At 43.5% G+C, this 144179-nt stretch overlaps 2 protein-coding genes across 4 annotated transcripts in view; both read left to right on the top strand.

Annotated features, from left to right (window-relative positions):
* Nucleotides 1-27209, top strand: part of LOC147029139 (uncharacterized) — a 48309-nt gene extending 21100 nt beyond the window's left edge. The window contains exons 2-4 of one of the 2 annotated variants that reach the window (XM_085876265.1): nucleotides 518-950; nucleotides 2215-2349; nucleotides 26526-27209. In XM_085876265.1, coding sequence (XP_085732391.1) covers nucleotides 530-950; nucleotides 2215-2349; nucleotides 26526-26566 — 597 coding nt within the window. In that variant the 5' untranslated portion in view covers nucleotides 518-529 and the 3' untranslated portion in view covers nucleotides 26567-27209. Of the gene's footprint in view, nucleotides 1-517; nucleotides 951-2214; nucleotides 2350-10708; nucleotides 14377-26525 lie in introns of those variants that run through there. The other variant, XM_085876264.1, reaches the window with a different exon arrangement.
* Nucleotides 27210-59055: 31846 nt separating this feature from the next.
* Nucleotides 59056-143516, top strand: LOC147029138 (uncharacterized). 2 transcript variants are annotated; one of them, XM_085876280.1, is made up of 4 exons: nucleotides 59056-60176; nucleotides 130376-130808; nucleotides 132709-132843; nucleotides 141026-143516. In XM_085876280.1, the coding sequence occupies exons 2-4, from the start codon at nucleotides 130388-130390 to the stop codon at nucleotides 142513-142515; spliced, it is 2046 nt and encodes a 681-aa protein (XP_085732406.1). In that variant the 5' UTR covers nucleotides 59056-60176; nucleotides 130376-130387; the 3' UTR covers nucleotides 142516-143516. The 2 variants fall into 2 exon arrangements, with proteins under 2 accessions (XP_085732406.1, XP_085732405.1); XM_085876279.1 differs by lacking the exon at nucleotides 59056-60176 and adding an exon at nucleotides 83697-83794.
* The last annotated feature ends 663 nt before the right edge of the window (nucleotides 143517-144179 follow it).

Genomic DNA, 144179 nt, shown 5'->3' with positions numbered 1-144179 from the left:
ACTGATTCGCAATCACAGTTTCCTCTGGAACGACACCGCACCCCCCATATTGCACCACACTACACCCTCCACTCCCACAACTTTGACACCATTATTCCTCCCTCCTCCCACCCCCAAAGCGTACTGGGTTGCGTTGGTCGGCCGACCATGCCAGAAATTGCGAGGCTGTTCGTCCTCATCGACTCTCCTTTCTGTCTATCTAGCTAAAAAGGGTCTTTCAGGGATTCTTGGGCCGTGGTGATTCAATGCCACACACCTGGACTGTGTCCCACATCAGTCTCTTCAGCCTTACTTGTATCTGACATATTTGGCAATTGGTGAAATTCTCGGTCAATTCGGACTTCCACTACAAATAGTATCACAGCAGATGCGCATAATTTGGTTGGGAAGACCTCAAAACGCTCCACCGTTACTGTCATGTTGAGAAGTCTCGCCAGATTCCAACGGGGACGAGGGCACAACCACAACAACAGAAACACATTCATTTTACATAACATAAGGCTTGTGTCCCTTGCAGGTCATCGGTGGAATGGACAACTTCTTGGAATGGCTTCAAACACAAGGCCTGAGAACAGAAACAGCCCAAGCAGTGATCAATGTGCTTGGAATTGAGACTCAGAAGGTTCTTCGAGCTTGTACAGACTCCGATTCATTGCGAACAGAGCTCCTCTCTCTCGCCAAAGAGAAATTTAAATTTGCAATGTATGCTGACTTCTGCAAATTTGTGAAATCTTTTTCGAAGCCGCAGGTTGTGCGGCTCGCGGGCTCTCCTCTGTTGGGAAGTGTGTTCGTTAACTTGGAGAATGTTGTTCGAGAACTTTCCAGTTTCTGTCAAAACTTCATTGGATTCCAAAATGTGCAGCTGGAAAACATTCCTGGCCTCATTGGAATTGCTTTCAGTGATGTCTGCAACCTCCACCATCAGGATGATGGATCAACACCCAAGTCTGGTATGTCACTATTTTATACTCCCTGCATGTCAATAAATACCTTGATCTTCCATCAACCTTTTTACTTTTTGTAACTTGTAAAATCTCCTTTGGAACAATTTAGTATTGTTGAACATGAATGTGGACTTGAATGTTGCTGCTGCTGAGGCAGTCTCCATGGCCAATGTGCATAATCCTGGATGGGTCACCACTCCGACACAGGATACCAGCAAGCTGGCACTCATTTTACCAACCTCGGAAAGAAGATGGGCAGAGTCAACCCCACCTGGCATTCATTGAACAGCTGAGTAGGATTTTAACTCGGGATCCTCGGATCCCATGCCGACCACCCCAATCATTAAGCCAACACCAGGCATATCAATTGACATGAAAATTCACAATTGTCGAGTGGTGATGGGAATATACGTTTTAAATTTCAACCTGATCGGACACATGGTTTGGCTGCCAGAATTTTATTATTATTTATATTTGAATCTGGGTTGTTTATTTTTCTATTATTTTTTTTTTAACATGGCTCACTTAAGCTCACCAGCTCATGCTGGTGCATCGAAAAGATAGCGAACTTAACTGTCTCGAGGAAGTAAAAGTCTTAACAAGGTTGACAAGACCCCAAAACATGATAAAACTCATAAAATGTGGATTTTATTTATTTATTTTTTAACAACTCGGTCTTTGTTCCAAAAAAAAGAATCCATTTGAATCTGAAAATTTTTATTTAAATCTAAATCAAGGTCTGACTTTTATTTTATTTAATTTTATTTGAAAATCATTACAATGGCAACACTCGCATGAGAGCAAACACACAGAAGGTGTAACAAGGAGAGCAGGAGGGATGGGAGAGGGAAGCAGAAAACAGTGGGGAATAGACACATGAGGAAATCTGTGGAAGGGAGTGGGATGAGGTGGGGAACATGGGGTAAACAAGATGGAAGGAGAGCAGTGAATATGAAGGATGTGGATTAATGGGGGAAGAAAAGATCATGGTTATTGATGAGGGAAGATGAGAGATGATCATGAATAGCTGTTTTGAAGACCTGGAGGGAAAAGTGGGATTGAAGTGTGTGTGGGAGTTTGTTGCAAAGGTGGGAAAAAAAGAGGAATGAAAGAATGAAGGTGAGCAGTGATTTGTGATTTTGGAAGTTCTACCAGAAAGAGGTTACTGGTGGACCTTGAACGCCCTGCGGAGTTGTAAACTAAACTTCCACAACTGCAGTTTGAACATCTACCCTCTCAGTGGTTGAGTTAAATGTTGTTTTGTGTGCAGGTGAAGGTGATCTGGAAGAGGGAACAACTTACCAAATGGACATTCCTCAAAACCTTTTGGACCCATCTGTTCCGATGAAAGAGTCAAACGATGCATCAACGCAAGAATCCAGCAGTTCTTCTCTTCTTGTTCCAGGTTTGTGTAACATAACAGAAAGTGCTGTGTGATGTTGAGATATGTCTTTTGTTTCATGTTCTGTGTCAGGCACATCTTGAATCATGGCAGGAAAGTTGTTCACAGTTTGTGGGGAAAAGAATTCCATTTTGGCTCCAGCTGGAACATTTGCTCCTCAATGTTATAAAGTTTTGTTTGCATTGCAGTCCAGATTCCTCATACATCCTCTTCTTCCTTCTTTCATCCTATTACCCCAAATTATCTTTCCTCCCCCCCCATTCCCTCAACCCTTCTCCCTATTTTCCCATTCCCTTAAATATATATTTCATCCCCACTTTTTGTGAAAAGGAAAAAAGTTCAGATATCCCTTCTTTTAAATTTTTTTTTTAATACAACATGCAGTCATGATTCCTTGCTGAAGGACAACAAGAAACATGAGGACAAAATTGCTTGATCTCGTTGAAGGGAATTGTGTTTTTCGAGCTCCAGTTCAGCGCACTTTAACATTTACACATTTATATTGTTTTTTGCACTTTCCCAGTTTAATTCCATGATGATGTGCTGTACCCACGACCTGTGTCCCAGATACTTCAGCACAGTTGGCCAAGTTTTAAGGGCCAGCGACCTTACTTTGGTCTTTTCTAAAACTATCATCAAAGCCAGCCAAAAATGGCGGGATGGAATTATTTTATTTTAAACTAGCGAGGTATCCGTGCTATGCTTGGGAGGGTTGGACCTTGAACTTGGTTTGCACGTGAGGGACAACCGGTTCATGAACTACTTGGATTCAAAAAAAGACTACAAATGCCGAATCCAGGAATGTCACGGGTGGAATTCCTCACATTTTTCTCATTCTGCTTGAAACTCAAGCTCTCTATATTTTCATTCAAACAGCAACATAATACGACTCCATTAATTTAACAAAATACTGTGTTACGAAGGCTAACGCCATTCTGACGTTGTATCCGGATTGAGAGAATCTTTGTACAGATCAAAACTCAAAATCGTCATTGCATTGAGGTATTTATAAAAGCTCCCACCCACGTGAGAACACCGGCTGGGACCCCATAATGTTCCACAGAAGGTTTGGTGGGGCTATCCCTAAAACTGAGGGAGTCGTTCAGGGACAGACAGACAGACAGACACTCCTGCTTTGTAACATGGATAATCAGAAAATTTAAGAAATGATGTTTTGAATAAAGAAGCATTATTTTAAGATGCCACATGTACAAATGTGAATCCCTTTGCTTTATCTTCTGGGACGTTTCATTTAGACAGTACAGCCTCGTGAGTGTCCCAAAATCTGAAGCCTCGGCATAGTGCCAGATGTGGTTCTATCTTCTTCATTTATGAGACATCATACGGACTCAAATTAGCTCGTTTTGTGAGACTGTTGCTGAAAAACCTTCTTCAGCATTGAGAGGTGGAGCAAAAACGAGACACAATATGACACCTTATCAAGTTGTGGATTGATTCGGAAGAAACTTGTTCGACAAGTTGGGTGTGTGACTGTGGCATTTTGGTGAAGATACAAATTTGCATTCAGACGAGAATTTTTTTTCAGCAATTTGATTAAATTATTCTGGAACAGCCAAAGAGCAGTGTGACCACTCCGCATTTTCAGAGATGCCAATGTGAGCCAATGGAAAAGCCAAGAATTCAGAAGGTTCGGAAATGCGATGATAATAGTAAACCTAGATGCCAAGCTGAACAACGAATAGCCAACATCTTGTGAAAAAAGCCAAGGAGTGGTCCCTGCCAAAGAGTTGTACTGTTCCGATTTACTCTTGCAGATGAGGAAAACTCAAAATTGTCAAGACAAGACAAGACAAGACAACATAAAAAACATCTTTCGCAACGCACAGGTCATCGGCAAAAGGTGAAGAGGAACAATTTTAGAATTACTTGAAAAAGACAACCCAGATTAGGAGGGATGAAGAAGAGCCAATGAGGGTTCAATGAAAAAGTGTGCACAAGATGCCTGAGCGGACAGCCCTGATGGATGCATCTCTGAAAGGGGAAGGGATGACACAGGCTATTATTTACTTTTCACAGGCACGATGCATTTATTTGTTAATTTTTTTATACTTTTTTGCAAGAAAAATTAAATTTTCTGGAAATCCTGCTTGGTATGAGTTCCATATGAGAAGGATTGATACACACTGTGAAATGATTTTTTCCTGATTTCGGAATGGCAACCCAAAACGAGGAGATGCAGTTTGACCAATGGTAATTCAGTCTCACCAAAAATACAGGATCATAAACTGATCTCTCAGGAATGCGAAACGTTTGGGCATTTACAATGAGTCGAGAGATGACTTTTTGATGCATTTTTATTTGGATGCAATGTGAGCACTTTAAACATGATAATATTATCGGTGTTAAGCAATGACACAGGCTGTCAATTTGAATCTGCTGCAAATCCCCTTCCTTGGGGAGGAGACAAAAGACGACTACCCTCAAGGTTGGGGAAATTAACATTGAACTCTGCTGAAAAAAAAACTCTAATTGCAGGTCCCAGAATATCCCAGAATCCTTCCCATAATCCACAATAATTTCCAGATTCTTGTTGAGAGTTCAGTGTGTCTGCTTGAAACAAACATCAAACCAGATGTAATATTCGTTGCATACAATATTGTTGGCAGAATGTATGAATTTGGTATTTTGTGGAGATCCACTACTTTCAAAGATTTAAAGAAAAAACCTGTTTGTATAATTTTTGCTAAACCAGTCTGACGGTGTTTTACAATTTGCATCTTGTAAAAGTTTGACATTAACAGTCCAATATGCACTTTTACAGAAATGAAAGGATCACCTCAATGCAAATCTTACCCTTGATACTCTCCAAAATAGAAATGTCTTTTTCTGATTTCCAAATTATAAAATGGGTAAATTTGCAAGGAAAGGTCAAAATCTTCTGAATCAGTTTTGCCATGTCCGAACTGTGTCACCAGGTTACATCGCGAGATGATTCAACTCAAACGACGAATAATTTTCAATTTCACACTGCACATGAAAAGGTGGAAACTCTGTATTTGCTTCGAAATCTTGTGTCCTAAACCCATCGCTTTCTGTAACCCAACCTTAGCCAGTTGCACACAGCTGTCCCTGGACTGTGTCCTTTTCTCCTGACAAGGTGGAGAGCTTGCTGTCAAACCTCGACTCAGATTCTGCAACCTGTCCAGATTGCATCAGCCCACGTTTCGTAAAAACCTGCTCTGCTGCTCTTGCTCACCCTCTCTCTGTTCTGTTCACCCTCTTATTTATTCATGGTCATCTGCCATCTCCTTGGAAAATGAGCAAAAATAACCGCTCTACAGAAAAAAGGTGCAAAAACAGATCCCTGCAACGACAGACTGATCAGCCTTCTCCCAATCATCAACAATGTTATGGAATCCATCATCACTTCAGACATTAAATCTTTCCTCCTCTCCAATGGCTTGATTTCCAATAATCAATTTCGATTCAGACCACGTCACTCTTCCCTGGATATACTGCTTCTGCTCTCCCAACAATGGATGGAGATCCTCAATGTCAGACATGAAATCAGAGCCATCTCCCTCGACATATCACGTGCTTTCGATGGGATCTGGCACCCTGCCCTGCTCACCAAACTCTCTTCTTGTGTTATCCACGGCCATCTCCACTCATGGCTCACAAGACTTCCTTTACTGTCACAGCCAACGTGTGGCCTGACATGGAGTTCTCTCATCACCTTTTCCTGTCCAGGCTGGAGTTCCTCAAGACAGCGTTCTGTGCCCTGTTATTTTTCTAGTTTTCATAAATGATCTCTCTGACTCCAGAAAACCCTCTTTATCTCTTTGCTGATTTGTGATGACTCCACCCTCTGCCGTACCATCTGTCATCCCTCAGATCAGCAAGCAGCAGCCTCTCCACAATCTGCAGATCTGGATAAAATCACCAGGTGGTCCAACATGTGGAACACGTATTTCAATCCTGACAAATCTCACACACTCACAATGTCTCTCCAAAAGGACCATCTGCAACACCCACCACCCCCTTCTCCCATCTGCTTTCTCACCACTCCTCTTGAAGCTTCCTTTCATTGAAGCTTCTGGGTCTCACTATCTGCCATGATCTTTCATGGGAAAGCCACATTTCCAAGCTGGCCTCCAAAGCCAATCGCCGACTGAGCATCCTCAATCGTGCAAAGTCCTTCCTTGGCACACCTGAGCTCCTGACTACATCCAAAGGTTTCATCTGCAGCCTGATGGAGTACTGCAATCCCCTATGGGTTGTGCTCCTGCCTCTCACCTTTCCCAGATACATGCTGTCGAAACCAAGGCACATCGGATCATTGGTATCTCCCACGATGAGGCTGAGTCTTTCGGGCTCTCACTGTGTCACCGCAGTGACACGTTGGGGGTCTTTATCTTCCACCATCTCCTGCTGCCTTGACTGCGATCTGTCCCCCCCCCCTACATTTTTCCTCAAGGTCCCCCAGAAACTCCCTTCTTCAAAAACTCTCAATATTAAGTCACCTTCACTTAAAATTTTCTGCTTTCCATCCTGAAAGTCCCTGTTGTTTCAGGACCTGAAAGTTCCTGTAAAGTCCATCTTCTTTACACTGTGAACCCCACCCCATCCCTCTCCCAGAGATTGCATGTCTCTGTTCCCCACCATTTTGTCCTTCACTCTCCCACCCCTCTTCTCTCCTGTGCCCTTTGTTGTACATTCTGTGTGTTTCCTTTCATACGAGACTCGACATTGTACACAAAAAAACAAGTATGCCGAGTCGATTTGTCCTTGGTGTGTGTGGTCATATAAACTAAGGTTTCATGCCACACCAATGCCTGAAACACCCCAAGTATGCTGGAAAATGTACAAGGTTTGTCCAAAATACCTGAGTGTGGATCGGGCTGACAAAATGTTTACTTTTGTGTTCAAAACATGTTGCAGAGCACTGTTGAGAAACAAAAGTGATGGTGAGATCTTGTGGTTGTCTGCCACAATTGAGAGGATGATCACATGAAAGAAATGGCCGTTGCTCAAAACGAACACCATCTCTTCCCACCTACCGGCACATGCACACAGACAATTTGAGCGGTGAATGAAACATCCGTTGCTATTTCCTGGCAGTTATGCAAGAACACCTGCGAATAATTATCTATTATCATCACATTTCCACAAATCAGATGAACCACCATCTACATGTGGTGGAGAGAAAGTATACCATCTACTCCTCCGAGAGGATTTGATAGAGGATGGTAAAACTTTTAGGGTAACCCCACCCCTTCACCATCCCCCAGCAACGATCACCCCCAACAATACCCAACACCACCTCTCTGCCTTAGCACCATGACCCCCTCCATGTGGGCCAGACATTGACATCAACATCTCATGGACATGGCACGGATACAAATTGTGTCTGGGGAAAGTATGAAACAGGACAATCTCAGAACATAGAAGACAACTAGTCAGCCGGTGACAGTTAAGCAAAGCATGTCACCCTTTTTATCTGTCCTGTCGAGCCAAAAGGGGTATTTCTGCTTGATTTAATATATAAACCGATTTATCACTGCACACAAAATCCCTCCCTTCTCAACCGTCAATTGAACGTAAAGCAAAATCGACCAAGCTGCCGTTAACATGTGACCGACGTTTTTAGGTCATCTCCACCGAGATGACCTTATAAAGCCGGACCAAATATCCGTCAACAATTTTTCTTTCCGATCTTGATGTAACTTAGTTTGTGGGTTGAGGTTGATGAGTGTTGCACAACGATATAACTTTTGTCCGGGTTCAAGGTCAGAGACGAGGTGACGAGGTCACGTAAGTTATAAAAATCGCCATTTTCAAAACCTATCTTGTCTGCCATTCCACGAGATATTCGGCAACTGTTTATTGATTATGATAGTAAAAAATATTATCTTGCATCTAACCGGACAGATTTTTGAATTTCCTTCCCGTTTGATCGTCACGTGATCTGGAAGATGGCCAAAAACGTCGATGCGATTCGCAAAGAAGGAAGGAAGGAGAAATGAAATACAAATAATATGGAAATGGGAAAGCCTAGAAGCGAACGTAGAATTCTTCTTACATTCGCTTCTGACTTTACCTATAACTTGTTCACAACTGTATACTTGCTAACTTCACCGTGGTACGCGTAAGCGCCGCACAGCTGATGATTTTGACACAATTTCCGGTTACTTCGGCCTGGATTCGGGATCAGCGAACAAATAATCTAAATCACAATTAAAAAATATTTTTTGATGATGAGGGAGATATCTTTATTAAAATTAACTTTGGGGGAAAAATAATTGAATAAATAAATATACGATCACTTCTGGTCAAGAATAAAAGAAATTAAAAGTTCCGGAAAGAGTTTCAAAATCACTCCCGGTAAAGTTAAATACAAAATAAACACTTCCTGTCATGAAAAAAATCACCTTCGGAAGTATAAAATTAACTTTGGGAAAAAAATAATTGAATAAATAAATAAACACTTCCGGTCATGATTTCCCGGCATGCATCATTCCCCATGAAAAAAAACAGCAACAAAACAAAAAACGGAAGCAAAATGGTCATAGCCAATGACACGGATTCACAATTGCCAAGGTATTGTGTTGTTTTTGTTGTTTCCTATTCTCTCATGTGCACGCGTTAAGTAATATTCACAAGATAGAAATAAAACCCAATCGTGTTTATACACTGCACAGCGTTGAACAACCGGAAGTAAAAAGTCGTAGCTAACGACACGGATTCTAAATAGCCAGGGCTATTGTGTTGTTGTTCTTCTTCTTATTTCCTATTGTCTCACGTGCACGCGTAAAATATTAAGCTCACTTCGTTCGCTAAAAAAAAACACATTTTTAGCCTTTTATATTTATACATTTTCCGCCGAAGGTGCAAAAGTTTCAAAACCCGAAATGTAAACGTTGGCATTTATTTTCAAAATATAATTTTGTGCGCGCTTACCAAAATGCCGAGTCATCTTTAACCAAACTGTGTAGTACAACTGCGCAGTAGTCCGGTCATGGCGTCTGAGCAGTGGCCAGCATGGTTCAGATTGACTGTGGTTTCTGGGGCGAAGGTGATTGTTAAGAAGGAAGTATGTCGGCGGTATAAATTTAAGTGACTGTCTTGGTAATTTAATCACGCAACATCTTGACAACGAATATTCTGGCCGAACGATTGCATCAATTCAGTGCATCAGCAGGGATGATTCGCAGGCTCCTCTCGATCGTGCCGATATCGGACATAGGGCTGCAGGCTGTGGGGCGGGGCCACGGATCCCGGATGAGGGGATAAGTGATAAATTATGCTACATGCTTCGGGCTTTCTGATTAATATATCAATGAGTACATTCCATAATTAATAAATAATTAATGAATCTGGCATACAAAATGTTTTTTTCATACCTGACATGTAACTTTGTGCAGTGTCACGAAACTTCTGTGGAATTAATAATGAATGAATTTGCGAGCTCTAACGATTTTTCAAACCTCAATATCTCTATAAATACTTGACCAATTTTCATTCTGAAAGTTGCATTATAATCAGTGAAGAATAATCTGCAGGATTATCATAATCTCTGAGAGCTAAGGCTATTTTTTCGTTTTTTTTTCAAGAACCGGAAGTGAAATGTCCCCAGAGAGTGGACGGACCGGAAAACCATGTATTGCACTTACTGGTGATTCTGATGTGTTAATCTGGGTACTAAATGAACAACACATATTTATTAATTCTGTCATTAGTAGTATTATCCTAGTGTGTCTCTGTGAACTCTTTCAATCTAAACGGTTAGTTTGGACTGTTTCGCGGTTACCTGAACTGAACATTGAGAACTTGTGGTATTATTGAGATGACCGTCACCCCCACACGGGGGTAATTTTATCTTTTTAACACCTCCATCGTCACTTTTGCATTATTGCTCTGAAACTGTCGCAGACTTGAAACGATTCGGCTCCATAATTCCCCTGAAAGGGATTCCATAAATAATTTTGTCTCCAATCGCTTCTTCACAAACCTACATATCAGTTTCAAAATTCTGAGAACCTTCAGAGTTCCTGATAATGGTGGAATCGGTATCAGAATCTGAGCTCGAGATGCATTGTTTCTCCATATGAAGCAGTCATTTGGATGAAGGCGGCGTGCAGATGTGATGTCACTGTGAAAATTAAAAATCCACACTCTCATACTTTTTCACACTTTGTGACTGGCAAAAAAGATTCAAATCGTTAAAAGTGAGTGAGAAGAACTTTCATGATGATTCATACAGGAATAATATGGTTCCAATCTGAAAGACTTTGTCACTCATCACATGGGGAGTGGGTGTCGAGTTTATGAATTTTTCAAATGGTGTGTAATATTTTGACAAAAATTACTGCACGATGACTTGTTCTTTTTGTTTTTACAGAACAATCAAGAGGTCGAAATGGACAAATTACCTCCCGGTGCAGCTTGGCATTGAAGAAGTCTTTTTTGAAGAAACATTTGCGATGTCAGGACTCACCACCCTTAAAATCCAAGAGTATGTCTGGTCCTCGCAACACAAAGCTTAATATGAAATTAATGAAACGCACACCTGTTCCCAAAAGGAGAATACATCACAAGTATAATGTATGCACGATGGATTTTGCAACAACAGGTGACCTAAAAAAACCCACAAATGGAGACAACAACCAACGAGAGCATCCTTTCAAATGCTACATTTGTGATAAGGATTTCATTTCTCAAGAGAACTTGAATGGCCATCGGACCACCCACGCAGGAGAACACCCACACAAATGTTCTGTCTGGAGTAAAGGTTTTATTTGTAAATACCTTTTAAAAACACATTTGAGGATCCACACAGGAGATCGTCCTTTCAAATGCTCCATATGTGATAAAGGTTTCTCTCGAATCGGCGGCTTGAATTGTCATATGAGGATCCATACAGGAGAACGTCCTTACAAATGTTCCATATGTGATAAAGGTTTCTCTCAAATCGGTGGCTTGAATTGCCATATGAGGATCCATACAGGAGAACGTCCTCACAAATGCTCCATATGTGATAAAGGTTTCTCTCGAATCGGCAGCTTGAATTGCCATATGAGGATCCATACAGGAGAACGTCCTTACAAATGTTCCACATGTGATAAAGGTTTCTCTCAAATCGGTGGCTTGAATTGCCATATGAGGATCCATACAGGAGAGCGTCCTCACAAATGCTCCATATGTGATAAATGTTTCTCTCAAAAAGATGGCTTGAATATCCATATGAGGATCCATACAGGAGAACGTCCTTACAAATGTTCCACATGTGATAAAGGTTTCTGTCGAATCGTCAGCTTGAATTGCCATATGAGGATCCATACAGGAGAGCGTCCTTACAAATGTTCCACATGTGATAAAGGTTTCTCTCGAATCGGCAGCTTGAATTACCATATGACGATCCATACAGGAGAACGTCCTTTCAAATGTTCCATATGTGATAAAGGTTTCTCTCAAATCGGTGGCTTGAATTGCCATATGAGGATCCATACAGGAGAACGTCCTCACAAATGCTCCATATGTGATAAAGGTTTCTCTCGAATCAGCGGCTTGAATTGCCATATGAGGATCCATACAGGAGAACGTCCTTACAAATGTTCCACATGTGATAAAGGTTTCTCTCAAATCGGTGGCTTGAATTGCCATATGAGGATCCATACTGGAGAACGTCCTCACAAATGCTCCATATGTGATAAATGTTTCTCTCAAAAAGATGGCTTGAATATCCATATGAGGATCCATACAGGAGAACGTCCTTACAAATGTTCCACATGTGATAAAGGTTTCTCTCGAATCGGCAGCTTGAATTGCCATATGAGGATCCATACAGGAGAGCGTCCTTACAAATGTTCCACATGTGATAAAGGTTTCTCTCGAATCGGCAGCTTGAATTGCCATATGACGATCCATACAGGAGAGCGTCCTTACAAATGCTCTGTCTGTGATAAAAGTTTCTCTCATAAAGACAGTTTGAAAGGGCATATGAGGATCCATACAGGAGAACGTCCTCACAAATGCTCCAAATGTGACAAATGTTTCTCTCTTAAAGTCAGTTTGAATCGCCATATGAGGATCCATACAGGAGAGCGTCCTTACAAATGCTCCATGTGTGAAAAATGTTTCTCTGATCAAGGTGGCTTGAACAGCCATATGAGGAAACATACAGAAATACAACAAAAGAAAGGTGACACACCAACTGTACATTGATGATTTTAACTCTTCAGTCCGAATGAGAAGAAATTTGTGCATCAACTTAAATGAGTAAAGCAGGACTTGGAGGACATCCCGATGGAGTTTGGTCTTGACAGTTGTGCCAAGTGCACATTTGTACAAGGAAAAACAATAAGAACAGACAACATCTCTATCGATGAAAGCAAAACATCACTAGAACGAGAAAATGAAGTATCCTCCAAATACCTTGGAAAAGAAGAAACCCCCAAGATACAACGCAAAAAAATGCGTAAAATAAACAGCCAAGAATAACGACGCAGAATAAGACATTCTGAAGTCATCCCTCTCTCCAATGAACTTAAAGGGAAAATCCAACTTGCAGTTCCGATATTCCAATATCGCTGTGCCATTATAAACTGGCCACAACTGGAGATCAACAATTTAGAAACAAAAAGAAGGAAACTTTCTGAAGAAGGTGGCATCATCAGCAAAGACAAGACATCAATTCAATTTTCCACATAGTCAGGATTGTTGTCGAAGATGAGGAATGAAACGGGGCCTGGAGCCTTAGTGCACTCAGACCTTGACAAGGAGAGGATCCTGTTGATTGGCTTTCAGTGCAGCTTTATCTTTGTGCTTCGGATCATTGTCCTGCGAAAATGTGAATCTCATACGAGTTGGAGATTCATGGCTGAATCAAGCAGGTTTTCATTCAGCATTCTCCTGTACTTTGCACCGTCCATTGTTCCTTCTATCCTGATGAGCTTGGCAGTCCCTGCTGATGAAAATAAGCCCCGTAACATGATGCTCTGGCCTGTTGTTGCCTTTGCGGTTAAGGTGGCTGACTTGGGACCTTCGGGTCCTGAGTTTGAGCTCTTGTAACCGTTGAATTAATGCAATATGGGGTTGACTCAGCCTGCCATCCTTCAAAGGTTGGTGAAATGAGTAGCAACACACTGAGGTCATAACCATTCGGGGTAACCTGTGTCAGAGTGGTGACCTGTCCAAGACTGTACTCCTTGCCAATTAAACTGCCTTGGCAGCCCGATGTGCCTTCATGGCACGAAAGGAATGGTGTTATTATTTTAACATGGTGCTGCTACCACCGTGACTGACAGTGGGGATGGTATTGACTGGGTGATGTGTCGTGTTCGGCTTATGCCAGATGTAACGCTTTGAATTTCGACCAAAAAGACATATCACAGACAGAGCAGAGGAGGCAAAACCGGAGAGTTGACGGTAGAAGACCACCAACATATCAGCGGTGAGGGTGAGAGAGACCTGTGCGAAAATATATTTTAATTGAACTTACAATGAGGTAAAATGCTAATTAGCCTTTGCGAATGTATTCACATTTAATAAATATATACTGAGAAAAGCAAGGAGGGAGGTTTGTTCATGGTGTGCACATTCTTTCCGACGAAAAGCCTTTTGCAGACCTCATCTCTGCTCCGTTAGACCAAACATGCCCTGGCCAAAGGGTCACATTCTCTTCACTTCCTCGTCCAGGCTATTTCGAGTGAGGCTCAGATCTGGAGCCATTCTTCATGCTGTGTTTGTGATTTTAACTTTGCAAAAACCCATCTGTACTTACTCAAAGCTTCTTTGTTTCTTTCATTGATTAATTAGTTTTCTTGGAAACGTTGCTTGTGGAGAAAACCACGTCTTGCGAAAATTGCGTATTTTCACGTTTGTAATCCTACGTGAAGTGAGAGACTGCTTGGATTTCGCAACAGGCTAGGTTTCCACGCACGTGTGTCTCTCATCTGTTTCATTCTTCAATAAACAACCTCAACTGAGATTTTCATGTCTTTTATGTTTCAAGGTGTTCCAAAACTTCCTCGACAGACTCCAAGACTCACCTCATTGCGGGAGATACCAATGATCCTAAATGCCTTGATTTTCACAGTGTAAAGCTGAAAAAGGTGAGAGGTGGGAGCACCATCTCAGAGGGGAGAGTAATACTGCATTATGCTGTGGCCGAAAGCTTTGTATGTGGTCAGAATATCAAGTGTGCCAAAAAAGTACTTTGCACGACGGAGCATGCCCAGACTGACTTTGGAGGCCAGTTTGTAAATGTGGCTTTCGCAGGAAAGATCATTGCAAATAGTGATTCCCAGAAGCTTGAATGAATGGACTTCTTCCAGAAGATTGTTGAGAAAGTAGGGGGAGTTCAGATGGTCGTTTCCTTTTGGAGAGACATTGTGAGAGTGTGAGATTTGTCAGGATTGAAAGACATGTTTCACACGTTGGACCACCTGGTGATTTTATCCAGATCTGCAGAGTGTGAAGAGACTGCTGCTTGCTAATCTGAGGGATGACATATGGTCCGGCAGAAAGTGGAGTCATCAGCAAAGAAATATAGAGGATTTCCCAGAAGGGAGAGATCATTGACGAAAACCAAAAAAAAAGAATAGGGACCAGGATGTTGCGTTGAGCATCTCCAGCCGAGACAGGAAGAGAGGATGAGAGAACTCCATTTAGCACCAAATGTTAGCTGCGACAGGAGAGGAAGTCTGCGAGCCATGAGTGGAGATGGCCTTGGATTCCATTGGAAGAGAGTTTAGTGAGCAGGACAGGGTGCCAGACCAAATTAAAAGCATGCGATATGTCCAGGGAGATGGCTCTGATTTATTGTCTGGCTTTGAGGACATCCATCCACTATTGGGAGAGCAGAAACAGCCTTTCCACGGAAGAGTGACCTGGTCTGAATCCAAATTGAAGATCGGAAATCAAGCCATTGGAGAAGAGGATTTAATGTCTGACGCGATGATGGATTCCATCACCTTGCTAATGATTAGGAGAAGGCTGATTGCTTTGTTGTTGCAGTGATCTGTTTTTGCAGCTTTTTATACAGCATGGTAATGTTTGCTAATTTCCACACAGATGGCAGAGGACCATGAACAAATGAGAGGGTGAATAGAATAGAGAGAGGGTGAGCAAGAGCAGGTTTTTAGGACACGTGGGCTGATGCCATCTGGACCGGTTGCAGTATCTCAGTCGAGGTTTGACAGAAAGCTCTCCACCTTGTTCGGAGAAAATGATACAGTCTAGGGACAGCTTGGTGCGACTGGCTATGGGTGGGTGCAGAAAACGTTTGGTTTCGGACACAAGATTGAGATGCATACACAGAGTTTAGACATTCAGCCTTTTCACATGCAGTTGATCTTTCCTCATCCTGTTGATCCAATTTGTTCACATTTTATCTTCATTTTTTGTTTTATTACTTTGGAGTGGCATGTGAAGACTACGTGATGTTTTATTTGAAAACATCATGAAATATGCTCAGGTGGCATCAAAATGTGAAAACGTTGGAGGGGGTGAATACTGTTATGGTTCTAGGAACCATATACATTCAATCATACAGGTGCCCCAAAGTTAGTTCTGCCTTTGAGTATATGTGTAGACAGATTCCCTCCTTGGGTTTAGTAGGAAATCAAAGGGGTGCGTTGCGATGTTTTTTTTTTTTAGTGTGGGTAATAAATCTTTATATCCCATCCAACAACAATCCACTGTCCACCCGCTGCCGACTCGGACCCTCGCTTTCGGAGGCAGAATTTTCCAGTCCGCAGTTCCTTTTCGCTTCCCCAACATTCCAATTCAACTTTGCAACTTTTGCTTGACGAGTCCAGACACGCGTGGAGGGAGTGGGCTCCCTGAATTGCCGGAATCCCACCCAGAAAAGGCGGACCCATTGAAGCTCCGTCCAATCAGGGCGGACAGTGACTTCAGTTTCACCAAGGCCCCTCCCCGCTGAGGGAGATCTATAAATTATCTATTGGTTCGGTTTCATTCTTGCCGGTATGTTCTTGGCAGGCTCTCTCGACTGCATCCGAACCGGAAAGGTAGTTGGTGGAGTGATCCGGTTCGGGCAAGGTGTACTGAGGGTGGGCTTCCCTGGTAGTTGAAACTGTGTAGTTAATTCATTAATTTGAGTTGAGACAAGCGGACCCTACGCTACACAGTGGAGGTGTTGGCGTCCACGGTCAGTTAAGTGACCCGCCGCTTCACGGATTTGTCCGTGAACGACGGCCTCCAATTCTGGGAGTCTGGTGGGAAACGACGTCACTTCCCCCACCTCGTGGTCATTCTCGCCACCGGACTCCAGCCTGCAACAATACTTTTGCAGGCCACTGGATGTGCATAAAGGAGAGCAGGTCTCTGAAGAAAAAATTCCCAAGCTATGTTAACAAGGATTGTAGATACAGGAGACCAGTCCTGAAGTGTGATGGCTGCTTACATTCCCTTCCAATTTGCCTGATGGACTGCCAGACTCACCTGCACTGAGACTGTTCTCAGAGAATGGCTGGTAAAATGTGCACCTTCCCAGATATCCCAGTCTGATCAGAAGTATTGCATGAGATTGTTGTGGAAGTTCGTTTTAACCAAATCCAAAAGGGAGAATTTTTCATTGACAGTAATTTTCCTTGGTGTTTCTCTTTGAACACACTTGGGATATCTCACTACTTTTGGGTTTCTCTATCAGAAGTGACATTTCAGCATGCAAAATTAATTCTCGCTCATTGAACACACAGAAGTTCCACAAAATTAATCTGTTTTGTTAATCCAGAAAGAGAATCTTACCTCACTGGTTTAGATATGTGTGAATCCTTGTTTCAGCTAAGTGTCCTCAAAATAAATGTCACTTTCCCTTTTCATTCCCGTTTCTACAAATAACTGGATTCAAAATCCTGCAACGTTTCACAGAATCTTCCTGTTGAGACCATTGCTGGTGCTTGTGCCTTCTAATCCTGGGAAAAGTGCCTTGTTTGTCTCTCTGCTTCACTTGTATTTTGAGACTGTCGAATGACCGCACAATTGATATTGCCATGTGAAGCTGACCTTGTGTGAAGATCGTTCCGGACGGTTAATACAGATTGTCTTGGGTTTGATCTTGGTTTTTGTTTGTGGTGATAGTGAATGCGGATCGAAATGGAAATTGATGTGGGCTTATTTCACATCGTAAAAGACCTGAAGATGGTTGAAGATCAAGCTTGCGCAATAAAATTATCTTCTGGTCCTGCATTAACTTGAACGTCAAGAGAGGTGGAATGCACATTTCAAACACAAATGCACATTTCAAACACGTAGTTCAGTTCCATTCTGTGATCCAATTTTTTGTTGAGATGAAGTCACATCACAATGGCTCCAATTTTCAACGTGAGGATATGGGGCTGGATGCCATTTCCTTCAAGGAAATTTCGGAACTCAGTCGGGAAGTGAAGCTGTTCTTCATTATCATCAGATATTACTCGAATAACACTGATGTACAATGTTTTTTTTTCTCCTTCACATTGTCACGATCTGGTTATTGATGATATCGGTGTTATTTCTGTAGTGTCAGAATGGCGTGACCTGAGTGTGTTGAAATGGCATTGATGAAAAGTATTTTCCAAATGTGATACTTCCTCAACAATGTCAGAGACGATGCATTTCAGGTGGCCTTGTCACCATCCAAGAGATTGTGGGGAACTTTTGTGACTTGTCATCTCCAACGTCAAGGAGAGAGGATGCAAGCACTCTCTTGGACATGGAGTCCTCTCATATTGATGAGCACAGCACGTTAATCCCAGTCCACGTCCACTCATTGTTCGAAATAGAAGGAGCACCTGCTCCTTCCACTTAAGAGACTGATCAGGTTTCAGCTCTGATTCCTTTTTGATTGCACCTGTTAAATCTACTTCAATCAGTGTTGATGAAAGGGAGGAGAATTTTTAAGCCTTCATACAAGGATTGTGTGCACGTGACATTCAGAGGGTAAATGGGAAAGTCAAAAGATTTAACTGCCAATGAACAGATTATGTAGGGGGGAGGTGCACTGGTTTGAGAATGTTAGGAACAGCAACACTGCTGGGTTTTTCATGCTCAACAGTTTCCCGTGTGTATCAGGAATGGTCCACCACCCAAAGGACGTCCAGCTAACGGCAGGCCAGTGGTTGAAAACGGCTCATTGATGAGAGGCCACAGCAGGCTGACACAAATTGTGCAGAGCAACAGACGGGCTGGAGTTAGTCAACTTACAGTCCAGTGCAACATTGGTGCGAAAAGACCCGTAAAATAATGCTCAACTCGTCGTACCTTGACACGAATGGGGCGTAGCACCCGAAGAATGCATAAAGTTCCACTTCTTTCAGCACTAAAAAAAACAAGAACCTGCAGTTACAGTGGGTGAAGGAATAACAACAATGGACACTGGAGGATTGGATAAACACTGCCTGGTCTGATGAATCCCGGTTCCTACTTTTTCACGCTGATGAAGGAATAGAGTGTTCAGAAAAACAACATGAGTGCATGCGTCATCTTTCCGTGTGTCAACATTATAGACTGGTGCTGGTGGTGTGGGATGTGATTTCATGGCACACATTGGGCCCCATGATAAAAGTGGAGCAACATTTGAATGCCGCAGGATATCTGAATATCATTGCCAATCAGGTGCATCCCTTCATGGCAGCAGTGCATCAATCTGCGAATGGATTTCTTCAGCAGGATAATCTCCCATGCCACAAAACTGGCATTATCCATGAATGGTTCCCTCAACATGACATTGAATACAGCTTACTGCAGCAGCCTGCCCAGTCGCCAGATCTCAATCCAATTGAGCCTCTGTGGAATGAAATGGATTGAGCCATATAGAGTGGAGATCCACTTTCAGCCAACTTGACCCAACTGTGGGAAGCATTGGAGTAAACATGGGGCAACATCTCCATGGAACACTTTTGACAACTGGTGGAGTCCTTACCACAACGATTGAAGCTGTTCTGAGGGCAAAAGCGAGTGTAACTCGATGTTAGGAAAGTGTGCCTCGTGTTTTGTACACTGAGTGTATATTACTCGACCAGAAATACCCATCATCGCTCAACAGCTGGCACTGTCCAGGCACATTCAGACACCACAGACAAAATTGGCGACGAATGCATTGTCCCATCATCGCAGGCTGACCAGGTGTCTTGAATGTTCCAGGATCATCCCGTTTCATACTTTCCCCAGACGCCATTTTTGTCCGTGCTGTGACACACCATCATGTCCCGCCCTCGTGGATGGGGGATTGTGGAGGGGGAGTTGGGTGGAGGGGTGTGTGTGGGAAGGTGGTGGGTGTTGTGCGGGTGATGAGTGATAAGTAATTATGTGGGTATGGAGGGGGGGGACTATGAGGAGGATGATGGTTGATTGTGGAGGGGGAGGGGGTTGTGTGGGATGGTGATGGTCGTGGATGATAAATGGGGTTTCTGGGACTCTCATTCAAATGAATGGGGGATAGGGAAAAACTTTCTGACTTAAGCCCAAATTGGAGACTGATTTTCTCCCCACCTATCCCCTTCCCTCCCATACAAGCAAATGTAAAATTGAGTCTGATTTTCTCCCCCTCCCATACAAACAAATGTAAAATTGAGACTATGAGAGATTGAGACTGACTGATGAAAGCACTTCTTCCCTTTTATATTTTCATTCAACTCAAAGAGCGAACCAACGAATATTTACCCATGTTCTTCTGTTGGGAATAAGTTCATTTTCTTAGAACATTCATTTCCATCGAGTATATTCACAAAGAATAACTTGGAACTTGGTTCTTGGTTTAAGTGTCTGTTGAGCAGAAATGAAATGATAAAGTTCTCTTAATGCTCTTATTTGACCACCTCCTGAGCCACATATCATTTTGAGATTGTAGTAAATTGTTTTTCCATTGTTCAATTGATAACCATCAAAGTTTTCAGTCCATTCAAGGATATTAATTTTTTCTTTACATCCTCCAACTTATTTGTAATTAAATTTATCCGCTTATTTATTTTATCTACTTTTACCCCGGTTATTTCTTCAATAAGACTTATACGATATTTCTCACATTCTTTATGTTTTCCATTTAAATACCAACGCTGATAAAATCTCCACTCTTCGGTTTGGTTATTGCTTGGTTCTATCATTTAAAAATCAGTAAAAAGACGGTGGTGGCCTGTTCAAATTCCCAACCCAATATCTTCACACTTGTACCCTATAACCAGAAGGGAGACTATTGATTCCATTCTCTAAAATATATATTTTATCATCAAAAGCTCCAAATGCTTTCTTATTTATCTCTTCTGCATATAACACTGAACAACAAAAATTTTTTACTGGAGATGTGTAAAGTGATTTAGACTAATTTGGGTACGCTGATTTCAAAAATCATAACCGTTTTGCTGTATCACGTCAGGATTTTCAGTAACAAATATTCCCATTGCCTAGAAGTCAGGATTTCAATGAAATTTACAAAAATTCATTTATTCATTTATTTCATCATGAATGCTTCAAAATTATAGAAATTACAGAAAAACTCCACTAGAATGTAATTAAAAATGCTTTAGGCATTTGGCTTTGCGTTTGTGCTGCTCTGTGTCAGTTTCACGATGCAGGAACCAGTAGAAATCGCCCATCATGTTCGGGTTGTGCCGCCCTTGGTAACGCGTCTCCATGAGTGAAATCTCTTGGTGGAATCGCTCACCGTGCTCGTCCGAGACTGCTCCCAAGTTGTCAGGGAAGAAGTTCAGGTGCTGGTGTAGGAAATGGATTTTCAGGGACATCCTGGAGCCAAGTTTCCTGAAGGACTCCAGCAGCTGCTGCACTATTTCTTCATAGTTGTCCGCGCGCTCGTTCCCCAAGAAGTTGTCCGTCACAGCTTTGAAGCTCCTCCACGCTGCCAGCTCTTTGGGGTTTAGAGTTGTCGGAAAAGTTTCGTCCTTCATAATCTGTCGGATTTGCGGTCCAACAAAGACACCAGCCTTGATCTTGGCCTCCGACAAGGTGTTGCCAAACTTTTCCTTGAGGTATAAAAACCCACGCCCATTCAGATCCATTGCCCGTACAAAACTTTTCATCAAGCCAAGCTTTATGTGGAGTGGTGGAAGGAAAACCTTGGCTGGGTCGACAAGGGCGACATGCTTCACGTTGTGTCGACCAGGTACATGCTCTTTTCGCTCTTCCCAATCTTTCTTCGTCCAGTGATTCTTGTCGTCTCTGCTATCCCAGAGACAAAGGAAGCACATGTATTTCATGTAGCCTGACTGCAGCCCTAACAACAGCGCCACCACTTTCAAGTCTCCGCAGATGTGCCAGTTGAAGTCATTGTACTTGATGGAATCAAGCAGCTGCCGCATAGTCTCATAGGTCTCTGTCATGCCGAACGCGTGAGCCAGTGGGACTGATGGTTTCTCGTTGCCATTGTGGAGCAAAACAGCCTTCAAGCTGTTCTTCCCCGAGTCGATGAAGAGGCGCCAGTCTGCAGGATCATGATCACACCCAAGTTCTTTCAACAGACCGTTGATGTCACTGCAGAATGTCATCGTGTCTTCCATCTCAAAGAACTCAGCCATGTCTCTGTGACGTGCTCTGAACAAGGATATCTTGGTGTTAGGTTCAAGTAGATTCCACTGCTGCAGCCTTGATCCAAGCAGCTCTGCCTTCGCCTTTGACAGCGAGAGATCTCTTACAAGATCATTTAAGTCTCCCTGGTTCAGAAGGTGTGATTCTTGAGTGTCGGGTTCAAAGGTTCATCATCACCATCCTCTTCACCACTGCTTACAGCTATGTTCTGATCAGCTGGAGGTGTTGGAACGGGGTTCTCGTCATCATGAGGCACAGGTTTACGAGCAGAGACGCAGTCAGCGTACTTGATATGACCTTTATTCTTCTTGTTGAAGCCGGCGATGCTTGTGCAGCAGAAATAACAATCATCATGATGATTCTGCGGCTCACGCCATATCATGGGCACCGCAAATGGCATGCTCGCGCGCTTGCCCACCAACCACTGAGTCAAGGTTGTGTGACAGCTTGTGCAGCAGATGTGTGGTGCCCAGCTCTGTTCTTGGTCCCCCACCTTACACCCGAAGTAGTGAAAGTAGGCGGCCTTCATTTTCACTGCTGTAGATATACTTCGCTGTTGATCTTTTTTGGTATACCGACCACAGACATAACAGAAGTTGTCAGGATGATTGGTACAGGAACGCCTACTCATCTTTATCTGAAAGAAAGAAATATAACACAAGTTAACAACAATTGTACGAAATAGACATGTTAAAGACATATGTAAATTTCATTGAAATCCTGACTTCTAGGCAATGGGAATATTTCTGTTCCTGAAAATCCTGACGTGATACAGCAAAACGGTTATGATTTTTGAAATCAGCGTACCCAAATTAGTCTTAATCACTTTACACATCTCCAGTAAAAAAAATTTTTTGAAATTTGTTGTTCAGTGTAATTGATGTTTATAACTTCTTATTGTATTCATTTTTCTGTACTCTTCCTTCTTTCAGGTTAAACAGTTGTAATAATGTTTAAAGTTTATTGTTTTCTTCTTTTTTTTTTCTTATTCCCTTTCGCTTCTAATCGCATCTTTCAATGTTATTTTTATCAATATACGACATAATATACATTGATCTCAATCCTATAAATTCACTCATGACCTTCAAACGCAATTCGTCTTTAAACTTACCAATAACCTTTTTATTCTGTGATGAAAACAACACATCACCTGACTTATAATTACTTGTTTCATATATATCAATATTATCAATCATATCCTCAGATAAAACACTTGCTTTAATTTCTAATACCAGTCCGTGCCCGTAAAAAAGAAAAAAAAATTTTAATAAATAAATATTCCAACCATGAGCAAGAAACAACAACCTACGTTTTTGCTCTCGCGTGCCCGTACGTGCGTGGCCCGGAAGTTCGCATATCGCAGTTACGATCATTCGCAATTTAGTTTTAATGGACAATTATTCAATTATCGCCAACGTATTTTGCCTTTTCGTAATTTAATCGCAAGGAAAAACAAAAAGAGAAGAGAAGAGAGAAAAAAAATTACTTCCTGGTTCGGAGGATACCAGCTTACTGTGATGTAACTGAAATTTATGCACCGTCTAATATGAAAACGAACATAACTTGGGGCATTGTGTTTATCTATAAATGTGCATAAGAAATCGAGAAATTATTAGAATACACGAAGTCATCACTCTCCAGAAGCCCGTACGTTGTAACCCGTAATGGGGAACGTGGCTGAGCTTCCCTTCCCCCATCGGCCACACCCACGCCATAACGTGTCTTGTCATTGGTTTGGTAAATAAATGGCCATAACTTGTGAAGCTCTTGTCCGATTAATATCAAACCTTGAAAAGGCACATACTCAGGTCCCCAGCAATATATCTGGCAAGTTTCAATTAGATCGGACCAGTGGTTGTCGAGAAACAGCGGTCACACACACACACACACACACACACACACACACACACACACACACACACACACACACACACACACACACACACACACACACACACACACACACACACACACACACAGTGATTGCTGGAATTATAGATAGATAAAACTATCTGTATCCATGTATAACAATGACACATTATCCTTGTACTTTGATTTTAAATTATTATAGTAACAGTCATATATTAACGACTTTGACAAGTCAATAATTGTTGTTCCTATATAAATAGGTTTCTCCATTTCAATACTCTCTTTTTTCAAATGAATTGCACAAAAGTTCTCTGAAAACACCTCTGCTTGCTCAAAACTTGGTCTATCACTTAACTTTGAAGGCTGTTTCCAAGATGCAGCAAGTCTTTTGTTTTGTCGATTCCAAACATTTTCCATAGTCTTTCCAAATACAGCATTATTCATTAATTTATAAAAGTCCTTCTCAAAATCTATTTTTGCTTCTGTTCTCCTTTTTGTATTAAAATCAATATACTTCTTTTTCCAATGACTGTTTAAATTGCAATATACTATGATTTCTCCTCACTCTCAACCCAGCAGATAAATAGTCTCAAGTTCCTTTGATGCAAAACATAACTTTCTTTGTCATTTAATGCAGTAAGTCGTTTTTCTGTAGATTTCCCTTTTGTATTAAATGACTGTTGGTGATCACTTAACCATTCTTTTCTTGGACTTTCTTTTCAGGAGCAAAAGGTAGGTCTTTATGTTTGTGATAAAGTTCTTCTGGATGTTTTAAATCAACCTCAAAATGATATCCAACTTCAGCTTCATCCAATTATTTTTGACAGGAGACAACAATGTCTTGTAAAACTTTTTCATAATGTTTTTCTGAAACCCATTTAAGTTTTCCAGAAGGTAACCATTGAGACATCACCCACCCATACAAATTTTTAGCATCATAATACATCAGGTAAGAGTTGTCCTCATTCTTATTATAATCTGGAAGATATTTGTTATTTGCTTTTTCATGTCTCTTGCGACATACTTGAGATATTCCTCCTCGTTTAGCCTTCTCCATCATTAAAGCATGTCTATATCACTGATTAATTCCAAATTATGTTTTGTCATTTTTAACAAAGCACTCCAAGCCAACCCTGTGGCTGTGAAATTGTGAGCGGAGTCTAATCCATAAGAAGTTTTTTTTTACTGTGACAGAATTCTAAAATTTTCAAACACATCAGCCAATAACAATACATCAATTTTAAGAAACAAATCATGATGTTCTCCAAGATTCTTTATATTAAACTTCTCCCAAACCTTTTTCGCTTGTGTACAATCTCTATCGGAAATATGAGTTTTATTCAACTTGCAATATAAACTTTCCCTTGAAGGAAGTTGGGTTTCTTTCAACTGCTCAAATGAATCCACGTCGTCATTCGGATATATTCCATTTTGTGATAAGAGATCAATCTCTTCTTGATTTGAGAAATGTGATTTAAGATTCAGTAAGTTTTTAATATTTGATGCCAAGTTATATAATGGACCTGCCATAAACTTGTATGCATCATGAAATCTGATATGGGTAATGGGGGATGAATGGGGGATATTGGTAATGAATTGTTTTTATGAATGAGATGTGTTTTTCGTTTGTGTTGGGAATGGCGGAAATATCTCCAGATGTCTTTGAAAGTTCATTTATAAATAGGTGTGTGTCATAGTGAGTGTTGTTGTGAAGAAAGACAGGAATAAAGTTTGGGGCTTGTAATTAAAATTACAATGGGAATGAGCTGGACCTCAATATTTTCCAGAAAGATGACAATGATCCCTAACTTTGGCCTCTCCCTCAATTTTCTCCTCACAAATATGACAGATCCTGTTCTTTCTAAATTCCTTTTTCTCTCCCTTTGCCAATGACATTGGTTTATCGGTTTTAACCATTAGTTCTCTTCGTCTTCTACAGTCTTTTTCCAATCGTCTTTCAAACTCCTCTGAGGCATCTTCTCTTCTGTAAAGTTCTAACTTGTATTCATCATCAACAGATGATTTGATATAATAACAGAAACCACAAGGAGTATGTTTTTTTTATATTTATTTGTGTTTGATTTATTTGGATTTGGAAAAACTATCTATTTCAAGGATAATTTCAAAATCAGCAGAAATCACAAAAGGATGTTTTATAAATTTGGTAACATCTTTGAATGATATGTTTGAACCTGCTTTCGGAAAATTCATTACGGTTGATTTATGATTACTGCAATATTTTGAATGTTGATTTAATCGGTCTTTTGAATGAAAGGAGTTGATACATCTCTTACAAGGATACATTTTACATTCTCTTGTGTAGTTGTGATTTGGTTAATGTTGATAAATTTTTGATGAAAGCATTATGTGATTTTTTTTCTTTTGAAGTAAAATGGAGAAGGTCAATGTGTGTTTCATCATTTATATAGTTTTTTTTAAATTTTAATATCTGAACTTTGTTTGTATCTGTTAATCCACAGACATTCACAGATACATTTTATTCATTTTCTAAAATTTAGGAATATCTCTCAATGACAATGGAAACTTTAAATCTTTAACATTTAATGTATTCTCATATTTCTTATAATGTTCAACTATTTCAGGTTTCCATTGTGAAGGATGTAAGTGAGCACAAACAGACCATAGAAAACATTTATTATCTTTGTTTTGAATATTAACTACCGCTTTCTTAAGTTTTATCTCTTTTGGTAAATCAATATGAGAAGAAGCTTGAAGAGGATCTGATTTTAAGATGTGTACATCTGAAAAGATTCTTTTTGTAATAGCAAATCCACTACTTCCGACAGTGTTATCAACATCTTGTTCTTGTCTTTGGAGTTCATCGTAAACATCATATCTTACAAAATCTTGAAATGATGAGACAAAGTGAGGGTTTGTCTTCATCAAGGGAGTCGTTTCGTCGCCTTCTCTTACCATATTCAATTTTACTCTCATATAAAACTTAAAAGTTTTCATTTCACTTCATGTGTTGTTAATTATAGTTTCAATGCTTTGTTTAACCATATCAACAGCTTCCATGATTGAAGATGGTCCAGGGTCTTGAATGTGAAACGATTTATTTTTATAGGTCATTTAAATGCCCCATCAGTGTTTACAATGGAGAATTTCGTGGCACCTTCCCTTTCTTCATTGTTCTTGTGCTTGCATGATTGAAGGTGTTTATGATAATTTTTTGGGAGAATATCATTATCACATCTATCACATTGTTTTGTTTCCTGGTTAAGTGGAGATATTTGTCTGAAAAGATTGAATGTGTGTTTTTTGGTTTAAAGGTGTTTTTTTATAACATTTATATTCATGATTACCAACATTTCAGTACATTGTATTCACCATATTTATACAACAAAACTTTGCTTAAAATATCATTTTCTTGATGCAAATTCCATTTAATTTATGGGTGAATCTGTGCTTCAAACCATTTTATCCTCAAACTGTTTTCACTTCAGAAATACAATGTCTCAAGACACAAACGACAAGTTTCAATCGACCTCTTCATTTGTAAAAGATACTGAGAAATATGTCGAGGATGTAAAATTGAATAAAGATGAATATAACAACTATTGGATAAAACAATTATGGTGAATAATATGAGTTATTCAATTTCCATCAGTGGAAGGGATTTTCGTATATCTGGAAGAACATCAATTGAGGTCGCTCTCACAAAAGTTTCTCCTCTCCTTCTGGCAATATATTCAAAACTAGAAAAAGCAATGAAACAAGAAAAAGTATCAAAAAAGAAAAACCTTATGGATGAAGCTTTAGAAAGAAAAGATAAGACCATCTGTAATATGCAAGGAGAAATTTGTATTTTTTTTTAACAACCCGAAAGATGTAAATCCTGATGAAATACAGGATGTTAATATATCAGCTGAAATGACATTTCATTCAATAGTAGTTAAGGATCATTTTAAAATTACCTTTAATATAAAAAATGTTGGAGTTGAATCTGTTCATGAAAAGCGTATATAGAAATAGATGGTCATGTTTTTTTCTACTCATTAAATTAGTCATTATTCAACTGAATATTTTGAAGATTATGAGAGTGATGACAGTATCTCTGTGGAACAGAAGACAGTTATGATACCAAGAGTTTGTGTTCAAACGTTTGTTGTGAAAGAAGTTTTATAGATGATTATGAAAGGACCGAAGATGAATTTTATTTGAAGGAAAGTTTTACTTTATAAATACGAATAGTTTACTAGATTTTGAGCCTCTTGAATTTCCTGATTCTCCACATGACAAATTTGAGAATTGTCCTGCGTGTGAAAGACGGGAATGAAACGCAGAGTCAAAAGCCGATAAACAATGTATGTTCTGTGATTGTGTTCCAATTAATGATTCTTTTTATATTATGTTCCTTTTTTATATATTTTTTTTTTTTGAGATTTACACCAACAAGCTCAAATGAGCTAAGATCCTCATCCTCTTAATGATGACGTTATAAAAACGAATGCGAGGTCGTTGAGATGTATCACATTTGTGATAATGTCTGGCTTGATTCCCACAAACAAAATTCAAACAGCTTGCCGAGTTTCGGAGATAATGGTATAGGCGATTTCCATTTGCGGCGATATTATCATGTCAACTTTTTTTCAAGGATGAATTTCCAAAATCGGAGATGGTTACTGCCTGCGCGTGGGCTTTCTGCATATACATGGCAAGTTTCACGAAGATCCGATGAAAACTCTGGGTTGTGAAACAAAAAAATGTCAAAAAGTAGGAATGACGTCATAAAAATTGATATGACGTCATAGTGATGGATCAGAAATGCGTAAATTCATCTCTGCTAATGCCCTGTTCGATTCCCGCAAACAGAATTCAAAAAGCTTGCCGAGTTTCTGAGATAATTTTTTCGGCGATTTCCATTAGCGGAGATATTTTGACGTCATAACTTTTTTTCTTGGAGGAATTTTCAAAATCGGAGATCGTTACTATCTGTGCAGGGTATTTTTACATAGATACACCAAGTTTCAGGAAGTTTAGATGAAAACTGTAGGCTGTGAAACAAAAAAGTCCACAAGACCAACAACGTGAGTAAGACTGAGAGATCCTCCATGAGGATAATAAAATGAACTACTTTACAAGATTGATTCGAGAAATGAATGCAAAGTTTGAGGATGATCATTCAACTTTTCTTACAATGGAAGACTGAACAAATGACGACCATGTTTCGTGGATTTATGATTTATATCATTAACGAGTGTGATTTTCAGGGAAATATCAACACAAGATATCGTATAAATAAAATAATGGATTATCTTGAAATTGAACCTGAACTTCGGCGAAAACAGAGTTTAGTGGGGCAACTTAGCATAAAAATTGTGCATTTTGTGAGGAAAGCACCAAATTTGCAGACTAGTCGCCTGTCATATTATGAACAGGTTTGGATATTGGGCCATCTCAAATTATTGATGGCAGTGGAAAATGGCTGCCACAGCCATCAGTGGCTGAATTTGAGATGGCCCAATATCCAAACCTGTTCATAATATGATGGGCCACTAGTGTGCCAAATTTGGTGCTTTCCTCACAAAATGCACAATTGTTATGCTATATTTAGCTAAATTGCCCCACTAGTTTCCAAAAAATTAAATAACCTGTTTTCCAAATTTATAAATGAATGATTTTTTACCCATTTGGGTAAAATCGCTCTTTCGTGGAGTTCGTGATCACGTCGGTGATTGCTCCCTCGGTTTGGCATTCTGCATCTCAAGAGGGGAGGGGGGTATGGGGTTGGGATGGGGGTGGAATGTATTCCCGTGCAGTTAAGGCTTCATAACCCAAGAAAACTTTTGGGGGAAGGACTGGGATGTCACAAGAAAGAACCACCGAGGTGTTCTTGACTTTGACCCCATCCCTGACCGTGGTGAGATGGCGAAGTCAACAACTCCTTCCTCCACAAAATGACTCAGGATATCATCGGTTTCAATGGAGGGATCAATCCCGGAAATGACTCCTTGACTCTCCCTTAGAATCCTCGGAATATGACACAAAACTCCGAGCCCGTCAAATTACTTGGTTTTCATTACCTTCTCCCATTGTTCGCCTGATTTACACTTCATGAAGAGATCTCCAGATCTGAACTTTCTGACATGAGACATCTCGGAATTCTTTGTGAATCAATGTCGCCATTTTTATCGGGTTGTCAGGACTGAGGGGTGTGACGCCATCAAAAACCGAAACTCTTCCCATAACTTTGTGATAGTACTCTTCAGGGGTAGAGGGGCACTGAACCACTTTGGGGGTTCCAATCCTTCGGAACTCTCCCTCCATGTTCTGTCCCTCTTCCGAGTTCGATGAACCCTCGTCATCGTCAAGAGTCGTGTTAATTATCCTTAATCACCACCTGCCAGCACCCCGGAGGGTTGGAATGGCCAATTAAGTGAAGACTCAATCGTAATAAAACTTTATAGGACACAGAATACCAGAAAGAAGCCGATACACTCAACACTCAAAACCGTCCTATAATGGCGTCCTCCCGAACTCCCCCGGGCGGGACACCGTCTTCTTCCTTCCCTTTTAATTTTAATGCATTGTTGTCCTGTTACCACACAGTCTTCTTCTTCATGATCATCATCCTCTTCTTCTTCTTCTGATGTTTCCTCGTTGTTGTTCCTCCTCCTCCTCCTCTTACCCTTCTTCGTCTTATTCTTGTCCATCCTTGTAATCTCTTTCATTGTCCTTTAAATGGTTGGTTTCCACGATAGTCGTGGAGGCCTCATTGGCCAATCGACGTCACGTGACCAACTGAAGCCACAGATCCGCCATTCTCCCATTCTCATTCACGGTCCGTGAGTGAAACACTTTCACAAATACCTTTCCTTCAGGTGTTGTTCAATCATCGACTTTTTATTTAACTTCGTGTGTTATTTCACAAGTACATCGATGAAAACATACAAATATATTAAAAAAAAAAACAATGATCTTGCCAAAAGGTGACCACGTGTGACTTCTTGAAGGTCACACTGAGGTGAACAGAGCTGCTATCCACCAGGAGCGACTCCTTGAGGAATATCTGCCTCCGAGAGATTCCGATGAGAATCGTTCTACAGAGTAACCATGAAAAATATGCGTTTGCCTCATAACGTCACCAAATGACGTCATAATGTCTCAAGCTTGACATATCTAGAAAGCACTCATTGAGGTGTTCAATTTGAGGTACTACACAATATGGTTCCTAAAACTTGAAAATTTCACCTTGGGGTCAAATATGTTTGACCTCAGGCGCTAACCATGAAGGTCAAGGCCAATCGCCACCAAAAATTAATCAGCTGAGCACCAGACCATGAACTATATTCCCATGGAGTTTGAAGACGATCCAATCAAAATTACTCAAAAAAATAAGGGTTTCGTCAACTCCCCTGATTTGCAACAAAGTGACCTTGACTTTTGACCTTGACCTTCAAAATTTTGTGCACTGAAAGGGACCTCTATAGGCCCTTGCAACAAAGTTTGCGAAGGTAACTAGAGGGGGAGCACTCGGGAGAGTGTAAAACCTCCGCCACCAATACTGCTGGGTCACTCAAGTGAACCTTATATCTTATTCATTAAATGTGATGTCAACAGTGCTGACAGTTATAGTTCTTTTCTCCAACATTTTTTTTGGGGGGGGGGGGGAGGGTTGGAAATCACTTAAAACATGCAGAAATGCAAAAAAAAGAAATCGAAATTTTGTTGAAAAAAAAGTTGCAAAAATTTTTTTTCCTCAATTTTTTTTGGGGGGGTTGGAAATCACTTAAAACATGTAGAAATGCAAAAAGAAAAATTTTTTCCCTTGAAATTTTTTTGGGGGGGTTGGAAATCACTTAAAACATGAAGAAATGCAAAAAAAAATTTCTCACAATTTTTTTTGGGGGGGTGACAATTTTTTTTGGGGGGGGTTGGAAATCACTTAAAACATGTAGAAATGCAAAAATATTTTTTTCCCTCTTTTTTTTGGGGGGGGGGTGGGGGGGTTGGAAATCACAAAACATGTAGAAATGCAAAAAAAAAAATTTTTCTCGAACAATTTTTTGGGGGGGGGGGACCAAGTCCAAAATTTAATAGCATGAGCCTTGGACCATACCTAACCCCCCCCCCCCCACCAAGTTTCGTCGAAATCCGTCGAGTTTTTCCGTAATACTGTTCACAAACAAACAAACAGTCATAGACTGGTACTTAAGAAATCGTCAACTTGACCTCTGACCTTGTCTAATAAAAGCTGTCTCTGGAGAAGGTCGCGACGCAAACCAGAAGTTTCTACGATGATTCTGTTCCAAACCATCAAAAATCAAATGTTTTGGATGTTTGACCTCACTGTGACCTTGACCTTTGACCCGATCGCTCCCAAAATCTAATCAAATGGTCCTCAGATAATAACCAATCATCCCACCAAATTTTATGCGATTCAGTTCAATACTTTTGGAGTTATGCGAATAACAAACAAACACACATATTCACAAATAAATAAATAAATACACAACGATCAAAACAACCTTTGCAACAAAGTTTGCGAAGGTAACTGGAGGGGGAGCACTCGGGAGAGTGCATAACCTCCGCCGCCAATACTGCTGGGTCACTCAAGTGAACCTTTTATCTTATTCATTAAATATGATGTGAACAGTGCTGACAGTTATAGTTCTTTTCTCCAACATTTGTTGGGGGGGTGGGTGGAGGGGTTGGAAATCCCTTAAAACATGCAGAAATGCAAAAAAAGAAATCGAAATTTTGTTGAAAAAAAAAGTTGCAAAAAATTTCTTTTCTCAATTTTTTTTGGGGGGGGGGTTGGAAATCACTTAAAACATGTAGAAATGCAAAAAGAAAAAAAATTTTCTCTTGCAATTTTTTTTGGGGGGGGGTAACAATTTTTTGGGGGGGGTTGGAAGTCACTTAAAATATGCAAATGCAAAATAATATATTTTTTTTCTAACAATTTTTTTGGGAAATTGGAATTTTTTGGAAATTTTTTGGAACAATTTTGGGGGGGGTTGGAAATCATTTAAAACATGAAGAAATGCAAAAAAAAAATTTCCTCTATTTTTTTGTGGGGGGGGGGGGGGTGGGAGGGTTGGAAATCACAAAACATGTAGAAATGCAAAAAAAATATTTTTTTTTTCTCGAATAATTTTTTTTGGGGGGGGGGACCAAGTCCAAAATTTAATAGCATGATCCTTGGACCATACCTAACCCCCCCCCCCACCAAGTTTCGTCGAAATCCGTCAAGGAGTTTTTCCGTAATACTCTTCACAAACAAACAAACAAACAAACAAGCAGTCATAGACTGGTACTTACGAAATCGTCAACTTGACCTCTGACCTTGTCTAACTAGAATGGGCACTCGGTAGAGCGCATACCTTCGCCTCCGCTACTTTTTTGTTCTTGGCATGAGAGTGGGGTGAACAGAACAGTGAACATTTTGGTGTTGGTTTCATGCAAATCGGTTTTGATTTGACCGTGTTATGACAAAAACCGCATATTTTGAAAGGTCGTGACCCCACTGACCTTTGACCCCCAACCGCTAACAAGGGTAATGACGTAATTGTGTCATGTCGCCAATCACAAGATTGGGCAATGAATTCTGAACATTTTGGCATTGGTTGCATGCCAATTAGATCAAAATTGACCGCGCTATGGTAAAAATACGAATTTGACCTTTCTGTGACCTTGACCTTTGACCCGATCGCTCCCAAAATCTAACCAAATGTTCCTTGGATAATAATCCATCATCCTACCAAATTTCAAGCCATTTGGTTTAATAATTTCTGAGTTATGCGAATAACAAACAAACACACACACACACACACACACACACATATTCACAAATAAATAAACAAGCAGTCATAGACTGGTACTTACGAAATCGTCAACTTGACCTCTGACCTTGTCTAATAAAAGCTGTCTCTCGAGAAGGTAGCGACGCAAACCAGAAGTTTCTACGATGATTCTGTATCAAACCATCAAAAATCATAACGTCGACCGAAGCAAAAATCTCCATCTCTCCACGCAATTATACCTTAACGTAACTCAACGACGCGTCTGCTCGAGCGCACTGCATCATGGGACGACCCCTGACGCGTCGAGTGAAATATTTTTTATACAATCTTAAAACGTCTCCAAAACATCCGATTTTTACCAGAATTTCGACAACCGAGTTTTAAGCGTCCCAAGCGATCGCAAAAACCGAAGACAAAATTAAAATCGAAGTTAAAATGAACTCGTAACGTCGAGCGAAGCAAAAATACTCCATTTCTCCACGTGAATTTATGGAATTATGTTTGACCTCACAGTGACCTTGACCTTTGACCGATTTTGACCAAAATCTAATCAGCACTAGCCAGCACCCTCCTGAATCACGTGGTGTAATTTGACATTGGTAGCTTCTTCCGTTCTCGAGTTATCATTTTTTCAATGTTTGACCTCACTGTGACCTTGACCTTTGACCGATTTTGACCAAAATTTAATCAGCACGAGCCATCACCCTCCTGAATCATGTGATGCAATTTGACATTGGTAGCTTCTTCCGTTCTCGAGTTATCTGTACCAAACCATCAAAAATCGAATATTTGACCTCACTGTGACCTTGACCTTTGACCGATTTTGACCAAAATCTAATCAGCACTAGCCATCACCCTCCTGAATCACGTGGTGTAATTTGACATTGGTCGCTTCTTCCGTTCTCGAGTTATCATGCCTACAAACAACCAAACAAACAAACAAAAAAGACCCGTATCTTGCCAAAAGGTGACCACGTGTGACTTCTTGAAGGTCACACTGAGGTTAACAGAGCTGCTGTCCACCAGGAGCGACTCCTTGAGGAATATCTGCCTACGAGAGATTCCGATGAGAATCGTTCTACAGAGTAACCATGAAAAATATGCTTTTGCCTCATAACGTCACCAAATGACGTCATAATGTCTCAAGCTTGACATATCTAGAAAGCAATCATTGAGGTGTTCAATTTGAGGTACGACACGATATGGTTCCTAAAACTTGAAAATTTGACCTTGGGGTCAAATATGTTTGACCTTAGGTGCTAACCATGAAGGTCAAGGCCAAGACTATATGAAGACTATATTCCCATGAAGTTTGAAGACGATCCGATCAAAATTACTCAAAAAATAAGGGTTTCGTCGACTCCCCTGATTTGCGACAAAGTGACCTTGACCTTTAACCTTGACCTTCAAAATTTTGTGCGCTGAAAGGGACCTCTATAGGCCTCTGATATGCGAAGTTACAAAAATTTCCAATGATAACTGTGCTCTGCAGAATTTTTTTATATGTGATGACAGACAAACAAAAAAAAACAAAAACATACAAGATGACTTACATATCTTGCAAAAACTTCGTTTTGGCAAGATAATTATGAAAAGTAAACCATGCAGGATTTCTAAAAATGAACTAAATCACCATTGATCGCTCTACTGGTGCTGAAAACAACAAAGGGAATGAGAACGGCACTCGGTGGAGGACGTACCTCCACCAAGGTGAACACTCCACGTTTTGTATCAGACTGAGGGGGTGGATCTGGATCCGCACCTGAACCAACATGGAATCAGCTTGTTCTGTTCACCTCGGATCAGGTGCGATTTGTAAAATATCCAGTGGAACATGGCGTGTTGTCAGACTCTGTCCTGATCGCGTGACCAATCCTCCATATCCTCATAATCTCTCATCAAAAATCATCCCACAACACCTCCACCCTCCCTCTCCAATCCCCCACACACTGAGAAGGAATATGATGGTGGATCGTATGGACACGAATGGTGTCCGGGGAAAGTATGAAACGGGACGATCCCGCAACATACAAGAAACCTAGTCAGCCTGCAATGATGGGACAAAGCATTCGTCACCTATTTTGTCTGCGGTGTCTGAGTGTGCCTGGGCAGTGCCAGCTGTCGAGCGATGATGGGTATTTCTGCTCGAGTGAGATATTCAGTTTACAAAACATGAGGAACACCTTCCTAATTTCGAGTTATACTCGCTTTTCCCCACAGAACAACCTCAATTTATGGGGGTGAGGAATCCACAAGGTGTCAAAAGCATTCCATGGGGATGTTGGCCCATGTTGACTCCATTGCTTCCCACAGTGTCAAGTTGGCTGGTCGTGGATCTCCACTCTGAATGGCTCGTTCCATCTCATTCCACAGAGGCTCAATTGGATTGAGATCTGGCGACTGGGCAAGCCACTGCAGAAAGCTTAATTCACTGTCATGTTCATGGAACCATTCCTGGGCAATGCCAATCATGTGACATGGGCCATTATCCTGGTGAAGAAATCCATTCGCAGATTGATACACTGCTGCCATGAAGGGATGCACCTGATTGGCAATGATGTTCAGATATCCTGCGGCATTCAAATGGTGCTCCAATTTTATCAAGGGGTCTAATGTGTGCCACAAAAACACACGCCACACCACCACCACCAGCCAAAAATGTTGACCCACGGCAAGACGATGCACGTACTCATGTGGTTTTTCTCCACACTTTATTCCTCCATCAGTGTGAAAAAGTGGGAACTGGGATTCATCAGACCAGGCAATGTTTTCCCAATCCTCCAGTGTCCATTGTTTTTGTTCCTTCGACCACTGTAACCGCAGGTTCTTATATTTTTTGACGAAAGAAGTGAAACTCTTTGCGGTCGTCGGCTCCCACACCCCATTCGTGTCATGGTATGACGAGTTGAGCATTCATTTGCAGGTCGTTTGGCACCAGTTCTTGACATGTTCAAACCGGTGCACCTGCCACCAATGACCATACCCTGTTTTAAGGCAATTAAATCTTTTCACTTTCCCATTCACCCTCTGAATGTCACATACACACAATACATGTTTCAAGGCTCAAAAATTATTCTTTAACCTGTCTCCTCCCCTTCATCTGCACTGATTGAAGTGGATTTAACTGGTGCAATCAATAAGGGATCATAGCTTTCACTTGAGCAGTCTCTTTCATGGAAGGAGCAGGTGTCCCTTCTGTTTTGTACACTGAGTGTATAAACCGATTTATCAATGAATACAAAATTCCTCCATTATAAACAGCCAATTGGAAAAAAAATCAAACATGACCAATCTGGAGTTACTATCCAAACGACATTTTCATCTTCAAACACCGACTGCTTCTTCCTCTGAATCGCTTGCTCAAGACTCAAAATGATATGGGTCCAAAATTCCCCCAAAAGAGTTTACATTCTTAATTTTGTCTCCAAACGTTCCCTCAAAATCCCACTGCTCAGTTTCAACAAACTGAGAACCTTCAAAATTATGAATGACGGTGAAATAAGTATCAAAATCCAAGCTCGACATGTACTGTTTCTCGAAGTAAGCCGCTGATTGGATCAAAGTGAGATTATCATTTGACGTCGCTGGTGAAATTGGAAATCGATACTTCACGGATTTTTGGGCACTTTGTGATCAGCAAAAAATATTTCAATTTTTCCCCCTCAAATTAGACCCTGATTAATGATTCTCAATAGTTTTTCAGAAGAGAAAAGAAAATAAAAAAATTACGTTTGGGTTCCCCTGAAAACCTGCTTGACGTTTTTGACCCCAACTACTCTTGCAACACACACTTTCCACCCTGCCGACCCTTTATACCCCGATAGTCACATTGGGCCCACTTAGACTTCTTTGGATATGTTCGACGCTTTTGACCCCGAAACATGTTTCAAGTTGAGACCACTTCGACAACTTAAAACTCCTTACACCCGAAAGACCTTATACTCCTTTAATCCCCAAAGAACATTAAGAACCCCCAACCTCTCCAGACCCCTCCCCCCAGCTATGATTGGAACTTACCCTTTAGAACTTTTAAGACCTTTTTTGACCCTTTCGACATTTTACACCCCTGAGACGCTTGAAACCCTTTTGACGCCAGAATACTCCTTCGACCTTTTCGACACTGTCAACCCGATAGGCCCCATTTGACCCTCTAGAACCCTCAGACCTGCATCAACAGTCGTCATTTGTGGACTGCGAATAACGCGCTCTGCCTATCAACATGAGAGGATTCTAGTCAAAGAGTGTTTGCATCCTCTCTCCTTGAAGTTGGTGATGACAAGTAACAGAAGTTCCCCACAATCTCTGGGAATGCTATAAGGCCACCTGAAATGTGTTGTCTCTGACATTGTTGAGGAAGTACCGGATTTGGAAATTACTTTTCATCGATGCCACACCAACACGCTCCGGTTGTGCCATTCCAACACCCCAGAAAGAACACTGATATTGACGATGTGGGGAAAAAAGTGAAAGTTTACATCAGTGTTCATTGAGTTAGATCTGATGACACTGAAGAGCAGCTTCACTTTCCGACTGAGTTCCGAGATTTCCTTGAAGGAAATGGCATCCAGACCCATGTCCTCAAGTTGAAAATTGGAGCCATTGTAATGCTTCGACTTCATCTCAACACAAAAATTGGACAACCGAATAGAACTGAACAACGTGTTTGTAATGTGCATTGCACCTCTTTTGATGTCTAAGTTATTGCAGGACCATTTGCTGAAAAGATAATTTTATTGCTGAAGCTTGATTTCCCCAACCTTCTTCAGTTCTTTTGCCATGTAAAATAAACCTTCATCAATTTCCATTTCAATCCGCATTCACTCTCACCAAAAACAAAAACTATGGTCAAAACCCAAGACACAATCTGTATTCATCTTCCGGAACGATCTTCACACATGGTCAGCTTTACACGGCAATATCAAGAGTGCGGTCGTTCAACATTCTCAAAATACAAGTGAAGCAAATGTACAAACGGCATTTTTCAAGGAAGAGAATGCACATTCACCAGCAATGTTGCCAACAGGGAGATTCTGTGAAATATTGTAGGATTCTGAATCCAGTTATTTGGAGAAACGCAATGAAAAGTGAAAGTTACAATTATTTTGAAGACAATAAGTTGAAACAAGGATTCACACACAGCCTCACCAGTGAGGGAAGATTCTCTTTATTGATTCACGAGACAGAGATTATTTTTGGGGAATTTCTGTGGGTTCAACTCGCAAGAATTCATTTCGGATGGAGAAATGTTACTGATGACTGAGAAACCAAAAGGTGGTGAGAAATTCAAAGTGTGTTCAAAGAAATATACTGAGGGAAATTTCTGTCAATAAAAATCCTCCCTTTTGGATTTGGTTACAACCAACTTCCCCAACAATGTCTCATGCTCTCTCCCTCTGCTCCGACTGGGATATCTGGTAATGCTGGGTTCCCACTGTCGTGCGATCCGTTTCGAACGCCACGACTGGCCATTCGGAGCTGATCATGGAATTTCTCTGAAAGCTGTTCCCACCATCACGATGCGCGGCACGATTGAAATCGTGGTCTCACAGAGCGTGGTGTTTGTCTTGTCAAAGATCCATCCCAATCACCACGATTAGGAAGCACGATTAGATGCGATCTGTCACACTTTGTTACGATGCAATACGATCTGAAACGATGATCCCAATTGACAATTGATCGTGTTGATCGTAGAAAATTTTTGAACCGTTCAAAAATTTCCTACGATTAACACGATTGCCATGTCTGACCTCAACATCTGATAAGATCTGATAGGAATGTGCAGGATTAAGACCACGATTTCAATTGTGCCGCGCATCGTGATAGTGGGAACCGAGCATAAGGTGTAGATTTCTCCAGCCATTCTCGGAGAACAGCCTCAGTAGTGGTGAGTCTGGCAATCCATCAGGCAAATTGGCAGGGAATGAAAGCAGCCATCACACTTCAGGACTGGCCTCCCATGTCTATCACTTGTTGTCAACACAGCTTGGGAATTCTTCTTCAGAGACATGCTCACCTTTATGCACTTCCAGTGGCCTGCAAAAGTATTCACCCCCTCCAAAGTTTTCACATTTTGATGCCACCTGAGCATATTTCATGATGCTTTCAAATAAAACATATTGTTACGGATTTCACAATCCGATGCGATTAATGCATCCACACATCCAGGTCCTCAGATAGTTATTTCCCTAAATGCATGTCCAGGATAGATCCATCCCCATGTCTGGTGGGATTCTAAATGTGATGTGTTGAGAAGGGTAAAGAATAGATCCCCTCTCTTATGGGAAGCTTTTTCTCTTTACGACAGACACGTTCATGCACACGAGATACTCGTTTCTTTCATGGACGCCGAGACCCGCCTTTTTCCATCGACGTTCGACACCCCATCCAACAGTTCTCTGGACGATCGCTGGCTTCTTTTCATATCGGGCTTTTCATATCGGGTGTTCGTGGTTCTAAAGCAACCCACCGTACCACAACATTAATTGTGAGCGGTGGCCTCTGGTCCGGCTATTCCGGGGACAACCAGCTGAACAGTGAAGTGATCATTGTTGTTTACAGTTTTATGATCGCTTCACGTTTCTGCTCGGTAATTCTGACAAATGGCTGTTTTTTTGCTCATCCAGCACCACAGAGATGGCCTGGAAAGCAGGAATAACCGCGGACTTGCGGGTTGTCACGGTAATGGTGGGCAAGTGGGGTGGTGTGAATTTGGGGGGAGTCTGTGCCGCCGAGACAGACCGCCTATAAAAAACGGAGAGCGGTGTGCGCGTGGGTCAGTCACCAACGAGTGAGGCACGGGTCGGTCGATGGCGAATCAGTTTGTCAGTCAGACAGTCAGTCAGTCAGCATCAGTTCACCAGTGCCAGTCAGACGGTTGCTTCGCTATTTCCAGTCAGACAGCTACTTTCATTGTTCCAGTCAGATGGTTTGCTTCGTCCGTGCCAGTCAGATGGTTTGCTTCGTCCGTGCCAGTCAGATAGTTTTCTTCGTCCATGCCAGTCAGATGGTTTGCTTTGTTTGTGCCAGTCAGACAGCTGGTTGCTTCATCTTTTCCAGTCAGATGGCTGGTTGCTTCGTCGGTTCCAGTCAGACGGCTCGTTGTTTCGTCGCTTCCAGTCAAACCACTGGCTGCTTCGTCGGTTCCAGTCAGACGGTTGCCCTTGGTGTACCTATTTCTTGGGGGTGACGTCGACTTGCGTTCAAGGCTGTTGGCGATTGGGTGCTGGTGACGGACAAGACACGCGCACACATTTCAGGACATTTTCATTTGACGGACGACTTCTCTTTGGTGAGTGAGACCAATCTCCCCCCCCCCTCCATCCCCCTGAATGATCGGCCGGGCACCCTTATCTGTATTTAATTGTCAAGTAAGTCGATCCCTGATAAGCATCTGTTCTCTGTCTCTTCATATCACTCTGATTGATTTTACCCGACTATTTATTTATTTGCTTGCGATCATTTTGATTCATTTGGAATTTATTTATTTTTACCTCACGTAAATAAGTTCTTTTTATTTATTTTCTTGTAAATAAATTATTTGTTGACGTTCCAACCTGTCCGTGTTTGTCCTTTCCTTCCAATGATCCAGCATTGTCTGAACCGAGATAGACTGGGAGATAATTACCACAGACTTCACCAATAATAGGCGGCACACACCAGCCGTTAAAACGCTCGACCGCCTTTATGAAGATCAAATCAAGATAAGATTGGTGCTTTGCCGAGGGCGCGCTCCCTGTTCAGGTAACCACGTGACGTCTAGTTCAACGGCATAATTAGATGGTGGACACTGGAACTCGTGGTTCACTGGGTGGTGTTCGTGGTTCCAAAGCAACCCACCGTACCACAACATTAATTGTGAGCGGTGGCTCCTGGTCCGGCTATTCCGGGGAATTACCCCGCTGAGTTCCAAACTGGTATCTCGGTGCCCGTGGCCATAACAATTTATATCGTCTTCAATTCTTCTTCTTCTTCTCCTTTCGACTGCTCCTGTTCGGGGTCGCCAGAGAGGATCATCCGTTATGATCCGCATACTGATTTGGCATAGGTTTTACACCGGATGCCCTTCCTGATGCAACCCTGGTCGCCTCTTACGACACAGGGATAAGGATTGGGTTTCGCCATGATTCCGGGCTGCCCTACACACTCTCATAGCGCGGCCCAGCGGAGAGCACCCGTCCTCAAGCGATCCTCCAACCCAAGCCTCCGAGTAGCCGGATTACAGGCGCACGCCACTACGCCCGGTATTTATATCATCTTCAATTACATAGTCTTAATCTTCACAAACAACTCCAAAGTATTAAAGCTAAAAAATGAGGATAAAATGTGAACAAATTTGATCAACAGGATGAGGTAAGATCAACCGCACGTGAAAAGGCTGAATGTCTAAACTCTGTTTATGCATCACAATTTTGTGTCCGAAACTGATCGCTTTCTGTACCCACCCTTAGCCAGTTGCACCCAGCTGTCCCTGGACTGTGTACTTTTCTCCTGACAAGGTGGAGAGCTTACTGTCAAACCTCGACTCAGATTCTGCAAACCAGTCCAGGTGGCATCAGCCCACATTTCCCAAAAACCTGCTCTTCTGCTCTTGCTCACCCTCTCTCTGTTCTACTAACTCTCTCATTTGCTCAAGGTCATCTGGCATCTGCTTGGAAATCGGCAAACATCATCGATCTCCATAAAAACAGGTGTGAAAACAGATACCTACAACTGCAGGCCAAACAGCCTTCTCCCAATCATCAGCAAGGTTAGGGAATCCATCATCGTTTCAGACATTAAATATTTCCTCTTCTCCAATGGCTTGATTTCTGATCTTCAATTTGGATTCAGACCAGGTCACTCTACCCTGAATACGTTGCTTCTGCTCTCTCTCAACAATGGATGGATGTCCTCAATGCCAGACATGAAATCAGAGCCATCTCCCTGGACATGTCGAGTGCTCTTGATATGGTATGGCACCTTGCCCTGCTCACCAAACTCTCTTCCTTTGGAATCCAAGGCCATCTCTACTCATGGCTCGCAGACTTCCTCTGCTGTCACAGCCAACGTGTGGTCCGAAATGGAGTTCTCTCCCCTCTTCCTGTCCAGCTTGGAGTTCCTCAAGGCATCGTTCTGGGCCCTGTTCTTTTTCCAGTTTTCATCAATGATCTCTCATCTCTGGGAAATCCTCTTTATCTCTTTCTGATGACTCCCCCTCTGCGATACAATCTGTCATCCCTCAGATCGGCAAGCAGCAGCTTCTTCGCTCTCTGTAGATCTGGATAAAATCATAAGATGGTCCAACATGTGAAACATGTCTTTCAATCCTGACAAATCGCACACCCTTACAATGTCGGTCTGAAAGGAAAGGACCATCTGGAACCTCACCCCCCTCCCCCCCCCCGCCCGGCACCCTCTCACCACTATCTACTTTCTCAACAATCTTCTCGAAGAAGTCCTTTCATTCAAGCTTCTGCATCTCACCATCTGCCATGACTTTCCTGGGAAAGCCACATTTACAAACTGGCCTCCAAAACCAGTCCCCGACTGGGAATCCTCCGTCGTGCAAAGGCCTTCCTGGCACACCTGAGATCCTGACCACATTCAAAGCTTTGATCTACAGCCTGATGGAGTACTGTTCTCCCCTCTGAGCTGGTTTATCATTTATCAATCATTTTCATGTTCATCAACCGTTCTATAATGGCTGATGCTTCATAAAAAAAATTATTTCCAGCCTTCTTTCCACCTAACAGCAATAACATTCTATAAACTAATTGTGATGGGTCAGTTGGAAGAAAACTAAAACCTGAACCAAGCCTACTTAAAGCCTGAATAATGTGTTTCTCCTTCTCATTCTTCCTACTTTTACCAGCCAGACTAACCCGATAATTAAGAGAGTCCAGCAGATCAGCATATACTGTTGTGGAGCCGGGTGTCGGCTGTGAGCACGACCGCAAGTTGAAGCAGTAGAATCGCCTCCACCAAACACCGGGAGTTCAGATCATCACCCTCGGATAACTCTGAAGGTACGGTTCCCTTACAGGACTGTTAATCGTCAATAAATCAACCGCGTGGGCACAGGGTTATTTGCCAAACTTCAAAATACCTGGAGGCCCATGTGGCGAGCTTACGAGGATTCACACCCTCGACGGAGCTCAAACGGGACGAGCCGTAACCGTGCTTGACCCATGCGTAGCTGTGCGGATGGTTTCCGAGGTCCCTTCGGTCCAAATGCACAACTGCAGCAGCAACGGCCTTTTTGATTCCCAAACATGCACCGCGCTAAGTCAATGAAGGAAAGGACAAAGACGAGCTGAAACATTCAACAAATGGATATTTATTTACAATAGGCAGGGAGGGAACACACCAAGAGCATAGTGAAACTGACGATAAGAAATGAAATGCAAATAATGTACAAGGAAAGTACTGAACCATTCTACTTATAGACGGTCCCACATGGACACACACACGCACACAAAATACCCAAAAGAAACGGACCCAAATGGTGTTTATTCGGCTCTCCAGCCGTGGAGGATAGTTTTACTGGGAGCCAGGATGGCCAACTACCTGGGCCGCGAGCGCGTGGCTGGACGTCCACCCCTTCCTGGAGCTCCGTTCACCAAAAAACGGACCAGGGCAGCCAGACGCAGAGCAGCGCCAGTGACGAGATGAGACCAGACCAGCACCACCCACGAGATGAGATGAGAGCAGACCAGCGCCTGCGACGAGATGAGAGCAGACCAGCGCCTGTGACGAGATGAGAGCAGACGCCGACGACAGGACGAGTGCAGAAGCCAGCGACGAGATGAGAGCAGACGCCGGTGACATGACGAGACCAGAATAATCAACCAACCGCACCATACTGTCTATTTCTTTCCTCTCTGTCGCGTCGGGGGATGGGGGGATGTGTCTCACCCCTCCACACACCTCATTCGCCGGGCATATCCGTCGTCTCTCCATGATTGGTCAGGGGGCGTGTTGGGGAGTCTCGATTCACTGCCCCCCCCGAAGAGGCTTTGCTTCTGTTGGAGCCCGCTCTGGGCCCATTGGCTGAAAAATGATGCATTCTCTCATTTGGCGCCAGGCCAGAACGAAACGCTTCGTGAGCGCGTGAAGAGCGCGGACAATGCCACGAGCAGAGTGTAAGGGTGGAGCGAAGGTGAAGGCGTAGATATAAGCGATGTAAATGTCCTATCTATAAAATAACTTCGCAGCGCACGTACACTTAATTCCCCTGAGACACAGGGGATGGATTCTCACGAGAAACACACTTACCAATATAACTGATCGATGGGGACCTGAATGTTGAGTGCAGTAAGCTTCCAGATTCGCAACAATACTCTATCATCCTTATTTTTCATATCCAATGGTTTATCAAAATACTTTGATTCATCCCTCACAGTTGAACCTTGTTTTCCATCTTTTGTGAGAAGAAACATTAATCTCGGAGTGAGTTTAGCATGGGGTTGAGCAGAACTCAAGAACCTTGATTCATCTGAAAATATCGATCCCTTTTCTTGAACAAGATGAAATATTGCTGGTTGTTCTGGTGGAATGAGTCCTGCTTTGGTTTTTGAATCCGCTGAATATTCATCGTTTTGAAGAGCCTTCACAATATAATCAGGGGGTTGATAAATCTCTTCCAGTTGTTGAAATAATCCATCATCATATTCTAATTCTCCTGCATGCTCTAATTCTTCCTCCGTCACTTGACTGAAATATTTTAACATTTGAAGTTTTCTCGGAGTATATTCCATTGTGGGAACTGTGGAAGAATCTATAATTTTTCTTGGGAAGTTTTAAAAAGTGGTTTAAAAAATTTATCTTGTTTTCTTTCAAATGCTTCTTCACCTATTAGTTTCTGTCTGCGTTTCTTCTCCATGTCTTCCTGTTTTACAACTTTTGAAACCAACTCTTGATGCTCCTTAAATCTTCTTGCTCTTTCTTTCGCATCCATTTATTTGTTGGAAAATATCATTCACTGAATTATAAAGGTCAGCAAGGAAATTTTCCTTTTCTTCATCATTAAAGTGGATGTGTTCAAATAAATCCTTTCAATATTTCATCAAATTCTTCATCAACATTAAAACGAGTTGTAATTTCTTCTTCAATAATACAAGCATCTCTGCTTTTCATACGTTTGCATTGAGTTTCTTCATCAGCATCAAAACCGAATGATAAAATCTTAACCCCATTACCACTCAGGTCAGGTATGGGAGCATATGCCAGAACAGCGCGTTGCTGTGTCCACTTTCCAACGGTACTCCAAGGGGCCTCTGTCTGGCCATCCACCAGGCAGATGCCAGGCCCATCCCCATCTCCTTGAGATGCCGGTCAACCTGCTGCAACCACGTGGCACGTGGTCGGCCCATTGCTCTCCTCCACTCACGAGACTCCCTCGCTGAGAGAATCTGGTGAGCAGTATCGGCATCAGGAAAACGAGCCACATGTCCATACAGCCGCAACTGACGCTCACGGACTTCGCAGGTAACAAATCTCATCCGAGTCTCTCTCAGAAACCGCTCGTTGGACACAAAATCCGACCAGCGATAGCCAAGGATTCTCCGAAGAGACCTGGTTCCAAAGGAATTCAGTCTCCATCTCAGATCCTTGGTCAGAGTCCAAGTCTCGCATCCATAGAGCAAGACTGCAAGCACCAAGGACCTGAAGACTCGGAGTTTCGTCCTCCCACACAGGTACCGGCAGCACCACACCCCATGATCCAGTGAATCCACGACTCCCCAGGCCCGACCCAGACGTCCATTGACCTCTGACTCACAGCCAGCAGAGACATGAATATCACTGCCAAGGTAAGTGAATCTCTCCACGACCTCAACATCCTCACCACAAACAGACACAGACAGGACAGCAGCATCCAAGATGTCATTGAAAGGCTGGATCTTTGTTTTGACCCAAGAAACCCGTAATCCCAACGGCTCCGACTCCTCATTCAGCACCTCGAGGGCCCCCAAAAGGTTATCTGAAGTCTCCGCAAAGATGACTGCATCATCTGCGGAATCAAGGTCCGAGATCTTGACATTCCCAAACAATGCACCGCAGCTTGATCTCTCCGACATCCTCACTAGAATCAAGTCCATACAAGTGCGAAAAAGTGCAGGGGGTAGTACACACCCCTGACGAACTCCAGTAACAACTGGAAATAAGTCAGAGATGGTACCACCACATTTCACAGCACTCTTAGTACCAAAGTGGAATTCAGACATCAGATCGATCAGTTTTGGTGGCACCCCACAAAGACCAAGAAACCTCCAGAGCGTATCTTGATTCACTGAATCGAACGCTTTACAGAGATCAGCATAGGCTGCAAGCAGCCGGTGCCGAAACTCTTATCTGCGTTTGGTGAGGACCCGAAGAGCAAGGATATGGTCCATTGTTGACCTCTTTGGTGTGAAGCCTGATTGCTCTGGACGTTGGTGCTCAAGTAGATGGTGGCAAACCCTATCAAGAATTATCCGAGCAAAGACCTTGCCCGGCACTGAGAGCAGCGTCTCCCCTCGGTAGTTGCTGCAGTCTTGGCGATCACACTTCCCTTTCCAGAGAGGGACAACAAGGCCCCTCTTCCAATCAGTTGGGATGATGCCTTTGTTCCAGGCAGAGCACAAAACTGCATCCAACGACACGAGTGCAGCATTTCTGCCAGCCTCGAGAAGTCCAGCATGGATGCCACAGATCCCTGGAGCTTTACCCCATTTCAACCGGTTCACTGCAGCCGTGTTTCCACAAGCGAAGGGAGACCACAGATGATTCGAGGGTCAGCAACAGGGATTGCAACACCCCTGATGTCCAACTCAACAGCTGGTGGATCAGCCTGATAGAACCGCTCAAAGTAACTGGCCCAGCGGGCCCTCACTTCAGACTCCTCTGTCAAGAGCCTACCACTCTCTGCTCGAACTGCAGTGCTCCGAGGGATGGGCTTGGAAGAACGCAATGCACGAATTCCCCTGTAAGCGGGACGAGAATCACCTGTCCACAAGTGATGCTCTACCCCCTCACAGATTCCTCGTGCATCGGCCTCCTTGTCCACCCTTAGTGCACGTACAGTTTTAAGCCTCAGCTCCCTGAACAGCTCAGCTCTGCCATTCAGCCTGGCCCTGCAACTCTATTCAATGGTATCCAGTGTCCCTTGAGAGACAAAATGCTTCTTTGCCCTGCGGTGAGTTCCAAGACATCCACTGGCAACATCAAAGATGGAGGTCTTGAAAGCACTCCACAACTCTTCAGGACCCCCCAAAGCACCCAGACCCCCAAATGTCCACTCAGCCTGTTTACAAACTCCTCAGCTACCCTCTCATCCTTGAGCTTGTCTAGATCCAGCATAGGTTGGGATGGTACCATTCTCCCGGATTTAAGGTGCAGCTTTAGAGTTGTTACAACAAGCCGGTGGTCAGTATTGAGGAACTGAACACTCCGGTAGATCCTGCAGTTCTCGATCACCCTCCAACGACCATCAACGAGGACATGGTCAATCTCCTTTGCCACACCGCCAGTATTGGAATACCAAGTCCAGGGATGAGCTTGTGAGCGCTGAAACCATGAACCAGCCACGCTATGTCCATGACTTCTTGCAAAGTCAAGGAACTTAGTGCTATTCTGGTTCATAGTTCCTGACCCATGGGGACCAACACATGTTTCATAACCATCCCGATCAGTTCCAGTCGATGCAGTGAAGTCCCCCAAGACTAGAAGTGTATCACGTCTGGGGCACTGACCAACCACAGACTTGAGCGTGGCGTCGAATGCACCCTTCATGGTGAGATCACTCTCCTCAGTTGGAGCAGAGACAGAGACCAGGGAAATGACAACTAAGGAGTGATGAATCCTGAGTCTCATAATACGCTCGTTGACTGGTGTAACTTCAATTATCATTAGGGTCAGCTTATTGGACACAGCTACAGCAACTCCTTGAATATGGTAACCATCAGATTGACCAGACCAATAGTAGGTGTAACCACCCACCATTGTCTCGCCGCAATCCGGTCTCCGAACCTCAGAGAGTGCTGCAATACCGATGTACAAACGCTTGAGCTCAGACGATAACAGAGACAGGTGATCATCCTCTCTTTGGGATAGGACATTCCAGGCACCCACCCGAAGGGACCGCCTCAGGTTAACCCAAGGAGACCGCCGTCTGGTGGACGACACCTCAGCACCACTCTGACACACTCTCCTGCAATCTGACCCAGGAATGTTACCCCATGGTTTCCCTCCTATCATCAAAGATTGGGGGTCCCGAAGGCTTTGCCCCAATCCTGTCATCCGGTGAGCCGCCCTGCAAAGGGAAGCTGCACAGGAGGTACTCCCACGGAGTGGGTTTTCAGATTATTTTTTTTTTTTGTGTGTTTTGCGGAATGAAGGGTTTTACGGTGGCCGGAGTGCAAATCCTGCCACCAACCTCCTAATAAAAAGTAACCCCACTGCAGGAGGACGCCCGCAGACACAGTTGGGCACTAGATATGGATGGCCGTTGGCTCACAAGGAGCTTCTCCGCCCTTTGACAGGTTTTGTTGTTAATCCTGCTGGGTGTCTACATCCAAACACCCTCCTCACCAAAAAACCTGGTGGAGCAGACGGTTTAGTCGCCGACAACCCGACCATGGAACAGGTGAGTACAGGTTTACATGGACCTGGAGCAGGTCACAGATCGAACCTGACTTTGACTAAAACTCAGATGATGTTTCAGAATTTGTCTCATTCCTTCTGGATTCGTTTCTAACATCCCAAGACCATCAGATTTTAGTTTCTTTAACTCACTCTTGCAATGTTAATATTTTGTTGTCCCAAGAGAAACCTCAAATATTTGGCCTTCATTCCTCAATCGCATATGTTCCTTCACTGAAATATAATAATAATCTTCACCTTCTACTTCTGCAGGTCTTATTGCTGAAGTTGTTGTTGATGCAATATAAACCACATGGTGCTTTACATGCAAATTTACAATATTCTCATTTGTACTGTAGAAGAACCTTGATTTATGAAATATTTTTCCAGAAGTAGATTTCCCCACAAGATTTATAATAATAGTTGTCATTTATATATGCAATTGTTTATGAAATAAAAAATATATCTTTTAATATCTCATCTTGTTTCACAACAATATATTTATATTGTTATGGATTCCACCGGCGTCGGCGTGCGGACGACCGCTTCGGCTTTAATTCTTACTTTTATCGGCTTTAATAGTCAGTTAATTCCCCGAACGCTTCGTGACAGTCAATGGTGGGAAATGAAGGAGCGAGCAGATCGACATTTAAAAAATGAGGCATTTATTCTCAAAAGCATGCAATCAATGAATGGGGGGATGGGAACAAGACAAAAGCAAAAGCCTAGAGCCGATGTCTATTTTTATATACAGGCACGCACTTAACAACAATTCTACTTCATGAGACAAGGCGCCACAGACTTGCATACAAAACGCAAGGAAATGAATCTTGCTCGTGAGTCTTTAATGATACTCAGAGCCGGGATGACCGAAGGACTCCAAGAGACCATGCTGGTTACCTGGCTGCCCCTTGGTGGCGACTCTGCGGTCTTCGGTCCGGCGACCCTTGGTGTCTCTGTTTCGTTGGCTCGTTGCCAACGTGCCAGTCGCTTGAGCAGTTCGGCGGCTTGAACAGCCGGGCGAGCGGCTTGAATGGCGGCTTGGTCGGTCGGGCCTGGCCGGCGACGCAGCTTGCTCGTCCCCGACTCTCCACGCTCCGCTCTCCACACCAACTGGTTACTGACTTCCACAGCTCCTGGCTCCAAACAACTGCGATGACCACGATGACAATGACACAACCGACCGACGACAACGACGACTCCATCAACGGCAACGACAACGACCCCAACCACGACTGGCCCCAACGACGATGACAACGACGGCGATCTACTTTCGCCCTTTTTATCATGTGGGGTGCTCGCCCTCGAACCTTCACCCGAGGCTGGGCTCCGCCTATTTTCACCTCTGCCCTTTTACCCCTGGTAGAAACCCCATCTCTGATTGGCCAGTCCGTTTCAAGGCAGAGCCCATTTTGATCAGATTATGCAAATTAGCCGTTTCACGGCTGTTTGCACACGGACGTTCTGATTGGCCAATATTTTCCAAGGCAGAGCCCATTTTGATCCAATTATGCAAATCAGCCGTGTCACGGCTGATTTGCACACGGACTCTGGAATGTGGCCCCTCCTGTGATGCGGCGTGTCCGCGTTGACAGCATTTTGCCGCTGTCGCTGAGGAGAATGTTATAGGGTTTGTCGAGGAGATGGCGGTGTTTGTGGAGATGGCATTGTTGAGAGATGATGGCGTTGTGGTGGAGATGGCGTTGTTGCAGAGATGATGGCGTTGTGGTGGAGATGGTGTGGTTGTAGCGTTTGTTGAAAATAAAAGATAGAAAAGAATAACGGCTAAGTCAAAGATTCACAGCCTGGCACACGAACAAGGCCCGTAATACATCGGTGGGGAAATCTAACCTGAAACATACACTTATCGAAATAACTGATCTCTGGGGAACCTGAATGGTGTTCTGTGAATTTCCACAACCGTAACAATATTTTTCAGTTGTGTGTTTCATATAATCCCCAAATTCCTTTTTACCCTATAATGTAGAACAATTGTCTCTCCAAAAATTGTTTTTATCTATTGAATTTAACTTGAATAAAATAAAAGTATTAGCATTTTTCCTTATTGAGTGGACGAGGGAGTTGAAAGTATGATTGAGTAAGATAAATACAATGACAATTCGAGGGGGAGCACTCGGTGGAGTGCAAAACCTCCGCCGCCAATACCACTAGGTCACTCAAGTGAACCTGATATCCTATTCATTCAATTTGACGGCAACAGTGCTCACAGAGTTATCGTTTGCAACTTTCCCTTTTGCTTTTAACTTTTACATACTCAATTCATTCGTCATAACTAGATTCCTTGAGACAGAAATTGATTTTACATGGGTATATCCACCTGAATTTCCAAAATCAGCCACAATTATAATTTTGGCATGTTTTTTTGGAAATCACTTATAACATGGAGAAATGCAAAAAAAAAAATCGAAATTTTCTTGAAAAAAAAGTTGCAAAATTTTTTTTTCTCTTACAATTTTTTTTTGGGGGGGATTGGAAAACACTTAAAACATGAATAAATGCAAAAAAAAAATTCAAATCTTCTTCCTCTTTCGGCTTGCTCCCGTTAGGGGTCTCCACAGCGGATCAACCGTCTCCATTTTGCTCTATCCTCCACATCTTCCATTGACACTCCAACCACCCGCATGTCCGCTCTGACCGTATCCATGAACCTCTTCTTTGGCCTTCCTCTTCTCCTCCTGCCTGGCGGCTCCATCTTCAACATCCTTCTCCCGATATACTCCACTTCCCTCCTGTGCACATGTCCAAACCATCTCAATCTCGCTATCTCGCTATTGGCACCCTATCATAAGCTTTCTCTAAATCCACAAACACACAGTGTAACTCCTTCTGGCCTTCCCTAGACTTCTCCATCAACATTCTCAAAGCAAACATTGCATCAGTGGTGCTCTTTCCTGGCATAAACCCATATTGCTGCTCACAGATCGTCACCTCTCCTCTCAACCTCGCTTCCACTACTCTTTCCCACAACTTCATGGTGTGGCTTAAGGCCCGGTCACACCTTGACGTTTTAGCCAGCGATGGCAACGTATTAAAATTTATGTAAAACGCTGGCTTACGTTGAACTTTTGATGTTTTTTTTTTAAAGATTCGGACGTATTCATAGCGACTTGGTCTTATGTATAACGCATTGGTAACGGACACAGAACGTTTCGTTGTGTTATAGATAACTTATACCAACGAATGCTGAACCTGTTGTCGGCCTACACAACCGATGCCCAACGATAGTCTAACTTAGGCATAGCGTGTTGCACGCATCGCCGACGATGTCGTGACGTAGCCTATTAAAAGGCTGACGCACAACGATTCGAATCATAACTGCCGTAGAAATGGAAGTGACAACATCGCGGTCACACCTTGGCGATCTTGCCAGCATATGCCGACCTAAGAAAAATGTGTCTAAAACGTTGGGACACGTCAAATACGGTATGAGTAAGTTTGGTATACGTGAGTGGAACGCTTAAATACGCTATCATACGTCGTAGTAAGTAGAGTACGTCAAGAAATTTTAAACATGTTCAAAATTTTACGACGTACTCGGTGTATGACACACGTTCCGCATGCGATGGGGATAATTATGTTTTACACACGATATGTGGACGCTTACACACGTCCACAAACGCTACTTATAAGCTACTCATAAGTCGAAACACGTCGCGGTAATGTCTTTTTTACGCGAAACTTATTTCTAACTTATGTTTGACGTGCTTTGAACCAATTCTTTACGTAGTCCCAACACACATCGACGTATGTAGACGTATTCCAATGACGTCTTCCGGTCGACAAAAAAAATAAATGAACGTGTTTCTAGCTTACAACTGCCATATAAAGACGTGTTCCCAGCGGTTTTGGGAATTGGTATATAAAAATGCTGCTCATAAAAGGGGAACCCAACAGTGCTTTCGAGTCCTTTTTGAGTCGATGTCCATGTCAGCAGTAACAGTATCAGTATCAGTATTGGTATTAGTATTAGTATTAGTAGTAGTTTGTTCATGTTGGCAGTCGTAGGTGAGGGGGAGGGTGTGGATTATGATGGATCGTCCTTGCGTCCGTGTGTCCATGGGTAGGAGACATCTTTTCACCATTGTTCGAAGTTCTTCGCGGCTAATTTTTATGGGGCTTTTTCAACAATGAGCTATAGCTTGTTTTTACGATTTCGGTCTATTCATAACGGGTTGGACAAATGCACAATGAACTCATAATGTGCATAGAGCGCTTTGATTACTTATAGATACGATATACCAACGAATAATTATCGTGAAGCCGGCGTTCACAAACTATGCCCAACGATAGCCTAACTTATCCATATCGTGCGGCAGTTTATCTTTGCCGGTGAAGTAGGGTTTGCTATTCAGAGGCTGCCACTCAACGATTTAAATGGCTGCATCTCCACTATTGAAAGTAGACGCTTGCGCTCAATAATTGGATTTTTTTTACACTCAACAACTTTTAAACGGTACCACTCAGCTATTTTCATTGTTTGCAATGAACGATTTAAATTGCTGTCACTCGCCTTTGTTTTTTGACGCTGGCGCTCGGAAATTTTAATCGTTTCTATTGAACGTGCTAAATCGCTCAAACTCCACTATTGAAAGTAGGCGCTTGCGCTCAACAATTCGATTTTTTTTTACACTCAACGACTTTTAAACGGTACCACTCAACTATTTTCATTGTTTACAATGAACGATTTAAATTGCTGTCACTCGCCTTTGTTTTTTGACGCTGGGGTTTTGAAATTTGAAGCGTTTCTTCTGAACGTGTTAAAACGCTCAAACTCGACTATTTTAAATAGACGCTACCGATGGACAATTGGAATCATAGCCAAGCTAGAGATCGAAGTGTGAACATCCTCGTCATGCCGAAGAAAAGTTTGAAGAATGCTGCAAATAAGTGTCCTGGCCGTAGCCGTGGACGCTGACGCAAGGATGATCCATTATACCGACGTCTTTCAGTCTATGAGTAACTTAAAAGTAATGTCTGTCGATGTGTGGCAACGATCGCGTAACGTGCCAACAACACGTTAATCATAGGTTAGAAATAAGTTTCGGGTACGCTAAACATTACCTCGGCGTGTCTCAACTTATGATTAACTTACAAGTAGCATGTGTTGACGTCTGTCAACGATCGCAGACCGTGCATACAACTTGTGGCCAGCGTAGCGGAACGTGAGTCATACGCCAGCATACGTCGTGAAATTTCAAGCATGAAAAAATTTGAGAACAACCAAAAAGTACAACGTTTAAAGCCAACGTACAACGACGTATGGCAGTGTTTTTCAGCGTGATCTCAATGTTATCAAAAGTTACCCATAACGTATTCAACCTTTGCCAGCATTTTGGAATTTTTTTTTTAAAAATCGGCTTACGTTGGCCAAAACGTCAAGGTGTGACCGGGCCTTTAACAACTTTATCCCTCTGTAATTTCCACAGCTCTGCACATCACCCTTGTTCTTGAAAATCGGAACCAGTACACTGAATCTCCACTCCTCTGGAATCCTCTCACTTTCCAAGACTTTATTAAACAATCTGGTCAACAACCCCACTGCCATCTCTCCTAAGCACTTCCATGCCTCCACTGGTATACCATCTGGGCCAACCGCCTTTCCACTTTTCATCTTCTTCATAGCAGTCCTCACTTCATCCTTACTGATCGACCCCACATCCAGATTCACTATCTCCACCTCTTCCAACCTTCTCTCTCTCTCTCATTTTCTTCATTCATCAGCTCCTCAAAGTACTCCATCCACCTTCTCAACACACTCTCCTCGCTCGTCAGCACATTCCCTTTTGTGTCCTTTATCACCCTAACCTGCAGCACATCCTTCCCAGCTCGGTCTCTCTGTCTTGCCAATCGGTATAAATCCTTTTCCCCTTCTTTTGTATCCAACTTCTCATACAGCTCGTCATATGCCTTTTCCTTGGCCTTTGCCACCTCTCTTTTTGCCTTTCGCCGCCACTCCTTGTACTCCTGCCTACTTTCTTCATCTCTCTGACTATCCCACTTCTTTTTCGCCAACCCCTTCTTCCTTATACTTTCCTGTACTTCCTCATTCCACCACCAAGTCTCCTTATCTTCCTTCCTCTGTCCAGATGTCACACCAAGTACCTTCCTAGCTATCTCCCTCACAACTTCTGCTGTCGTTGCCAAATCATCCCACCCATCTTTACCACCATCCAACGCCTGTCTCACCTCCTCCCTAAATTTCACCCAACAGTCTTCCTCCTTCAGCTTCCACCATCTGGTCCTTGGTTCAGCCCTCACTCTCTTCCTCAACCTCACCTCTAAAGTCATCCTACAGAACACCAATCGATGCTGTCGAGCTGCACTCTCCCCTGCCACCACCTTACAGTCACGAATCTCTTTCAGGTTGCATCTCCTGCTTAAGATGTAATCCACCTTTATGCACTTTCCTCCACTCTTGTATGTCACCCTGTGTTCCTCCTTCTTCTTCAAATACGTATTTACCACTGCCATTTCCATTGTTTTTGCAAACTCTACCACCATTTGCCCTTCCACATTTCTCTTGTTGAGACCGTACCTTCCCATCACCTCCTCATCCTCTTTATTCCCTTCCCCAACATGCCCATTGAAATCTGCTCCAATCACCACTCTTTCATCCTTGGATACACTCTCCGCCACTTCATCTAACTCACTCCAGAAATCTTCTCTGTACTCCATCTCACACCCCATATGTGGGGCATATGCACTGATGACATTCATCATCACCCCCTTCAATTTCCAACTTCACACTCATCACTCGGTCAGACACTCTCCTCACCTCCAATACCCTCTTGACATGGTCTTCCTTCAGGATTACCCTGACATCATTTCTCCTCCCATCCACACCATGGTAGAACAGTTTGAAATCACCTCCAATGCTCCTAGCCTTACTCCGCATCCACTTGGTCTCTTGTACACACAGTATGTCCACCTTTCTTCTCTCCATCATATCAGCCAACTCTCGCCCTTTGCCAGTCATCGTCCCAACATTCAGAGTTCCAACTCTCACCTCCACACTTCTACCCTTCCCCCTCTCCCACTGCCTCCGGACTCGCCTTCCCCGTCTCCTTCTCCTGCTTCGCCCAGCAGTAGCACAATTTCCACTGGTACCCTGTTGACCACCGGTACCGGTGGCGGTCGTTGGTAACCCGGGCCTCGACCGATCCGGAATGGAAATTCGTTTTGTTGTCCGTATAATGATTTGACATAGGTTTTTACGCCGGATGCCCTTCCTGACGCAACCCTGGTCGCCTCTTACGACACAGGGATATGGTACACCTATTCTAACCGGGGCATACACCGGGCCCAGTACAACTGGTACTCATTTCGCCGACCTCAGAAGGATGGCAGGCTGAGTCAACCCCCTGGTGTTTTCGACTTGGCAGATATATGTATATGTATATATGTATATATATATATATATATATATATATATATATATATATATATATATATATATATATACATACATACATACATATATTAATTCAGTGTCCCAACGGGGCTTGAACTCAGGACCTTTTGGGTCCCACCCCAACCACTGCGCCAACACCAAAAAAAAAAAATTCAAATCTTTTTTCAAAATGGCCGCCATAGCGGCCATATTGGATTTTGGACCACGTCCAAAATCTAATGCCATGATCCTTGGACCATACCTAATCCCCCCACCAAGTTTCGTCGAAATCCGTTGAGTTTTTTTCCGTAAAACTGTTCACAAACAAACAAACAGAAAGGGGTGAAAACAGTAACCTCCGATCTTCGATGGCGGAGGTTAATAAGAATGTCTCCCTCTTGTGTAGTTGTTTTCCATTATCGTTTGGTTTCTCTCATTAACACAATCATCAAAGATAACGAGGTTCTTTTTTGATTTATCCAAATCTTGGGGAGAAGGTATATCATCCGTATTATCACGAAGAATACAAGTTATTGGCTTTGATTTCTTTTTATATCTCTGTGTTTCACAAACGAGTTGTATTATATCTTCAATGTTGTAATCTTTTAGTTTGTTTTGAAGTTAAAATAAACCGATTATATCTTCTTTTAAATAAGATGCATTAAAATTAAAAGAAAGGAAGTAAGAAGACGGTGTCCCGCCCGGGGGAGTTCGGTAGGACGTCATTACAGGACGGTTTTGAGCGTTGAGAGTGTCTCGGCTTTTTTCTGGTGTTCTGTATCCTATTAAGGTTTTATTATGATCGAGTCTTCATTTAATTGGCCATTGCAACCCTCCGGGGTGCTGGGAGGTGGTGATTAAGGATAATTGACACGACTCCTGACGATGACGAGGGTTCATCATGGAGGGTTCATCGAATGAGGAAGAGGGACAGACCACGGAGGAAGAGTTCTGAAGAGTTGGAACTCCCAAAGTGGTTCAGGGCCCCTCTGCCCCTGAAGAATACCATCACAAACTTTTTGGAAGAGTTTTGGTTTTTGATGGCGTCACAACCCTGAGTCCTGACAACCCGATAAAGATGGCGACATTGATTCACAAAGAATTACGAGATGCGTTTCATGCCAGAAAGTTCAGATCTGGAGATCTCTTCATGAAGTGTAAATCAGTCGAACAATGGGAGAAGGTCATGAAAACCCAGTATTTTGATGGGCTCCGAGTTTTGTGTCATATTCCGAGGAGTCGAGGGGAGAGTCGAGGAGTCATTTCCGGGATTGATCCCTCCATTTAAACCGATGGTAGCACGAGTCATTTAATGGAGGAAGGAGTTGTTGACGTCCTCCGTCTCACCACAGTCAGGGATGGGGTCAAAGTCAAGAACACCTCGGTGGTTTTCTTGTGACATCCTAGTCCTTCCCCCAAAAGTTTTCTTGGGTTATGAAGCCTTCACTGGACGGGAATATATTCCACTCCCCCCACTCCCCGACCACCCCATCCCCATCACCCCCTTCCCCCCTCCCTCCTCTGCTCCCCTCCCTTCCCCTCCCTTCCCCTCCCCCATCTCCCTTCCCCCTCCCTCCTCTCTCCCCTCCCCTCCTCTCTCCCCTCCCCTCCTCCCCTCCCCTCCTCCCCTCCCCTCCTCCCCCTCACCTCCTCCCCCTCCCCTCCCCTCACCTCCTCCCCTCCCCTCTCCCCTCCCCTCCTCCCCTCCCCTCCTCCCCTCCCCTCCTCCCCTCCTCCCCCTCCCTCCCCTCACCTCCTCCCCTCCCCTCCCCTCCCCTCACCTCCTCCCCTCCCCTCCCCTCACCTCCTCCCCCTCCCCTCCCCTCACCTCCTCCCCTCCCCTCCCCTCACCTCCCCTCACCTCCTCCCCCTCCCCTCCCCTCACCTCCTCCCCCTCCCCTCCCCTCACCTCCTCCCCCTCCCCTCCCCTCACCTCCTCCCTCCTCCCCTCACCTCCTCCTCCTCCTCCCCTCACCTCCTCCCCCTCCCCTCCCCTCCTCCCCCTCCCCTCCCCTCCTCCCTCCCCTCCCCTCACCTCCTCCCCTCCCCTCCCCTCACCTCCTCCCCTCCCCTCCCCTCACCTCCTCCCCCTCCCCTCCCCTCACCTCCTCCCCTCCCCTCCCCTCACCTCCTCCCCTCCCCTCCCCTCCCCTCCCCTCACCTCCTCCCCTCCCCTCCCCTCCCTCCCCCTCCCCTCCCCTCCCCTCCCCTCCCCTCCCCTCCCCTCCCCCTCCTCCCCTCCCCTCCCCTCCCCTCCCCTCCTCCCCTCCCCTCCCCTCCCCTCCCCCTCCCCTCCCCTCCCCTCCCCTCCCCTCCCCTCCCCTCCCCTCACCTCCTCCCCCCCTCACAGGATTCCCCTGGTGGTTTATGTAAATCATCCAACGATTAACTCCAAATGAGGAACTTACATCCTGGAGTTTACTAGATTCACCAGCGATCTTACATCCACACTGGATATAACCCATTGGTTATTTAACAAACCTGGTTTAAAAGCCCCAATCGGTTTTACATTAACGGTTACATCCTTCAATGTATCCACCGAAAATTCCAGCAGTGTGTGTGTGTGTGTGTGTGTGTGTGTGTGTGTGTGTGTGTGTGTGTGTGTGTGTGTGTGTGTGTGTGTGTGTGTGTGTGTGTGTGTGTGTGTGTGTGTGTGTGTGACCGCCGTTTCTCGACAACCGCTGGTCCGATCTAATTAAAACTTGCCAGGTATATTGCTGGGGACCTGAGGATGTGCCTTTTCAAGGTTTGATATTAATCGGACAAGTGCTTCCCAAGTTATGGCCATTTATTTACCAACCAATGACAAGACACGTTGTTGCGTGGGCGTGGCCGATGGGAAAGGGAAGCTCAGCTGCATTCCCCATTACGGGTTACAACGTACGGACTTCTGGATAATGATGACTTCGTGTATTCTAATAATTTCTCGATTTCTTATGCGCATTTATAGATAAACACAATGCCGCAAGTTATGATCATTTTGATACGAGACGGTGCATAAATTTCGGTCACATCAGAGTGCTGGTGTGCTCCGAACCAGGAAGTAATTTTTTTCTCTTCTCTTTTTGTTTTTCCTTGCGATGACATTGAGAAAAGGCAAAATACGTTGGCGCTAATTGAATAATTGGCCATTAAAACCTAAATTGCGAATCATCGTAACTGTGATATGCGAACTTCCGCGCCACGCACGAACGGGCACGCGAGAGCGAAGAAACGGCCTGTGTGGTTGTTTGTTGCTCGCGATGGAATATAAATTTATTCCTTTTTTTTTTTTTTAAGGGCACGTACTAGTTCTCTGAAGAACCGGACCGGATACACTTTGGTCACCGAGCCGGATGTTCCCTCGATTCTTTAAATCTGTCTGAAAATTCAAAACGGGAATGTGGTGGGGGGGCAGTGTAAAGTTATTATTATTATTATTTTACTTTCTAACCTTTACTTCCATTTTATTAATATATTTTCCGTTTTTGGTTGTGACCTTGACTTCGGGTCCGTGGAGTTTGGGGAGAATCGGGACTCTGACTCCGTCAAGAAACAACAAATCCTGAAGGAAGAAGAAGAGGAAGCAGAATGTGGAGTCACAGGATAACGAAGAAAAACTTCCGGGTGATCTTTTGAACCTTGTGCTGTACGCAGCTCGTGGTGGTCGTGGTCGTGGTGGTCGTTTCTGAACTGAAGAGGTATGTTCGGAATCTCTTATTTAATTATGAGGAAGATTTGGAAAACGTTAATTTAAAGATAAAATAATTTATTTTCGATGATTATCTGGAATGAAGAAAAGTTAACGTTATTTTTATTAAATATTTGTTGATTGAATGAGGTGTTTGATGGAAACTTCCTTCCTCATCCCAAAAATACAAACAAAATGATCGTGTGGATCTAAAATGTTACATTCCTGGTTAACATTCCACGAACATTCCATCCTTTGTTGAATTGGCGTCTACGGGCAGGAATTCCCTCCTCCAGTTCGTGATGAAGAAACGTGTCTTTTCCCATTTTTTTGTCTGTGGGCAACACGCGTTGCTCCGTGTCTGTGGACAACACGCGTTGCTCCGTGTCTGTGGACAACACGCGGTGCTCCGTGTCTGTGGACAACACGCGGTGCTCCGTGTCTGTGGACAACACGCGGTGCTCCGTGTCTGTGGGCAACACGCGGTGCTCCGTGTCTGTGGGCAACACGCGGTGCTCCGTGTCTGTGGGCAACACGCGGTGCTCCGTGTCTGTGGGCAACACGCGGTGCTCCGTGTCTGTGGGCAACACGCGAGGATGTAGAAGAGCCTGAACAAGGGACATTGAAGCCCTTTGTGAGCATCTCGATCACTTGTGCGTTCGATTCATCAAGCTCTCCTTCAGGGGCTGTCACACTTTGACGATTTAGCCAGCGTATGCCGATGTATGAAAAATTTGTCTAAAACACTGGCACACGTCGAATTTGTTATGTGTAAGTTTTGTATACGTTAACAGCACGCTGGCATACGTCGTAGTACGCCAAGCTCGTCGACAAATTTTAACATGCTTGAAATTTTTCGACGTATCCCAGCGTATGACTAACACGTTCCGCATACGCTGGCCATAAGTTGGAGGCACGTTACGCAGTTGTTGACACACGTCGACACACGTTACTTGTAAGTTACTCATAAGTCGAAACACGTCGAGGTAATGTTTAGCGTCGGTGTTCCAGACTCCATGGTTTTTTTTTTTTTCTCTCTTTTCTTCTGCATGACGGTGATGTTGACACTTCGATTTCTCGTGTGGTTATAATATAATATAATTAATAGGCTGCCGCTCAATAAATTCAGTCAAAACAGCACTAGAAACATCACCGTCATGCGGAAGAAAAAAGAAAAAAAAAACCATGGAGTCTGGAACACTGACGGGTTCCTCCTGTGTGAACCCCATTTTTATATACCAATTCCCCTAAACACTGCCAATACGCCATTACACAGTAGCTGTAAGTTACTAACACGTTCAGTAAGTTCTGTGGTCATCTTGAAGACATCAAATACGCCAATATGCGTTGGAGATACTAGTCCGGGAGCCAACCGATCAAAATTTAAAAAAAATTGCCCGGTCTGCTGTAAAATTTTTGTGTTTATTTTCATAAAGAGACACCCTTTGAGTATATGAAAACCAATGTTGGCAATGGTGAAACTCTTGCGCAACAACACAGTCAGCACTTTTGCGAGCCCCCTCTGATAACAAAATGTTGGCAAAAGCAAAGATGTAGGATGGGGGGAAGGGGTAATTCATATTGTCCTAAAATCATAACCACTAAACCTATATACACAAATGACCCCTCATATTCAAGAGGAGTTCATTTCCTATATCAAAATTGGTGTAGATTTAACCTACCTACAATTGACAAGGTTATATGTCAAACAACAAAAGATTTATGTAACTCAGAAATGCTTGACTATCAATGGGGTCAGGAACAAGAACATACTTTTACATGCCATGGATTTAAGGAAGATAAAATTAGAAATGGATTAACACAATATTGTGACATTAAACATCCTCTTCAGAGGAAGAGTCACTCTCTGAAACAACTCCACCACATGAACCTCTCTGACCAAGGCATATGCATGTCACTCAGCAAGGCTCAGCAGCCTTTTTGCATGAACATCGTTTCAGACATTTGGATAATTTGCACATGCAAGACACAGTTTTGTCTATGTTTGGCTTGGCTGGCTTAGACATAAGAATTGGGACCAGTTTTCCATTGATAAGGGTTCTGCCAAATGTTGTGGCTGGGGGAAGTGCTCGGTCACTGAGATGTGCACGTCTATACAGAAGCAATTGATACAATGCTCTTAAAACAAGGAAGTAAAACGCATCTTCTGTTGCTGGCAGTGACCTAAGGTCTAATTTTGAAGAGACAAACATATGCTGCCTGAGTGTATCCAAACAGCTGAACCCTTTTTGGCCATGCAGAGCAGTCCAGTATACTCTGGTCTCAACAATGACACATTCTGTTGCTGCCATTTCACTATCTCTCCCAAAATCAACAAGGTGGGGAAGGTTTCCTATCAGTCCCAGAGAAACCTGTGCCGCTCTTCTTTTCCCCTTCTGAATGGGTAGCTCACTGTGTCACATCCACACAACACATATGTGCACAGAAGTGTAGCTGCGACATCAAGAGGATTTTCTGGTACTTCTTGCTCAACACTTCTACCAGCTCATGAATAGGTAAGTATTGATTCTGCCGTTGTATCCAGAGTTCTTGCAATGTGTTCAAGCAGCAGAAGTGATATATACACAGCATAATTATGTCTGTATCTGTTGCATGCACAACAGCTCGATGGTGATCAAGATATTCCACACAATACGCAAGATGAGCTATAATCCTTGTGTCTGCCTCTTCATGTTCTTCACAAGGTCAGTCCAGAACTGAACTTGATGCTGATGTGATGGAAAGAGTGTGACCTTTGTTTTCCATCATACCACCAAGAATGATGGTCACTCCATCCGGAATAGCTTCAGGACTCTCACAAAGGGAAGTGCCAATGAAGTTCTGAAGATTTCCTTTATTTCTTGGATTCTTCATGAGTAAATTCCAGTCCGGAATTTCTAGACTCTTGGATGGTGAGAATTGTCTTGCCTGGTCTGTCTGGTTTCTCCTCTGCTGCTCATCACCCTTCAAAGTATGGCTATCAAAATCATACTGATCACCAATGATGTTGACACAGTTGCACATTTCAGGTTTCAACTGCAGGAGCTTGCGAAGATACAGCTGGGGAAGTTCACCAAATGTTTTTGCACCCATTTTTTGGTATTTATTTACAAATGCCATTGTGTCTACCAGATAAACTGTGTATAGGTCACTCTGTGGTAATGATGGCAGCTGTAAAACAACATCCTGCTCAGCTTCAGCAATTAGCACTGCCACGAAATCAGACTTGTTGCCTTTGCGCATTACAAACCCCTGTGCCAAGCGTGGATCAACCTCAAACAGGGATGATGGATAGTCTGTCCACTCATGGGAAAAGGCAATCCGTCTTGTGACTGGGTCGGCATCTCGATAGAAACACAGCACACGTGTAGTTGCAGTCTCATCTTGATAGATCCTGATTAAACTGTTTCCTTGATGGTTTTGATTTCTTCTGTGAGGAGAAAGTTACCAGCTTCAGTGGTTCAATCTTAATAGAGACCACCTCTTCTGCTTTCATAATGGCTTCCATGCCCTTAGCTTGAGCATGGACCAAGTCTTTTGAAGCAGCCTTCTCACCAGTTGCTCTATTGAGCAGATCCACTTGGTTGTTACACTGGAATGGGTTTATCATCTGCTGGCATATCACTTTCTTGATCTCCTCAACATGCATATGTTCTTCTGTTGCCTGCTTATGTGTTTCTCCATGATGAGTAGATTCCTGTTGGCCTAGATTAGCCATAGACTTTATGTTCTCTGATACAGCTGTGAGAAATGGTGCTGTCTTCACATATTTATCTCGAGCAGCTGGTGCCTGAGATATGCGTTTGAACAGAGATGTCTTCCCTTCATTGTTGTATGTCTGCTCCAGGGCCATGTCACTCCAAACACCATTGAATTTTCCTTTGGAAGAGTGAACTGTGAAGTACCCAACCTGGATCCAGCAAACCTTAACCGAACTGTGTTCAATAGAGTAAGAGGATTTTGGGGGTAGGGGTAACTTTGGTTGACAAAAATGTTAATTTTCTCTTTAAAAATTGATAGAACTCACTCAAATTTGCTGTTTTAATTAGCCAAGGATACCATGTTCATATCACATTAAGAGAAATTAGTATTCTAATGCAGCATCTGCCTATGATAAGAAAAGTTCTAAAGGCCATCTTCAAAAAACTTTATTTTTAAGGCATTTTTCACAAAATTATGTACTTTTACGAGGTTTACTTCCACAAAGGCAATTTTTTTTTTTTGTCATTTTACAATGCACTGATTGAATTCTTACATTTAGTTCACATTTATTTTTAATGAATGTGATTTTTTTAATTTTTTTAGAAATTTTATTGACAATTGCTGTTTTATCAAATTTTTCAAATCTTCCTCAAACAAAAACGTCCGCAAAAATTTTTCGCAAGAGCTTATGAATTGCCAACATTGGTTTTCATGAACTGCAAACATATATCTAAACATCCTGGGGGTGTAAAATTTTATAGTGGAGGCTGTAAGGTCCAACCTAAAACAGCCTCGTACACAGGTTGGCTCCCGGACTATACGATACACATCGGTTCAAAGCACTTTACTCATTAGTTAGAAATAAGTTTCGGGTAGCTAAACCTTACCTTGACATGTTTCGACTTATGAGTAACTTACAAGTAACGTGTGTCAACGATCGCGTAACGTGCCGACAACTTATGGCCAGCATATGCGAAACGTGTGCGTCATACGCTGGCATACTTCGAAAAATTTTCAACACGCTGAAAATTTGTCGACGTACTCAGCGTACTACGATGTATTCCAGCGTGCTTCAGCGTGCTCTTAACGTATACAAAACTTACCCATAACGTATTCGACGTGTGCCAGCGTATTCGGAAAATTTTTCATACGCTGGCTAAAACGTCAAGGTGTGACAGCGGCTTGACACTTCAATGTCTAGTGCGGTTATGATTTGAATCATTGAGCCACAGCCTTTTAATAGGCTACGCCACGTGATCATTGGCGATACGCTGCCGCGCACTATGCATAAGTTAGACTATCGTTGGGCATAGGTTGTGAACGCCGACAACATGCTCAGCATTCGTTGATATAAGTTATCTGTATGTTATCGAAACGTTCTGTGTACATTACTCATACGTTATGCATACGTCCAACTCGTTATGAATATGTCCAAAACTGGAAAAAAAACTAGAGGGGGAGCACTCGGTAGAGTGCAAAACCTCCGCCGCCAATACTGCTGGGTCACTTAAGTGAACCTGATATCCTATTCATTGCAGGTCAAAACGGATCAGACTCGATTGAACCATGATTAAATAAACTAAACTCGATTGACGCGCATGAAGAAATGTCAAAAAAAAAAAAATAGAAATTTTTTTGAAAAAAAAGTTTTCAAAATTTGTTTATTTTTTTTCTCCTACAATTTTTTTTTTTGGGGGGTGGGGGTTGGACATCACTTGAAACATGTAGAAATGAAAAAAATCAAATATTTTTCTGATAAAATCGAATTTTTTTTGGAGCAAGTCCAAACTCTAATGGCATGATCCTTGGACCATACATAATCCCCCCCCACCAAGTTTCGTCGAAATCCGTCCAGGAGTTTTTCTGTAATACTGTTCACGAACAAACAGATAGGGGTGAAAACAGTAACCTCCGTCCATCTTCGATGGCGGAGGTTAATTACACTCTGAGTGAAAGTCCCCTGCCATGCTACAGTCTTGACTCATCTCTTCTTTACTCTCAAGCTTGGTTCTATCACTGTCTACTCTATTGAATAATTCATATACACTTATTTTATCTCAACCTTTCATCATCTGAAACATCTCAAATCATATCTCCTTGTAACCGCCTCCTTTCTGGTGTATAAAGCTCTTTTTTTCCATCAGCCTTTCATGGCTCAGTCGAGCTCAGCCTGGAATCAATCCAGTCACGCTGCACTGAAACCTCTGTGTGGCATCTTTGTCCTTCTTGAGTTGTGGTGACCAGAACTGCACACAATATTTGAGATTTCCCCTCACTAAATTCCTGTGCAATGTTAACACCACCTCTTTTGATTGATAAATGATCCCCCTCCGAATGCAGCCGAAAACACTATTTCCTGCCTACTTACCTCCCATTTCTCTTGCCACCCTCAGATCCTTCTCCTGTGTAACACACTCCAACATTACCCCTTGCATCCTTTTTTAGCTCGCCTGTTCGAAGAACAGAGAGCTATAGCGATACCCCCGGCGTGAGCGTGAGCGTGAGCGTGAAAATGTTAAAGTTTTTGGTGCAAGTTATTTTTTCCTTTCTAATGTTTTTATCAACCACACTTTTTTTATATGCCCGATATATATATATATATATATATATATATATATATATATATATATATATATATATATATATATATATATATATATATATATATATATATATATATATATATATATATATATATATATACATACACACACACACACATCGGGGTGTATTATGTGTAGTCCGTCCGTCCGTCTGTCTGTCTGTCCATCCGTTCCTGTCCGCACTCTAACTTCCAAAGTTTTCAACTTTCACGTTTCAGTATTGGTACGTTCGCACAGACTGTGGAGACGGTGTGTCTCGACATACGTTCGTCATGTAAAGTGGTTGCCATGGCAACCAGGATGCTGTTTTCCCTCCGTTCCTGTCCGCACTCGTACTCCCAAAGTTTTCAACTTTCACGTTTCATGTCTGGTATATAGGTACAGACTGTGGAGACGGTATGTTGCGACATATGTTAGTCATCTAAAGTGGTTGCCATGGCAACCAGGATGCTGTTTTCCATGTCGAAGCACAATTCTGTATATACCTTCTTGTTCGGGCGTATATTGTGCTCACTTGTGCTGTTGTTACTGATTACAATATAGAAATACATATATTGCTTTAAAATTATTTGGATCAGACTTCACTGCATTGCTTTATAAAAAATATTAATTATCAGACGAGTCTTTTAAAAACGATAAATGTATAAACAGGCGAGCATTGGATGGCTTTGATACCAACTCCCTACTTTTGTTTGTTTTGCACCACTGCAAACTAAAGAAATTCATGTGTGGACACCAAGATTTTTTTTATTATTTCAACAATTTTCTGGAAGACAAAACTGATTGCATTATTTGAACGAGAGGGGGAGCACTCGGTGGAGTGCAAAACCTCCGCCGCCAATACTGCTGGGTCACTCAAGTGAACCTGATATCCTATTCATTCAATTTGATGTCAACAGTGCTTAGAGTTATAGTTTGCAACTTTCCCTTTTACTTTTAACTTTTACATACTCAATTCATTCGTCATAACTAGATTCCTTGAGACAGAAATTGATTTTACGTGGGTATATCCACCTGAAGTTCCAAAATCAGCTGCAATTATAATTTTAGCATGTTTTTTTGTTGGAAATGACTTATAACATGTTGAGATGCAAAAAAGAGAAATCGAAATTTTGTTGAAAAAATTTGCAAATTTTTTTTTTCTCTAACTTTTTTTTTTGGGGGGGGGGGGGGTTGGAAATCACTTAAAACATGTAGAAATGCAAAAAAAAAAAAAAATTCAAATATTTTTTTCAAATTGGCCACTGTAGCAGCCATATTGGATTTTGGGCCAAGTCCAAAATCTGATGGCATGATCCTTGGACCAGACCGAACCCCCCCCCGACCCCCACCAAGTTTCGTCGAAATCCGTCGAGGAGTTTTTCTTCATCAAACAAACAATCAAACAAACAAACAAACAGAAAGGGGTGAAAACAGGAACCTCCATCCATCTTCGATGGTGGAGGTTAAAAATGTGCAAGGGTGCTAATATTTTTGGCCATGACAGAATCTCCAGAGACAAATCCCTGATCTCATGGTCTCCATCCGTTGTTTGGAGAGTTGAAGCATCGTGTCCAAGGTGGAGTGACCAGGTCTAAATCTCAATTCATGAACTGAGACAAGTTTGTTGGAGAAAACGAAGCATTTCATATCAACTGGGTTTAAACTGTGATACAATATATTTGCACCCTTTTTATTTCATGTTGTGATGTTGGCTGATTTCCAAGGAGATGGAAGATGAGCGATGGTAAATAACGGTGAACAGAGCAGAGGAAGCGCAAAAGCTGCAGAGAAGGGTTTTTAGGACACGTGAGCTGATGCCTTCTCGTCCAGTTGCAGAATCAGTCCAGGGTTACCAGAAACGCTTCCGCCTTCAGGTGCAAAAGAGACAATTTCGGATCAGTTTCGTCTGACTGGCGAGTATGGGTGGAGACGGGGAGGGTTTCAGGACACAATATTTTGATTTCTGGAGAAAAATTCTCAGGCTGAATTAATATTGGCAGCTGGGGATATGGGAGACCGCGTGTTGTTCACAGACACGGAGCACCGCGTGTTGTACACAGACACGGAGCACCACGTGTTGTTCACAGACACGGAGCACCGCGTGTTGTTCACAGACACGGAGCACCACGTGTTGTTCACAGACACGGAGCACCGCGTGTTGTACACAGACACGGAGCACCGCGTGTTGTTCACAGACACGGAGCACCACGTGTTGTACACAGACACGGAGCACCGCGTGTTGTACACAGACACGGAGCACCGCGTGTTGTACACAGACAAGGAGCACCGCGTGTTGTACACAGACACGGAGCACCGCGTGTTGTACACAGACACGGAGCACCACGTGGTGTACACAGACACGGAGCACCACGTGTTGTACACAGACACGGAGCACCACGTGTTGTACACAGACACGAAGCACCACGTGTTGTACACAGACACGGAGCACCACGTGTTGTACACAGACACGGAGCACCACGTGTTGTACACAGACACGGAGCACCGCGTGTTGTACACAGACACGGAGCACCGCGTGTTGTACACAGACACGGAGCACCACGTGTTGTACACAGACACGGAGCACCACGTGTTGTACACAGACACGGAGCACCGCGTGTTGTACACAGACACGGAGCACCACGTGTTGTACACAGACACGGAGCACCACGTGTTGTTCACAGACACGGAGCACCGCGTGTTGTACACAGACACGGAGCACCACGTGTTGTTCACAGACACGGAGCACCGCGTGTTGTACACAGACACGGAGCACCGCGTGTTGTTCACAGACACGGAGCACCACGTGTTGTACACAGACACGGAGCACCGCGTGTTGTACACAGACACGGAGCACCGCGTGTTGTTCAGACACGGAGCACCGCGTGTTGTTCAGACACGGAGCACCGCGTGTTGTACACAGACACGGAGCACCGCGTGTTGTACACAGACACGGAGCACCACGTGTTGTACACAGACACGGAGCACCGCGTGTTGTACACAGACACGGAGCACCGCGTGTTGTACACAGACACGGAGCACCACGTGTTGCGAATACCGAGGGAATTCCCGCCCGTGGACGCCAGTTTAACAAAGGATGGAATGTTCGTGGAATGTTAACCAGGAATGTAACATTTTAGATCCACACGATCATTTTGTTTGTATTTTTGGATGAAGAAGGAAGTTTCCATCAAACACCTCATTCGATGAACAAACACAACAAACATTTAAAGAAAAACTACTTTTCTTCATTCCAGATAATCATCGAAAATAAATTATTTTATCTTAAAATTAACATTTTACAAATCTTCCTCATAATTAAATGAGAGATTCAGAACATACCTCTTCAGTTCAGGTACGACCAAGACCAAGACCACCACGAGCTGCGTTGCAGTAACAGCACAAGGTTAAAAAAAAAAGATCACCCGGAAGTTTTTCTTCGTTATCCTGGAACTTCACAATCTTCTTCTTCCTCTCCTCCTCTTCCTCTTCCTCTTCTTCTTCTTCTTCTTCTTCTTCTTCTTCCACAATCTTCTTCTTCCACAATCTTCTTCTTCTTCCTCCTCAATTTGTTCTTTCTTGACGGAGTCAGAGCCCCGATTCTCCCCAAACTCCACGGACCCGAACTCAAGGTTACAACCAAAAACGGAAAATATGTTAATGAAATAGAAGTAAACGATAGAAAGTAAAATAATAATCATAATGATAGTAATAATTGTTTTCAGCAGTGGGGTTGCTTCCAAGTACTTTCGGTATTCGGTATCTCCTCTGGTTCTCAGTACTTGTATTTTTGGTATTGATCGGTAAGGTCCTTATTTTCACTCTTGGGGATCCCCAGGAGAGGAGAGTATATGGAGGGGGTATCGGGGGAGGATGATGGGGCGCTCTCGTCAAGAAGTGTGAGAACTTCTCGAGTGTCGGCCATGTGGAGGGGCAGGCCCGGTGAGGGAAGTGGTGAAGAGTCGGAGGTGCGGGAAGGGGTTAAGGATAAAGAGGAGCCGGGGGAAAATTCCCGATGATAATTTCGCCTGTGGAAGGGTCCAAGTCGTTAATTTTCAATAACCCGATAAAATTGGCTCCCGTAATTGGAAAAAAATTTGGTGACGTTCATTGTGCAAGGAAACTTCGATCTGGTGACCTTCTGATCCAGTGTAAATCGGTGGCCCAGCGGGAAAAGATTCTGAGAGTGTCTCTTTTCGGGGATATTCGAATATCTGCTCACATCCCCAGGTCTTTAAGGGAATGCCAGGGAGTAATTTATGGGATTGACCTGGACATTGATATGGAGGTTATCAAGAGGAATTTGGCTGACATGGGAGTAGGTGATGCTGGTCGTCTTTCGTCGGTGAGGGATGGTGTGAAGGTTTATACCACATGTGTGGTGTTGTCCTTCTCCATCCTGGTCCTTCCTCCTAAAGTGTTCCTGGGCTACCAATCCTTTCCTGTTCGGGAGTATATCCGTCCGCCTTTAAGATGTTACAAATGCCAAAGATTCGGTCATACTGCAACATCCTGTCGGGGTAAGTGCAGCCTTCAGAGGTTGTTTAGAATTTCAAAGAGCGGCCCAGATTCAGCAAGTGAAAACCACTGGGAAGTTATCGTATGCGGAGGCGGTGCTCAAGGTCCCCAAAGTTGTCTTGCCAATCAAAGAAACGAATAGGATTTCTAAAACTCCAGCTCCGGTTAAGATACAAACAGTTTCGGTGGGTTGTCAGACGGAGACAATAGATCAGGATTGCCAAACTGAGGATTCAAGTGCCATGGTGGTTTTGAACATCTCGAAATTGGGGTTCATTGGATTTATTACTGAGGTCGTAAATTTCACAGCTGTTGTAAATACGAAATCGGAGAAGATTAGCATTATTGCTTCAGCTGCCTGTAAACATCTGGGATGGGATGGTATTTCTACCAAGGATATTAATAAGATATTTAACAAGACTGGCAATAAAAAAGAGAGAGAAACCAGTCCTGATGCCAAACAGTCTCAGGACCCAATGTGATTTATGTTAATAATCCAATGGAATGCTAAAAGTCTAGTGGTGCACGGGTCCGAATTTAAAAAATACGTCTCTGATTTGTTAACTAAACCGGATATTATTTGTTTTCAAGAAACATGGCTCAAGGAGCATAATCGATTCCATATGCCGGGGTATACCCTTATTCGTAGGGATAGAGCTCGAGGTAAAGAGGGTGGGTGTGGCATTATGTGAAATTTGGTGTTCCCTTCACGGAAACGGAAGACGTTACGGAGCTGGAGTGTATTCTTATCAAGGTCCATGGCTCAAGGGGGAGGGTTACAATTATAAACTTCTATAATCCTTGCCAACCATTGATGCACAAGAGTCTTCAGGAGGTTTTTAGAAGGTGTGAGGGGGTGGTACTTGTTTGTGGCGATTTCAATAGTCATAATATTCTCTGGGGCTCTAAAGACACTGATAGGAATGGCGATATTATTGAGGATTTGATCGATGAGTTCGATATGGTGATATTAAATGACGGACAGGGAACATGTATAAATCCATCCACAGGGAAGATCTCCCCTCTGGATCTCACTCTTATTTCTTCAATAGAAGCTGCGAGATGCGATTGGGAAGTCCACGATGACAACCTCGGGAGTGATCACTTTCCTGTGATCGCTAATCTCCAATGTGAAAGGGGTTCTGTGGACTCACTCGGTCCGGCTTCTTGGAACTTTTCTAAGGCGAATTGGGGTCAGTTTTCAGATCATTGTGTCAGGGAAGTGAAGGAAGAGATTGGTGTTCACAAGAGATAACAACAATAGGAATTTTGTTCAAATTATGAATAACATTGCTTGTGAAACAATCCCAACCTCAATTCCTTCAGTGGGTAGGAAAATTAAGGTCCCCTGGTGGAATGAGGAATGCAAATTGGCAATCCAGGGAAGATGGGCGGCTCTAAAGAGACTTAGGAAAACCCTCAGGTTGGAGGACGTTATAGAGTATAAGAGGAAAAGGGCGATAGCCCAAAGAACTATAAAACGGGCCAAGTCTCCCTCTTGGAAATCATTTTGTTCATCAGTTAATCCAGATACCCCTCTCAAAACTATATGGGGAAGAGTCAAAAGTATACAGGGAGTTAAGTCGGGAGGGAGATCTTTTCCGGTGATTATTTCCCATAACATAGCCCTGTGTTCTAATGCACACAAGGCAGAAGCCGTGGGCCAATTATTTTCTAGTAGTGAGAATATCATAAAGGATGACGTTTTGGAGGCTCGTTTTCCCCAAGTTGTAAGTCAAACCAGGGTGATCACCAATACGTTCCTGCCTTCAAATCCTTCGCTCAACTTTGACTTCACCATTTGGGAACTGAAGCAGGTGATTCGTTCGGTTAAGAATAGCGCCCCAGGCCCGGATCGGTTATCGTTCCTTATGTTCAAACACTTGGATGATCGGGTGTTGAGAGTGTTCCTGAGTTTCTTCAATAGGATTTGGGCTTTAGGGAAACTTCCCTGTGATTGGAAACACACTATTGTAATTCCTATCCTGAAAGAGGGGAAAGAGGTGGATTTGTGCTGGATCACTGTCCCATCTTCATATCATCCAATTTCCCTTATTTCAGTTGTTTGCAAATTAATGCAGAAAATGGTGAGCAACCGATTGGTTTTCTTCTTGGAAAAGAACAACCTATTGTATAAAGGCCAGAGCGGTTTTCGAAAGGGACGGTCCGTTATGGATCACATTTCCGCACTGGCAAATGATGCAAGGAAACCCCGAGGTCATCAGGAGTCCCTTCTGGGAGTGTTCCTCGATATCCAAAAGGCATACGATTCAGTCTGGAAAAATGGCCTCCTTTATAAACAGTAATCTCGGGGTCAATGGCAGAATGCACGATTGGATTGGTGACTTTTTATCTGATAGAACATTTCAGGTGAGGGTTGGCCTGAGCCTCTCCTCTTCGTTTCATTCTGAAAAGGGCATTCCCCAGGGAAGCTGCTTAAGCCCAACACTCTTTCGTATTATGATAAATGATGTTGCCTCCATCCGCAAGCTCCATAGCAAGTTATTCCTGTTTGCTGACGACATTGCGATGTGGATCCGGTGTAAAAATCTTGCTATTTCGAGTAAAAAAACTCCAGGGCAATATCCGGCTCGTGGAGAAATGGGCCGAAGACTGGGGTTTTAAACTATCAGCTGATAAGTCCAAGTTTATCATATTTTCCCGTAAGAAGAGAACGGATGATATGGCAATGGTAATTAATGGCACTTGCATCCCTCCATCTCGAGTGGTGTCTTTCTTAGGAGTCACTTTCGATAAGGGACTAATCTGGACTCCACATGTGAAGGAGCTGATAGTAAATGTGCCAAAGGCATAAATTTATGACGTTGTCTCTCTGGAACAGAGTGGGGAGCACATCGTGACAGTCTTTTCATGATGTACAAAGCTAAAATTCGTTCCCACCTGGATTACAGATGCCTGGCTTTCGGTGATATGGCCAAGAGCAACCGTAAAAAACTTGAGACTATCCAGTCAAAAGCTCTTCGTGTCTGTTTCGGTGCTTTTACGAGCACTCCAGTGTCTGCCCTTCTGGTGGAAATAGGTGAGATGCCCTTGTCCCTTCGCTGGGAGTTGCTGAGAATGAAATATTGGGCTTGATCCACTTCTTCTGGGGATAGCCATCCTGGTAAATCCTTGTTTGAAAATTGTTGGGAATACCTGAAGTTAAACAACAACTCCGCTTCCTTGCCTCTTGGCCTGGCCTGTATCAAGTTAGCCAAGGAAATGAAGCTGGACTCCCTCCCAGTCAGCCCCCAACATAAAGTTCCCATTTGGCCCCCCAAGACACTCGAACCCCCTCGTCTCCACATGGACCTCTGGGGAAAATTGGATTCAGTTAATCCTGTGGTAAAGCACAACCTGGCTATGGAGTTTATAAATACAAGTTGGAGTCAATCTTTGCAAATATATGCGGATGGGTCCAAAGAACCCTCTCTCGGAAGGACAGCGGCGGCAATATGTATCCCGGATGTCCGTGTGGTCAGGGCTTTTCGGTTAACCGATCATCTTTCAGTTTTCTCGACGGAACTATTTGCAATCGTCCTAGCTATGGAATGGATAATCGAGTTCAATCGTCGTAGTGCAGTTATCCTCTCGGACTCACTCTCGGCATTAAAGGTGCTGGAATCCTTCCAGGGTGGCTGTAGGTATGACTTGGTCCTGGAAGCTTGGCATTTGTATAACATCATGAACTGGAGGGGTCTGGTGGTGGATCTGTGCTGGATCCCTGCACATGTGGGAATTGGGGGGAATGAGGCCAGTGACCTTGCAGCAAAGCATTCCCTCAGAATGGACAATGTCACCCAAATCCCCTTGGGACCTTCAGAAATCATTAGTCTGGTCAAGGACCGTATTGTGGGAAAATGGCAATGTCAGTGGGACTCCTGCACAAAGGGGAGATTTTTTCACAAGGTGCAGTCGGAGGTGGTTCCGCTTGTTAAGCTCCCCAGGCTCTCCCGGAGGGACCAGGTAGTGCTTTGCAGAATAAGACTCGGGCACTGTCGCTTAAATGCATACCTCCATAGAACTGGATGTCACCCAACGGGGTTCTGTGATGTGTGCAGAAAACCTGAAGACCGAAATCACGTATTTCGAAATTGCCCTCTCTATGGGGAATCGAGGCAGCGTCTCGTACGGTGTATAAGAGTTATGGGGATAAGGGTGTTGGACCTGCAGGTGATGCTGCGGCGGATGAACTGGAAGCACCCTCAGCTCTGTAAGGCGGTATGAAAATTCCTGAAGGAATGTGGGAGACCAATTTAAAATGTATCTGCCTTTGAAGGGCTCTGACTGTAGGCGAGTTTGATTATATTCTGGTGCGTGGTGTGGATAGAGCCTCCTGGCTCTGACAGCGCCATTAAACCCTCAACAATAACAACAACAACAATAATAATAACTTTACACTCTCCCCCCCCCCCCATTTCCGTTTTGAATTTTCAGACAGATTTAAAGAATCTCGGGAACATCCGGCTCGGTGAGCAAAGTGTATCCGGTCCGGTTATTCAGAGAATACATTGAAGGATGTAACCGGTAATGTAAAACCAATTGGGGCTTTTAAACCAGGTTTGTTAAATAACCAGTGGGTTATATCCAGTGTGGATGTAAGATCGCTGGTTAATTTCGTAAACTCCAGGACGTGAGTTCCTCACTTGGAGTTAATCGTTGGATGATTTACATGAACCAGCAGGGGAATCCTGGGACGTCCTGGAGACAAACCCTCGACGTTCATGGGTCCGTTGGTTGAATATTTTGTTGATCGAGTTGAAAGTAAACTCCTCCCAACCAGGTGTTTGAAGGTTACAGCGGAGATGATGTGGATTGTTTCGGATGTGCTCCCTGTTTGAGATGAACAATTTACGACTTCAGTGATGAAACTAATGAATCCCTCTTTTGTCGAGTTCGTGATCACGTGGGTGATTGCTCTCTCAGTTTGGCATTCTGTATCTCAAGAGGGGAGGGGTGGAGGTGGGGGAGGGGTGTGGGTGAGGGGATGTAGGTGGGGGGAGGGGGAGGGGATGTGGGTGAGGGGATGTAGGTGGGGGGAGGGGAGGGGATGTGGGTGAGGGGAGGGGAGGGGTTTGGGTGGAGGAGTGTGGGTGGGGTGCGGGGAGGAGTGTGGGTGGGATGGGGGAGGGGTGAGGGGAGGGGATGTGGGAGGAGGGGATGTGGGAGGGGAGGGGATGTGGGAGGGGAGGGGATGTGGGAGGGGAGGTGAGGGGAGGGGATGTGGGGGGGGAGGTGAGGGGAGGGGATGTGGGGGGGGAGGTGAGGGGAGCTCCTTCTTGTTGTTTATCCTCTTCCTCCTCCCCTTCTTCTTGTCCATCCTTCTCGTAATCTCTTTCATTGTCCTTTAAATGGTTGGTTTCCACGATAGTCCAAGAGGAATCATTGGCCAATGGACGTCACGTGACCAACTGAAGCCACAGACCGCCCATTCTCCCACTCCCATTCACGGTCCGTGAGTGAAACACTTCCACAAATACCTTTCCTTCAGGTGTTATTCAATCATCGACTTTTTATATAATTTCACGTTATTTCACAAGTACATCGATGTAAACATATAAATATATAAACCCTTTGAAGAGGGTGGGCTTGGGGTAGATTCACGGGGGTAGAAAAGATCGAGGATTTGGATGGGGGACGATAATAGTTGGTGGTGAACATGCTCTATCAAGTCATAGAGCATGGCATTTCAGTGTCCGAAAGCTGCTTATAAAGTTTGTTTTTGCTATTTTCGTGGAATAAAAACCTGCTTTACAATTTTCAGTCTTTCTCTTCATAAGGAAAGGGGAGATGTCATGATATTTCTGAATGGTATGCTTGTTTGATTGGTTGTATTTGTCTGGCCTGCACATGTTGTTCGCATGCACCAATAAATCTGGCAGCTGGACTGGCCATCGTGATCCCATTGTGTCTGTCATTACAGAGAGGGGAAGGCAGCGTGAGGGGAGGGAATGGGGAGGCAGTGTGAGGGGAGGGAATGGGGATGAAGCGTCAGGGGAGGGAATGTGGAGGAAGCGTAAGGGGAAGGAATGGGGAGGCAGCATGAGGTGAGGGAATGGGGAGGCAGCATGAGGTGAGGGAATGGGGAGGCAGCATGAGGGGAGGGAATGGGGATGAAGCGTATGGGGAGGCAGAGTGAGGGGAGGGAATGGGGAGGCAGCGTGAGGGGAGGGAATGGGGAGGAAGCGTGAGGGGAGGGAATGGGTCGGCAGCATGAGGGGAGTGAATGGGTAGGCAGCGTGAGGGGAGAGAATGAGGAGGCAGCAGCGTGAGGGGAGGCGAAAGAATCACGACAAGAGGGAAAGGCGAAGGCAGCACTCTGGGAGGGAAAGAGAAGGTGAAGGCAGCGTGAGTGGAGCAGACAGCAATGCAAGGGAACGGAAGGCGGTGTGAGTGGGGGAGGGCAGCGTGAGCATGAGGGAAGACAGAGCGAGGGGAGGGAATGGGGAGGCAGCGTGAGGAGAGGGAATGGGGAGGCAGCGTGAGGGGAGGGAATGAGGAGGCAGCGTGAAGGGAGGGAATGGGGAGGCAGCGTGAGGGGAGGGAATGGGGAGGCAGCGTGAGGGGAGGGAATGGGGAGGCAGCGTGAGGGGAGGGAATGGGCAGGCAGCCTGAGGGGAAGGCGAAGGCAGCACTCTGGGAGGGGAAGGGAAGGTGAAGGCAGTGCGAGGGGTGAGGAAGGACGAATTGACTCAATTTTAGTGAAGATCTGAATCCAGATCAGGATAGGATAATTATTTAATTTCTGAAATGATTCCTCACTATTGAGAGGGAATCATTGGAATCACCATCACAGCTTGAGCAGTTATTTAGGGAGGTTGGGCTACAGTTTTACATTGTTTTGAGATGAGAAGAAGCAGAAAAAGAAGTACAAATTGGCATTTTAGCGATTTCTCGTTGTGGTACTTTAGCGATGCATTCTGGTGGCGAAGTCCTGGTAATTCAGAAATAGCTCGAGAATAAAAGGTATGACTTTTAAAAGCTTATCACTTCACTCGAAAGTCGCTTCGAAGCTCATCATTGTGTTCACATTTGAATGGGCAGCCATTTTTTCTCAAATCATCCCTCCCTATCCCTGCTCTTCATAGCACGGCCTGCGAGCCACTGGCGGCTCCAGTTGGCCAAAAGTGCGGCCAACAATACACAAATGTGAAAACACTCCATCATAATCTGCCATAAATGCGATCAAATTGACCCAATGGTTTCAAATGAGTGTTCCAACACAAAGCATAAAAGTCACATAACGACATCAGGATAAGGTTCCAGTGAACAAACAATTACGCTTGCAGCCCAGTTCACCACAATGAAGAAGAGTATGGTGGAGACGGGGCCGAACAGCAGTCATAATGGAGACGTGCAGGCAGTGTGGTGGCTTTCACACTGATGTCTTGTTGGTATTGGTGGCCCCTCTCTCAGGAACAGGGGTCCCCCTCGTCATTTACCCTGATGACCCCAGCACTGCTCCCCCTCCACAATCTCCCAGAAACTATGTCCTGAAATACCCACAGTAGATGATAAATGGGGTTTCTGGGACTCTCATTCAAATCATTGGGGAAAAGGGAAAAAACTTTCTGACTCAAGTGCGAAAAGCCCAAAATAGGACACTGATTTTCTCCCCACCTATCCCCTTCCCTCCCATACAAGCAAATGCAAAATTGAGATGATGAAAGATTGAGACTGATTGAAGCATTTCTTCCCCCAAACATAATCACAGTCCTTTAATATTTTCATTCCACTCAAAGAGCGAACCAACAAATATTTGCCCATGTTCTACTTTTGGGAATATCATTCATTTCCATCGAGTATATTCACTTTATCTCTTCAAGCACGAAATAAAGGGAAGTTTAAACAGCTTTTAAATGCGTTTTCTCAAAATCATTCAATGCAAGCTGTTTCATTTTCGTGTTAAAATAAGTAAGTCTGGAGTTAGCCAAGCTGCCTCGGCAAACAAAGTCAAAAAAATTCCGGTCATTTCCTATGTGGGACACACCCTGAAAAACCCATTGTTGTGCAATCTCCCATTACGTCATCAACAGGAGGATGTTTATTGCTTTGTATGCTCGGGCTTCATATGTTTTATTTCGAATATGGAGCGTTCAGATTACCACTCCAACCTTGCAGATCAATCGTTTTCACAAGATGAGAGGTGAGATCCTTGAACCCATTCATTATTTATTGTTTTATACAGAATGAAATCACGATACAACCAATAATTATTGTATGTCTCATTCTAACAGGTTGTCCCCAATAAGAACATCGTTGATAACTGATCTTGAAAAGGAGTCATTTGAATTACACAAGTGGCTAAAAATGAATGACTTCCTTGAAGACATTGGTTCGTTTAGAAAATAATTGAATGGCATTTTTCTTGGCGAGCAAGAAGTTCTCTATATCACAATATATATCCTTCAATACATAATATATATCTTTATCACAATATATATCTTTAAATAAAACGGCCGTGTATTCCAAAGATACAGAAGTGTTGATATTATCTCCAGGTCATACAGAATTCACAGTTCGAATTAAAATAAATTTTTATAAAGAAGGGCGTATCGTTTGTATGAGAATAGAACAATGGGGGTATGATATGAATGATTTAGGGTATAATTGGTCATTTAAAATTGATCTCGAAGACCTGGAACAATTAAATCAGTCTCGTAAGGAAGAATATTATCCACTTGGTATGGAGAATGAGTTTTGTGGAGCCACGGTTCGTAAACAACAAATAAAAGAATTTAATAAGGGTAAATATAATAATGGTTTTGCCCTTGTTTATATCATGAAAACAGAAAAAAACAGGATTTTTTTATAATAAGTGAGGAAATACAAAATGATTTAACTATGGGAAGATGGGGAGGTGTTTCGTGCCATAATATTATTCTAACATATATTTCTAATACATAAATGACAGCAAGAAGGCTTCAAGAAAATTATCATTTCTGTGTCCAAGCATACCTTCAAGAAAAGGGTATTCGGTATTTTAATAAATATGTTCTACAACATAAGAATGAGGTATTTTCAATAAAAGATTGGCATTATGCTGATGTTGATAAACCGACAACTTTAGATTTAATTGGATTGTTAAATAATGAAAAAATTAGAAAGTTCAGAAAAAGTAAGGCTCTTTTAGAAATTCAAAAGAAATTTTATTGGTTTCCTGTTGTAAAAAAAATTATTTTGGATACAGGAATAACAAGAAATCCTGATGAATATATGCATGATATTCTATGGGGTGTAAGCAATTCAAGGATAATAAGGGATGAGGAAGGAGTTGAAGAAGAGAGGGAAGAGGAGGAAAAGGAGAAGAGAGAGAAGGAGGAGAGGGAGAAGAAAGAGAAGGAGGAAAGAGAGAAGAGAGAGGAGGAGAGGGAGAAGAGAGAGAAGGAGAGGGAGGAAAGAGCGAGACTAAATAAATATGAAAATATGGAAACCGATGAGATTAAAAAAAGATTGGGGGTATTACAGAAAATAACTCAACCCACCGAGGAGGAAAACAAAGAATTGACAAGTCTATTTGCAATATTTTCAACAAGACTATTGACATCGACAAGATATTCATTTTAATTCAAGCTTTTCATTTTTTTTTTCTTAAATAAATGGAGTGAGTGAAGGCATTTCTAAGGATTCTTTATGTTTTAAAAATTAAGATTCAAATGTGCATGTTGGAAACTAAAAAGGTTTTTGCACTCTGCAGGAATTTTTCTCATCAATAAATGAGTTATTGTCTCAAATGTAAAAAGAAAACTAACACTGTAAATATTTCATATATTAAAAGTAAAAATAACAGGGTTATACAAAAAGGTATATGTTCAGTGTGTGGTTCAAAAAAAAATCAATTTATCTCCAAACACAAACTAGGAGGAGATATACAAAAGTTTTTATCAGGAAGTACATTTACAACTACTGGAATACCAGGGGTATTACATCTTCCAGGGTATTCTTTCTGTGGTCCAGGCACAAACTTGGATAAAAGATTAGATGAGGCAGACAATCCTAAATCCTGGAGTAAACCCATCAATAGAGTTGATGAAGTGTGTATGAGACACGATATTGATTATGGGAATACCACAACTTTGGAAGAAAAGCATGAAGCCGATAGAGAAATGTTGTATAATTTGTCTCTGATACAAAATCCAACCTTGAGAGAAAAAGTTGATCGGTTCATTGTGAAGAAGATGATCAGTGCTAAATTGAAACTTGGACTTGGAATTTCAAAAAACTTATCGGCTCTCATGATGTTATAAAGACTGAAGAGCAATTAGCTGATGAATTACATAAACCAATATTCACAAAGTTTCGAAGAAGGAAAGTTTATTCCAAGGAAGTTGATTATATCTGGTCCGCTGATTTGATTGAACTCAATAATGATAAGGGGTACAAGTATGCTTTAACCGTTATTGATTTGAGGAGAAGATACGCATGGGTTATCCCTTTAAAAAACAAAACAGGTAATACTCTTATCTTTGCCTTTCAACAGATATTTAATAAAAGTAAGAGAAAACCTAAAAAATTGTGGACTGATGAGGGTGGAGAGTTTTATAACAAGACATTTATGAATTTTCTAAAAAATAACAGTATTACATTATACAGTACCTTTAATGAAGGGAAGGCAGTTGTTGTTGTACGTTTTAATCGTACCTTAAAAGAGAGTCTATATAAAAAAAATTCACACAACTCGGTTCACAACAATGGTCATCTTTTATTCAGGATATTGTGGATAAGTATAATGACACGATTCACACGTCAACAAATATGAAACCATCAGAAACATTTACAAAATTAAAATGTGAAAAAGAGATTAATGTCAGAAAACCTCAGTTCAAAGTTGGTGATATCGTAAGAATATATAGGTGGAAATCTCATTTTGAAAAGGGTTATACTAAACGATGGACGAACGAACTTTTTAAAATTGTTTATGTAATAGATACGGTTCCTTGGACTTGTAAGATCTATGATTTGGAAGGGGAAGAGATTTTAGGTTCATTTTATTCACATGAATTACAAAAGACAAAACTCAGCAGATAATAACCATGGGAGCAATGGGTTGTCCTTTCACTCCCTCCTACTATACACCTTTGTGGACACTAGAGGGCCAAGTCCGAGGTGTATAACAGTATATAATGTGTGTCAAGGGGGGACGTTCTGAGATCTGTGAACCCCAAACACAGAATCCTCAACTGAATAGTCGAGGCTTAACTTTTGTTTGTTGGTGTGTGTGTGTGTGTGCGTGTGTGTGTGCAATGGGAGCAATGGGTTGGCGCTTCACTCCCTCCTACTATACACCGTTGTGGACACTCGAGGGCCAAGTCCGAGGTGTAGAACAGTATATAATTTGTCAAGAGGGACGTTCTTAGATCTGTGAACCCCAAACACAGAATCCTCAACTGAATAGTCAAGGCTTAACTTTGTTTGTTGATGTGTGCGTGTGTGTGTGTGTGTGTGTGTGTGTGTGTGTGTGTGTGTGTGTGTGTGTGTGTGTGTGTGTGTGTGCGTGTGTGTGTGTGTGTGTGTGTGTGTGTGTGTGTGTGTGTGTGTGTGTGTGTGTGTCCCAACCCTCACATTCAAAATCTCAACCTCAACTCAATCCTCGCCCAACACAATGTCTTTTTCAAAATGAGATTTCCACCTATATATATTTTTTACGTTTTTTTTTTCTCTTCTTCCAATTCTGTCTTTTAAGGCTTTCAGGTTTGATGACGTAGAAAGGGGGAGTAAGCCTGCACTTTCTTCCCAGAACTTTCTTGATCTTGCTCCCATCAAGCACCATCCGACAAAGAACTACATCGATAGGTTTAAAACCCAAAGAGAGATAGCAACTCCAAAAGTCTCCAAAATATAAAGAAATAAAATAAAATAATAAATAAATAAATAAATAAATAAAAGTCTCCAAAAAAGTTTCAAGTCTCCAAAATAAACCCAACTTTCCAAGTCTTCAAGGTATAACCACATTCCTGTTGAGTTTCCAAGATATGTATCACATTGTGAGTTATCAAGTTTTGTTGGAGCCACCGATTTACACTGGATCAGAAGGTCACCAGATCGAAGTTTCCTTGCACAATGAACGTCACCAAATTTTTTTCCAATTACGGGAGCCAATTTTATCGGGTTATTGAAAATTAATGACTTGGACCCTTCCACAGGCGAAATTATCATCGGGAATTTTCCCCCGGCTCCTCTTTATCCTTAACCCCTTCCCGCACCTCCGACTCTTCACCACTTCCCTCACCGGGCCTGCCCCTCTTCATGGCCGACACTCGAGAAGTTCTCACACTTCTTGACGAGAGCGCCCCATCATCCTCCCCCGATACCCCCTCCATATACTCTCCTCCCCTGGGGATCCCCAAGAGTGAAAATAAGGACCTTACCGATCAATACCAAAAATACAAGTACTGAGAACCAGAGGAGATACCGAATACCGAAAGTACTTGGAAGCAACCCCACTGCTGAAAACAATTATTACTATCATTATGATTATTATTTTACTTTCTATCGTTTACTTCTATTTCATTAACATATTTTCCGTTTTTGGTTGTAACCTTGAGTTCGGGTCCGTGGAGTTTGGGGAGAATCGGGACTCTGACTCCATCAAGAAAGAACAAATTGAGGAGGAAGAAGAAGAAGATTGTGGAAGAAGAAGAAGATTGTGGAAGAAGAAGAAGAAGAAGGAGAAGACGAAGAGGAAGAGGAAGAGAGGAGAGGAAGAAGAAGATTGTGAGGTTCCAGGATAACGATGAAAAACTTCCGGGTGATCTTTTGAACCTTGTGCTGTTACTGCAACGCAGCTCGTGGTGGTCTTGGTCTTGGTCGTACCTGAACTGAAGAGGTATGTTCTGAATCTCTCATTTAATTATGAGGAAGATTTGTAAAATGTTAATTTTAAGATAAAATAATTTATTTTCGATGATTATCTGGAATGAAGAAAAGTAGTTTTTCTTTAAATGTTTGTTGTTGTGTTTGTTCTTTGAATGAGGTGTTTGATGGAAGCTTCCTTCTTCATCCAAAAATACAAACAAAATGATCGTGTGGATCTAAAATGTTACATTCCTGGTTAACATTCCACGAACATTCCATCCTTTGTTAAACTGGCGTCCACGGGCCGGAATTCCCTCGGTATTCGCAACACGTGGTGCTCCGTGTCTGAGAACAACACGCGGTGCTCCGTGTCTGTGAACAACACGTGGTGCTCCGTGTCTGTGAACAACACGCGGTGCTCCGTGTCTGTGAACAACACGTGGTGCTCCGTGTCTGTGAACAACACGTGGTGCTCCGTGTCTGTGAACAACACGTGGTGCTTCGTGTCTGTGTACAACACGCGGTGCTCCGTGTCTGTGAACAACACGCGGTGCTCCGTGTCTGTGTACAACACGTGGTGCTCCGTGTCTGTGAACAACACGCGGTGCTCCGTGTCTGTGTACAACACGCGGTGCTCCGTGTCTGTGAACAACACGCGGTGCTCCGTGTCTGTGAACAACACGCGGTGCTCCGTGTCTGTGTACAACACGCGGTGCTCCGTGTCTGTGTACAACACGTGGTGCTCCGTGTCTGTGAACAACACGCGGTGCTCCGTGTCTGTGAACAACACGCGGTGCTCCGTGTCTGTGTACAACACGCGGTGCTCCGTGTCTGTGAACAACACGCGGTGCTCCGTGTCTGTGTACAACACGTGGTGCTCCGTGTCTGTGAACAACACGCGGTGCTCCGTGTCTGTGTACAACACGCGGTGCTCCGTGTCTGTGAACAACACGTGGTGCTCCGTGTCTGAGAACAACACGCGGTGCTCCGTGTCTGAGAACAACACGCGGTGCTCCGTGTCTGAGAACAACACGCGGTGCTCCGTGTCTGAGAACAACACGCGGTGCTCCGTGTCTGAGAACAACACGCGGTGCTCCGTGTCTGAGAACAACACGCGGTGCTCCGTGACTGTGGACAACACGCGGTGCTCCGTGACTGTGGACAACACGCGGTGCTCCATGACTGTGTACAACACGCGGTGCTCCACGTCGGTCTCCGAGACGAGAGGATGTGGAAGAGGTTAAGCAAGGGACATTGAAGCCCTTTGTGAACATCTCGATCTCTTGTGTTCGATTCATCAAGCTCTCCTTACCAAGAGTCCTTCGGTCAAACCTGCACTCACGTCTGCCTGATGGGACTGCGAGAGCCACCAAGGGAAGGCTTCCATGGGTCTGCGTGATACAATCTTACACTCGTCGAAGTTGTTGGGGAAGGAGCCGGATCCACGCTCTGTACAAGGAAATCCAACACAGGTGGAGGCCGTTCATCCCTTCATGCCTGTGTGAACACCACACTAATTTATCCACACAGGATCCAAGGAAGAAAATACAAAAAAAATTAATTGATTCATGATTTTGTTTCATTTATATAATTTAACCAACTCGTTTCTCGTTACCTCTGTCGTCTGGCATGTTTATAATTTCCAGTTTCCATTCCAGACAGCACCGAGCTGACGTCACACCTGCTCAGGTGTATTATTATTGTTGTTGTTGTTGTAGTTTTTGTGTTTTTTTGGATTTTTATTCTTCCCCTCAGTGGAGGGGGCATGGGCTTGGCTAAAAACACACATCAACCACACAACTCTCCTGAACAAGACCCCACCAACAGCACTCCATACACATGAACACAATCACCCATTAATGCTTAAACTACCTTAAAGTCTTGTCAACACCCCCTTACCCCTCTATCTCCATAACTTCCAAGTCCCTATCTAATTCTAACTTAAACTTATCTTCTGTTTCTGCTGCCATTACCTTTCTAGAGAGAGCATTCCAGTCATTAATTACACTCTGAGTGAAAGTCCCCTGTCTTGCTACAGTCTTGACTCATCTCTTCTTTCCTCTCAAGCTATGGCCCTTGGTTCTATCACCATCTACTCCATTGAATAATTAATTCACTTACACTTATTTTATCTCAACCTTTCCTCATCTTAAACATCTCAATCATATCTCCTTGTAACCGCTGTAACCGCTTCTTCTCTTCGCCATGTTCCCCGTCCCATCCCCATCCCTCTCCCTTCCACAGTTCACCTAATGTGTCTGTTCCCCACTGTTTTGTCCCTTCCACTCCCGCCCCTCTTGTCTCATGCCTCCTTGCTGTGAGTTGTGTGTTAGCTCTCATACGAGCCTCGACCAAGGTATACAAAAAAAAAAAAAAAACCGCCTCCTTTCTAGTGTATAAAGCTCTTTTTCCATCAGCCTCTCCTCATAGCTCAGTCGAGCTCGGCCTGGAACCAATCCAGTCGCCCTGCACTGAAACCTCTGTATGGCATCTTTGTCCTTCCTGAGTTGTGGTGACCAGAACTGCACACAATATTTGAGATTTCCCCTCACTAAATTCCTGTGCAATGTTAACACCACCTCTTTTGATTTATAAATGATCCCCCTCCGAATACAACCGAAAACACTATTTGCTGCCTACTTACCTCCCATTTCTCTTGCCACCCCAAGATCCTTCTCCTGTGTGACACACTCCAACATTAACCCATGCATCCTTTTTTTTGTTTTGTTTGTTTTGTACCACTGCAAATTAAAGAAATACACGTGTGGACACCAAAAAAAATTTTTATTTCAACAATTTTCTGGAAGAGAAAACTGATTGCATTATTTGAAGAATGTGCAAGGGTGCCAATATTTTTGGCCATGACAGAATCTCCAGAGACAAATCCCTGATCTCATGGTCTCTATCCATTGTTTGGAGAGTTGAAGCAGCGTGTCTAAGGTAGAGTGACCAGGTGTAAATCCCAATTCATGAACTGAAACAAGGTTGTTGGAGAAAACGAAGGATGTCATATCAACTGTGATGCAATATATTTGCACCGTTTTTATTTCATGCTGTGATGTTGGCTCATTTCCAAGCAGATGGAAGATAAGCGATGGTAAATAACAGGGTGAAAAGAACAGAGAGAGGAAGCACAAAAGCTGCAGAGAAGGGTTTTTAGGACACGTGAGCTGATACCTTCCCGTCCAGTTGCAGAATCAGTCGAGGGTTGCCAGAAACGCTTCCACCTTTTCAGGTGCGAAAGAGACCATTTCGGATCAGTTTGGTATGGGTGGAGACAGGGAGGGTATCAGGAAACAATATTTTGATTTCTGTGGAACAATTCTCAGGCTGAATTAATATTGGCAGCTGGGGATATGGGAGACCATTCCTTGAAGTGTTAAAAAAAGAAACCATGAATACGCAAAGCGTGAATGTCGAAGCAGGTCACATTTTGTAAACCGTGAATGTTGAATCCACGAATGTCGGAGTTCCACAGTATATGCTTTTTGATTACGTGATATTGTTGCGAATTTGGAAAAACCCTTGCATACAACATACAGGTTCCTTTGGCTCAGTTATCTCGGTAAGTACGTGTTTTATAGATAGCTCCCTTTCCCTGGTCTAATGGGTAAATAAGTGTGAATGCGCGACGATTGTTACGAGAGTATTCCAACAGCGGCGCTGCGGCGGCACCATTCTCACGACCAGGCACACGGAACTGGCGCTGCGAGTTTCGCCAGCCACGCACGTGGTCGGAGACGTGGCGGTGGGTGGAACCACAAGCGCCTCCGCTGGAGACTCCACCAAGATGGAGGGTGGGGACAAGGAGTCGCACGATGTTTCCTGTCCAATGAAAAGGCAAGTGAGGAGGAGAGGAATGGTCATCGGCACGGGATGGGGGGCCTATAAGAGGTGGAGTCCGTGTGGTTCTCTCTCTCTCTTTTGGGCTCTTTTTCGTCGTCCTCATCGTGGCTCCTCAGCTCTCTCCCGTCGTCCTCGTGGTGGCTTGTCAGCTCTTTCGTCGTCACTCTCCGCCTGGCTCTGTTGTCCACAGCAGCCCTCAAGGGGTCCCTCATGCTTGGGTTCGACGAGGGTGCCCAGAGCCCCGGAAGGACGAGGACGTCCAGCCGCGCGCTCGCGGCCAGGTAGCCTGCAGCCCTGACTCCCAGCCGGACTATCCTCCTCTGCTGGAGAGCCGAATAAAGACCCAGGGGGTCCATTTCTGTCTGTGTGTGGGCCCAGTCTGTGAAGTAGTGAAACGGGTTAAGTGCCTTGCTGTATATATTCGCCTTGCATTTCTTATATTCGGTTTAATTCTGCCTTCTTTGTTCCCTCGTCCCCCAATTGCATTATTAAACAAGTGGTGCCAGGCACAACAAATCCTGCCCATTTAAGGCATAAAGTTATTTTGGGGATCAAATTTAAATTTGATACATCCTTCACCTGAATGTTGATTATAAGGAATATTTTAGTCTTCGTTTGAAGTCAATTAAACCATTTTTGACGAAGTTATGACCGTAAAATGATTTTGACCTTTCAAGGCCACGTGAGGTCAAAGATCATGGTGTCAAATAAAAGCCAATAAACGACTTGATGTATGTCTTCCAAAGTAAACACGCATATTCCTAACCTTTTTTGATTTATAATGGAAAATATGTAATTATGACCATGACCCCCAAAACTTCGGACCCTACCGATCTTCACAAATATGCATTTTTCACGATAGGAATGGGGAGGATTATAAATGAGAAATAGAATAAGGTTCACTATAAGCTTAGTTTGAAGTAAATCAGATCATTTTTGACGAAGTTATGAGCGAAAAACCATTTTGATCTTTTCGTGACCTTGACCTTGACCTTTGATCCAGTTGGACCCAAAAATTAATGGGGTCGTCCAAGGTTCATTGCCCACCTGTGGATTAAATTTGATAGTGTTTGCTAAAGCCGTTTTGCCGTAAAGTTGCGAACAGACAGACAGACAAACAAACAAACCGTACGATTACAATATCCCGCTCCCTCCCTCCGGGAGGGGGTGGAATAATAAACCCCAATTGTTAAATGTTCTCAGCTCGTCCATGTCCATTTCCATTGACTGAGCGTGTCGCGTGTGTTGGGAATTAGAAGGCCGTTGTGCCAAAATAACAGGATAATCGGACCGACGGTTCTCGGCGATTAAGCCGCTCGGAATCGCACATGGAACGGGCTCGCTTCGGCGGCTTGTTCCCGTACAAGTTCCATCGAGGGTAAAATTCCCTGGAAGTTGGACCATGTGGATATTGAGGTAAATTGAAGTTGGCAATCAACCCTACTCCACGTGGTTTACCCATTGGCGTATTTCGGTCCAAAAGGGACCCGTCTTCACCGGACTTTTCCAGAGTCCGATCCGATCTATATTCCGGCCGATCGAGCCGAGTCGACTTGCGGCTCCATCTGGCAGTCGTGTCACGGCCGACGCTCCGGGAAATTATAACAGTATTTCACTCGGCCATGAGGTGCAAGCTTGGAAGGAAAAGCCAAGATAGCCATGTGAACCATTAGCAGCCCTTTTTGGTTGGCCCATGAAAGGTGTGCTCCATCCACAAATTGGTCCACAGTCCAATGGTGAATGAAAGGGGAATGGCGTTATGTATTATCTGTGACGCAGGGTCCGGACGCTATAAGGGCAGTTGCACTGAGGGGAAGGGAGGAGTTATCCTGGAATCGACACCAAAAAGCAACGCTCATTGGCCCGCTGTTCCTTCCAGAGCCATGCCCTCTCTGCTCCTCCAAACCAGACATTGCAGAAATAGCACGGGATGTTCTCCAGCCTGAGCTGCCAGGACTGCAGAGGGGACTCCCCCTGCACACTGCTGGATTTGTCCCAACAACACTCTTCTGTCGTGTCTGATCAGGCCCTGGGGGCTTTAAAGGATCTCTGGTTCATTTGTTTGATTGAGGGGCATATCAATGGTTGTTTGTTTATGGGTTTTATTTTTGATGAGTGTGGATCAGCTCGCCACGCTCGCCTCTCCACACGGCGTTGCAGAAATTGACGTCACAGACTTGCTTTGCTTGCATCATTTACACCAATCATAATTCAAACATTAATTTTGTTCAAATTTATTTGTCGTATTGGTGTTATTATATTTTTTTTAAATGAGCAAATACCACCTTTTGTTTCGCTTATGGGGGAAGAAGGAGAGAGATCGAGGAGGGGTGGGGAAGGGAAGACAGCGTGAGGTGAGAGGAATGAAAGGTCAACATGCGGTGGAAAATTAAGTCCCGCCGGGACACATCTGGAGCCAAGCTTCCTGGAGACAAATACTGCTTGGACACGTCCGAGGACAAACCCTGCCTGGAGTCAAACACCGTCCAGACATAACCATTGTCTGGATTTGTCCAGATTCAGAGAGAGGGGTGGGTAAAATGAGAGAGGTATGGGAGAAGGGTGCTGTTCTATTGGGAGTGGGGAGAGCAAGGCAGAGACAGAGACTGAGAGCGTGCAAAACAAAATAAAAAATTACCGTTTTTACAGCCATTTTTTTGGCTTTTTCTTGAGGCATTGTTTTATGGCCGGATGCCCTTCCTGATGCCAACCCTGGTCACTTCTCATGACACACAGGGATATGGTACACCTATTCCAACCGGGGCGTACACCGGGACCAGTACACTGGTCTTCAGGATTTGCCACTAGGTAGAACTGCCTTCAGGATTTGCATATTCCTATCCATGCGTTTTTACATGTTTTGCAGATTCTCATTCATTTGTGTTCGTAAGTTTATTCCCATGTTATGCATTTCCCCCTTCATTCGGTTTTCCCCCAGGTCCATGCATTCCATCATTCTGTTCATCATCTCCATAATCTGGTCCGTGCCAAATGGTTTTGGCGGAGCCGATCTGCCATGATCGAGCACGGATCCGACAGGGATTGTCAGGTCCTGCGAAGGGGAAATTTTATGCAGGGGGTCTTCGGGCATTGTTGCCATTGTCCATAATGTTACCTCTGGGTATGGCTGTAGGGAATGATCTCCCTCACAGGTGTTGTCCTGAGCCACTGATTCCTCCAATATTATTTCAGAACCCACCTGAACCAGCTCGTCTTGGTCTGCCATGGACTGTACCGAGAATTGAATGAAATTTTGATCTTGCTCTTAATTTCGGAGGGAAGGGGGGTGGGGCAGAGTTGCCCAGCTTACCCCTGGTCCGAATCCCATAAATTCCTCGATGGAGGTGGATGGGTTCGAGATCCGAACTCCTGACACCAAACTGTTGCAGGTTGGTGTCCTGAAAATTGCTTTATGGGGGGTGGAGGGGAGGGGTTCGAGATCTCGCTCCTGACTACCAAACTGTTGCGGGCTCGGACCCCGCAAATTTTTTTTATGGGTCGAATCCCACTCAGCTGACACCAAACTGTTGCGGGCCGGGGTCCGGTGGCCAGAACGACCACGAGGTGGGGGAAGTTATGTCGTCACTCACCAGACTCCTGGAATTGTAGGCCGTCGCTCACGGACAACTCCGTGATACGGCGGGTCGCTTAACCGACCGTGGATGCCAATACCTCCACCGCGTGGTGAAGGGTCCGCTTGGTTCGAACCAAATTACCTATATAACCACGCGGTTTCAACTACCGGGTAACCACGCCCTCAGTACGCCTTGCCCGAACCGGGTCACTCTTCCAACTCACTTCCCGGTTCGGATGCAGTCGAGCGGACCTGCCAAGGACGTACCGGCGAGAATGAATAGATTATCAGGAATAAAAACCCGGCTTTGCTCAGATTTGGACCAATGAAGGAAAAGACAAAAACGAACTGGGAACATTTCTGCAATAATTTATTTGCACTAAGCGAGGAAAGGTATGTGGTACAGGAACAGGTTTATTGGGTGTGTTATGTGGGGGAAGATGACAGAAAGATGAAGTGCGACAATTTTACAGCAACTTCCAAAAGAGGACACAGAGCAGACTTGTCCTGAGAATGCAGGCAAGATTTACAATGATCAAAGCACTTGCACAGTTTCGACTTAATGGACAGGTGTCACACACTCAGACAAAATAAACCCAGATGAATGGCAAAGCACTTTTGTTGCAAGCTCGGGAGGGAGTGAGCTGTGGTCGCAGTTCTTTTGGTACCTGAGTTTCGGGGAAAGGGACGCTCTGTGGTGCAGCACCTGACAATGGTCGCGCAGCTTCGCCCACAGCCGCACGTGTGGAGCTCGTGTGTGCGGACGAGCCCGGGTGGAGAGCACGGAGTCCAAGGTATGACGGGGCAGCAGATAGGACCCAATGAGACCCGGTCAAGGTTGGGTGTACTCGGACCAGCACAACAGACGGGCCACCGAGGAGAGACGTGGGTAGGTCCTCTGTGATCATGACCTTCCTTCTTTCTTTGCAACCAGTCACCGAACCCACCGAACTCTCTCACAGCACTCTACTCTGAGGATGGTGTCGTAATTTATAGATCGCCAAGGTCGGGGAGGGGCCTTGGCGAAACTGACGTCACCGTCCGCTCTGATTGGACAGGGCCTCCATGGGTCCGCACTTTCTGGGTAGGATCTCGGCCAGGCCGGGAAAGCCCGCCCACACCACGCGTGTTTGAGGAAGGTGAACAGTGGTACAGCCAAGATTGAATTGGAACATTTGGGGAAGCCGAAAAAGAACTGCGGACGTGAAGATTCTGCCTCGGAAAAATGAGTCGCCGATTAGGTGAGAAGGCGAGTCAGCACTTGTTCAGCCCATCCGAGAGTAGCAAGCGAGAGGAAGGTACTGCACAAAGATTTTTGCCTCGGAAAGCGAGAGGAAGGCACTGTGGTTCAAAATATAAGTGGAGAAATAGAAAACTTTATTGTTAAGAAATCGTTGCGGCCTGTTCCAAGTCAAGGCATGGTTGTGCTGCATATGCAGGCCAAAAAACACGGTGGCTTCAGACTCCAGCGAGGTTACCCAGGAAACACCTTTAGACCCCAGAGAGCGAGGTGGCCAAGCATGACCTGATGAAGGATATAATTAAATATGGCAGTTAATCATATATCACAAGGAGTGTTGTTGTTTTTTTAAACGCAAACACCCAATTTTCACTCTTGCACTTCCTTGGTGTTTTCTGAATCACGATGCAAAGTTGAATGATTTTAGAGTGGAGGATGCACACACAAACACATACACATGAGTAGGGTGAATATACTGATTCTGGCTTACTTTTCCCCATGTAAGTGAATGGGGGATTTTCAGCGATTCATAATTTTTTCCCTAAAAAGTAAACCCCCTTTTTATCCCAAGGTATATTTATTTGTCTCCCCTTTATCCTCGGGATACTTTTTTTTTCAAATAACCAATGCAATAAAATAAAGATTTGTTAAAGTCGTAATGTGATTTGTTAAAGGTGATTCTGAAGGAATGTCTGAAACATGTAAGCCTTGGGACACTCTTTTTCAAATAAACAATGCATATTGTTTAGCTCACTCATTGAACCGAAAAAGATTTGTTCATTCTCAAATTCCTTCAACAGTTTAATTTTCTTTGCACAATAATCCCCATCTAAAATATTTAAAAATAAAACATTTAAATCTTTATATTGTTACGTTTTAGGGGGGGGGTATGCATTCAAAGGGTAATTAGGATGTTTAATTAGGTATGCCATGCTGTTCGAGTTTACCAGGATCTCGATGTAATAAGTAGCAATTCAGTGGTGATAAGTTGTCTAGTAAATGTTCATTTCTTCAAGGGGGAAATGATAAATGTCACGTAATTAGATAGGGACACGGGATAGGGTAAGTGTGTCTGCGTAAACCCCTTTTGGTATTCTCTGAAGACTGGCCGTGACGTCACAGGACAGTGCAGCGGATGGCTCCGCCCCGTGATCACGATTGGCGGAAGGCAATGGCGGTGGGCCAATAAACGGCTCGATTGGGAGTGACGAGGACGAAGGATAAAAAGGTTCTGTTCGGGGTCGAAAAGGGAGAGGAAGAAGATTACAACCAGAACGATCGTGTTTTTTTGGTGTGGTTCCCTGTGGCGGCGGGGAGCGTCCTTGTTGTGCTGAGTCGATCGTGTCTTGGAGCCTTTCTGAACCTCGTGCCTCACCTTGGTTGGCTCTGGGTTCTGCTGACTCGGAGTACGGGGTTGAACGGCGGGCGGACCTGCCTACCTCTCGTGCTCGCGGCTTGGCGCCAGAACTGGTTCCCTGGCGGCTGTGAGCGGACTTGGGCCAAGACCAGGAGGTCGACAGCACCACGGTTTCTCCTGGCCCCCCTGACGAGAGCAAGGCCGGCTCGTCCGACGCCGATCCAGGGACAGTTGCGTCCACACCACGGTCCAGCCTGACCACCAGAAATAGCTGCGTTGTGTGTGTGTGTGTGTGTGTGTGTGTGTGTGTGTGTGTGTGTGTGTGTGTGTGTGTGTGTGTGTGTGTGTGTGTGTGTGTGTGTGTGTGTGCGTGCTTGGCGCCTTAGAGGGATTGAGAACTGTATATTCATTGGAATTGTCTGTGTTTTTTTTCCCCACGCCCGATCCTACACCATCCCGTCGAATCGCCCCGGATCCCTCTTCTTGCCGAGTCTTGTTATTTCTGGTAATAATAAAAACAAATAAACATCATCAACTCAGTGAAAAGTGACTCGTGCCACCTTCCTCGTCCCGTTTGCGGTAGAGCGATTAGAACCGCCATGTTTGGGTTATAAACAAATAAACCGCCTCCATCGTTTCGGCTCATTCTACGTTGGCGGGACTGTTCAAGTCCCGTGGACGTCACATTGGTGTCAGGAGTGGGATGTTCGAACCCCTCTAAATTATATACCAGGATTAAAATCTCGCCACGAATTGGAATCTAAAATTATTACAGAAAAGTGCGCGAGCGCCGGAAAATTTTGGCGGGATTTTTCAAATTAAAATTAATTGGCGGCAAACGGGACTTCTGCACCATGGCGGATGTGCAGATGTTTGAGGAGGAAGGCCACGTGTCTGGCAGCGAGTCGGGGGAAGAGGGGAGAGACGGGGGTAGGGTTGGAACCTCCCCCATTCCGAGCGTGGACCGTGCTTCATCGCCCGTAACGGAGCCGGCAGCGCCGGAAACCGGCACGATGACGATCTGGACAATGTTGGAACGTTTAATGAGTGCAATTACAGCACGGGGCAAAAATGACGGCACAGGGGGCACAAATGGCAGAAATGACGGCACAAATGGAAAATCAATTCGTGACACAGAGGGCAGACATGACGGCACAGGGGGCACAAATGGCAAAAATGACGGCACAGGGGGCAGAAATGACAGATCAATTGGGGGTAATGGGGGTACAGTTGGGTGCACGGATTGATTTAATGAGGGATGAATTGGGGGAAAAGATGGAGAAAATGAAAACTGAGATGCAGGAGTGTGTGGATGTTAAATTGGGAGAAATACAAAGTAAATTCGAGGATAGATTGGAGGAAACAAAGGTAGAAATTACATTGGAGGGGGAAAATATACGGAAAAAATTGGTAGATAAAATTGATGCAACGAACATTCGGGTTGATAAAGTGGATGAAAGCCTGGAACGTCATCGTGCCTGTGTGGATGCTCGTATGCAGCTGCAATTTGAAGAGTGGGGAGAGCTGAGGAAGCAAGGGATGAATTTGGCGGAGGAGGTAAAAGGATTGGAGGCTCGTTTGGACGAACAAGATAAAATTATGAGCCAAGATGAAGTCTTGGATAAAGGCCTGGTAGAGCCGTCTTTTGTAAGTAGAGTGTCCGGGTTGGTTGAGGAGCAGCTACAAACTCGCGACGGAGCCTTGGAGGAGGTTGTGCGGGCCCAGAAGATCCTGCGGGAAGAGGTGAATCGGTCCATTCAACGTTTGGAACAGGAGGCAAAATTGACCCATGAGACCCTCACCACAAAACATCTTTGGCCACAGTGGGCTCCGAAATTGGATACGCAGCCACAAGGGTGTTTGATCCCTGGGCTGGATTCGGACAAGGGAGAAACTGAGAAGCGGGCCACCGTAAAGTGATCCCCCTGGTAAACCCCTTTCGACGGGTCAGGGAGCGTTGAAGATTTTCTGACGCAATTTGAGTGCATTTCCCGACTAAACGGGTGGAATGAGCAGGAACGTACAGGGAATTTGGTGGCAACGTTGCGGGGACCAGCCGCAGACGTGTTAAACGTGATCGCGGAGGGGATGTTGACCAGCTCCCACATTTGCGTGGCGTTGAGCCGCTCGTTTGGGTTCGCGGCAAACTGTGATCTGGTGCGGGCCCAGCTCCAGCACCGCAGATTAAAGCCGGGTGAGACAGTGCAGGAGCTGGCACAGGACATTTACCAATCAGTCAGGATCGCGTATCGGGACCTTACAGTGGAGGCATGGGACAGACTGGCACTAGAGAAATTTTTAGCTGCTCTTCCTGACCCTGAGGTCCGAGCGCTAGTGGAGTTACAGGATCCACCCACCGTTCACCGAGCGGCCGAGTGCGCGGCCAGGCTGGCCTCGTGGAGTCGGCCGGGTCGGGTTCCAGAGAGGCCATCGGTGACGATCCGACAAGCGGAGATCCAGGATCAGGGAGGGGGGCTGGGAGAAATTGGCATTACCCAAATGCTTCAGAGGATGAATCCTCCTGCTGAACCGCCAGGTCTATCCGAGGTGCCCTTACATAGGTCGAGTCCGGAAATCACTGTCGGGGGTCGGGGAGACTAGATTGGGCTGAGCATATACGGCCATGCTCGGCTGCTGAGATTGTGGCGAAGTGCCCTCCTTTGGTGGAAAACAAAAAATGAATTGTGGGAAAATTGGCATGGGTTTGTAAGTTCTGCTGGGTTTTAGAGTGACAATCGGGACAGTGGGTAATTGGAAACAAAGCGGGCACGAGTGGCTGTCCAATGGCTGGTGCGTGGATCGGGTGAGAAGTGCTGTGTGAGTTGCTTCAAGTTAAGAAGTGAAATGTATGGTGCACACATTGATTTTTTATTGGACATGGTGTGGTAACAGGGAAGGTCATGGCCGGCGAAGTGTTAGAAATGCAGGTGTCACATGTAAGGCCGATGGGGTGGGGGAGTCATGTGGGTTTTGTGGGTGGGGATGATGTGCTTGTCCACAGGGATTGCTGAAGCTCACGGTGAGCGTGAATTGCGACCCCCTTCAAGGAGATTCACCACCTGGTGGCTAATGGTGACAGTGTCTGGAGGCAACTGGGAGAGGGTCTGGTTGGGCGACCAAGGCGGGTAGGACCTTGGCGACCCAGGAAGGCCAGAGGAGCCAGTGAGACCCCTTCCAGAGTGTTGTACGGGATTAGAGCTGATGGCTACCAGGGGGGAGGGAATCAAAGGGGGCGGGGCGGAGAAGCGTCCGGGTTGGACTAAAGCTTACCTGTGGGCATGGTTGCACCTGAGATGCCCCCATCATCTTGTGGTAACCCACCCAACGGCCATGACGGGATTCAGCCTGCATGATTAAAATGAGGACCATGACCTAGAAATGTGATGATGACCATGGTGTGAGTGTTGTGAAGATGTGTGAGTCCCACCCGATCCCGCACAACTTGACAGGTGCAGCAAGGGCATGATTTCCGCATAATTTTGGCGCAAGCAAGTTTGAAAATTGGCTCCCCAGGTAACGCTGGGTCTATTAGCATTCACTGGCGGAGGCGGTCAAGTGTAAATATCCTGTGAATAGTGTCGTTAAGGCTTAGAGTAGGAATGTAAAGTATAAGTGTTGTGTTTTTGTGGAACCTTTTGTTTCCCCTCCCCAGATCACTGGAAGAGTGCTGGGCAAGAGCGATGATCCGGAGGATGGAGTGCAACTTCGCTCAGTGCTCTCATGTGATAAAATAAAATAAAAAAAAAAACAAAAAAAAAAACGAATGATTGTTTAGGCGAGGATAAGGCCATAAGGGGGTAGTACATTAAGCAGGATAGGTAAGTTAGCTGCGACTCGCTGCCCATTGCCCCTCCTACTTTATTTCGTTAGGTTAATTAGGTGTGAGTCAGTAAGTGTTAAGGCTGGTACGGTAGCGCCTGTGATATACCGTGCAGGAGCTGCGGTACCAGAGGAGGGGGCAGTGTTACGTTTGAGGGGGGGGATATGCATTCAAAGGGTAATTAGGATGTTTAATTAGGTATGCCATGCTGTTCGAGTTTACCAGGGTCTCGATGTAATAAGTAGCAATTCAGTGGTGATAAGTTGTCTAGTAAATGTTCATTTCTTCAAGGGGGAAATGATAAATGTCACGTAATTAGATAGGGACACGGGATAGGGTAAGTGTGTCTGCGTCAACCCCTTTTGGTATTCTCTGAAGACTGGCCGTGACGTCACAGGACAGTGCAGCGGATGGCTCCGCCCCGTGATCACGATTGGCGGAAGGCGATGGTGGGCCAATAAACGGCTCGATTGGGAGTGACGAGGACGAAGGATAAAAAGGTTCTGTTCGGGGTCGAAAAGGGAGAGGAAGAAGATTACAACCAGAACGATCGTGTTTTTTTTGGTGTGGTTCCCTGTGGCGGCGGGGAGCGTCCTTGTTGTTGTGCTGAGTCGATCGTGTTCTTGATCGTGTCTTGGAGCCTTGCTGAGCCTCGTGCCTCACCTTGGTTGGCTCTGGGGTTCTGCTGACTCGGAGTACGGGGTCGAACGGCGGGCGGACCTGCCTCCCTCTCCTGCTCGCGGCTTGGCGCCAGAACTGGTTCCCTGGCGGCTGTGAGCGGACTTGGGCCAAGACCAGGAGGTCGACAGCACCACGGTTTCTCCTGCCCCCCCCTGACGAGAGCAAGGCCGGCTCGTCCGACGCCGATCCAGGGACAGTTGCGTCCACACCACGGTCCAGCCTGACCACCAGAAATAGCTACGTTTTGTGTGTGTGTGTGTGTGTGTGTGTGTGTGTGTGTGTGTGTGTGTGTGTGTGTGTGTGTGTGTGTGTGTGTGTGTGTGTGTGTGTGTGTGTGTGTGTGTGTGTGTGTGTGCTTGGCGCCTTAGAGGGATTGAGAACTGTATATTCATTGGAATTGTCTGTGTTTTTTTTCCCCACGCCCGATCCCACACCATCCCGTCGAATCGCCCCGGATCCCTCTTCTTGCCGAGTCTTGTTATTTCTGGTAATAATAAAAACAAATAAACATCATCAACTCAGTGAAAAGTGACTCGTCCCACCTTCCTCGTCCCGTTTGCGGTCGAGCGATTAGAACCGCCATGTTTTGGTTATAAACAAATAAACCGCCTCCATCGTTTCGGCTCATTCTACGTTGGCGGGACTGTTCAAGTCCCGTGGATGTCACAATATTTTTTTAAGATACCCCTTTTGTGCCATTACGAAATGATAAACTTCTCTTAATGCTCTTGGTTGACCACCTCCTGAGCCACATACCATTTTGAGATGATAGTAAATTGTTTTTCCATTGTTCAATTGATAACCATCAAAGTTTTCAGTCCATTCAAGGGTTTTAATTTTTTTTCTTTACATCCTCTAACTTACTTGTTTTTAAATTGATTTGCTTATTTGTTTTATTTACCTTTGTTTTAGTTATTTTTTCAATAAGACTTATTTGATATTTTTCACATTCATTATGTTTTCCATTTTTATACCAAGACTGAGATTTTCTCCACTCTTTAGTTTGATTAATACTTGGTTTGACCATTTATATATTGTGAAAAAACACGTAAAACCCTAACCCATCTTCCCATCGTTAAAACACAATCTATTCTTTATACTCTATCATACAATATCCAGATGGAACACAATCTATTCCATTATCTAAAATAAATATTTTTTGATCAAAGGCTCCGAATGCCTTTTATTTACTTCTTCACTATATATCTCATGTTTATAACTTCTTATTGTACTCATTTTCCAATATTTTTCTTACTTATTCATCAAACAATTTTAATAATATCTAAAAGTTATTGATTTTTTCATTACATATTTCTTTATTCCCTTGAACCTCTTTCAATCTGATCACCATACTTATAAGCATATGCCTTTGCTCTCAATCCAATAAACTCACTCATTACTTTTCCACCCAACTCATCCTTAAACTTACCAATAACCTTTTCATTCTTTTTTGAAATAACTCACTCTTCTTCCAAAAATTACTTGTATCATATACTCCAATATTTTTCTTCATATCTTTATAAACATCATCAGTTTTTATATCTAGGATAAAACTATCAGTGTCCATATACAACAATGAAACATTTTCACTATACTCTTTTTTTTTTTTTAAGCCATTATACAAATAATCATACATCAATATCTTTGATAAATCAAGAACTGCTGTTCCAATATAAATTGGTTTATCCATTACAATACTTTCCTTTTCCATATGAATAGCAGAAAAGTTCTCTGAAAAAATACCTCTTCTCTCTTAAAACTTGGTTTATTTATCATTCTCGAAGCTTCTTTCCAAGATGCTGCAAATCTAATGTTTTGCCTGTTTCTAACATTCCCCATTGTCTTTCCAAAGACAGCATTATTCATCAATTTATAGAATTCCCCTTCAAATTTTACTTTTGTATTTGTTCTCATATCTGCATTGAATTTAGTGTACTTTTTCATCCAAGGACTTTGTTTAAATTTTAAAACTATGAATTTTAGCTGCTCTCAATCCTTCTCTCAAAAACTATTTCAACTTCTCTGATGCAAAACATATCCCTCTTTATCATAGAATGTTGTTAATAACTTTTCTGTTGATTTGCCTTTAATATTAAAACTTTTATGATAATCACTGAACCATTCTTTCTTTGGGGTTTCTTTCTCACATGCAAAAGGAAGGTCTTTATGCTTATTATGAGGATCACTCGGGTACCTCAAATCAACTTCCAAATAATAACCTTCTTCTTCCTCATTCAATTCCTCTTGAGAAGAAATAACAATATTCATCAAAGCCTTTTCATAATCCTTTTCTTCCACCCACTCTAATTTAACATAAGGCAGAGATTGAGACATTGCCCATCCATACAAATTATTGGCATCAAAATACATCAAATAATTACGATCTTTTTCACTATCATAATTTGGAAGATATTTATTATTTGCTTTAGCATATCTTTTTGAACATTCTTTTGATATTCCACCTCTCTTAGACTTCTCAATCATCAAAAGCATGTTATGTCTACTACACTGATTAAATCAATATCTTGTTTTGTCATTTTCAACATTGGTTTGTTTGTCTCCAAGCTAAACCATGAGCTGTGAAATAGTGGACAGGATCTAGTCCATAACAATTTTCATTTTGACGGAGCGGTCTAAAAGCTTCAAACACATCAGCGAACAATAAAACATCTGTTTTTAATTACAAATCATGATATTCTCCAAGGTTCTTTATCTTAAATATTTTCAAAATTTCTTGTGCGTGTTTATATTCCTTATCACTTATCTCTTTTTCATAAAGGTTATTATAGAAACTTTCTTTTGAAGGAAGTTGTGTTTCTTTAAATCTCATAAATGAATCCATATAATCATAAGGACAAATTTCCTGACTTGTAAGAATTTTCTCTTTACTTTGAATTTTATTCCTTGTTTGAATTTCCTCTCGAGTTAGAAATCCCTCTTTAATCAGAATTTCCTCTTTAGTTAGAATTTCATTCATTGCTTGAATTTTCTTTATAATTAGAATTTCATCTTCAGTAAGAATTTCTTCATTAATTTCCTCATTAATTAGAATTTCCTCTTTACTTTGAATTCTCTCTTTAATCTGAATTTCCTCTTTAGTTCGAATTTCCTCTTTTGGAAAGAATGAATTACGATTTGGAAAAGAGCCCATGGAGCTTAGATTTGATGCAAGGTCGGCTCGTGGTGTTCCCATAACCTTGCAAGAATCTGGAAACCTAATACTTGTTAAAGGTTTTATGAATATCATTTTTGTAAATGAAATATACTTTTGACTTGTGTTTGTTATGGCAGAAATATTCCCTGGTGTTTTTGAAAGTTCATTTATAAATAGATGTGTATCATAGTTGGTGCTGTTGTGAAGAAAGACTGAAATAAAAGAAGGAAATTTATAATTAGGGTACCCTGTGAGTACAGGGTTCTCTATTGTTTTTCTTCTGTTTATTATTATTACGCATTATACATTGTTAGGGTACCCTGTCATTCTGACAGGGAACCATATTGTTTTTCTTCTGTTTATTTCCTTATTTTTTATTTTTTAATATTTATATTTTTCCGCCGGCAATTTGCGGGTTCTTTCGCTTTAAAAATCATTTTCTCAGGAACGGTAAGTCCGATCTACATGAAATTTTCACCATAGTATGTATCCTTTTTGATAGCAAACTTAATTGGTAATTGTGATGTCATAGGTCACGTGGTATGGGCGCCATCTTGAAAAAACCGAAAAACTTTGGACCTCTGTATCTCTGAAACGGTGCAATGGAAAAAATTTTCGCTTCATACATTTGAATAAGCTCCTCGAGGGGAAAGGGTGATTTTTCGTGAGGTCATCGGTCAAGAAGTGTGCCAGTCAAAATTCGTTAGGTACAACACTGCATCGGAAAAATCTGAAATTTCTTGAGCCTCATCTGCACAACAATTCACCGTAGAAAAAATATATTATGATGTCATAGGTCACTTGATTCGGCAGCCATCTTGTTTTGGGAATTTTTTTTTTTTTTAAATCTTCTTCTCCAGAACGGCTAAACAGATTGAGGCAAAACTTTACACACATTCCCCATGAGGTCCTTTATCAAGTTTGTTAATTTCTTATTGATCGGACATACGGTTTGGCGGCAATCTTGAATTTACGGTAAACCTTCAAACATCTTCTCCAGAACGGCTCATCAGATCAAGGGGAAACTTCACAAACGTATTGCCCACGAGTTGGGAATATAAGTTTGTTTATTTCTAATTGATAGGTCATATGGTTTGGCAGCCATGTTGGATTCATGAAAAATATTAAATAATGTTTTCTCTGGAATCACATAACCTATTGAAGTGAAAATTTGCAACTATCATCCTCCATGATGTCTGCATTCATAGTAAAAATTATGACGTCACAAGTCACAGGGTTTGGCGGCCATCTTGGATAGAAAACGCATCTAATCCGATTAACACGAAACTTCACACACGTATTCCACTACTGGATAGGAGGCAGGATGTAAACTTATGATGTCATAAGTCATTTGGTTCGTCAGCCATCTTGGATTGAAAATTAATGAATTTTAAAAATCTTCTTCTCCAGAACGGCTAAACAGATTGAGGCGAAACTTTACACACACATTCCCCATGAGGTCCTTTATCAAGTTTGTTAATTTCTTATTGATCGGTCATACGGTTTGGCGGCCATCTTCAATTTACCCTAAACCTTCAAACATCTTCTCCAGAACGGCTTGTCAGATCAAGGGGAAACTTCACAAACGTATTGCCCACGAGTAGGGAATATAAGTTTGTTAATTTCTCATTGATAGGTCACATGGTTTGGCAGCCATGTTGGATTCAAGAACAATATTAAATATCGTTTTCTCTGGAACCACTTATCCTATCGACGCAAAACTTTGCGACTATCATTTAAGTCTCACGTCGTATCAAAAGCGGAGGTCTGGGTACCCGGTCATCACTGCCAGCAGTTGTAAAGTGGCAGTTCCAGTTATTATTCTTTTTCCGCCGGCATTTTGCACCCTTTTTCGCTTTAAAAATCATTTTCTTTGGGACACTAAGTTCGATCGACACGAAATTTTCACCATAGTATGTATCTTTTTTGATAGCACAATCAGGTTATAATTATGACGTCATTGGTCACGTGGTTCGGGCGCCATCTTTAAAAAAAACGATAAACTTTGGACCTCTGTATCTCGGAAGCCGTGCAATGGAAAAAGTTTTCGCTTGATACATTTTACTAAGGTCGCTATGGGGAACACGTGTGATTTTTCGTGACGTCATAGGTGAAGCGATATACCGGTGAAAATTCGTCAAGTAGAACGCCGCATGGGAAAAATCTGAAAATTTTTGTGTCATCTATGCCTAAATTAATCGTCAAAAATGTTTTTCTTGACGTCATCGATGACGTAATTCGGCCGCCATCTTGTTTTTTTTAGTGTTTTTTAAAAAAAATCTTCTCCAGAAGTGCTGGTCCGATGAAGGGGAAATTTCACAACTATGTTTGGGACATGTATGCGATATAAGTTTGTTAATTTCGAATTGATAAACCTCCATCAGCATTTTACTTGTAGATTTCCTTTCTTTCTTGTTACAACTTCCTGTATCTTCGTGTGTAGTGAGATGCGTGAGTCCATGTTTGGCTTACCTTTTCACTTGAAAGTTCGTTGAGTAATCAGTAATACCTGGAAGAGTCTTCCCCAGGGCGCCCCTCCGCCAGAACACCTTGTTGGCTCCTCAGCTGGTGGGGGTCGGGTCTGGTTGTGGCCCCATACAGAGGTCCTCGGGGTCTTCCTCCCTGAGTTCGCTGTTAATTATTATGATGGCCTGGGTGAGGGGTGAGGCTTCACAGCATTTCTTTAGACAAATGGAAATGAGACGTTTGATCAGAAATACTCCAAAAATGATTCCCATGATGATTAGGATTGCTGCCCCTACCAGGCACAGTAACCAGTCTCCCCAGTCATGAAATATAGATCTCCACCCTGCGTAACCCTCCTTGCGTTCCACTCGATCGCTAGTGAGAGCTTCAAGCCTTATAGGTGAAAACACCTATAAGTGAAATGTGTTCTTCTCCGGGAGGTTACTGTATTTTCACAAGATTTCACAACTATACTCCAAAAGGGTTCTTTAGGGGCCCATGGAACTTGGATAATTAGAGATGCGTGTTGACCCCATATGAATCCTATTTGTGCAAAGTGCCCCCGCTGGGTTTTGTCTTGCGTTTTGTTCTGCCAAGCCACTTCTGTCTTTTCTGCATTTTCTGACGTCGCCCCCCAACAGGTTTTGTCAGAGCATAAGACCATCTAATCGATTTTATTTCCTCGTTTCGTTCTATCAAATCGTAAGTTTCCTCGGCTTGGACGCAAGACAGTTCTATGAGCTGCTGTGGCTGGATGGCTGTCAGCCCTCTGGAAATGAGTGGTGTGGTCTTGCCAAGTTCCTTTGAAAATATCTTTACCTTATCTAGTTCTTGGTTGTATGTTTTCCCCAACCTTGCGTATTCACCTGCTTCCATTCTTTCTCCAGCCGCTCCCCTCCTATGTCGCTGTGGGGTTGGTACTGGTTCATTTCCGTGTCCCCCTTTGCCACGGAGGTGTATACGGTTTCTTTGGCTTGAGTGTGTTAGTGTGTTGCCTAGTGATAGGTCCCCCCACAAAGGAGTAGTGTGAGTACCAGGAGTTGCATATTGTGTCGTCAAAGGTTCTGTCACTGTCTCCGTTACTACCAAGGTTTACAGCATGCCACTGCACTGAACACTGCAGTCAACTGCAACATAATGACAAGTATTTGTGTAAAAGATTATTTTTAAATGATACCTCCGTATGAGGTTCCAACCATGGCTAGAGCTTGCAGGACTGGAAGTTGCTCTGGGTGCGTGGTGAGTGGATGTGAAGGCCGAAGACCTTACTGTACACTACTGTAGATTTTGATCAGGCAAGCATACCTTCCATCCATCTCCTTGTCTGACGGCCAGTAAAGTGTTCTGGTGTTCGTTGCCCCATCTTGTGGTTCTGGGGTGCATCTCAATCTGTTCACCATTCTTCCTAACTCCCCTGTACTATGTCTGTTACTAACTGCCATTGAGATGTGCGGTGTTAGTCCTTCTCTGTGCTTCATTAGTTCACGCTCTCTGGCGGCTTGTTTCACCTCCACCGCCGCTCCTTCCTTCCCGATCCATCGGTTGGTTGTCATCAGAGAGCGTTTGACGGTGTAATCTCTATGTGCTTTGGCCACGTATTCATAATCCTGCCCTGTTTCATCGTTGTCGACAGTGAGTGCAGTGCAAAGCCAATTCCATTCCTTCCAGATCGATGTCGTTGCTAATCAACCGTTCCTCTACATCCCTTTAATTCCGCTTATGCTTCCCAAATCCAATGAATGTATCCTGACAGATAGAGGCTCATATAAAGACAAAAGACATGCTTTTCTGTCCGCTTCCATACGAACAGCTCGACCCCGACAGGCAGAGAATCGAAACGCTCCCTCGTCAAGGCCCACGATGGCTGCGTGTTCAAACAGCACGAGCTCCGCCCGTAATTTTTCCCAAAAGCACCGCTATCCTCATCAGTGCGTAGCCTACCAAACGTCCTTGTTCTTGGATGTCTGACATGTAAACAAGGACAAATGTGTCCAAGAGCCACGTCCTAAAGGTTTTGTCTTTACCAGAATAATAATAATAATAAGAAGAAGAAGAACAACGCGGAACTCTCTTAGAGTCGGCGTTCGCTACGCAAGACGCGGCTAAAAAGATAAACCCACTTTAAATAAAATCCGTTCCTTGTTCAAAGCATTTAAATCCCCCTTTCCATCTATCCTAAATCCCTCGGTCCCGCGTCTCTCCCGCGGCTATTTTTTTTCCCTTTTTCGGTCACGAAGCCCAATCAACATCAACAACAACAACAACAACAACAACAACAACAAACATATATCACAGCCTTGTTTCAAAGTATTGTCGCTTCTATGTACCGATAGCACGTGCACTCGCCTCGAAACACAAAATCGAGCGATCCTTTGAAACGTCAATGTCCTTATTAATTAATTTTACCACAAAGCTATCTCTTTAAAATCTAGTTTGTCCACCATTTTCAAGATCAGCCGCCTCGAGAAAGTCTCGTACATTGCTTGACACACAGGCACGTTCACAGCAGGGTGTTAATTGCACTTTCAAGTTTGTCAAAGCACGCTGGGCCCATGCGTGATTACGTCATCACGCACTCACATGAGCAATACGTCTTATCAGCGCGTTGGTTTTTACGATCAAACTCACGTAACAAATATTTGACGACATCTCAAATACGTTCGTTTTAAATCGGAATTTTACAGAATCCTAAGAAGGGCGTCCCCAAACTTTGTAAAATGTGCTAATCCATCTCGTAAACCCTCACGATAAGCTGTCCTTCGACGGGACGATTTCGTGCTTTCGTCGCGCCTGTTAAATCCGACGGCACGTCACGTGACTCGCAAAACCCCATAAAATAAGTTTTTTTTCCCCAGATTTACGAAAATCAAGTATAAAACATGCTTCATGACCCCAACAATGAAACCAGAATTGAAACTGACGTTAAAACGAACCCGTAACGTCGATCAGCCTTACGAAACATGCAAAGTGGAAACAGAACTGAATTTGAATTTGAAATCAAAATGATGCTCCGTGGAGACCATCCATTTATCACGTATCACGTACAGTGTTCAAAGCCAAAACAGCATACAGAGTTTATCGGACCATGAGAAAACCCGAACGTTGGTCCATTTGACATCCCACAGCACGAGTACTGTTGGGAATTCTCACACATAATCCCCAAACTGTCTGCTGAAGTGGTTTTAATTATTCAATTCCCCATCGAGTTCACACACACACACACACACACACACACACACACACACACACACACACACACACACACACACACACACACACACACACACACACACACACACACACACTCTCTCTCAAAATGACATTTGCCCATCACTGAATTAACAATACGTGCAGAATCGGTCATCATCGTCCTTCCTCCGGATTTGGTGTGCGCAATTCACCTCGTCCAAAGTCTTCACATTAACGATGACGACCAATCATTATCTCCATACAAACATACAAGTTGTTCCACACATACAAGTTCCAGGTTGGAACACTCAACTTACGTCTAACACAAAACTCAACCTTCCCCACCACATTGTATTCACAAATACATCCAAATAGGTAACTCTACAAACAGCCCTTCTCCTGGCTCATTAACTTTGTGTTCTTTTCCCGTTGGTTCAAGATTCCCTCTGAATCGAATCGCTTACGTCCTGTCTCACTTTGTGACTCCGTTAGCCACGCTGCAAACGCTCTCCAGTGTTTTCCACTTTCACCGATAACTTTAAGTGTTGTTCCTTTGGGTAACTCTATGTTCTTTGCGGAGTTATTCCCCATCTTTTGTTCTTATCTTACCAACCGCCTAATAGCTGTAAATCGTTTCTCCTTTTACACCGGGACCGAAATCCCTTTCAATCAGCCGCCTAATAGCTGTAAATCGTTTCTCCTTTTACACCGGGACCGAAATCCCTTTCAACCCGCCGCCTAATAGCCTCAAAACCCAATGAAGGCCTCTAACCTTCCCTCTCTATGGTACAGGATTCCAACCTGTTCCCTCCTTATTTCACACGGATACCTTTATCCTCTACCCTTCCCGGTCCCAACATACGGCCTGCCAGCCCTCTTTGTGCCCTTCAAACAAACCGCATTTGAATCACCTCATATGTTTTACCGTTACAGTTCTTGATCCGAGCAGATCCTGGAGCTGCGTCCAGTGGGGCACTGCCCACCAAGTGGACAGTTTTCACCTAACTAGGGCTCCCTGTCTTAGGTGCCCTATACGTGCAATTTCCACGTACCTTTAGCTGAACCCTTGCGATCGCTGTACACCAAGTGGAGTCCCGCCGTCCACACCGCCAGCATCAGTCGAATCCCATCCTCGTCACCAATTGTTATGACTCTTCACCCGGCCGAGTAATGACAGAGTCGAATGAGGGTTCTCGAATGATACGATTTATTTCAGAAGATGGCACTACGCATGCGGAATGCAGCCCAAAGGCCCTTCAGTTAGGTGCCCCCGGACCACATTGAGATTCTTACTTCAAAACAGTTGTTTATATAATCACACAAAAGCAGAACTGGGTGTGGACTATAAGTGTGTGCTAAGGGATAAAGAAATAAATAAATAAATGCGGCAGTGGGCTTCTTTCCCCCCTCCCTAGGGGCCCTCAGGGAAGTTGAATCAGTCAATCCTCAGATTCGCAACCCAACAGTTCATCTTGCAAACTAATAACTTTCTAAGACTCCTACACCCCTACACTGGCACCTGCTGATAGCAAAGGCGAAACTCTGGTGATGACTAAGAACAGGAATGTGTGGGATATCAGCATACACAGTTTTCCCAAGGACATGCTGTTGTGCAGCTGCAGAGCCATAAAGGGTTATCAAAGACATAGTGAAAACAGCATGATACATTTAAAGCAACATTTTAAAGCAAGGTTTGAATCCTGACAGCTGATTAATATACAACTATTGACTATTGATTATTCAATTATGGCTCAAATATGACCACCTAGCATATCATCATCATAACAATGTCCACACGGGGAAATGACATTTCGGGCAAGACAGCTCAGCATGGGAAATGCGTGCGCGATTCATTCTCAAGCACTTACCCATTTTTAACACAAAATGAAAATGCTTTGAATGATTTTTGATAAAACTTACGTTTATTAGCCTGTTCGTGTTCTGATTTAAAATATAACCACGAGGCCTTGTCTCTCACAGAATACTTCCTCAGCTTCACGGCATGAACTGAAAACACTTAAAAACCTTCCCCATTCGTTGGTTCACCTTTGAGTGGAGTAAGAGTCAGAGAGTTCTTCCTATTAATTTGTATGAGGTTTTTTTTTTTCTCATGGGTCTCGAGTCAGAGAGCTCTCCCGATACATTTGTCTGGCAGAAAAAGGGGTATCTTAAAAAATATTAAGATTCAAATGTTTTATTTTTAAATATTTTAGATGGGGATAATTGTGCAAAGAAAATTAAACTGTTGAAGGAATTTGAGAATGAACAAATCTTTATCGGTTCAATGAGTGAGCTAAACAATATGCATTGGTTATTTGAAAAAGAGTGTCCCTCGGCTGACATGTTTCAGATATTTCTTCAGAATCACCTTTAACAAATCACATTACTACTTTACTACTTCAACAAATCTTTATCTTATTGCATTGTTATTTGAAAAAAAGTGTCCCTCGGTGAAAAGGGGAGACAAATAAATATACCTTGGGATAAAAGGGGATTTACTTTTTAGGGGAAAAAAATATGAATCGCTGAAAATCCCCCATTCACTGACATGGGGAAAAGTGAGCCAGAATCAGTAAATTCACCCTTCTCACATGCACACACTGACATTTATTTGTGCTGATATAAAAAGGTCGAAGTTGCCTCATCTATCTGAAATGGGTCGAAAGCATCTTTTGGGATATTTGGATTTTTGTGGTACTCGGGGTATTTGGGTCTTTCTGGTCTTTTGGAGTGTTGAAGGTCTGAGGGGTTTTGAATGGTCTGCATTGGTCAAAGGGGTCTCAGCATTCCAAAATGTCGAAGGTACATTCGAATAGTACCGAACTAATAGACGTAAGTGCAGTCTGAAACAAACATTCAAACAGGACGTTCTCTGTTCTGTTCTTCCATATTGCAGTTAAGCTGCCAGGTCGCGATCATTTCTTGGAGCACGTTTGTGCCGCTGATGCTGTGCCCCTCTGCCATTTCATCCATCTATCCATCCATCGGGACAATACTCTGCTTCGCGCTGTTGCTGCTGAAGCAGTCTCCTGGGCTATTGGGCACACTCCTGGATGGTTCACCACTGTGACGCAGGATACCAGTATACGAGTACTCAGTTTGCTTTCCTCGGAAGGATGACATGCTGAGTCGATCCCTCCTGGTCACTTCATTTGCCAACGTGACTCGTACTCAGGACCCTCGGATCCCAAGACAACTACCTTAACCACGAAGCCAACACCAGGCTTGCATGAGGTGATTAATTGACATATAGCCTTCACAGACTGACGGACAGCTTCATGGATGGAAAGTGTTTTCGTTTTCAGTTTACGTTCCGGGGAGCTGATGGGATGGCGTGTCGTCCGTCCGTCCAACCATATATACTTGCTGCTACTTCTCTGAAAAATACACATACAATTTCGATGAAACTTTTCCACAACTTTCATCACCTTGATTGTACCAAAGTTTGTGCATGGCATTGAAAAATTCGGCTCCGAAGGAGGTCTATGGGGGTTTCCCCCTAAAATACTGTTTGCTTTCTTCTCAGAAACCACACAAACAATTCTGATGAAACTTGATTGCAACCTTCATCACTTGTGATGTACCAAAGTTTTTTTCATGCCATTAAAAAATTGGGGTTGAGGGGGATTTATGGTGGTTGGGGAGGGGGGTTGTTCTCCAAAATAGAAATTTGCCATCACATTAGTAGATTTTGCTGATTCTGTTCCATGTTGACTAAATGCTCAGTATAATTATTCAACCAATGACTGCCCAGTCAGGTGTACCACTTTTACAAAAGTGGTTGCTGGAATGAAGCACTATGTGCCTATCGATTCCACTGGTAAAGTTCGGTGATCGACCAAGGTTTGAAAATTTTCCCGCCTTTTTTGACCGCGGGCCGCCATTTTGAAATTTCAGGAAAAATCCATATTTTTGGAAATAATATTGATTTTTAAAAATATTTTAAAATATATATTCTCTGTGTTTAGATGGCCGAATGCACTTCAGTAGGCACCAGTATGATAGTAAGTACCCGTAAATATTATTCACAACTTGTCCCAACATTTTGAGAACGGGTTGTCATTTTGGAATTTCACTGAAAATCCCATATTTTGACAATTATTGCACGGCACATTGTAAGGCATTTACAGAATATCAGTCATAGCGTTTTCACAAAAACATTATTAATGACAAATGAGAGCATGAGCAATTAATTATGAGAACAACCAAATATGTTTTAAGCGACATGGTTTTCATATGTGACAAAATAACAATCTAGCAAACAAGCAACCACACAGATATCTTAGAGAGAACATAGCGTTTGTTTTGTATAGTCTGGGTAAAGCTTCCTGTGCTCTTCCACGCACTGTAGCAATGCTTGACGTTGTTTCTCATCATTGCACATATGAATAAAGTCAGACACTAGCTTAATTCCTCTTTCAGCAAGATCATTTATGACATGCAAAGAATTAGTAGTGACCACCATGCCAGGTAGATGGCGAAAGCCATCTATTTTCTCAAATTAGCTTTGCTCCAAGACCAGTTCAAGATATCGGATGTTCAACAAGTGTATTTAAACAGAATGGCCAAGTTCGTAGGTCTCTTCTATGCTAAAGCATTCCGACAGAGTCCACTTACCACATCTGTGGCACCACACGATCTGAAGTTCATGGCTGACATGTTCCTGTACAAACATTATGACTGGTGTAGCAGATGCTTTTATCTTGTCGTGCAATCGCCATACTTGGTACTTAACTCAGTTAGTTGTGTTGTCCCAAGCTGATAACACTGTCCTGAACAGAGACAGAGAGACAGAGAGACAGAGAGACAGAGATGATGGGACAAGTGTTATGTGATACAGAACGGCCTGAGAAGTTCAACTCTGGCAAGCCACAACTTCCCCACGTGGAATTTAATTCAACTGATTACACTGAACAACAAAAATTTTTTACTGGAGATGTGTAAAGTGATTTAGACTAATTTGGGTACGCTGATTTCAAAAATCATAACCGTTTTGCTGTATCACGTCAGGATTTTCAGTAACAGAAATATTCCCATTGCCTAGAAGTCAGGATTTCAATGAAATTTACAAAAATTCATTTATTCATTTATTTCATCATGAATGCTTCAAAATTATAGAAATTACAGAAAAACTCCACTAGAATGTAATTAAAAATGCTTTAGGCATTTGGCTTTGCGTTTGTGCTGCTCTGTGTCAGTTTCACGATGCAGGAACCAGCAGAAATCGCCCATCATGTTCGGGTTGTGCCGCCCTTGGTAACGCGTCTCCATGAGTGAAATCTCTTGGTGGAATCGCTCGCCGTGCTCGTCCGAGACTGCTCCCAAGTTGTCAGGGAAGAAGTTCAGGTGCTGGTGTAGGAAATGGATTTTCAGGGACATCCTGGAGCCAAGTTTCCTGAAGGACTCCAGCAGCTGCTGCACTATTTCTTCATAGTTGTCCGCGCGCTCGTTCCCCAAGAAGTTGTCCGTCACAGCTTTGAAGCTCCTCCACGCTGCCAGCTCTTTGGGGTTTAGAGTTGTCGGAAAAGTTTCGTCCTTCATAATCTGTCGGATTTGCGGTCCAACAAAGACACCAGCCTTGATCTTGGCCTCCGACAAGGTGTTGCCAAACTTTTCCTTGAGGTATAAAAACCCACGCCCATTCAGATCCATTGCCCGTACAAAACTTTTCATCAAGCCGAGCTTTATGTGGAGTGGTGGAAGGAAAACCTTGGCTGGGTCGACAAGGGCGACATGCTTCACGTTGTGTCGACCAGGTACATGCTCTTTTCGCTCTTCCCAATCTTTCTTCGTCCAGTGATTCTTGTCGTCTCTGCTATCCCAGAGACAAAGGAAGCACATGTATTTCGTGTAGCCTGACTGCAGCCCTAACAACAGCGCCACCACTTTCAAGTCTCCGCAGATGTGCCAGTTGAAGTCATTGTACTTGATGGAATCAAGCAGCTGCTGCATAGTCTCATAGGTCTCTGTCATGCCGAACGCGTGAGCCAGTGGGACTGATGGTTTCTCGTTGCCATTGTGGAGCAAAACAGCCTTCAAGCTGTTCTTCCCCGAGTCGATGAAGAGGCGCCAGTCTGCAGGATCGTGATCACACCCAAGTTCTTTCAACAGACCGTTGATGTCACTGCAGAATGTCATCGTGTCTTCCATCTCAAAGAACTCAGCCATGTCTCTGTGACGTGCTCTGAACAAGGATATCTTGGTGTTAGGTTCAAGTAGATTCCACTGCTGCAGCCTTGATCCAAGCAACTCTGCCTTCGCCTTTGACAGCGAGAGATCTCTTACAAGATCATTTAAGTCTCCCTGGTTCAGAAGGTGTGATTCTTGAGTGTCGGGTTCAAAAGGTTCATCATCACCATCCTCTTCACCACTGCTTACAGCTATGTTCTGATCAGCTGGAGGTGTTTGAACGGGGTTCTCGTCATCATGAGGCACAGGTTTACGAGCAGAGACGCAGTCAGCGTACTTGATGTGACCTTTATTCTTCTTGTTGAAGCCGGCGATGCTTGTGCAGCAGAAATAACAATCATCATGATGATTCTGCGGCTCACGCCATATCATGGGCACCACAAATGGCATGCTCGCGCGCTTGCCCACCAACCACTGGGTCAAGGTTGTGTGACAGCTTGTGCAGCAGATGTGTGGTGCCCAGCTCTGTTCTTGGTCCCCCACCTTACACCCGAAGTAGTGAAAGTAGACGGCCTTCATTTTCACTGCTGTAGATATACTTCGCTGTTGATCTTTTTTGGTATACCGACCACAGACATAACAGAAGTTGTCAGGATGATTGGTACAGGAACGCCTACTCATCTTTATCTGAAAGAAAGAAATATAACACAAGTTAACAACAATTGTACGAAATAGACATGTTAAAGACATATGTAAATTTCATTGAAATCCTGACTTCTCGGCAATGGGAATATTTCTGTTCCTGAAAATCCTGACGTGATACAGCAAAACGGTTTTGATTTTTGAAATCGGCATACCCAAATTAGTCTTAATCACTTTACACATCTCCAGTAAAAAAAAATTTTGAAATTTGTTGTTCAGTGTTATATGCCAATGCTAAAGGGGCTGTCACACCTTGACGTTTTAGCCAGCGAATGGCAAGGTCTCAAAAATAATGTAGGTAGAACGCTGGCGTACGCCAAACTATTGATGTTTTTTTGTTTGTTTTGGGCGTATAATAACGTGTTGGACGTATGCATAACGTATTAGTAACTTACACACAACGTTTTAATCACATATAGATAACTTGTACCAACATATGCCCAACAATAGTCTAACTTATGCAAAGCGCGGCAGCGTATCGCCGACGATCACGTGGCGTAGGCTATTCTTAGGCTGCAGCTCGACGATTCAAATCATAACCACACAAAACATCGAAGTGGGAAGCCGCTGTCACACCTTGACGTTTTAGCCAGCATATACCGACTTACGAAAAATTTGCCGAACCAAGCTGGCACACGTCAAATACGTTATGGGTAAGTTTTGTATACATTAAGAGCACGCTGGCATACGTCGTAGTTTTCTGGCATACGTCGTCATACGCTGAGTACGTCGAGAAATTTTCAGCATGTTGAAAATTTCTCGATGTACTCGGCGTATGACACACGTTCCGCATACGCTGGCATAAGTTCTAGGCACGTTACGCGATCGTTGACACACGTTACTTGTACGTTACTCACAAGTCGAAACATGTTGAGGTAATCGTTAGCGTCAGTGTTCCAGACTCCCTGGTTTTTTTGGGGGGTTTTTTTTTCTTCGGTATGACGGTGATGTTGACACTTCGATTTCTCGTGCAGTTATGACTTAAATCGTTGAGCGGCAGCCTATTAATTATATTATATTATAACCGCACGAGAAATCGAAGTGTCAACATCACCGTCATACCGAAGAAAAAAAAAAAACAGGGAGTCTGGAACACTGACACTAACCATTACCTTGACGTGTTTTGACTTATGAGTAACGTGTGTCGACGTGTGTCAACGATCACGTAACGTGCCTACAACACGTTACTCATAAGTTAGAAATAAGTTTCGGGTACGCTAAACATTACCACGACGTGTTTCGACTTATGAGTAACTTGCAAGTAACGTGTGTCGACATGTGTCAACGATCGCGTAACGTGCCTTCAACTTATGGCCAGCGTTATGCAGAACGTGTGAGTCATACGCTGGCATACGTCGAAAAATTTCAAGCATGGAAAATTTGTCGAACAGCTCGGCGTACTACGACGTATGCCAGCGTGCTCTTAACGTATACAAACTTACCCATAACGTATTCGACGTGTGCCAGCGTTTTAGCCAAATTTTTCATACATCAGGCATACGCTGGCAAAATCGTCAAGGTGTGACAGGGCCTTAAGGTCTTTCATCAGCCAAGAATCCTGGCTAATGTTTGACCTCCGAGGAATAGACGATGATCAGGAGTGGCTGCAGACACCTGTGGCTATGTGCGACAAGTTTGCTCGTTACAGGAAATTTTGCAAAAGTGCTAATTCTTTGCGTGTCGTAAAAGATCTAGATGAAAGAGGAATTAAGCTAGTGTCTGACTTTATTAATATGTGCAATGATGAGAAACAATGTCAAGCATTGCTGCAGTGCGTGGAAGAGCACAGGAAGCTTTACCCAGACCATACAAAACAAACGCTATGTTCTCTATAAGATATCTGTGTGGTTGCTTGTTTGCTAGATTGTTATGTTGTCATATATGAAAACCATGTCGCTTAAAACATATTTGGTTGTTCTCATAATTAATTGATCATGCTCTCATTCGTCATTTATAATGTCTTTATGAAAACGCTACTACTGATATTCTGTAAATGCCTAACAATGTGCCATGCAATAATTGTCAAAATATGGGATTTTCAGTGAAATTCCAAAATGGCAACCCCTTCTCAAAATGTTGGGACAAGTTGTGAATAATATTTACGGGTACTTACTATCATACTGGTGCCTACTGAAGTGCATTCGGCCATCTAAACACAGAGAAATATATTTTTTAAAAATATTCAAATCAATATTATTTCCAAAAATATGGATTTTTTTCTGTAATTTCAAAATGGCGGCCCGCGGTCAAAAAAGCGGGAAAATTTTCAAACTTTGGTCGATTACCTAACTTCACAAGTGGAATCGATAGACACATATTGCTTCATTCCAGCAACTACTTTTGCAAAAGTGGTACACCCTGCTGCCCAGGGGTATTGCCTCCATTCATATACTGTATAGTGTATATTGTTGCGGTTCTCGGAACCCCATGCATACAACAGGGAGGTGTCCCAAGAAAATTGTGCCATTAATCTACGTGTCGATAGGGAGTGCGTTGCAATGATCTAATTACTCCAATAGTTCGGGTTATTAAATCATTTTCCCCTCCATTTCATTTCTTTTCTGAGGCAAAATCCACGACGTGCGCTCGGTGCTGGACTGTCACTTTGAGCTTCCACGACAACCCACAGTACCCTCCCTCCGATCTTTCCTGGGATAAATCGGTCACGAACGCTTTCGCAGTAAGGTGAGCGGGCCGCACCATTGTCGACCCGAAACCCGACATGTGCTGCGAGTAACGTACGCTTTTGCAGTAAGGTGGGCGGGCTGCACCAACGTCTACCCAAAACCCGGCCCAAGCTGGCGTACCACATGAGGGGTTGGGGCCAATCAAAGCACCCGATTCGGGTGATGACGTCAAATTCGGCATGATCCCCTCCGCTGAGCTTGGGGCTGTGTAAAAGACGGAGAAGCTCCTCCGTCTTGTCAGTGATTTGGAGTGGAGTTTTCACATGGTGTGTTCCTGCTTCTTGACTGTGCCCACGTCTCGCCTTGACGATCCGCATCCTGCTTCTCCTCTCCACCCACACGACGTCGACCTCACCTCCTGCTTCGAGCCTCCGCCCACTGCTCCACCTTTGCATTCTGGACTCCGCCCTTCTTCACTCAAGTTCCTCCTTCAGAACACAGGCTCCACACGTGCGGCTTGGGCCAGAGACAACGCGACGACTGTCGGTACCGCACCACGGAGCATCCCCTCCCCTAAAACGCCCAGGTACCGAGAGCATAACTTCATCCCCCTCCCTCCCTGGTTGCCAATGTCCCTTCACATTGGGGTTTCTTTTTCTATGTGTGTCTGAGTGTGCTGGCGCCTGTCTGTTAAGCAAGTCTGCAGAAGTGCATTATTGTTATAACTGGTATTAATCTCGCGTCAAGTCTGCTCTGTGTCTACTTTCATAAGTTGCTTGTATTATTGTCGCACCATACCTCTCTCCTCTTTCCCTGCGTGACATACTCAACTAGAGAGGGAGCACTCGGTAGAGTGCAAAACCTCCGCCGCCAATACTGCTGGGTCACTTAAGTGAACCTGATATCCTATTCATTGTCGGTCAAAACGGATGAGACTCGACTGAACCATGATTGAATAAACTAAACTGGATCGACGCGCATGTAGAAATGCCCAAAAAAAAAAAATCAATTTTTTTGAAAAAAAGGTGCAAAAATTTTTTTTTTCTCTCGAACAGATTTATTAATTTTTTTGGGGTTGGAAATCACTTAAAACGTGTCGAAATGCAAAAACAAAAATTCAAATATTTTTTCAAAATGGCCGCCATAGCGGGCATATTGGACTTTGGACCAAGTCCAAAATCTAATGGCATGATCCTTGGACCATACATAATCCCCCCACCAAGTTTCGTCGAAATCCATCCAGGAGTTTTTCTGTAATACTGTTCACAAACAAACAAACAAACAAACAAGCAGTCATCATAGACTGGTACTTTCGAAATCGTCAACTTGACCTCTGACCTTGTCTCGAGAGAAGGTAGCGACGCAAACCAGAAGTTTCTACGAACATTCTCCACCAAACCATCAAAAATCCAATGTTTGACCTCACTGTGACCTTGACCTTTGACCGATTTTGACCAAAATCTAAGCAGCGCAAGCCATCACCCTCCTGAATCACGTGGTGTAATTCGACATTGGTAGCTTCTTCCGTTCTTGAGTTATAATTTTTTTTGATGTTTAACCTCACTGTGACCTTGACCTTTGACCGATTTTGACCAAAATCTAATCAGCGATAGCCATCACCTGCCTGAATCACATGGTGTAATTTGACATTGGTAGCTTCTTCCGTTCTCGAGTTATAACTTTTTTTTGGATGTTTGACCTCACTGTGACCTTGACCTTTGACCGATTTTGACCAAAATCTAAATAGCGCTCGCCATCAACCTCCTGAATCACGTGGTGTAATTTGACATTGGTAGCTTCTTCTGTTCTCGAGTTATCGTGCCTACAAACAAACACACAAACAAACAAACAAACAAACAAGCAGTCGTAGACTGGTACTTACGAAATTGTCAACTTGACCTCTGACCTTGTCTCATAAAAGCTGTCTCTGGAGAACGTAGCGATGCAAACCAGAAGTTTCTTCGATGATTCTGCACCATACTATCAAAAATCGAATGTTTTGGATGTTTGACCTCACTGTGACCTTGACCTTCGACCGATTTTGACCAAAATCTAATCAGCACAAGCCACCACCCTCCTGAATCACGTGGTGTAATTTGACATTGGTAGCTTCTTCCGTTCTCGAGTTATCTGTACCAAACCATCAAAAATCGAATATTTGACCTCACTGTGACCTTGACCTTTGACCGATTTTGACCAAAATCTAATCAGCACTAGCCATCACCCTCCTGAATCACGTGGTGTAATTTGACATTGGGAGCTTCTTCCGTTCTCGAGTTATCGTGCCTACAAACAAACAAACAGAAACAGAAGTCATCAATATAGTTACGAAATCTTTAGATTTCGGAAGTAACAAGCAGTCATAGACTGGTACTTACGAAATCGTCAACTTGACCTCTGACCTTGTCGAATAAAAGCTGTCTCGAGAGAAGGTAGCGACGCAAACCAGAAGTTTCTACGATTATTCTGGACCAAATCATCAAAAATCGTAATGTCGACCGAAGCAAAAATATCCATTTCTCCTCGCAATTATTTAATATTATTTTATCAAAGTCACAAAACCGTAATATTCGGCCATCCACCAACAATCTTTACGTAATCCGACGGCTCAGCGAGTCAGGCATGCGACGATAACCTTTATTGGGATAAAAAATGACTTCAACACCATCTTTATCGAAAACAAAGTCAGCGCGCACATGCAAAACCTTACGTGACTCAACACCGCGTCTGCTCGAGTGCACTGCATCACGTGACGACCCGTGACGCGTGAGTGAAATATTTTTGAAACAATTTTAAAACGTCTCCAAAACATCCGATTTTTACCAGAATTTTGACAACCCAGTTTTAAGCGTCCTAAGCGATCGCAAAAACCGAAGACAAAATTAAAATCGAAGTTAAAACGAACTCGTAACGTGGAGCGAAGCAAAAATACTCCATTTCTCCACATGAATTTACGGAATTGCGCACTGCATCACGCGACGACCCGTGACGCACGAGTGAAATATTTTTTATACAATCTTAAAACGTCTCCAAAACATCCGATTTTTACCAGAATTTCGACAACCGGATTTTAAGCGTCCTAAGCGATCGCAAAAACAGAAGACAAAATGAAAATCAAAGTTATATCGAACTCGTAACATCGAGCGAAGCAAAAATACTCCATTTCTCCACATGCATTTACGGAATTGCGCACTGCATCACGTGACGACCCTTGACGCGCGAGTGAAATATTTTTTGTACAATCTTAAAACGTCTCCAAAACATCCGATTTTTACCAGAATTTCGACAACCGAGTTTTAAGCATCCTCAGCGATTGCAAAAACCAAAGACAAAATTAAAATCGAAGTTAAAACGAACTCATAACGTGGAGCGAAGCAAAAATACTCCATTTCTCCACGTGAATTTACGGAATTATGTTTGACCTCACTGTGACCTTGACCTTGACTGATTTTGACCAAAATCTCATCAGCGCGAGGCATCGCCCTCCTGAATCACGTGGTGTAATTTTACATTGGTAGCTTCTTCCATTCTCGAGTTATCGTGCCTACACACAAACAAACAAGCAGTCCATAGACTGGTACTTACGAAATCGTCAACTTGACCTCTGACCTTGTCTAATAAAAGCTGTCTCGAGAGAAGGGAGCTACGCAAACCAGAAGTTTTTACGATGATTCTGTACCAAACCATCAAAAATCCTTACGTCAACCGAAGCAAAAATCTCCATTTCTCCACGCAATTATTTTATATTATTTTATCAAAGTCACAAAACCGTAATATTCAGCCATCCACCAACAATCTTCACATAATCCGACGGCTTAGCGAGTCAGGAATGCGACGATAACCTTTATTGGGATAAAGAATGACTTTTAAACACCATCTTTATCGAAAACACCGTCAGTGCGCACACGCAAAACCTTTACGTGATCAACGCCGCCTCTGCTCAAGTGCACTGCACCACGTGACGACCCGTGACGCGCGAGTGAAATATTTTTTATACAATCTTAAAACGTCTCCAAAACATCCGATTTTTACCAGAATTTCGACAACTGAGTTTTAAGCGTCCTAAGCGATCGCAAAAACCGAAGACAAAATTAAAATCGAAGAAAAACGAACTCGTAATGTCGAACGAAGCAAAAATCTCCATTTCTCCACGCAATTATTTTATATTATTTTATCAAAGTCACAAAACCGTAATATTCAGCCATCCACCAACAATCTTCACATAATCCGACGGCTTAGCGAGTCAGGAATGCGACGATAACCTTTATTGGGATAAAGAATGACTTTTAAACACCATCTTTATCGAAAACACCGTCAGTGCGCACACGCAAAACCTTTACGTGATCAACGCCGCCTCTGCTCAAGTGCACTGCACCACGTGACGACCCGTGACGCGCGAGTGAAATATTTTTTATACAATCTTAAAACGTCTCCAAAACATCCGATTTTTACCAGAATTTCGACAACTGAGTTTTAAGCGTCCTAAGCGATCGCAAAAACCGAAGACAAAATTAAAATCGAAGAAAAACGAACTCGTAATGTCGAACGAAGCAAAAATCTCCATTTCTCCACGCAATTATTTTATATTATTTTATCAAAGTCACAAAACCGTAATATTCAGCCATCCACCAACAATCTTCACATAATCCGACGGCTTAGCGAGTCAGGCATGCGACGATAACCTTTATTGGGATAAAGAATGACTTTTAAACACCATCTTTATCGAAAACACCGTCAGTGCGCACACGCAAAACCTTTACGTGATCAACGCCGCCTCTGCTCAAGTGCACTGCACCACGTGACGACCCGTGACGCGCGAGTGAAATATTTTTTATACAATCTTAAACCGTCTCCAAAACATCCGATTTTTACCAGAATTTCGACAACTGAGTTTTAAGCGTCCTAAGCGATCGCAAAAACCGAAGACAAAATTAAAATCGAAGTAAAAACGAACTCGTAATGTCGAGCGAAGCAAAAATCTCGATTTCTCCACGCAATTATTCAATATTATTTTATCAAAGTCACAAAACCGTAATATTCAGCCATCCACCAACAATCTTTACATAATCCGACGGCTCAGCGAGTCAGGCATGCGACGATAACCTTAATTGGGATAAAAAATGACTTTTAAACACCATCTTTATCGAAAACACCGTCAGCACGCACACGCAAAACCATACGAAACTCAACGACGCGTATGCTCGAGCGCACTGCATCATGGGACGACCCGTGACGCATCGAGTGAAATATTTTTTATAGAATCTTAAAACGTCTCCAAAACATCTGATTTTTACCAGAATTTCGACAACCGCGTTTTAAGCGTCCGAAGCGATCGCAAAAACCGAAGACAAAGTTAAAATCGAAGTTAAAACGAACTCGTAATGTCGAGCGAAGCAAAAATACTCCATTTCTCCACATGAATTTACGGAATTATGTTTGACCTCACTGTGACCTTGACCTTTGACTGATTTTGACCAAAATCTAATCAGCGCTCGCCATCACCCTCCTGAATCACGTGGTGTAATTTGACATTGGTAGCTTCTTCCGTTCTCGAGTTATTGTGCCTAGAACAAACAAACACACAAACACACAAACAAACAAACAGAAACGGAAGTGATCAATATACGTACGAAATCTTTAGATTTCGTAAGTAACAAACAGAAAGGGGTGAAAACAGTCACCTCCATCCATCTTCGATGGCGGTTAACTAGAGGGGGAGCACTCGGTTGAGTGCAAAACCTCCGCCGCCAATACTGCTCAGTCACTCAAGTGAACCTGATATCCTATTCATTCAATTTGACGTCAACAGTGCTCACAGAGTTATAGTTTGCAACTTTCCCTTTTGCTTTTAACTTTTACATACTCAATTCAGCCTGGTGTTGGCTTAGTGGTTAGGGTGGCGGCTTGGGATCCCAGTGTCCTGAGTTCAAGCCCCGTTGGCTGCTGAATTAACACCAGGGGGTTGACTCAGCCTGTCATCCTTCCGAGGTCGGCGAAATGAGTGCTAGTGTACTGGTCCCGGTGTATGCCCCGGTCAGAATAGGTGTACCATATCCCTGTGTGTCGTAAGAGGCGACCAGGGTTGGCGTCAGGAAGGGCATCCGGCCATAAAACATTGCCTCACAAAAAGCCAAACCCCTGCACAGCAGGGAAAAATGGCTGTAAAAACGGTCATTTTTTTTTTTTTACATACTCAATTCATTCGTCATAACTTGCTTCCTTGAGACAGAAATTGATTTTACGTGGGTATATCCACCTGAAGTTCCAAAATCAGCCGCAATTATCATTTTGGCATGTTTTTTTTGTTGGAAATCAGTTATAACATGAAGAAATGCAAAATAAAAAAATCTAAATTTTGTTGAAAAAAAAAGTTGCAAAATTTTTTTTTCCTCTTACTATTTTTTTTGGGGGGGTGGGGGGGGGTGGTTGGAAATCACTTAAAACATGTGGAAATGCAAAAAAAAAAAAATTCAAAATGGCCGCCATAGCGGCCATATTGGATTTTGGACCACGTCTAAAATCTAATGGCATGATCCTTGGACCATACCTAATCCCCCCACCAAGTTTTGTCGAAATCCGTTGAGTTTTTCCATAATACTGTTCACAAACAAAACAAACAAGCAGTCATAGACTGCAACTTACGAAATCGTCAACTTGACCTCTGGCCTTGTCTAATAAAAGCTGTCTCCAGAGAAGGTAGCGACGTAAACTAGAATTTTCTACGATGATTCTGAACCAAACCATCTAAAATCGAATGTTTTGGATGTTTGACCTCACTGTGACCTTGACCTTTGACCAAAATCTAATCAGCACAAGCCATCACACTCCTGAATCACGTGGTGTAATTTGACATTGGTCGCTTCTTCCTTTCTCGAGTTATCTGAACCAAACTATCAAAAATCGAATATTTGACCTCACTGTGACCTTGACCTTTGACCGATTTTGACCAAAATCTAATCAGCACTAGCCATCAACCTCCTGAATCACGTGGTGTTATTTGACATCGGTAGCTTCTTCCGTTCTCGAGTTATCTGTTCCAAACCATCAAAAATCGAATATTTGACCTCACTGTGACCTTGACCTTTGACCAAAATCTAATCAGCACGAGCCATCACACTCCTGAATCACGTGGTGTAATTTGACATTGGTAGCTTCTTCCGTTCTCGAGTTATCGTGCCTACAAACAAAAAAACAAACAAACGGAAGTCATCAATATACTTACGAAATCTTTAGATTTCGTAAGTAACAAGCAGTCATCGACTGGTCCTTATGAAATCGTCAACTTGACCTCTGACCTTGTCTAATAAAAGCTGTCACGAGAGAAGGTAGCGATGCAAACCAGAAGTTTTCTACGATGATTCTGTTCCAAACCATCAAAAATCGAATGTTTGACCTCACTGTGGCCTTGACCTTTCACCGATTTTTACCAAAATCTAATCACTGCTCGCCATCACCCTCCTGAATCACATGGTGTAATTTGACATTGGTTCTTCCGTTCTCGAGTTATCTGTACCAAACCATCAAAAATCGAATGTTTGACCTCACTGTGACCTTGACCTTTGACCGATTTTGACCAAAATCTAATCGGCGCTTGCCATCACCCTCCTGAATCACGTGGTGTAATTTGACATTGGTAGCTTCTTCCTTTCTTGAGTTATCATGCCTATTGTTACGGGCCAGATGTCAGCTCGACTTGCAGTTCCGTTCAGAGCGGTCGGTTGGCAGCTGACACCTGGCCCGTAACAAAATCTTTTGATTTCGTAAGTAACAAACAGACAGAGGTGAAAACAGTAACCTCCGTTCATCTTTGATGGCAGAGGTTAATAAATCTTTGTCGTACCACATACTTTTCCTCGCTTGTTTGTTAAGAAATAGTTATCATTAGGAATGTTCCCAGTTCGCATTGTCTTTTCTCTCATTGGTCCAGCATGGTTCGAATCGAAGTTTAGCCGGGTCTTTATTCCCAACGATCCGTTCTTTCGAGCCGGTACATCCTTGTCAGTGTCGCTCGGCTGCATCCGATCCGGAGAAGTGATCTGATCCGGTTCGGACAAGGCATACCGAGGGTGTGGTTCCCTGGTAATTAAACCACGTGGTAAATTAGGCAACCCCATTCTATTGACAGGAGGACCCGAGGTCACGCAGTTGAGTTATTGGCATCCACGGTCGGTTAAGCGACCTGCCGCATCATAGAATTATCCATGAGCGACGGCCTACAATTTCAGGGAGTTTGGTGGGAATCGTCGTAGCTTTTCGCATCTCGTGGTCTTCTCACCCGACCCCGCCGGCCCGCAACAATATTGTTACGAATTTGGAATTCAATTGCATACAACATACAGGTTCCCTTACTCAGCTATGTCGATAAGTGCATGTTCCCTAGATAGCTCACCTTCCATTGTTTAAATGTTTTGAAATCGATTAGATGCGCTGCGGATCGATTTAATAGTTTGGGAGCGAACAATGGAGACGTCCCTCCCCCTCTTCTGCGAAGAGGAAGAAGAACCCTGCGGTGACGTCAACAACTCCCTCCCACCCATGGTTGAGCGGGGGGTGGATCACGAGGGCATGAGTCACGCCGGTTGTGGGGGAGGGGGTGCAAAGGATACAGAGGACATTTTTTCTTTGTTCGTGTGGGAGTCCCGTGGTAGGTCTGAGTTCGTGAAGAGTCCCGTGTGCAGAGTTCGTGTGCTGAGTCCCGTGGGAGGAGTAAGCTTTTTGCTTCGGAGAGAGCATTCGTTGAGCAGGCCATCGGGTCCTGCTTGGCTTGCTTGGCTTGAGGCCTTCGGAAGCTTTTTGCTTCGGCTGGCTCAGTGAGCTTCGGCTGCTGCTTTGTTTTGGAAGGAACTTGAGCCGGTTGTTCGGCTCGAGCTGCGAGTGGACTCTTCTTCCTCTTCTTCCTCTTCTTCCTCTTCTTCTTGGCTCGTGGAGCTTTTCGTTCTCCATTTTGTTTCCCGGCTTGGTGCAACGCATCGGCCTCTTCTTGGAGTTGGATCCTCCGGGAAGCGACACATCGACAGGAAGGATCGGCTCCTCGTCTCACCGGCACGTGTTGAGAAGCGCGGGAGGATTCGCGGGAGCTCGGGAAGGATCGCGGCGATTGGATCCAGCTCGCTCTCGCTGGAGCCCGGGTACCGACAAGTTGAAGACCACACGAGGTGGAAAGGTTCGAGTTGGGCTCTGAGTTTCAGCTCACCTGTCCTCCGAGCTGGAGCTCGTGATTAAAGGCCTCAGCCACCATTTCGTGTGTGTGTGTGTGTGTGTGTGTGTGTGTGTGTGTGTGTGTGTGTGTGTGTGTGTGTGTGTGTGTGTGTGTGTGTGTGTGTGTGTGTGCGCGTTCGCGTGCGTGTGTGCGCGCGCGCCCGTCTAATAAGTAGGAACTGCTGTTAAGTGTAAATGACTGTACATAATAAGTAGATGGTTGTAGTTCTTTTGTCTTGCTTTCGTTGCTTGTATAATTGCAGACGTGTTTTGCCTTATTTAATTGCATTCGTGTTTCATTATAATAAATGTCCTTGTGTGAATGTACACCTGCTCGTTGCATCCATTCCCTCATTGACTGAACATTTTGTGTGTTGGGAGTGAGAAAGCCGTTGGTTTGCCGTAATAGGGGGGCATTTGGACCGACGGTTCTCGGCGATTACGCCGCTCGGAATCGCGCACGGACAAACTCACCTCGGCGGTTTTTTTCCGTACGAGTTCCGTCGAGGGTGGAATACCCCGATAGTTGGATCACGTGGGTATTTAGGTACATTGAAGATTGGCAATCGACCCTACCCCACGTGATCTGCCGATTGGCGTATTTCGGTTCTTGTACAAGGACCCGCTCGGAGTTATCCGGGCAGCGATCTATATTCCGGGCGATCGGTTGGGCCGACTCGACTTGCAGTTCCGTTCAGAGCGGTCGGTTGGCAGCTGACACCTGGCCCGTAACAATATATACACTAATCCCCCGCAATATCGCGGTTCACATGTCGCGTCCCCGGTTCATCGCGGGTTTTCCCTTGGAACCTAACTAATTTTTTCTGCAGATTCCCCCGGTATATCGCGGTAATAATATATAAAATATAAATTATTTAAGCAATAAATTATAACACGTGGCGCTCAACCAGTCGCAAACGTACGAGACAAAGTTTCGCTTGTGAACTTCGAATATTTTCTACGTTTTTTTTTCTCCAAGCCCTACGATGCCGCCCAAACGCCCTGCACCTTCTTCGGTTTCTGGCAAGGAATCGAAGCGTCAGAGGAAGGTCCTGATGCTCCAGTAGAAGGTTAAGGTGCTCGATATATGCTTCGGGAAGGAAAAAGGTTTGCCACGGTTGGACGAGCACAGCCAAACCGACCAGACCAGAAAAGTCGATCTCCGGCACACAAACCCGATCATGCCAAGTCGACCAGACCAGACGAGTCAATCTCCGGCACCTCGAACCGGATCATTACCAAGCCGGCCAGACCAGACGAGTCGATCTCTGGCACCTCGAACCCGATCATTGCCAAGCCGACCAGACCAGACGAGTCGATTTTTTTTATTTATTTATTTATTTTTTTTGGGGAGGCATCCATTCATCATGGATTTTCACTTCTCGTGGGGGGGGGGGGAGGGTTTGGAACGTAACCCCCGCAATGAACGGGGCATGACTATATATATATATATATATATATATATATATATATATATATATATGTATATATATATATATATATATATATATATATATATATATATATATATATATATATATATGTATATATATATATATATATATATATGTATATATATATATATATATATATATTCATATATAGATGTCAAATTGGGACAGAATATGTGGAGATTTATTCCGTCCTCCATTGAATCTGTGCTTTTGCCTATTTAATGGATGGCTTTTAACTGCTTACAATTTCACTCTGGAGAAGTTTTGAAGCATATGATTATGTCCACATTTGAATGGGCAGCCATTTTCTTCCTGGAACATCCCCACACATGGAGTACCATCATACTGTTGCGGTTTTGCAAAACCACATGCCTCTTAGACAATGGCACCCAACATACAGTGATCCCCAGGCAGTTATTTCGTTAGTCTTTGTGCAGCCATATCTTCCCTTTATGTCCAGTGGATTAGCGGGACGAAGTGTGTTGCATGGGTCTTTTTCCGAAGTCGCATTGTATCTCGATCTTCCCTTAAATACTGATTTCCATTCCAACCATTTCCTTTTATCCATGGTACAAATCAAATCAAGCAAGCAAGCAAACACACACAATATGAATAACAAGCACCCACACAGCCTCCCTTGAGCAAATCACAAGAAGAAGAAAGGCTGCCTGGCTCGTGCATGGCACGTCCTCTCCTTCAAATATGCGTGCCAATTGACAACGGCATCTCGCATTGCTCACCCCATGGGGAAAAGCCAAGAATGAGCAAAGCACCAACCACATCTTGCCAGGGATGTCTCGGATGGGCACAAGAGACGAGGGTCATATCAATCCCATCGCCAGAACACAGCAGGATGGGCAGCGAGGGACGGGGTTCACGGGAAGAGCGGTCCGGGAGTTCGGTGCAGAGCTCCGGGTCGTGCCGCGCTGGATGTGTGAATTGTAATGATGATATGCTCGGTGGTCATATTTGAGCCATAGTTGAATATTTAATCAAGAGTCAATAGTTGTGTATTAATCAGCTGTCAGGATTCAAACCTTGCTTTAAAATGTTGCTTTAAATGTTCCATGCTCCCCAACTGTTCTTTGGGCAGTGTCCAACTGATTTTTGGACAGCTTTTATCACCCTTCCTGTTGTTCTGTGGTAGCGTGCCCTTCGCGTGCCCTTGGAGGGAACTGTGGAACTGTTCCTTTAGTGTATGCTGCCCACACATTCCTATTCTTAGTCATCACTAGAGTTTTGCCTTTGTTATCAGCAGGTGCCAGTGTAGGAGGCTTGGAAAGTCGTTAATTTGCAAGAGTTGCATATCTGAGAGTTGTGTAGGCGGCTTGGAAACTGTTGGGTTGCATATCTGAGAATTGACCGATTCAACTTCCCCTAGGGCCCCTCGAGAGGGGGGAAAGAAGCCCACTGCCACATTTATTTCTTTATTTCTTTATCCCTTAGCACACTTTTAGTCCACACCCAGTTCTGCTTTTGTGTGATTATATTTATGATGGTTTTGAAGCATAATCTCAGTGTGATTCGGAGGCACCTAACTGAAGGGTCACTGAGTCACATTCCGCATGCGTGTGGTCTTCGGAAATAAAACGTGCAATTCGAGGATCCTCATCTGACTCTGTCATCTTACTCGGCCGGGTGGAGAGTCATAACACGAATGACACCGCTTCTGGCCCAAGGAGGGTGGCAAGGTGTGGGTGGATCTACTGTTGCCCATCAGGAAAGCGCAATTTGGGTCACGGCACGTCGCTTCGGGTTGTCACCCCACCCTTCACCTGGGGCTTATTAAAGGTGGATCGTGAAGCCATCCACCCTCTTCTTCGCCTGCCTGCCTCGCCCTCTTTTTTTGCCTGCCTGCCTCGCCCTCTTTTTCACCTGCCTGCCTCGCCCTCTTTTTCACCTGTCTGCCTCGTCCTCATTTTTTTTACCTCTCTGCTCCACCCTCTTCTTCATTTATCCTCATCTGCCCGTTGCTGGATCGACACTCGTGGTTGGTGTGTGTGATTGACGTTCTTTTCCATGAGCCCTGGCAAAGTGACGAAGCAGAAGATAACGCGTCGACTGTTGAGGTGGGAACGTTCAAGCGGAGCGTCCCACGGAGGTACATGCTCCACTCACAGACCAATGCAACTCGAGGCAAGGGGTCTTTTGCCTCATCCATCTTCTCTCCCATCTCTGTTTATACCCCTCTATCCCATCCCCTTTGGAGGCACAAAAGAGCATCCCACTGATTCGCAATCACAGTTTCCTCTGGCATGACACTGCACCCCCATATTGCACCACACTACACCGCCCACTCCCACAACTTTGACACCAGTATTTCTCCTTCCTCCCACCCCCAAAGCATACTGGGTTGCGTTGGTCGGCTGACCGTGCCAGGTATTGCGAGGCTGTTCATCCTCATCTACTCTCCTCCTTTCTGGCTATCTGATCTTCCTCGAGTTTGTGTGTGTGAGGGAGACTCTCGTCACTTAAGTTAAGATTGCATAAGTTCAGTTCTAATGGGATAAGTCATCTCTGTGTCTGCTTTTGTAAATTGCTTGCCTTTTGTCGCACCCCATGAATTCCTTGCTGTCCCTGCTGTACATAATCATAAACCCATTAACTGTGCCACATACCTTTCCTCGCTTAATTGTGAATAAATGCTTGTGAAGAAATGTTCACAGCTTGTTTTCAACTTCTCCTTCATTAGTCCAGTGTGGTTCGTATCCGAGCCCAGCCGGGACGTTATCCCCCAACGATCTGTTTTTCGAGCCAGTACGTCCATGGGCAGTTATGCTCGGTTACAACTGATCTGGAAAGGTGATCTGGTTTGAACAAGGTGCACTGAGGGTGTGTCCCCCGGTAATAAGATAACGTGACCATTAGGTAACCGGTATTCATCAGACGGAGGACCCAAAGTCACGTGGTCGAGTTATTTGCATTAACAGTCAATTTACGACCCTCTGCATCAGTAAGTTATTCATGTGCGACTGCCTGCGATTCTCGAGAGTCTCGTGGGAACCCGAGGTAGCTTCCCACCCCCCCCCCCCTCGTGGTCTTCTTTTCTCCACAACAGCACTCCAAGATATGACTAGCCTCGGGGTGAATTATGGTTGTCAAAAATAACGAGGGCACAACCACAACAATAGAAACACATTCATTTTACATAACAGAAGGCTTGTGTCCCTTGCAGGTCATCGGTGAAATGGACAACTTCTTGGAATGGCTTCAAACACAAGGCCTGAGAACAGAAACAGCCCAAGCAATGATCAATGTGCTTGGAATTGAGACTCAGAAGGTGCTTCGAGCTTGTACAGACTCCGATTCATTGCGACCAGAGCTCCTCTCTCTCGCCAAAGAGAAATTTAAATTTGCAATGTATGCTGACTTCTGCAAATTTGTGAAATCTTTTTCGAAGTCGCAGGTTGTGCGTCTCGCGGGCTCTCCTCTGTTGGGAAGTCTGTTCTTTAACTTGGAGAATGTTGTTCGAGAACTTTCCAGTTTCTGTCAAAACTTCATTGGATTCCAAAATGTGCAGCTGGAAAACGTTCCTGGCCTCATTGGAATTGGTTTCAGTGATGTCTGCCACCTCCACCATCAGGATGATGGATCAACACCCAAGTCTGGTATGTCACTATTTTATACTCCCTGCATGTCAATAAATACCTTGATCTTCCATCAACCTTTTTAGTTTTTGTAACTTGTACAATCTCCTTTGGAACAATTTAGTATTGTTGAACATGAATGTGGACTTGAATGTTGGTGCTGCTGAAGCAGTCTCCGTGGCCATTGTGCACAATCCTGGACGGGACACCACGCCAACACAGGATACCAGCAAGCTGGCACTCATTTTGCCAAACCTCGGAAAGATGATTGGCAGAATCAACCCCACCTGGCATTCATTGAACAGCTGAGTGGGATTTGAACTCAGGATCCTCGGATCCCATACCGACCACCCCAATCATTAAGCCAACACCAGGCATATCAATTGACATGAAAATTCACAATTGTCATCGAGTGGTGATGGGAATATACATTTTAAATTTCAACCTGATCGGACACATGGTTTGGCTGCCAGAATTTTATTATTATTTATTTTTGAATCTGGGTTTTTATTTATTTATTTATTTATTCTCAACATGGCTCGCTTAAGCATGGTTGGGTTTGAGGGTAGAGAAAGAGCAGCTGAAACTGGAATCCCATCCATGTTCATCCTGATGATTGTTAGGCTTCCTTTTGATGACTCCAATGCAGTACTTTAAATGCAGGATTTGATCTTCTATTTGATTTGAATTTGATTTATTTTATTCCCATTCTGAATTCAATTGAATAAAAATAAATGTCATGGGTCATTGTAAAATGTCAGGTCAAAGTGGGGTTTCATCAAAGTGGGACGTCTTAACACCCGATCATTATTGCCAGCAGTTATGAAGTGGTCTTTCTCGTTGTATCTGTTATTAATGATGTTACACACCAGTCCATGAACATAACACAAAATTCACGAAACAAATCAACAGAAAACAAGTCCTGGCGAGGGTCTGCAATCTCTGATTGCCCTTCTTCTTGTTAATCGAAATCGCTGAACTCCGTCCGTGATGAGGATTGGGACTTAAGGCATTGTCTCATGAATGAGGAATTCCCAGTAAGACTGATTCATCAGCTCACGTTGATTAAATCTCTGCCTTTTGTAGACGCCGCATGTCGCTACAACCGATCAGACGGTTTGATGAGATCCTCGGATCAGCTCCTGCACAGGCCGTCCGCAATACACGTTACACGTTGTCGTCTCAGCTCATGCTGGTGCACCGAAAAGATAGCGAACTTAACTGTCTCGAGGAAGTAAAAGTCGTCACAAGGTTGACAAGACCCCAAAACATGATAAAACTCAGAAAATGTGGATTTTTTTTTTTAAACATCTCGGTCTTTGTTCCAAAAAGAAGAATCTATTTAGATCTGAAAATTTTTATTGAAATCAAATCAAGGTCTTCGTTTTATTTTATTTCATTTTATTTGAAAATCGATATAATGGCAAACCTCGCATGAGAGCAAACACACAGAAGGTGTAACAAGGAGAGCAGGAGACAGGAGGGACAGGAGAGGGAAGCAGAAAACAGTGGGGAATAGACACATGAGGAAATCTGTGGAAGGGAGCGGGATGGGGTGGGGAACATGGGATAAACAAGATGGAAGGAGAGCAGTGAATACGAAGGATGTGGATTAATGGGGGTAGAAAAGATCATGGTTATGGATGAGGGAAGATGAGAGATGATCGTGAACAGCTGTTTTGAAGACCTGGAGGGGAAAGTGGGATCGAAGAGTGTGTGGGAGTTTGTTCCAAAGGTGGGGAAAAAAGAGAAATGACAGAATAAAGGTGAGCAGTGATTCGTGATTTTGGAAGTTCTACCAGAAAGGGGTTGCTGCTGGAACTTGAACACCCTGCGGAGTTGTAAACTAAACTTCAGCAACTGCAGTTTGAACATCTACCCTCTCAGTGCAGTGTTGGGTTAAATGTCGACTTGTGCGCAGGTGAAGGTGATCTGGAAGAGGGAACAAGTTTCCAAATGGACATTCCTCAAAACCTTTTGAACTCATCTGTTACGATTAAAGAGTCAAACGATTCATCAATGCAAGAATCCAGCATTGCTTCTCTCCTTGTTCCAGGTTTGTATCACATAACAGAAAGTGCTGTGTGATGTTGAGAAATGTCTTTTGTTTCATGTTCTGTGTCAGGCACATCTTGCATAATGGCAGGAAAGTTGTTCACAGTTTGTGGGGAAAATAATTCCATTTTGGCTCCAGCTGGAACATTTGCTCCTCAATGTTATAAAGTTTTGTTTGCATTGCAGTCCAGATTCCTCATACATCCCCTTCTTCCTTCTCTTTCATCCTATTACCCCAAATTCTCTTTTCTCCCTCCCCCATTCCCTCAACCCTGCTCCTAATTTACCCATTCCCTTAAATATATATTTAATCCCCACTTTTTGTGAGAATGAAAAAAATTCAGATATCCCTTTTTTTTTTTCTTTTTTTTTTTTTTTTAAATACAACTTGCAGTCATGATTTCCTTGCCGAATGACTTGCTGAAGGACAACATGAAACACAAGGACAAAATTGCTTGATCTCGTTGAAGGGAATTGTTTTTAAAGCTCTCATTCAGCACACTTCAACATTTTAACATTTATATTGTTTTTGCAGTTTCCCAGTTTAATTCCATGATGATGTGCGGTACCCACGAGCTGAGTCCCAGATGCTTCAGCACAGTTGGCCAAGTTTAAAGGGCCAGCTACCTTATTTTGGTCTTTTCTGAAACTATCATGAAAGCCGGTCAAAAATGACGAGGTGGAATTATTTTATTTTAAACGAGTGAGGTACCCGTGCTCTGCAAGGGAGGGACTGGACAGCCAGTTGACGAAGGACTTGGCAAAAAAATGACGAAACTACAAATGCCGAATCCAGGAATGTCACTGATAGGAATTCCTCAAATTTTTCTCATTCTGCTTTAAACTCAAGCTCTCTATATTTTCATTCAAACAGCAACACAACATGACACCATTAATTTAACAAAATACTGTTTCGAAGGCAAATGCCACTCTGACGTTATATCCTGATTGAGAGGATCTTCGTCCAGATCAAAACTCAAAATCGTCAATGTATTGAGGTATTCATAAAAACTCCCACCCACGTGAGAACACCGGCTGGGACTCCAAAATGTTCCACAGAAGGTTTGGCAGGGCTATCCCTAAAACTGGGGGAGTTCAGGGACAGACACACAGACAGACAGACACTCCTGCTTTGTTACATAGATAATTGGAGATTATAAGATATGATGTTTTGAAGCAAGAAACATTATTTTCAGATGCCACATGTACAAATGTGAATCCATTTGCTTTGTCGTCTGGGACGTTTCATTTTAACAGTACAGCCTCGTGAGTGTCCCAAAATCTGAAGCCTTGGCCGAGTGCCAGATGTACTTCTATCTTCTTCATTTATGAGACATCATACAGACTCAAATTAGCTCGTTTTGTGAGACAGTGTGGCTGAAAAACCTTCTTCAGCATTGAGAGATGGAGCAAAAACGAGACACAGGTTGACACCTTATCAAGTTGCGGATTGATTCGGAAGAAACTTGTTCGACAAGTTGGGTGTGTGACTGTGACAATTTGGTTAGATTTTGGTGAAGATGCAAATCTGCATTCAGACCAGAATTTTTTTTCAGCAATTCGATTAAATTATTCAAGCACAGCCAAAGAGTTGTACTGTTGCTCCGATTTACTCTTGCAGATGAGGCAAACTCAAAATTGCCAAGATGAGGCAAGACAAGACAACATAAAAACATCTTTCGCAACACACAGATGATATCGGCAAAAGGTGAAGGAACAATTTTAGAATTACTTGATAAAGACAACTCAGAGAAAGAGGGATGGAGAAGAGCCAATGAGGGTTCACTGAAAAAGTGTGCACAAGATGCCTGAGTGGACAGCCCTGACGGATGCGTCTCTGAAAGGGGAAGGGATGACACAGGCTATTATTTACTTTTTGCAGGGCATGATGCATTTATTTATTTATTTATTTCATTTTTTTTGCAAATCCTGCTTGGTATGAGTTCCATACGAGAAGGAGTGATACACACTGAAATTATTTTTTCCTGATTTAGGAATGGCAACCCAAAACGATGAGATGCAGTTTGACGAATGGTAATTAAGTCTCACCAAAAATATACGATTATAAACCGATCTCAGGAATGTGAAACGTTTGGGCATTTACAATTGGTCGAGAGATGACTGTAATTTTTTTTTATTTGGATGCATTGTGAGCACTTTGAACATTGTTTTATCGTCTGTGTTAAGGCCTCAGTCACATTTGCTCTATGGCGAGGATCAGACGGCCGTACGCCCTCTGAATTGACAGAAACGTGCGGCGGCCGCAGAGAAACAGGTGGCCTCAGGGTGGCCCTATGCCATTTGGCTATATTTTACAGGCCGTAGGGTCGCCGTGGAATGAAATTGCGGAGTTATAACTTTTTATCATTTCTACGCTCGCCGTAGCAATTCGACAAGCCAAGCTATGACGTAGATGTGTTCCACGTCGACCGTACATAGGGCGTGCGGTGGGCTTGTGTTTTCCGTGCGGCTGCCGTAAGCTCTTCTCAATGAAAAATGAATTTTCCCAACCCCCAAAAAATTACGGCGGCCGCACTATTTACACGGTCACCGTACGGTGGCCTTGCGGTCTGTGTGACTACCTGTGGGCAACGCAAGGTCGACGCACGGTTCCCCTACGCCCGCCGTGCACCTACGTAGTCCTCTGTGGCAATCTGCGTCGACCATGCGTCCACCGTGCGCTACCGTGAGAGATCGGAGTATAGTTGTTTGCCTATACACAGTGGTGCCCCCAGAATCCGAATTTAATTCGTTCCTGGAGGCTGTTCGGATTGCAAAAAGTGAATTAATCTGTTCCTGGACCCAAAGAAAACCCACTTTCAAGACACTTTAAACTGAAATTCCCCATGTTTAAGGTAAAATAGGATTAGTAAATGACCTTTGGTGGCACTGTATTGTATGTAAACTGGTACAATCACCAATCCAAAGGTCCACACAGGCTCCAGGTATACACAGGTATATACAGGCTCCAGCTCCGGCCTGGGTTTCGATCGCTCGCGCACTCTGCGAGAGCACTGCCCCCAGGGCAGCTCAGAAAACATGATGCCCCCAGAACCACAATCACTTTCATCAAACGCATCGGGCTGACGTATTCATGGATATTCGAAATTACAACCGGTTTTGCTGTGAAATTCAATCCTTGCCCGACAGTCCGTCACACCACGTGATCGGATTGCTTTTTTTGTTGATTAAAACACAAGATGATTAAAAAAAAAAAATGAAGGTGAAGGTGAAAACACGAGGTGAGGCCTCAGTCACATTTGGCTCGGCGCCCGGAGGGTCTACAAAATGTCCGGACACTCGCAATTATAAAGCGGCCGCAGTATTTCCACGGTCACACAATGGAGCATTCACATATGTTTTTATTTTTCGGGTAGCCGCACGGCGTGTTTATAAATTGTGGAGACCGAAAATTTAATTTATTAAAATTAAAAATTAAAATTTATAAATTGCCGTAATTTTTTGGGGGTTGGGAAAATTCATTTTTCATTAAGAAGAGCTTACGGCAGCCACACGGAAAACGCAAGCCCACCGCACGCCCTTCGTACGGTCGACGTGGAACACATCTACGTCATAGCTTGGCTTTGTCGAATTGCTCCGGCGAGTCTAGAAATGAAAAAAGTTATAACTCTGCAGTTATAATTCCACGGCGCCCCTACGGCCTGTAAAATATAGCCAAACGGCATAGGGCCACCCAAAGGCCACCTCAGTTTCTCTGCGGCCGCTGCACATTTCTGTCAATTCAGAGGGCGTACGGCCGCCTTATCCTCGCCGTGGAGCAAATGTGACTGAGTACTTCCACGGACGAACTGAATGAACAAAGCGCGAAGATGCGGCTCGAACAGGTGGGGGAGACACGTGAACAAACATGAACACTACGTTTTGTTCGGGTTTTTTTTTAAAATGTATTGGGTTTTTAGGGCCAAACTTTCTCGAAAAAATTGTTCTGATTCCAATTTGTTCAAACAGCTTGGCCGTTCGGATTCTGGAGGCACCATGGTATGTTATAGTTATCGTATATTCAGTTATATATACTGGTATATTTTTATTTCAGTAAAAAAAAGGACTGGTATATATACCCACTCATTACCGTCATTCTGGCCCCCTGCCTTGCGGGCACCTTGAGGTCTTGTGTCTGCCTTAAATTATATGGCCGCTGCAGGGACGCCCAAAGGTCACCGTGCGACATCAAATCAAAGACCGTACGGCACCCCCACGTTTTCGGTCTCCACAATTTATAAACACGCCGTGCGGCTTCTCGAAAAATAAAAACATATGTGACTGCTACATTGAGTGACCGTGGAAATACTGCGGCCGCCGTAGAATTGCTAGTGGCCGCAGATTTTGGAGACCCCACGGCCGCCGTGGCATATGTGACCAAGGCCTTAGCAATGACACAGGCTGTCAATTTGAATCTGCTGCAAATCCCCTTCCTTGGGGAGGAGACACAAGACGACTACCCTCAAGGTTGGGGAAATTAACCTTGAACTCTGCTGAAAAAAAAAATCTCAATAATTGCAAGTCCCAGAATATCCCAGAATCCTTCCCATAATCCACAATAATTTCCAGATTCTTGTTGACAGTTCAGTGTATCTGCTTGAAAAGAACATCAAACCAGATGCAATGTTCGTTGCATACAATATTGTTGGCAGAAAGTATGAATTTAGTGTTATTTTGTGGAGATCCACCACTTTCAAAGATTTAAAGAGAAAACCTGTTTGTATAATTTTTGGTAAACCAGTCTGAAGGCGTTTTAAAATGTACATCTTGCAAAAGTTTGACATTAACAGTCCAAGATGTACTTTTACAGAAATGAAAGGATCACCTCAATGCAAATCCAACCCTTGATACTCTCCAAAATAGAAATGTCTTTTTCTGATTTCCAAATTATAAAATGGGTAAATTTGCAAGGAAAGGTCAAAATCTTCTGAATCGGTTTTGCCATGTCCGAACTGTCACCAGGTTACATCCTGATATGATTCAACTCAAACGACGAATAATTTTCAATTTCACACTGCACGTGAAAAGGCTGAAACTCCGTATTTGCTTCGAAATCTTGTGTCCCAAACCCATCGCTTTCTGTAACCCACCTCATCCAGTCGCACCGAGCTGTTGCTGGACTCTGTATCCATTTCTCCTAACAAGGTGGGGAGCTTGCTGTCAAACCTCGACTCAGATTCTGCAACCTGTCCAGACTGCATTTGCCCACGTTTCGTAAAAAACTGCTCTGCTGCTTTTGCTCACCCTCTCTCTGTTATGTTCACCCTCTTATTTATTCATGGTCATCTGCAATCTGCTTGCACATCAGCAAACATTACCGCTCTGCAGAAAAAAAAAGGTGCAAAAACATATCCCTGCAACGACAGACCAATCAGCCTTCTCCTCATCATCAACAAGGTTATGAAATCCATCATCACTTCAGACATTAAATCTTTCCTCCTCTCCAATGGCTTGATTTCCAACAATCAATTTCGATTCAGACCACGTCACTTCCCTGGAGATACTGCTTCTACTCTCCCAACAATGGATGGAGATCCTCAATGTCAGACATGAAATCAGAGCCATCTCCCTCGACATATCATGTGCTTTCGATGGGGTCTGGCACCCTGCCCTGCTCACCAAACTCTCTTCCTGTGGTTTCCACGGCCATCTCCACTCATGGCTCGCAAGACTTCTTTTACTGTCACAGCCAACGTGTGGCCTGAAATGGAGTTTTCTCATCCCCTCTTCCTCTCCAGGCTGGAGTTCCTCAAGGCAGCGTTCTGGGCCCTGTTCTTTTTCTAGTTTTCATCAATGATCTCTCTGACTCCGGAAAATGCTCTTTATCTCCTTGCTGATTTGTGATGACTCCACCCTCTGCCGTACCATCTGCCATCCCTCAGATCAGCAAGCAGCAGCCTCTTCACACTCTGCAGATCTCGATAAAATCACCAGGTGGTCCAACATGTGGAACATGTCTTTCAATCCTAACAAATGTCACACTCTCACAATGTCTCTCCAAAAGGACCATCTGGAATCCCCCCCCCATCTACTTTCTGAACAATCCTCTCGGGGAAGTCCTTTCATTCAATCTTCTGGGTCTCACTATCTGCAATGATCTTTCGTGGGAAAGCCACATTTCCAAACTGACCTCTGAAGCCAGTCGCTGACTGAGCATCCTCAATCGTGCAAAGTCCTTCCTTGGCACAACTGAGCTTCTGACCACATCCAAAGCTTTCGTCTGCAGCTTGATGGAGTACTGCTCTCCCCTATGGGTTGTGCTCCTGCCTCTCAGCTTTCCCGGATTCATGCTGTGGAAACCAAGGCACGTCGGATCATTGGTATCTCCCACGATGAGGCTGAATCTTTTGGTCTCTCACTGTCTCACCGTAGGCATTTTGGGGGACTTTGTCTTCCACAATCTCCTCCTGCTTTGTCTGCGATATGTCCCTCCCCCCGCCCCCCCCCACGCCCCTCACCTATTTTGCCGCAGGGTGCTGCAGATCCCCCAGCAACTCCCTTCTCGAAAAACTCTCAATATTAAGAATCACTGCTCACCTTCATTTCAAATTCTCTGCTTTCCTTCCTGAAAGTCCCTGTCGTTTCAGGACCTAAAAGTTCCTGTCATGTCCATCTTGTTTCCACTGTGAACCCCACCCCATCCCTCTCCCAGAGATCGCATGGATTTTCCCCACCATTTTGTCCTTCCCTCTTGTCTCCTGCTCCCTTTGTTGTATATTCTGTGTGATAGCTTTCATGCGAGACTCGACTTTGCACACAAAAAAAAAACAAGTTTTCCGAGTCGATTTGGCCTTGGTGTGTGTGTGGTAATACAAACTGAGGTTTCATGCCACACCAATGCCTGAAACACCCCAAGTATGCTCGAAATTGTACAAGGTTTGTCCGAAATACCTGAGTGTGGATCGGACTGACAAAATGTTTCCTTTTGTGTTCAAAACATGTTGCAGAGCACTGTTGTGAAACAAAAGTGATGGCGAGATCTTGTGGTTGTCTGCCACAATTGAGAGGATGATCACATGAAAGAAATAGTCGTTGCTCAAAACGAACACCATCTCTTCCCACCTACCGGCACATGCACACAGACAATTTGAGTGGTGAATGAAACATCCGTTGCTATTTCCTGGCAGTTATGCAAGAATACCTGTGAATAATTATCTTTTTTCATCACATTTCCACCAATCAGATGAACCACCATCTACTTGTGGTGGAGAGAAAGTGTACCATCGAATCCTCCAAGAATAATTGACAGAGGATGGTAAAACTTTCAGGATACCCCCACCCCTTCACGATTCCCCAGCAACTATCACCCCCAACAATACCCAACACCACCTCTCTGCCTTAGCACCACGACCCCCTCCACGGGGGCCAGACATTGTCATCAACATCTCATGGACATGGCACAGACACAAATTGTGTCTGGGGAAAGTATGAAACAGGACAATCCCAGAACATACAAGACAACTAGTCAGCCAGCGACAGTTAAGCAAAGCATGTCACCCATTTTATCTGTCCTGTCGAGCGATAAGGGGTATTTCTGCTTAATTTAATACATAAACCGATTTATCACTGAACACAAAATCCCTCCCTTCTCAACCGTCAATTCAACGTAAAGCAAAACCGACCAAGCTGCCGTTAACGTGACCGAAGTTTTGATATTTTTAACAGCTCCATCTTCACTTCCGCATTATTGCTCTGAAACTGTCACACAAGACTTTAAACGATTCGGCTCCATAATTCCCCTGAAAGGGATTCCATCAATAATTTTGTCTCCAATCGTTTTTTCACGAACTGACATATCAGTTTCAATATTCTGAGAACCTTTAGAGTTCCTGATAACGGTGGAATCGGTATCAGAATCTGAGCTCAAGATGCATTGTTTCTCCATGTGAAACAGCCATTTGGATGAAGGTGGCGTACAGATGTGACGTCACTGTGAAAATTGAAAATCGACACTCAGGATTTTTCACACTTTTAATGATTTGAATCTTTTTTGCCAATCACAAAGTGAGGGAGAAGAACTTTCATGATGATTCATGCAGGAATAATATGGTTCGAGCCTGAAGGACTTGGTCACTCATCACATGGGGAGTGGGTGTCTGTAGTTTATGAATTTTTACAAATGGTGTGTAATATTTTGACAAAAAAAACTGCACAATGACTTGTTCTTGTTTTTGTTTTTGTAGAACAATCAAGAGGTCAAAATGGACAAATTACCTCCCGGTGTGGCTTGGCAGTGAAGACGTCTTTTTTGAAGAAACATTTGCGAGGTCAAGACTCACCACCCTTAAAATCCAAGTGTATGTCTGGTCCTCGCAACACAAAGCTTAACATGAAATTAATGAAACACAAACCTGTTCTCGAAAGGAGAATACATCCCAAGTATAATGTGTGCACGATGGATTTTGCAGCAACAGGTGACCTCAAAAAACCCACAAATGGAGACAACAACCAACGAGAGCATCCTTTCAAATGCTACATTTGTGATCAGGATTTCATTTCTCAAGAGAACTTGAATGGCCATCGGACCACCCATGCAGGAGAACACCCACACAAATGTTCTGTCTGCAGTAAAGGTTTTCTTTATAAATACCTTTTAAAAACACATTTGAGGATCCACACAGGAGAGCGTCCTTTCAAATGCTCCACATGTCATAAAGGTTTCTCTCAAAAAAGCCATTTGAATATCCATCTGAGGATCCATACAGGAGAGCGTCCTTTCAAATGCTCCACATGTCATAAATGTTTCTCTCAAAAAATCCATTTGAATATTCATATGAGGATCCATACAAGAGAGCGTCTTCACAAATGCTCCAAATGTGATCAATGTTTCTATCATAAAATTAGTTTGAATCGCCATATGAGGATCCACACAGAAGAGCTTCCTTTCAAATGCTCCACATGTCATAAATGTTTCTCTCAAAAAGGCCATTTGAATATGCATCTGAGGATCCATACAGGAGAACGTCCTTACAAATGCTCCACATGTCATAAATGTTTCTCTCAAAAAGGCTATTTGACGAGCCATATGAGGATCCATACAGGAGAACGTCCTTACATATGCTCCAAATGTGATAAATGTTTCTCTCATAAAATCAGTTTGAATCGCCACATGAGGATCCACACAGGAGAACGTCCTCACAAATGCTCCATATGTGAAAAAGATTTCTGTCATAAATCCAATTTGAAAGTGCATTTGAGGATCCACTCAGGAGAACGTCCTCACAAATGCTCCATATGTGATAAATGTTTCTCTCGAAAAGGCAATTTGAATATCCATATGAGGATCCATACAGGAGAGCGTCCTCACAAATGCTCCAAATGTGATAAATGTTTCTCTCATAAAATTAGTTTGAATAGCCATATGAGGTTCCACACAGGAGAAGGTCCTCACAAATGCTCCATATGTGATAAATGTTTCTCTCGAAAAGACTGCTTGATTCGCCATATGAGGATCCACACAGGAGAACGTCCTTACAAATGCTCCATATGTGATAAATGTTTCTCTCAAATAGGTGGCTTTAATCGCCATGTGAAGATCCATACAGGAGAGCGTCCTTACAAATGCTACACGTGTGAAAAAAGTTACTCTCAAAATTTCCATTTTGAAAAGCATTTGAGGAAACATACAGAAATACGACAAAAGAAAGGTGACACACCAACTATACATGGATGATTTAAACTCTTCAGTCCGAATGATAAGAAATTTGCAGATCAAGTTAAATGAGTAAACAGTACTTGGAGGACATCCGAAAGGAGTTTGATCTTGACAGTTGTGCCAAGTGCACATTTATACAAGGAAAATCAATTAGAACAGACAACATCTCAATCGATGAAAGCAAAACAACACTGGAACGAAAAAATGACACATCCTCCAAATACTTTGGAATAATAGAAGGCCCCCCCAGATACAACGCAAAAAAAATGCGTAAAATAAACAGCCAAGAATACCGACGCAGAATAAGACATTCTGAAGTCATCCCTCTCTCTCCAATGAACTTAACCAAAGTGAAAAACCAACTTGCAGTTCCGATATTCCAATATCGCTGCGAAATTATAAACTGGCCACAACTGGAGATCAACAATTTAGAAACAAAAAGAAGGAAACATACTGAAGAAGGTGGCATCATCAGCAAAGACAAGACATCAATTCAATTTTCCACATAGTCAGGATTGTTGCCGAAGATGGAGCCTTGGTGCACTCCGACCTTGACAAGGAGAGGATCCTGTTGATTGGCTTTCAGTGCAGCTTTCGCTTTGCGCTTCGGATCATTGTCCTGCGAAAATGTGAATCTCATAGGAGTTTGAGATTCATGGCTGACTCAAGCAGGTTTTCATTCAGCATTCTCCTGTACTTTGCACCGTCCATTGTTCCTTCTATCCTGATGAGCTTGGCAGTCCCTGCTGATGAAAATATGCCCCGTAACATGATGCTCTTGCCTATTGTTGGCTTCGCGGTTAAGGTGGCTGACTTGGGACCTTCATGTCCTGAGTTTGAGCTCTTGTCATCGTTCAATCAATGGAAGATGGGGTTGACTCAGCCTGTCATCCTTCTGAGGTTCGTGAAATGAGTAACAGCACACTGAGGTCATAACCATTCGGGGTAACCTGTGTCATGGTGTGTGACCTGTCCAAGACTGTACTCCTTGCCAATTAAACTGCCTTCATGGCACGAAACGAATGGTGTTATTATTTTAACATGGTGCTGCCACCACCGTGACAGACAGTGGGGATGGTATTGACTGGGTGATGTGTCGTGTTCGGCTTACGCCAGATGTAACGCTTTGAATTTCGACCAAAAAGTTAAAATTTTTGCCTCCTCTCACCACAAAACCTTTTTCCACATGCATGCAGTATCACGAAGATTGTTTTTCGCAAATTCCAGACGAGCTTTTCAATGTGTCTTTTTCAGTGATGGTTTTTTTTTCTTGCCACTTGTCCATCGATGACACCTTTTTGAAGGGAATGGGATATTGTTGATTGATGAACACTGACCTCGATCTCACACAAGGAGCCTTGCAGATCTATCAGTCATTGTTGGATTTCAGGGACATCCCAGAACCGTTTCCTGCTTGCCTGGCTGCTGAGTTTGGATGAGCAATGGGATTAAGGAAGAGTCCGGGTGGTGTGATACGTCTTCTACTTCTTAAGTATGGATTTCACCGTACTCAAAGGGCGAACGAGTGACCAAATAAGTTGCACTGCAATGGACTCCTTGGATATGTGGAGGAGCTTCATTTTTACACCAGTGATAACATTCAGGTGAAACCGATTACACTTATTTTGTAACCTTTCAAACAATTGATTTTCCCAGAAGTGATTTCGGCTTAATTCGGCAAA

Source organism: Eptatretus burgeri, chromosome 4 (assembly GCF_056783735.1).
Source record: "Eptatretus burgeri isolate ZD-2024b chromosome 4, Ebu_testis_v1, whole genome shotgun sequence".
NCBI classification, from domain to species: domain Eukaryota; kingdom Metazoa; phylum Chordata; class Myxini; order Myxiniformes; family Myxinidae; genus Eptatretus; species Eptatretus burgeri.
Note: the sequence above shows the minus strand (reverse complement) of the source record. Positions and strands in the feature narration are given on the sequence as shown.

What these genes read in the sequence shown, in the direction of transcription:
- LOC147029138 (XM_085876280.1), top strand. Translation starts at nt 130,388, where the DNA reads ATGGACAACTTCTTGGAATGGCTTCAAACACAAGGCCTGAGAACAGAA. An exon ending in TGGATCAACACCCAAGTCTG is followed by an intron (nt 130,809 to 132,708) that starts GTATGTCACTAT and finishes ACTTGTGCGCAG; the next exon opens with GTGAAGGTGATCTGGAAGAG. An exon ending in TGCTTCTCTCCTTGTTCCAG is followed by an intron (nt 132,844 to 141,025) that starts GTTTGTATCACA and finishes TTGTTTTTGTAG; the next exon opens with AACAATCAAGAGGTCAAAAT.